This window comes from Podarcis tiliguerta, assembly GCF_965153285.1.
Source record: "Podarcis tiliguerta genome assembly, chromosome: 6".
NCBI classification, from domain to species: domain Eukaryota; kingdom Metazoa; phylum Chordata; class Lepidosauria; order Squamata; family Lacertidae; genus Podarcis; species Podarcis tiliguerta.
In genome coordinates, this window is record NC_139539.1 from 74781413 (window position 1) to 74884489 (window position 103077).

The window sequence follows — 103077 nt, forward strand, 5'->3', positions numbered from 1 at the left end:
ATAATTTTTTCCCCCTAACGGTGCACTCTTCCATTGTCTCTTGAGACAGAGGGATGCCAACAAAAGGGGACAGGAGGAGCTCCATCCATGGCAAGAATGACACTTGCCCAAAAAATGGAAAGAAGTCCTGACAAAAGAAGAATGGATACAAAAACTTACAGAATACGCAGAAATGGTGAAACTTACCAGAAAAATAAGAAGTCAAGATAACAAACTTTTTTTATATAAAAGAATGGAAATGGTCTATTGAATATTTGCAAACAAATTGTAAACAGAACATTGGCAGGATGATTGCCATAACCTGCAGTTTTATAAGTTTATATATTTAAAGTAGACGAATAAATGAGTAAGTTAAGTTAATTTGGAATATTCAGAAAATATTAAAAAAAAAATTAAGGGACCGCAGAAAGAGGGGGAAAGGAGTTTCAAAATGTAAAAATGATTGTAAAATTATTGAAATGTATAAAATTGAAAATCATAAATATTTTTTATTTTAAAAAGGAAGAGTCCCACCCTCCGCCAGTGCCCACCTTCTAGTGCCCCCTGCCAGTTCAAGGCAGTGCTATACTGACTGATGCTTTTACAGAGTAATCTTCTTTATGTCTTCTCGGAGGCCCCCCAGACTGGCGTTTATTTCGTGGGTGTGTTCTGTAACACGTCACTGATGCAATAATAGTGAATTAGAGGTGGATTTATACTGGACCTTCGGCATATCATCCTTACTGCATTACGGGATCATTTGTGGTATGAAAAGTTAAAGGATCTCAGTGTGAAGTTTAGGGACGTGCACTGATAGGAAACGAAGCAGTATGTCTGCCCCCAAGCTGCAGTGTTAGAAAAGGTTGTAGATCCACCTCAGATACCATCATGAGCACAAACAAATCACCACAAACTCACTGTAAAAATGACGTTCTGGGAAAGGGTTCACAGCAGCAAGTCTCACTGATACAGTGGTACCTCAGGTTAAGTACTTAATTTGTTCCGGAGGTCCGTTCTTAACCTAAAACTGTTCTTACCCTTAAGCACCACTTTAGCTAATGGGGCTTCCTGCTGCTGCCGCGCCGCCAGAGCACGATTTCTGTTCTTATCCTGAAGCAAAGTTCTTCACCTGAAGCACTATTTCTGGGTTAGCGGAGTCTGTAACCTGAAGCATATGTAACCTGAGGTACCACTGTAAATTGATGAGATTCAGGACTGCGGCCTGACTCTCCGTTATTTAAAAGGAAGCCAATTCAATGTGCTAGGTTTGTTTTCAGATTTAATTTAATGAAATTTAGTCTTCTGCTTTCGTACAGGTTCCTGTCCCCACTAACTGCAGCAGTCCGAGTCTCTCCTCTCTTCTGAACTGTCTCTCATCTTGTAATCTTCGGCAGCGTCCCATTATTCTTTTCAAGTTGGGTGGCACTCTTCATTCCAACCATCCTAAGGTGGGGAGAAAAAGATGTAATCATTGCCCTGTGCACACACAATGGACATAAAATGGGACCAATGGCCAAAATAATGCACTAACTGCAGGTGTTCTGCCTCCTCCCAACTTGCATGTCCTACTGTCAATAACCAGTGCCAGATTTATGTATAAGCTAAACAAGCTATAGCTTAGGGCCCCACTCTCTTGGGGGCCCCCAAAAAAATTAAAGGAAAAAAAACTGGATGTACATTTCCAAAATACAGTGGTACCTCAGATTAAGAACTTAATTCGTTCTGGTGGACTGTTCTTAACCTGAGGTACCACTTTAGCTAATGGGGCCTCCTGCTGCCACCCCGCAATTTCTGTTCTCATCCTGAAGCAAAGTTCTTAACCCAAGGTACTATTTCTGGGTTAGCAGAGTCTGTAACCCGAAGCATCTGTAACCTGAAGTTTCTGTAACCCGAGGTACCACTGTATAAGATCAAAAACAAATAAAATAAAACCTACATACAACAACAGTGTTTTGTGTTGTGTAGGCTCCTATGATGTACCATACATATTTTGTTATGTGCAAATGGCTTTAGATACCTATTAGGTCCATTAATTACCATATAGCATATATTCAACACAAAAAACAGTGACAACTTGTTGTTGACAAAGAACAGCTGGACATATAAAGGGCCCCTTTACCTTCAGTAGCTTAAAAGGTAAAGGTAAAGGACCCCTGATAGTTAAGTCCAGTCGCAGACGACTTGGGTTGTGGTGTCATCTCGCTTTACACACCGAGGGAGCCGGCGTTTGTCCGCAGAAAGTTTTTCTGGGTCATGTGGCCAGCGTGACTAAGCCGCTTCTGGCAAAACCAGAGCAGCGCACGGAAACGCTGTTTACCTTCCCGCCGGAGCAGTACCTATTTATCTACTTGCACTTTGACATGCTTTCAAACTGCTAGGTTGGCAGGAGCAGGGACTGAGCAACAGGAGCTCAGCCCGTCGCGGGGATTCAAACTGCTGACCTTCTGATCAGCAAGCCCAAGAGGCTCAGTGGTTTAGACCACTTAGCTTAGGGCCTCATCAAACCTAAATCTGGCCCTGTCAATAACATGCCAAGTTTGGAAGATGGGGAATACAATACAAAGGCGGATTCTCTTTTGACATTAAAGGTAAAGGTACCCCTGCCCGTACGGGCCAGGCTTGACAGACTCTAGGGTTGTGCGCCCATCTCACTCAAAGAGGCCGGGGGCCAGTGCTGTCCGAGGACACTTCCGGGTCACATGGCCAGCGTGACATTGCTGCTCTGGCGAGCCAGAGCCGCACACGGAAACGCCGTTTACCTTCCCGCTAGTAAGCGGTCCCTATTTATCTACTTGCACCCGAGAGTGCTTTCGAACTGCTAGGTTGGCAGGCGCTGGGACCGAACAGCGGGAGCGCACCCCGCCACGGGGATTCAAACCGCCGACCTTACGATCGGCAAGCCCTAGGCGCTGAGGCTTTTACCCACAGCGCCACCCGCGTCCCTTTTGACATTATATAAAAGCTATTTACGGGGAGGATGGGGGCAAATCTCTGAAATATGATATGAACCCAACCAGTGGCAGATTTGCCATAAAGTACTTGCATTATTCCTGTGCATGTATATTAGACCAGAATAATACTTAGGTTGCAATTCTATACCCACTTACCTGGGAGCAAGTCCTATTGATGTCAATGTGACTTACTTCTGAGTAGATTTGCACAGGATTGTGCCGTTACAGTGTTGCTGTTTTTCAATGATTCTCTCTCACACAAGCTCAGTAAATCTTTGCAAACCCTATTTTAAAAACCCTGTGTTACATATTTTTAATCCTGAATTGCATGTGGGAGGCTCATGTTGGGAGCTAGCCGCTGAAGTGAAATCTAAAATGGAGATTTTACCCCTCACAGCTTATTCTCCTGGCGATAATGTTTCTGTCTTCCTTAACAACACCCAGGATTTGGAGCTGTCATTTGTTTATTTTTTCTTTTATACTAAGAAATTATCAGTTTAAAATTTCCCAAAAGGAAGCTGTCGCAAGTGACTGTCATTTCTTGGCTGGGCTGCAACATTTACTGATACTCTCCTGGGCAGCTTTTCATCTTACAGGATGCATGGTTCTTTTTTTAAAGCATGTATTTCCAATACCCAGAGCCTGGCAACATTACAAAAAACAAATCTGTGTCACCTTTAATATTCTTGTGCTGACCTCTCAGATCTTGAACAATAGAGGACAGACTGCATTCACTTCTGATCATGACTGGCGGCTGCCTAATATGGGGTGGGGTTCATCTTTTCCTAAATGTTTGTGGTTCAATTATCAGAAGTACTGAAAGCCTCCTTATTGATTGGAAGGGGCAAATTAGTTAAGATCTTCTCGTTAAACTGCTGATTTACCATTTATTAGCACCTGGGTTTTCTAGAACAGAAGACACCTATCACAGCAGGCAGGGACACAGCACTCTGGATAACCTGTTTTATTCAGCATTCGACTGGATCTGCCTGCACAAAATTTACACTGTCATTAGACCTACACTCCAGCTGTTATTGAGCAATTTATTCTGATTTGTTTAAAGGTAAAGGTAAAGGTACCCCTGCCCATACGGGCCAGTCGTGTCCGACTCTAGGGTTGTGCGCCCATCTCACTTAAGAGGCCGGGGTCCAGCGCTGTCCGGAGACACTTCCGGGTCACGTGGCCAGCGTGACGAAGCTGCTCTGGCGAGCCAGCACCAGCGCAGCACATGGAAACACCGTTTACCTTCCCGCCAGTAAGCGGTCCCTATTTATCTACTTGCACCCGGGGGTGCTTTCGAACTGCTAGGTGGGCAGGAGCTGGGACCGAACGACGGGAGCTCACCCCGCCGCGGGGATTCGAACCGCCGACCATGTGATCGGCAAGTCCTAGGCACTGAGGTTTTACCCACAGCGCCACCCGCGTCCCCTGATTTGTTTAGGGGGCAGTTATTTGGCAACAAGCCTTCGTCCTGATCTGCTTGCAGGGTGCTTACACCTCTTCCTAGTAACAATTTATTTATTATTGATTTCTAAAAATATTTATATACCAGTGCATCATAAAACATATATCACAGCGGTTTACAAGAATATAAAAAAACATAAAAGCAAACAATAAAATCACGAAAAGCTAAAAGCAAGTAAAAAGAAATCAAAAGCTCCATAGTATAATTATGCAAATCTATGAAGGACTTCCCTTTCTGTCTCGCCTGGATCTTCTAACATTCAGCTTTATTGACTGGCCCTGGGTTCTAATTTCATGAGAATAATAGAGAATCACAGAATAGGAACGGACCCTGAGGATCAGCCAGGGTTTCCCAAACTTTGGCCTCCAGCTGTTTTTGTACTATAGTTCCCATCATCCCTAATTATTGATCCTGCTAGCTGGGGATAATGGGAGTTGTAGCCCAAAAACAGCTGGAGACCTAAGTTTGGGAAGCTCCCTGCAATGCAGGAATATGCAGCTGTCACTTATGGAGATCAAACCTACAACCTTGGTGTGATCAATACCATGTTCTAACCGAGCTATTCATGAGAGAGGGAGAATAACTGAATCTGGAATTTCTCTTTGTTAAATTTTGTTTAAAGGTAAAGGTACCCCTGCCCATACAGGCCAGTCGTGTCCGACTCTAGGGTTGTGTGCTCATCTCACTCTATAGGCCGGGAGCCAGCGCTGTCCGCAGACACTTCCGGGTCACGTGGCCAGCATGACAAGCTGCATCTGGCGAGCCAGCACAGCACACGGAACGCCGTTTACCTTCCCGCTGGTAAGCGGTCCCTATTTATCTACTTGCACTTAAGGGTGCTTTCGAACTGCTAGGTGGGCAGGAACTGGGACCGAACGACGGAAGCTCACCCCACCACGGGGATTCGAACTGCCAACCATGCGATCGGCAAGTCCTAGGCGCTGAGGTTTTACCCACAGCGCCACCCGTGTCCCTAAATTTTGTTTAACGCTTATTTAAATTTCATTCCATAACTGCACGAAACGATATTTACACAAAATGCAAACATTAAATTACATACCGTATTTTTTGCTCTATAAGACTCACTTTTTCCCTCCTAAAAAGTAAGGGGAAATGTGTGTGCATCTTATGGAGCGAATGAAGGTTGTGCAGCTATCCCAGAAGCCAGAACAGCAAGAGGGATCGCTGCTTTCACTGCGCAGCGATCCCTCTTGCTGTTCTGGCTTCTGAGATTCAGAATATTTTTTTTCTTGTTTTCCTCCTCCAAAAACTAGGTGCGTCTTGTGGTCTGGTGCGTCTTATAGAGCGAAAAATACGGTAATTCACTAATGACACATCCAGTATGTTCCTACCAACACTTTTCACATTATCTCAAGAGATGAAAATGATTCCTTTCTCTTTCACGTAATCCTTTCTCTTTCATTTATGGTTTGCAATCGGGCCAACTCCAGCTTCCTCCACTGAATGGGAAATCATTCAAGGAGTCAGGCATAAGTTTAGAAGTTGACTCATTTCAATGTACATGAGCCTCCGATCAGCAACATGAAGAGATAGCCTTTGAAGAATGCGGCTGAGTCATGTGTGATATTAGTCACAAAGGCTAAGATGGGGGTGGGGAATCTATGTGAGCTGAAAACAAGGATTTGGGTGGAATTTTTTTTAAAAAAGCACCTTTGAGAGAGGAGACGTTGATACCATATCACATTACCACAGTTTGAATTTGAAAGAAAAAGAAGGCTTAGTAATTTTGACTGTTATTATATACTCCAGGCTTACTCAACCTCGGCCCTCCAGATATTTTTGGCCTACAACTCCCATGAAGGGCTCAGGAGCGCGACTCCGGCTGCAACGCTGGCTGCTGGCGGCAGCGGCTCTCTGAGAGGAGCGCACGAGGGCGGTGGGCAGCGGCGCGAGGCAGCCGGAAGGTCGGCCATCAGCCGGAAAGTCGGAGGGAGCCGGAGGAGCCGTCAGCCGGAAGGTGGGAGGGAGCCGGAGGAGCGGGGAAGCGAGCGTGCGACCGTCGCCATGACAGGAGAGGCAGGGCTGTTTCGTCTAGCGAAGCAAGCCCTTAGGAAAATTCGTCTTGCGAAGCACCTCAGAAAACGAAAAACCCTTTCGTCTAGCGAGTTTTTCGTCTTCCGAGGCATTCGTCTTGCGGGGTACCACTGTATGCGTAAATAAACCATATATCCTAAAGACACCACAGTCTCCGCTTTGCCTCATCCCCAAAGGGCAGGATCTCGTACTACTGTGGAGACTGAGGTGGTGTGCAATAATATTTAAGGATTCCTAGCCATGCTAGCTTATAGACCAGGCTTCTTCAAACTCTGCCCTCCAGAGGTTTTTGGCCTACAACTCCCATGATCCCTAGCTAGCAGGACCAGTGGTCAGTGATGATGGAAATTGTAGTTTCAAAACATCTGGAGGGCCGAGTTTGAGGAAGCTTGATATACTCCATTCTCTCTCTCTCTCTCAAATGACTTAGATTTGAGTATGGCTTTATTATTATTTATTAAATTTGCACACTGCCCTTCAACCAAAGATCTCAGGGTGGTTCACAACATAAAAATACAATAAAAGAAACACAAAGCACATAATAAATATAAGAACAAAAGCAAACTAATAATCCCGCTCCCCAACACATTTAAAAGGATTTCAGATGTTAATCGGCCAAAGATCTGGTTGAAGAGGAACGTTTTTGCATTGCGCCTAAAGACGTACAATGAAGGCACCAGTTGAACATTCCTGGGAAGAGCATTCCATAAACAGGGAGCCACCACAGAAAAGACCCTTTCTTGTGTTGCCACCCTCCGGATCTCGCATGGAGGAGGCACACAAAGGAGGACTTCAAATGATGAGGGAAGAATCTGGGTCGGTTCATGTGGAGAGAGGCAGTCCTTGAGGTACTGCGGTCCTAAGCCATTTATCTGATTTGTTTCCTTTTGCCTGTCGGCCACACTGAGAGCATGTATTTATTTATTTATCAGTCAATCATCTTGTGTACCAACCTTCATTGCAAAGCAACGACTTTTGCTTTTGGGCAGCATAGACAGCTTGTAAATAAATGATGGAAATTAATGTGTTTTCTAAAATTTCTTTTGCTTTGATTTTACCATGTCAAATGATGCTGTTAGCCGCCTAGGGTGTTATGCGTGGAAATGGAGCATCTAAATTTAATAAATACACGAAAGAAAGAGAGACAATCTCTCTGATAACTAATTATGAAACACAAATATTAATCTGGCGGTAATCCTAAACACGCTAATATATATATATCTAGCCTATTGAGTTTGAGGAAACTTCTGAGGAAACATGCTTAGAACTGCACTTATTATATAGTACATAGAACAGATTCCAAACTGGCTCTGTAAATTTAGACCTGACAGTGAGGAATAATGGTCAAGAAAACATATGAGCCTTGGTCTAAGAAGAAAGGCAGGATATGAATTTAAAAATAAAATATAGTGGATCTGACTCAGAACAAATCAGCTTCCTGTGTCCTTTTGCTGGACCAGGGCTACAGTCGGTTTCTATGTTTTTGGCAATTCACTGACTCTCTCATAACCCACCTCTTGTAAAGATAAAATTGGGGAATGGTCTATATGTGTACTTTCCTCTCATCCTTTAGTGGAAGGGCTTAATAAAAATGGGATAATTCACTTTTAAAAATGTGTTTGTATGCATAGTGTTAGTGGGGAAAACATTGTCCTTAACAGTAGAATAATTTATTTTCTGGTACAGCTGCCTTCAAGGAAGGAAATCCTAGGACCATTAGGCTTTCCTTGTACATAGTGCATACTTTCCAGAACATATGGCATAAACTGAAAAGAGCTGAAAATAAACTGCTGCAACTTGCAAAAGCCCTATGGCTCAGTGCGCTGACATTCTTTATTTCACCGTTAGTAGAAAACATTTGCCAAACTGTTCAGAAAACAACATGCCGTGTTTGTATTATGATGGAACGCTTCGTTTTCAGTATGGACACGATCCAAGCTAAGCACCTTTAACGTTCCAATGATTTCAATGGGAAATATATTAAAACATGCACTTAATTCTTCCATTGAGGGCAACGGTACTTAACAGTGATATATGTGAGGATGGAGGAACCTTGCAGGAAGAATGGGATATAAATGTGATTTTAATGTGAGGTGTGCCTATGAAAATATTCAGGCACTCCTAGTAAACATACTTTCAGTCCCATATAGTAGCTTATTTCTTTTACATTGTCTAAACGGCATTGTTTTTTTGGGTGTCATGCTATCCAGGGCTGGGCAGTGCTCCCAAAATCAACAAGACACAGGAACAGTGGAATTTCCCAGCCTTTTGTGCTGGTAGCCATCTTAATACAAAATATTTTTAAGCTCCTGTTACTTACAGATATTTTTTGAATGGTCTATGAAGCCGTGGAAATACCCTAGCCTAGTAAAAAAGAGGAAATGCGAAGGCGTAAACCTGATCTTTAAAAGTGGGAAAGAAAATTTCAACTCCTTTGCAGAACCGTTTATTTGAATCCACTGAATGTTTATTGAGGCCTTTCTGTGACCAGCTTTTATTTTGATCCGATCTGTCTGCTGCTAGCAACGCTCCCTTTCTCCAAAGGCCCCCCACTGTGGAGCTAAGGCTTGGACTTTTGCCTCAGTTAGGTTTTCAGATACACAATAGGAAAGGGAAAAGAAAGGGGATTTTCCCTCCTTTTCTTTTCAGCCTGCTGAGTAAACATTCATCAGCAGGAATTATGCAGGAAACACTGGAGCTCTGGGGTTTTGCGGGGTCACCTGGCTCTGAACATCTAGTGCCTCTGAACATAGATCATCATAAATCATAGAATTGTGGGGTTGGAAGGGACGACAAGAGCCATCTAGTCCAACCCCCCTGTGATGCAGAAATATTTTGCCCAGTGTGGGGCTCAAACCCACGACCCTGAGGTTAAGTCGTGCTCACGCTCTACCGACTGAGCTATCTGGGTGGGCAATCTCATGCTGGTGTGCTGCTGCTGCTTATATCAGCTCAGCCGTTTGGTGTGTTGGCAATGCTGATAAACCAACCCAGGAGCTGAATGAGTTGCCAGATTGCTCACTCATAGAAAGAAGAAGGAAAAACCCCAGAGGAGCCATAAAATGGGAGGTTTACAGAGAGGTCCTCAAGGGTGTCTCTCTGAAGACATGCGCCCCAGAATCAGGCAGCAGAGGGTGTTTCTAGATGCTGAGCGCATGATCCAGGAGAAGCCAAGCGCTTTGGTTTCGATAGAAGAGTTAAGCCAAGCATCACCTCTCTCCCACAATCCTATGTGCATGTTATGTACTGAGTTCAATAGGATCCAAAATGCAGCAGTCTGATTGGTCCTAGAACAATAGGATTCAGAATGCAGACATCTGATTGGTCCTAGAACAATGCAGCAGTATGATTGGTCCGCAGGAGCCACCCAATCCAGCTCCAGGTGGAAGTGAATCCACAACCCGATTGGCCTACAGGAGAATCCCGGAATTAGCCAATCACGTGCAGCCCATTGTATAAATAATGTATATAAAGCAGATATTTTGGGGGAACTTCCATTCCTCCTCACCAATATGAGCTGAATAAAGAGCATGAAATCCACTCTCGACTCCGAGTATATTTCAGTGCCCTTTCCGAGAAGTAAGGCTCACCAAACTCAGTTCAGTTCCATTTGGACAGCTGCTCCAGAAGGTTAGGTTGAGATGGTGACTGGCCCAAGGTTACCCGGTGAGCTTCATTTCATGGCTGAGTGGGGATTCGAACCCAGCTCTCCCAGGTCCCAGTCCAACACTCGAACCATTATGCCACACGGGCTCATGCTACGCAGCAGTGACTCAGCCAACTAAGCAACACAGCCCAACCATGGCCTCAGCTACTGACTCCAACTCCCATCATCCCTGACAACGGACCATGCTGACTGGGGCAGATGGTAGTTGTAGTCCAACAACACTGGGGGGGCACAGGGTTGGCTAACCCTGACATGCTGTTGCCACGCTGGTTCTGCTGTATGTCATGATCAGCTTGCAATCATTCCACTCTCCCTCCATAAACCCACACAGGTTAGGGGAAACTGCTGCAGTTGCTAATTTTAAAGGCTGGGAAGCAGGGAAGGATAGGAGAAGGGGCTCAGGTCTGAAGATAGAGGCTGGGGAAAAAAAGCTTTTTTTAAAAAAAAGTTTTAAAATATATATGGAATTTGCCATTAGTTCACCAGCGCCATCTAGTGCCACATTTGTATAATGCACTTAAAACATTATATTTGCAGCTGCATAGCTGAGTCCACAATTTGGGAATCCAAAGTCAGCACTACTGCATGTGGCACAAGCACTTCCTAAAAAACAAACAAACCCAAAGTTAACGCACCTGGGAAAATAGCCAGTAAGCCATATTTTATTATAGGTCGGAGCAGTTAAGGAACTTGTTTTATGAGTGGCAACAACTGTGGAAGAAGTGAGGAGGACAGAGTGTGCACCGATGTTATTTCCTGGAAATAGGTATCAGATTTAACAAGGAAATCTTTGCATCCCTCATCACTAAATGCTGGCAGCGTCTCTTGTTTGTCCAAGGCTCAGGGAATTGTGTGCCTCCAGCCTCCATGCTAGATTCAACTTGAGCCATATAGCATAAGAATGCATAGTTTATAAATATCATTTCTTTTTTGTTTTGTTTTTAATATTAACTCTTCCTCAAACTTCTGCACAGCAGTATCTTGGAGAGGATCCAAGGTGCTTGAGAACAGCGGGCGAGCCTAGCCTGATATGAGTTCTGCATTATTTTTTCAAGTGCTTAGTTGACAACAATTTAAATAGAAGCTTGCTCTTTGGGTCAAATAAGAACTTGGCATACAGCAAGACGAGATATTCTGCACTGAGAAGGAACTAAATAAAGGAATCACACAACACCAGGAAGATTGGATTTTGCCACAGTCTGGGCTGACACCAGACATCAGGGGACTAATAATAATAGTAATAGTAACAACAACAACAACAACAACAACAACAACAACAACAACAACAACAACAACAACAGAAGATGATGATGAAGAAGAAGAAGAAGAAGAAGAAGAAGAAGAAGAAGAAGAAGAAGAAGTTGTATTCTGTCCATCTGACTGGTTTGCCCCAGTCACTCTGGACGGCTTCTAACAGAATATAAAAGAGCACATGATACATCAGACATCAAAAACTTCCCACTACAGGGCTACCTTCAGATGTCTACAGAGGTTGCATAACTGGTTATTTGTTTGACATTTGATGGGAGGTCATTCCACAGGGCGGGTGCCACTGCTGAGCAGGCCCTCTGCCTGGTTCCCTGCAACTTCACTTCTTGCAGTGAGGGAACCGTCAGAAGGTCCACCCTCAGAGATGCTCCTTCAGGTATACAGGGCCACAGCCATTTAGGGTTACAAAGGTCAGAGCAGTGCTCCCAATGAGACGCCAGCCCAACCCACCCCCCTCCACCGGTGGTGGCCCATCTTGTTTTGCCACCTGAGGCAAAATGAGAATGGCTCCCCTGGCCCACCACTGCTCCCCTCCCCACTTCCACTGTTCGCTCCACCACTTCCACCACAACTGGAATGTGTCCCTCTCTTGTAAACTTGAGAAGGGGACATCAAGAGAAGGGGCTTTCCGCAAGGCCTTCCACTCGACTTCCCCTCCCCTGGAATGGGGGAGAAGAGTGGCAACGCCACATGCCAGAACACCCTCCTCTCACAGAAACTCAGTAAGAATTTCGGACGTCGTTCCGGTAATCCGACGTTTCATCGCTTAAAGAGCTTAGTCATCAGCCTCCTTCAGATTTAACAAACTGAAAGACATCATCCTCTTTCTATGCTTCCCCCGATGGAAACATGCAGATGGAGACAGATATACCCCTGCTTAAAGTCCTTTACATACTGTCTCTCTTGTATATTATTTACTACAAAGCTCGATGACTAAGATCTTTAGCGACAAAACGTTGGATTACCGGAACGACGTCCAAGCACTGAACCACTGGTATATCACATGTGGATTCTTTATTACTGCGTTTGCAATTGTTCAAGATAAAATCTATTTTTGAAAGGGAAGAAATGAGCACTGAACCACCGGTGTATTACAAGCAAACTCTTTATTTACTGTGTTTGCTATTGTTTAAGATAAAACCGATTTGGTTTTATGGACGGTTATCGTTTGTTTACAGATAGTTGCTTTGGTGATATTATCTTGTGCCGATTGCAGTCGTCATCGCATCCCCACCCTGTTCATTGTTTTATTGTTAGGAGCCAGCAAGGGTCAGAACTGATGGTGGGCTCCCAGCATGCAGTTTGCTGAACTGCACACCTGCCATATATAACGCAAACTGGGAGGAAGCTGCAATTTCCCTGTATAGGAAAGTTTTAAATGTTTGATGTTTTATTGTGTTTTTAATATTTTGTTGGGGGCCCAACAAAATCATCATCATCAACAGCAATAAATTGTATTAAAATAGTAATTTTTCTATAAAAATATATAATATATAATTATGAAACTAATTATAATATAATTATAATAGTGCATCTGTTTCTGCCCTAAATTCAGCTGGGTGCAAAATAAGTCCTGAACGTATTGTTGTAGGTGCTGCCTACTCAAATGCCAAGAGATCCAGGGGCGGATGGGGCAGACTAGGAAGAACTTGATGATGCCGAGAGCTGTTTGACAGTGGAACGGTCTCCCTTGGGAGGTGGTGGACTCTCCTTCATTGGAGGTTTTTAAGCAGAGGTTGGATGGACATCTGTCATGGATGCTTTAGTTGAGACTCTTGCATTGCAGGGGGGTTGGACTATGGTTCCCATACGTCCAGAATTTCCCAGACATAGCCAGGATTCTGCCATCGTTAGCATTTCCAGGTGGGAATCTGGACGTATAGCAGCCCATGTCAGCGATTTCCCATTAAAAATGCTGTATTTTTTGCTCTATATGACGCACCCGACCATAGGACGCACCTTGTTTTAGAGGGGGAGAACAAGAAAAATAATACTTCTCCCCCTCTCTGTGCAGCGCCCCTTCAGCGAAGCGGCAGGAGAAACAGAGCCCCTTCCATTTCTCCTCCCGCTTAGCTGAAGGGCCACCTACCCTTCAGCGAAAGTAACCCGAAGCCTCCGGAGCGCAGCAGGAGCTCCCGTCGCACTCTGGAGGCTTCAGGCGGCTATCCTTGAAGCCTGGAGAATGAGAGGGGTCGGTGCGCTCTCCAGGCTTCAGCGAAAGCAACGCGAAGCCTCCAGAGTGCGGTGGGAGCGCTCCCTCTGCGCTTCGGAGGCTTCGCATTGCTATCGCTGAAGCCAAGGAGCCTGTATTTGCTGCATAAGACGCACACACATTTCCCCTTAATTTTTGGAGGGGAAAATGTGCATCTTATACAGCGAAAAATACGGTAGCTCAAAAATGTTTTGTTTAGATTTGGGAGGGAAAGCTCAACAACTTTGGGCAAAACGAAGAGAAGCTCAACAACTTTTCTCCCCCCAGCAAAAACAAAAAAGAGCTCAGCAACTTTGCCCAATAAAGCTCAACAACTTTTGTGTCCGGACTTTCACTTTTTGAAATATGGCAACCCTAGGTTGGACCAATTGACCCAACTCTATGATAGGGTGCCTGGATTCAAAGCTGGAGGATGCAGCTATCCCTTTACATCTTTTGACACTTCTTTGCCTTTGGGGGCCAAAGGAGATAAAGCAGTTGCAGTATATAGGCCCTTCTCTCTCTCTGACCCATTGCACAAGGGCTAGGCTCCAGGCATGTCGCACAACAAGTGGGGGAGTTGGCAAGGACTGAGCAAGACAAGGTGTGGCTACTTTATTTCCTCCCACATCAGGAGATTCAGTTACTTAGGGACAGCTTTCAGACTATGCTGAAAGCAAAGGGGGAAATAAGCAGGATGTTCAGGAGTCAGGAAATTAGGGCTTCAGTGTTCTGCGTGTTGCTTAACATCCCTCACTATGATTAGCAGAAATACACACACACACACACACACACACGGAAATATCCTTAGTTCACAAGGTCAATCTGCCTTGCCAAATTAGGGCTTCTTTGGCACAGGGTTTTGTAAAGAGATTTCATTCTCTTTAAGTTCAGAGCATACATGGTTGGTGGCCATTTCCTGGAACCGTTAGCTTTCAATGAAGGCAGGGGTCTGTGACCTCTGCAGATCCAGGGACATATTTATCGAAGGAAAAAAACCCTAAGAAACTCTTGTGCGCACCACAAAATACCCATTTCACCAACAGGGAGACAATGGCAATGTTCAGAACGTTTCCCCCTCAACCCAAACCCAGGCAGAACGCCGATAAAAATAAAATGCACAGGGTTGGTGGGTGGAATCAGACAACATCCTGCCAAAAACAAGCAACAAACAACTCCACATCCAAAGCCATTTTTAAAAAGGGGGGGGGGTGCAAGACAGAAGGAGGGCCATCTGACATGAATGCTTTGGCCTAGATTCCAGCATTCCAGAGGGTTGAATAGATAATCCTTGGGACCCCTTCTATAGGGCTTCAACAGATGCCATGGTCTGAGAACGCCATGGTGCCCAGGGGCATATTTGGGATCCCAGATGTAGGAGTTGATGATCTCAGTTTGAAAAATCCCCCACAGGATAACATTGCTGGCGTTATTTACAATTTCTGGGACCATGGGAGCTCATTAAACTTCAATCCCAGGGACCTGTAAACTAATCTCTCCCACTCTGAGTGGGAAAATCCCTACTGATTTCCATCTCTTCTACTTTAAATCCTGTTCTTTTAAGTCCAGCCATTGTTCTGGTTACTTTAATCTTTGCAGGGATTTCCAGTGCAATGTTATATTCCCAAATAAGGTAGGAATCTGCTTGTTTTGGCTACTCAAAACTACAGGAGATGTTGGAGATGACTGACTGAATCTCCAGTCTCAATCTTTGTAAAGAGCAGGGGCAGGAAGGCCTGATGAGGACTGAGACTACAATGCTGGGAGAATTTTGTGGGGACCATTTTCCTGAAGAAAACCACCCCCCTGGAGCTGCTATTTGCCCTGGTAAGGGGCAGCGTACAATACAAACATGAAAGTTTTCCTCCATTGCCATAGACGTGACCCTAATCTTCCCATAGATACTTTCCCCAGACTTTTAAGGACTTTTAGTTTGGCTCTCATGGTCGGCCAATTGGTGCCAAAGAAGGACAGAACTTTTTTTATGTATGCCACAACAGCAGCAAGAATACTCATTGCAAAGTATTGGAAGACACAAGATTTACCCACCCGGGAAGAATGGCAGATGAAGCTGATGGACTACATGGAATTGGCGGAAATGACTGGCAGAATCCGAGACCAGGGAGAAGAGTCGGTGGAAGAAGATTGGAAAAAATTTAAAGTATATTTACAGAAATACTGCAAAATTAATGAATTTTAGAAGAATGCTGGAATGAAGTTATATGGTTTTAGCAGAAATGTTATAAAGAATTAAGTAAAAACTGATTGTTAATGGGACAAAGTAGAAAATTTAAAGTTAGATTGTGTTAAGATAAAGAACAAAAAATGGAAAAAGATGGAAAGGATTTGCTGAAATAGCTAATTGAACTAGAATACAAAAAAGGGAGGTGTGAGGAGGTCAATGAAACAAGTAAATGAAAGGTAAAGATAAGGAAATATTGGATGTGTTTTTAAATGTTTTTGTTTTTCTTGTTGTTTTGATGTATTGTTTTTTCTGTTTTTCTTTTTATTTTTGATGTATTGTTTGTTAAAAAATTTTATTGTTTCTTTTCTTTTTTTCTTTTTCTGTAACTATAAAACTTCTAATAAATACTATTTAAAAAAAATAGTTTGGCTCTCAGCTCAGCTCTCTGCCGGTTAATGAAGGTAAAGTCTGAGCTTAGATTTAGGGCCTCACAGGTAGTATTTGCTAGCAATGGCTATGTCAAAAAACTACAGAAGAAAATAAAATAGATTGGCCTGCACCTTCTAGGTGCATGACAGCACCCCTGGTTTTTTGCTTGTTTGTTTTTCAATTCCCAACAGGCAGCAAAGCAAGGTGACTTCTAGATACCTTGGTGTGGGCCACCATCCATGGTTGGTCAGGTGTGCTTGGTTTGGTGAGGAGGAGTCTTATAACTTGTGCAGACCTATCAGAAATCATTGAAGAAAACTAGATGGACAGGCTCATACCTTGCAAGTGTCCCAGAAAAACTGGGACATCCCGTTCCCATCCCCACAAGAGCGTGGTGGCCACTTGGGGCACCATGATCTCACCCCAAGATTTCTCCCCGAAAGAGCGCTACTTTCAGGGCCGCGATCTCACACCACGCCTCAAAATGTCTGTTTTGGGGTGCTGTGTGAGCATGCTCCCTCAAAGCATGTCTTTTGGGCTCTGTGATCTCCTGCGGGTCATGTGACTCTCATGGGAGCACCAACGGGAAGACACGCAACCTGGTTTGGGGACTCAAAATGTTGGCAGGTATGCAGTCTGCTTGTCCTCTTCCTTGTCTGTCTTTCTTTGGCCAAAGTTGTTGAGCCAAAAATTCAACGCTTTTGATATGGGCTGCTGTAGGCCTGGATTTTCATGGACACTTTAGCCGCTATTTGATACTTTGCCCGGACGCCATTTTCGACGGACGAATCCTGACTATGTATGGCAGCCCTATCAGAATTCTCAAAGCCAGAAAGATTATCAACCATGCCTTCTATTTCACTTTGTATTTATTTTGCCCCACTGCTGGAGCAGCAGCCAATGTTTCATCCATAAGCACATGTCTGCTCAAAGTTCACAGAAGTTTCCTGTTCCCTCCTCTCCTGTGCAGCCAAGTTGTACCTCCTATCCTAAGGGTCAAGGGCCCCTCCTGGGCAATATAGGATGGGCTGCAAGAGGCTTCTGTAGGAGCAGAGAATAACCTAGTATTGGATTGGGTGAAGACTGATTTGGGGGCAATTCCCTCTTCACCCAGCAGCCCGCTGTACCTTGTTCCACACTGTCCAGTAGACCACACTGAGAAGGTTTCAATGGGCTGCAAGAGGCAGGAGGGGAACAAAACGTTTCTTCCTTGAACTTCCTTAAAGTAACTCATTTAAGGCTTCAAGCATGTGTCTCTTACAGCTCAAGCTCACTCATGCCTAAGCATAAAAGGTAAAGGAACCCCTGACCATTAGGTCCAGTCGTGGCCGACTCTGGGGTTGCGACGCTCATCTCGCTTTATTGGCTGAGGGAGCCGGTGTACAGCTTCCGGGTCATGTGGCCAGCATGACTAAGCCATTTCTGGTAAACCAGAGCAGCACATGGAAATGCTGTTTACCTTCCCACCGGAGTGGTACCTATTTATCTACTTGCACTTTGACATGCTTTTGAACTGCTAGGTTGGCAGGAGCAGGGACCAAGCAATGGGAGCTCACCCCGTCATGGGGATTCAAACCGCGACGTTTTGATTGGCAAGTCCTAGGCTCTGTGGTTTAACCCACAGCGCCACCCGCGTCCCTATGCCTAAGCATAATTCATAGTAAATAAGATCTTGTGGTGCTTTAAAGACTAAGGGTTGAATCAAGACCAAGTTAACTGAATCCACAGTGCAAATATCAATAGGGCAAGTTAGTCGTGGCTTAATTTAAATCCCACTGATTTAAATTAACTCAGTTGCAGAAATTTACTGCAGCCTAAACTTTCAAAGAGTAAAACCGGTGCAGCAAATCTGTGGTCTTCCACCAGCAACCATTGGTCCCAGCAACCATGGCCAATGGTCATGGATGTATTGCGTGTGTGGTTTGTGCGTTAAGATGTGCCTGTTGGTTTGTCTGTTCTAAAAAAAGAACAGAGATGCCAGAGACAAACGACTTCTCAATTTCAATGCAGCCAACCTGCTAGGCGGAATCTGCCTGAAGAACAGCACCATCTAGCTTCACTACGAGAAAAAGCCTCCATTGGCTCAAAGATATTCCGATCACTTAGAACTGGTTCCTTTGTAAAGGGAAGGGGTTATTTACTTTTTCCACGACTCAAGATCAGCTAGAGAGCACAAGGAGCTGATGGAAGGGACAAGGGCACAATCACGAGAGAACTCAGAAAAATGGGCAGGGAGTGGCAAGATGTGTTTACCGCATTATGAAGGAAGCAAATAACACACACATTAGCGTAACTGGTTTTTTAGCAGAGGAGTGTTCAAGCGAAGGTGGGAATTCGTTGCCTTTCTATGTCACGCCTTGTTTCGTGCAAAAATTAAAAAATCAATTTGCAGACTATTTTTGCTTTCAGGCAGGGGTAAAATGAAAAATCCCATGTTGGGTGAAAGCCAAGCAGCTTGTGCCTCTCTAGCCCAACTCTATGGTGTAGAGCAGACACTCTGGCCTTATCGCATTGCCCCATAATGGAAAGGATTGGATTCTGCTATCCATTGCTGCCACTACGTGAATACAATTAATTTCTCTCTAGGCCTGTCAATAAATGGCAGGAGTATCGGCCACAAGCCGGGTTTAGACAGCCTAGAATCGTAGGTTATATATTACTGGATTATCTTCCATAAAATGAAGTATAAGCCTTCTGTGTATTAACAAAAGCATCTATGATTCACATGCTACCTGAGGCCTCTACTGTACAATGAATGTGTCACCAAAGGTTCCTTCTTTGCCTCTGTTCCATCTGCTTAACCTTACTTTTCTTTCTCATCATGTTCCTGCTGGTACTAAGCGAGCCCCGAAACCTAGTAAACTCTTATTTCTGTTCACTGTCAGTCTTCTGATGTCACGGCGGGTCTTTGTTACCCTTTTGAATGAGTCAGAAGCCCACACGCCATGCTTCCTTCCTTTCATGTCATAAAAGTTCCTAGCAAGCCTCAGGCTACAAAATTTAGCTACGTGGAGAAAATGGGAAAACCAGATTCAATGCTCCATTTCCGAGGTCAGTGGGCAACTTTGGGCAAGAGGACTGTAACAATCTTTGACATACGCACTTTTCATCGTGCAGGATGCTTGAACAGTTCGCTGTACTGAAGCAAAAATGAGGGGAGGCGATGATAAACGACCCCATGCTTAATCTGCCACCTCAGAAATGATGTTGTGCTGCAGAAATGGTGCCTATTCTAAGATTGGGTGAATCTGTTCATTTCAATTTCTCCCCGTTTCTAATTTTTCCAGCCTGAAATTCAGTTCACCACATTTTCACACCAGTCTGATTTTTTAAAATGCAATTTAACAGCATTTGAGTTCAAAAACTCACAAAGCAATTTCCCCCAATATAATGCATGTGATGGTACACGTTACCCAGTATATGCATTTTTGTAAATGGCTGGCGGGTGGACCTGAGGGAAGCCTGCTTCCCTCAGGTCCACTCCCCAAAACCATGTCCCCCAGGCCGCCACTGATTGGCTAGTTTGAATATCAGGTTTGGCGAAGGGCGTTAAGCGGCCATTTTGTACACATTACTTGTTCGGAGAACTGCAAAATCTGGAGAAGTGCAAATTTCAAAGAATGGCTGTGTTGGTTCACATATTCTGTGAGGCGCCCTGAGATCTACGATGAAGGGCAGTATATAAATCTGATAAAATAGATTAATAAATAAAATATTGTTCTGAAAGTGCAAATTAAGTAGAGCTTCAAAGGCAAACTGAATAGAATTTCTCCCCATCTGTCATGTGTTCATATCACCATATACAACACGTGGCATAGCAACACTGCATAACTGGGTAAATGGAAAAGCATTGAGGTTGAGTGGACATTATGGTCTTGGTTGCATGTCATGATAAGCAGCAAATTGTGTTGAACCATGGTTATGAATGTGCCTCTCCCTGCTATGTGGGTCCCTGCATAACTCAGACAAGCTATACCATGGCTTGCCATGTCATCTGAACCCAAACCATAGTTCGTTTGTTTCAAACAAGTGATTGCCTACGATACAGACGTAAACTTTTCTGGCTTGCCACTTGTGGCTTGTTCGAAACAAACAAACATGTCTCCGTCTAGGTTCAGATGAGCTGAGAAGCCATAATTTGGCTTATTTGAGTCATATGCCCATCACACATCTGAGACAGGGAGAAAAGCTGTTCGCTTTCAGGCCAAAGGAGCTGGTGTTTATCCGCAGACAGCTTTCCAGGTCATGTGTCCAGCATGACTAAACCAAATCAAATCAAATATCTTTAATACGGTCAGTGACCAGAAAGCAGCATGACTAAACCATTTCTGGCGCAATGAAACACCGTGACAGAAACCAGAGTGCATGGAAACACCGTTTACCTTTCCGCCGCAGCAGTACCTATTTATCTACTTGCATTGGCGTGCTTTCGAACAGATAGGCTGGCAGGAGCTGGGACAGAAGTGGGAGCTCACCCCATCGTGGGTATTCGAACCACCGACCTTTTGATCGGCAAGTCCACGAAGCTCAGTGGTTTAGACTACAGTGCCGCCTGCGTCGGCAGGGGAGCAGTATGTTCACAATTAAACCATGGTTTAAGACAAACTGGAGCTTATAGTGACCTGGGAACCAGGCCATTGGGTTCATGCAGACAAGTTATCACTTAAAGCTACCATGAACACGGGACAACTGAGCCTCAGTATCAGAAAAAATGGCTTCCCACTCTGGTTCCCACCACGGCTAGGGCTACCCCAAAATTCAACACACATCAGTTTCAATAGTTCCTGGAATGTCTGTGGGTATTAGACAAAACTGGAAATGCATGATGTATAACTACTTAACAGAGGACGAGAGCTGTCACGACTCCACTAAATATCGAGTTCTGAGCAGATGCTTGGTTGTTTACTGCCAACTGTGAAGTACGGCTACAGCTTGACATTGAAAACGGGTGAGATTTTGTTCAGGTTTCCATTTGTTTGTTTCTTTTAAAGTGCACATTCTTTAAAAGCAGCCTCCAAGAAAAAGGATGGCATTTTATAGAAAAAAAATTTAAAGTCTCTCTCTCTCTCTCTCTCTCTCTCTCTCTCTCTCTCTCTCTTTACTTTGATTCCCAAATCCTTTTAGATGCTGTGCTGTGAAGAACAGGGACAGGAAAGGAAAACCTTTAGATGTACTGTACATTTCCCAAGGCACGGTGAAGGATGCAGTGCTCCCCACTATTTCTGCATCTGGAGTTGCCTCCAGACTGTCAATGTTTTGCAGGAGGGATTCAGTTGCACACTGGAAATTTAGGTTTGCGCACTTGAAATGCTCTGGCGCAACAAATCAACTTCAAAAGAAGCAACACATTTCTTTTGCAGTTAGGAAAGTGACAGGGAAATATAGACTAAAAAAATGTGGGCTAACCAACCAATTACAGTCATACCTCGGAAGTCGAACAGAATCTGTTCCGGAAGCCCGTTTGACTTCCAAAACCGAGGCGCGGCTTCTGATTGGCTGCAGGAAACTCCTGCAGCCAATCGGAAGCCGCGGAACCAACATCAGGCGTTCGGGTTCCAAAGAACATTCGCAAACCAGAACACTCACTTCTGGGTTTGTGGCCTTCAGGAGTCAAAATGTTCGACTTGCAAGGCATTCGGGATCCAAGGTACGACTGTAATGGGAAAGGGCAAGCAAATCAAGATGAGTAGCCATGGTCATGTAAATACCACCCCGAAACAAATCAGAATGATTGCTCTATATAGACTGCACGCTATCTAACCTCTGTGCAAGCTTTATGCAAGAAAATCTGGATGGATGCTCAAGAAAGTCATCTGGAGAAGCTTGGAAGCACCTCTTTCCGGTTTATGTCAAGGTAACAGGCTATTAAAAGGCAATCATGGATATCAACACCTTTGAATATAGGTGTTGCCTCACTTACATGGGGTTATATTGCCCACCCCATAAATGAAATTGCGTAAAGTGGGGAGCACCCTCTGAAAAGCCTCTGAACACCCCTTTCCCCCTGCTCACTCTTTGTGCCTCTCTACAGTTCCTCTTGCGCCGCTACTTACCTCGGGGGAAAACTGCTCTTAAGTGCTCAATCGGAGCAAACGGCAATTCAGGTTTCCTATGGATTGCCATTTGTTCCAATTTATCACTAAAGAGTGGGTTTTCCCTGGGAATGGAGCAGGACAACGGGAGAACCACTTACCCCTGTGCCTAGAAAGTGTGAATCAAGCAGAATATATCTGAATATTTGCCTGTCCTACCCTCCATGCACCCTTAAAAAGCACCCAGAGATCCCGAGTCTCCAAATACTTTATTTGAGTGCCATGGTTTTTGAAATTGCTCTGAGATTAAGTTGGCAATTAGGCTGGAACGGCAATGCAGTAGAATGAAACGTATTAATTGCAAAATTTAGTATTATCACTGCAATATTGCAACACAAGACAGGGTTCTCCCAAGCCTTGAAGAATCTCTGCCTCTGTGCGAAAAAAGGCAAACATTTTTAAAGGATAATATTCTTTTGAGCTATAGGGAATCTGACAACGGGGCAACATATCTCTGTGCCCTCACTATGGCCAAAAGACTGATACTGCTGTGCTGGGACAATAAATGTACAGCTCCATTTATTCAATGGACTCAAGGCCTGACTGCAGTTTCCACATAGAAGCGGATTGCTTATAGATGGAGACTTTTCATGACCAAGTATAATGAAGTTTGGAACTCATTTCTATAAAATACAATAGGTTGAGGGGGGAGGGGGGAAATGAGAGTTATATAAGTGCATTAGAAATAATAAAACATCGATTTTGATAGTATCAATATTAAAGGTAAAGGGGTAAAGGGACCCCTGACTATTAGGTCCAGTCGTGGCCGACTCTGGGGTTGCGGCGCTCATCTTGCTTTATTGGCCGAGGGAGCCGGCGTACAGCTTCCTGGTCATGTGGCCAGCATGACTGGGTCATGTGGCCAGCATGACTGGCGAACCAGAGCAGCGCATGGAAACGCCGTTTACCTTCCCGCTGGTGTGGTACCTATTTATCTACTTGCACTTTGATGTGCTTTCGAACTGCTAGGTTGGCAGGAGCTGGGACCGAGCAACGGGAGCTCACCCCGTCGTGGGGATTCGAACCACTGACCTTCTGATCAGCAAGTCCTAGGCTCTGTGGTTTAACCCACAGCGCCACGTGCTTCCCTAATATCAATATTAGGTAAATATATATGGAATTCTAACTGTTATGGTGATATATTGTGCCCTAAAAACAAATAAAAAATAAATACGAAAACAATATATTAAAAAGCATTTTGACGACTGAAGTATATCCTATAATGGCTTTGCCTAATCACAAAGCTGGACCCTCCCAAATCCTTCCGACGGAAAGCATGGGAGTACAGCCTTGTACCCAGCGCATTAATTCTACCTTTTAGATCTGCTGCAGCAGCACAAACAATGACATGTGTTCAGTACTAGCTCACATCGTGCCCCCTTGGAGGCTTAACTTAGCAGCCTACCCACTGTCAGCTGTCATCAGCCTCTGCATTCTGGGGAGAGAGAGAGCAACGTTCAAGCGGGCTGGAAAATTCCATATTAGGAAAGATGAAACCTGCTTTTGTTCATAGGTAGAGCTGGTAAATCTGTACCTGTATAAATAGTTCTCCCGCGTTATTCAAGGAGATTGTTCACTGAGTCATAGGATGGAAGGGGTCAGACGGCCATCCCATCTTGGCTCAGCGCCGGGGAAAATGTTCTGTAGAAACCTGCATCAACGTATTCCATTAGCAGTAGGTAAAGGGATGCGGGTGGTGCTGTGGTCTAAACCACTGAGCCTCTTGAGCTTGCTGATCAGAAGGTCGGCGGTTCAAATCCCTGCGACGGGGTGAGCTCTCGTTGCTCTGTCCCAGCTCCTGCCAACCTAGCAGTTCGAAAGCATACCAGTGCAAGTAGATAAATAGGTACTGCTGTGGTGGGAAGGTAAACTGTGTTTCCATGCACTCTGGTTTCTGTCACGGTGTTCTGTTGCGCCAGAAGCGATTCAGTCATGCTGGCCACATGACCTAGAAAGCTGTCTGTGGACAAACACTGGCTCCCTTGGCCTGAAAGCGAGATGAGCGCCACAACCCCAGAGTCGCCTTTGACTGGACTTAACCGTCCAGGGGTCCTTTACCTCTTTACCTTTATTAAGAGTAGGCAATGCTGTGCTCTCCAGATGTTGTTGGACTACAACTCTCATTATCTTTGGCCTCTGGCCATGCTGGCTTGGGGCTGGCAGGAGCTGGAGTCCAAGAACATCTGGAGAACATGGTAGCTACCACAACCAATGTAATGTAGACCAAGTTTGGTCAGCGTTCATAGACTCAGTCAGAAGCCACTCTGTTCTCCCTCTCCTGTGATCCAGGCACCAAGAGTGTATTGGCCACACAGCTCCATTCCTTCCAAGATCTCCACAAGAAAGCCAGCTAGCAGTAGGGGTCTCATCATTACTACGGCATATATTTGTGCAAGCCTGGGACAGTGCATGCAAACATGACTGTAACATTACAGCGGCCTTCCCCAACATGGTGGTTTCTCAATGGTTCGGACGCCCAACTCCCATCAGCCTTTGCCAGCATGGTCAGGAATAGTGAGTGCTGAAGTCTGGCAATGTTTAGGGTCAACAGCTTCAGGATATGGCAGTGCTTTAGTTTTCCTGCCCATTAAAAAACGGCTGCCGTTCCATAAAATGGCTGGAAGTAAATGACTGAATTCAGGGACATCAGGGATGAGGAAAGAGTCCATTTTGATTTTTCTGTTTCTCATTTTTTCAATCTTGATCTCAGTTCTCCACATTTCTTTTCTTTTTAGTCTTTTAAAAATATTATTTTCATTGGATTTTGTATGATTTTTACAAAGCTAAATATGAAAACATATTAGATAAAGGTAAAGGTACCCCTGCCCGTACGGGCCAGTCTTGACAGACTCTAGGGTTGTGCGCCCATCTCACTCAAAGAGGCCGGGGGCCAGCGCTGTCCGAAGACACTTCCGGGTCACGTGGCCAGCGTAACATCGCTGCTCTGGCGAGCCAGAGCTGCACACGGAAACGCCGTTTACCTTCCCGCTAGTAAGCGGTCCCTATTTATCTACTTGCACCCGGGAGTGCTTTCGAACTGCTAGGTTGGTTTGTGATTTTTTTTTTAAAAAGTCATCATGAAAATTCGCCCACGTTCTTAGAGGAATTTCTCCTAACACAAGTTTGTATGCAATTTTATTTACTATATATACCTTTTCCGGTAAGCCGTTTCCCTCTAATGTAATGATTTAGGAAGGAGATATGCCATTGTCATCAATATATGCATCTTTACGTACATTTCTCCATAATATATGCATTTTAGTACACATTATTTGCCTGGAAAACACCACTGGAGAATTCAGAGGAGTGCTTTGGTCCACTTATTGTACTGGGAAGTGCGAACGAGGGAAGCTTCAACTTTAAATGCAAATTAGACTGAACCCCCCACCCACCCAATTCCTAGGGTTGAGCCACTGCCCATGAGACTGGGAACCTTTACTTCCACTGATGGGGTCATAGGAGAGATTCTCCTAACCTAACCTATGAACAGAACCTCTATGTTCACGGTTGCCTTTTCCTCATGCCCTAAGGGCACCTGTCACACACACACAACCCCTTTCATGAGGTAGGTTAAGCTTGTAGGGGTTCATTCAACACTAGCCACCCACAGTCGACCCATTGAAATTAATGGGCATGACTCACTTCAGTTCGTTCATTCCAGTTGGGTCTATCCTAAGTAGAGTCAGATACAACCCAAAATGGCTACTTGCCCACGGGTTGCCCAGGGAGCTGTTTGGTTGGAGAATTGAGGACCTCACAGCAGCTGCCTTAACTCCCCCCTCTATGCTCTCTGCCGTCGTTTCTCATCATGGGGAGTTCTCAACCCTAAAAAAGGGAGATATTTGCCCTAGCTCACTTGCTTTGGATAATTACGAACTGAGGGGTAGATTACTTCTGCCTTGGGTGTGCCAAAAAAAAAAAAAAGTCCACTGTTCGTAAACCAAGCAGAAAGACAGCACCAGCGTACATTTAAAAAACATCCCCAAATAATCATGGGAACTGTAGTTTGCCTCTCACAGAACTACATAGCCCAGCATCCTTAAGAAACCACAGTTTCCAGGAGTCTTAATGCCCAAGATTCTCTAAAGAGTGAAGCCTTGTGTGCCTCTGGTGATAGGTTTCCAATGGCTCAGACGGAAAGTCTTTCCCCCTGTTTTCCGAAATACATCCTTTCCATCTTATCCGTGGCCACCGTGTGCTCTTTATCCATCGGCTAAGGCAATCTCTCCTTTACAAGCCAGTCTCCTCCGTTGGCAGTTTGTAAAAGCCAAGAAGGAATGCAAAACGTTCAGGCGAGACAGTGAAGACATGGAGAGGCCAAAAATTGAGGTATATAATCAGACCTTTTCATCCGCTTGACTGCACTGAGTTTTTTCTGAAAAACTCCACAAAGTGCGAAAGAGATTTGATACAAATATATACATTTTAAAGCTGACAAGTGTCTGTGCATTATTTTATTTTTTAAATGCCTCTCCGTAGGGAGTGGAGTTACTGTGCAGTTCAGTGAGTCATTTGGTGGGTGCTTCCAGATGGCTGCTTATTATGGGATTGCCGCTCTTCGTGCATGCAGCCTCAGTTGTATCCTCCTCCCCGCCCCCGGCCATACCCTGTTTAATCCAGACTTCCCATTTCTGGGGGGGAAATCTAATAAGGGCGCTTCCAACTGTTGCTATTTTCAGATGGGATTTCGTCCCGTCCAGGCAAATTCAGGTTGTACCATTAAAAATGGATATTGAGCAACTAAACCACTTGCTCTCCCAAAGGGAACTTTTTTTGCCATGAGGAAAGTGGCACCAGAAAGTTTGCCGTGACACTTGCCCAGCATGAGGTCACCTGACCTCACTGCAAACCAATCAGAACAGACAATAAATAGCTAGCATCGTCTAACCTCCCTGTGGACTTTGCGCAAATGAATCAACGTAAATGATGGCTAAGCAGGTTATCTGGAAGCAACCTCCGTAAAGGACAACATGTCCACCTGCTGACAATGGCCCACATGCGATACCTGAGTCCAGGGGTCAGCAACCTAAGGCCCATGGGTCACAAGCGGCCCATGGGGGTCGTTTAATCGGCCCATGGACCCCCGGAGCCCCCTCGGGGACCCGCGCTGCCCGCTTTGTCAGCTCCCGTGTGCCACACTAAACCGACGCAGAGCAGAGCGGGGACCGCCTTCCACAATGCTGGCTGGCTTCACATTGGCTGCAGGAAGCTCCTGCAGCCAATAGGAAGCTTTGCACGCCTCCTCCATGCAGGAAGTAGTGCTGGAAATAGCATTTGAGCGTGCATGCACACACATACACTCCAGCCGACTGCGGTGTCTGCGGGACCGAGAACCACAAAAACTTTGCTGACCCCTGCCTGAGTCCAAGGCTAATGTCTCCCAGCACCTTTTCACCTAAGAGCGTGCGAATTTAGGGGGGTGTCAGTGAAGCACTAAGCTGCCTAGACTTTCCACTTTGGTCCCCAGCTGTGATGGCTCCTGAGAGGGAAGAGACACCGTGGGCAGGGCAGTAGTGGCCGCTGCGGCAGCTACCGCCAGAGCCGGGTTTTCCCCTCCGGGTAGCACTAAGCGGGCACAGCGGCGGAACTCCTCGTTCTTCCACGTATAGAGCAGCGGGTTGAAGGCCGAGAGAGAGCAGAAGAGCAGCCAGCTGGCGATCTGCAGCCCCCGGGGCATGGGCCAGAAGAAAAAGCCCAGCAAGCTGACCCACACCAAAGGCTGCGTGGCCAGGAGGAACGCAAGGCAGAGGAGCAAGACAGAGATGCTGCTCAGGCGCCGGGCCCGGCGGGGAGCCGCCGGGGCTGCTGGGAAGGGGAGCTGCTGGAGCAGGTGGAAGTTGAGGACGCTGACGCGCTTGACGCTGCCCCTCACCCTCCTGACAATCCCCATGTAGCAGTGGAGCAGGAGGACTGTCTGGATGAGGACAGCCAGGGCTACCAGAAGGCCCACGTAGTTCGAGCTCTTGGTACTGGTGCCATTTTGAGACTCCTGCCGGCTGGGTTGCCACATCTGCAGTCCTGGGGGGACGGAGGCGAGGAGGAGGGCCAGCCCCCAGGACAAGCTGATCATCCAGGCCGTGTGCTTCCTCTGATAAACAGCCTGGTACGTGATGGGTGGCTTGGTGATGAGGACATAGCGGTTGAGGGCCACCAGCAGGTGGGAGAGCAGTGAGACCATGAGCCCAAGGCCCACCAGCCCAGCACGGAGCAAGCGGTACCCTTCCGACCGCACTGTCGGGGACCCAGAAGGGAGCAGTCCCTGCACCGCTTCTTGCGGCATCCAAAGGCCACAGACACTCAGGTCCGCAACGCAACCGTTGACAATGAAAGCGTTGCTGGTGGTGCGTAGCTTCCTGAAGGTGAAGACCAGGTAGATGACCATGATGTTGGATATGGTCCCGTAGATGGCTAGCAGCAAGTAGAAGAGAGACAAAGAGATCCTCGTCCCCAGGGAGTCTTCTTCGCAAAGCAGCTGTTGCAAGGATCTAGAGCTCCAGGAGGAGGAGGAGGAGGAAGAAGAGGAGAAGGAGATATTGGGCATTGTGTGGCACACAAATGAGGCTCTCCAGACCAACCTCAGCACTGCTCAGTTCTGGAGAAGGCTAAGCTGATCCAGGAAGAAATCCAGGAAAATCTCCTAGACCAGGCAGAACACAGCAGGAGCCAAAGCAGATCGTCAGAAAAGTACCAAACATACATGACGTCCCAGAATGTAGACGGCGATCTCCAAAACAGGCAAAGAGCAAGACTGGATCCCATGGAAAAACACCAACTTCTCAGATCGTGACAGGTCTCTAGAGTCAGTTGTTGGCAGAGGTGAAAGAAGGGATACGTGAGTCTTCTTCACCGTATTTCTACACAGAGGAGGCTGCAAGTATGCCAGATCACAAAAGAAGAAGCTTCCCGATGGATCCAAGGCTGGTGTTTGCAAGCCAGCCAGGCAGAAGGAAGGCGAAATCCAGAGCTTGCCTCCAAATCTCCATGACTGCAGCAAAGTTAGATTCTCCTGGTCGAGTGCAGGCAGCAACCAGTGCCCAAAGACAGGCAGGCGAGCGAGGAAGCAAGCAAGCAGAAAAAAAGAAGCCTCAGCTGTGGAAATACCAGGAGTCCCAGCAGCCTCTGGGCAATGGCCTCAAGAGCGGCAGCAGCTCATCCGAAGACCTGGAGCATCTTCTCTCGCTTTACAGCATGCACACTGTATTATCAGCCTGGGGAAATTCGGCGCTTCTCATCTTTATGAATTATTCAGCAGGTTTCAGGCTTGCGAGAGCAGGAGAGAGGGAGAGGGAGGGGAGGGGAGGGGGGAAAGAAAAAGAAAGAGCCCAGCTTGCACTGAAAAGCCTGCAATTACAGAGACAGATCTCTCTCCCCCTGCCTCCATCGCCACCCACTGGAGTTCTCAAATCACACCCCTCTGGTCTCTTCCTAGACCTCTCCCATAGCACCGATTTCCAGGAAGGAGAAGAAATTCCTTTGCTCACATTTACTTCCATTTCCTCCGACTCCCCTCCGTGAGGATGTGGTTGGTTTATTTCCTCCTTTTTCCTTTTTTTTTAAAAAAATAAAATTTAAAAAAATCTATTTTTAGATCAAATCTTTAGTTGCAACATGGGGAGGAAAAAACCACGCTCTTGCTTAAAACATTCTGCTCCTTGGCAACAGAGTCTTCATCATATTACTGTGCCGATTCTCTAGTGTATTTTTGCCATAGGGTTCCCCCACCTCCGGAAACCTGTCCTTGCGAACGCAAAGCGTCGTGGCAACGGAGTCGAGAAAGGTACAAAATAGGAGGGATGCAGTACATGGCTTTTCCTAAGAGAGGGAGGGGGCAGGTGCTGTCCTTATATTGAAAGCTGTCAATTAACAATCACGAAGTGATCTCCTTGCCTGAAAATGCCCAAGGTGAGTGCACCAAAATGCCCCAATCCAACAAGGTGGAAATTGCTCATGGGGTTGGTCAGGGGGGTGGGGGATGGGCAGCTGCTCCCCCTAAATCAAGTAAGTAAATAAATAAAACATTTAACCAAAAGTAGGAATGATCAGAATATTTGAAAGCGCTCATGGAGGTCACTTGGATGATGTCCTGGCGCGTTCGAGAGACGCAACCGACATAGCGATAGGCGTGGCTTCCGCAAACCGACCAATCACATCGCAGGTAGCTCAGCTTCTGGAAGCTTCTCATAGTTCCTGGCCTTCACTCCTGAGAGTGCGTCCCTGCAAGGCCTGTCTAGAAACAGGCTATTTATACTGCGGAAAGCCCTCAGGCCTCAGTCAACGATGTTATTATTTTTATTTTTATTTAATTTCCTAGTTTTGAAATCACAGAAGATTTTGACAGATTTTTTCCCCGAGAGCTTGAGGTCAACAGAAAGTCATTTAAAACAACTGTTGGGGAGACGTTTTGTTCCGAATCTGCTAGACGGAGCCAGACGGAGGATTATGGCAAGCGGGTGTCCAGCCCCCCCCCCCAAATAAATCCTGCTACTCCCAAGAAGTTGTCTACTAGGCGTGTAGCTGATGTGAATTCCAGACACCTTATACTTTCTGGGTGTGTGTTTCAATGCACCTGGGGAGGTACATACCTATTCAGAGACTGTACGGAGGACAAAAAGGCGACTCGGGTCACATTTCAAAGCCAAATCAACCCAATCCACAGTTTCTGAAATGCAGGCACCCCCCACTTACTCGCAGTCGACTCGTGCGCAACCCCGCATGCATGCGTCGACAGGAAATAATTAAATAGAACCGTACCAGGAAGTGGAAGGAGAGCTCTGGAGATCTCCTCAGAGCCTGGAGATGTCAGTGTGGGTGGAGGAAGCCCCAAAGAGACCTGAGGAACAGTGGAGCTTTGTTTAGGCTGCTCAGCTCCCCCTCTAGCAGCCGGCACTCGGGATAGCGCAGCAGTAGCTGCACAGATGCTTTTCTGCACATCGCCCAGCCTCCAGCTGGCCCCAGAGGTTCGACTCTAGTTGGAGAGGGAGTTGTGTGGAGAGAGAGCTGGACAGCAGGAAGAAATGGGTGTTTTGAGGCTTTTAAGGAGTTTTTTAGAGGGTGCTTCCCACTTTCTGCAAGTTCACTTATGTGTACAGGCTCTCAGAATGTAAATGGGGGGGGGGAGGAGGGAACGCCTGTAATACAAAAACTGAAGCACAGCCATCTGCATTCATCCAAAAATAGTAATAAATGATGCAGTTCTCCAACCAAGTACGGTTTACAAAAATGCATATGTGTAAGGTAAAAAAATACCCACAAATATGAATATATCGGAGAAAATAACATTCAAAAATGCGTTCTTTTAGGAGGAATTGCTTGCAAAAATCTGGACCCTGTAAGTCAAAGCTGCATGCAAAAATGTGCTTATTGGGATGAATCGACAATAACATGCGGAAGAATTTTCATGAAGATTGCAAATTGCTGCAGAAATGTGGAGAACTGGATTTATGATTTGAGAAGAATCGGGAACAGAGAGGGCTGAAATTGCTCTGTCCCTAATTCAGAGTTACCAACACTGATTTACAACTGAATTAAAACCAAATCCTCTCTTCCCGTTCTTTCTTTCTTTCTTTCTTTCTTTCTTTCTTTCCTTCCTTCTTTCTTTCTTTTGGGTGGGGGGAGGCACAAATCATAATGCTGGTTCTTCATTGTGATGCTCCCATTGTGGAAGGCCCTTCCAAGGGAGGCGCATCTATAGCCACCTGCTGCTCTTTTGCTCCCAGGCAAAGAATACCGTATTTTTTGCTCTATAAGACTCACTTTTTCCCTTCTAAAGAGTAAGGGGAGATGTGTGTGCGTCTTATGGAGCGAATGCAGGCTGTGCAGCTCTCACAGAAGCCAGAGCAGCAAGAGGGATTGCTGCTTTCACTGCGCAGCGATCCCTCTTGCTGTTCTGGCTTCTGAGATTCAGAATATTTTTTTTCTTGTTTTCCTCCTCCAAAAACTAGGTGTGTCTTGTGGTCTGGTGCGTCTTATAGAGCGAAAAATACGGTATGTATCCATTTGACCAGACAGAACGTGAACCCACTGGTAAAGTTTGGTCAACTCTGATTTTTTTAAAATGCTGCTGTTCTGTTTTGTGCATATTTTACTGAGATTTGCTATTGCTCTTTTTTTCCTTTTGCTATTCCCTTGTATGCCACTGTCATAAATAAACAAAATTATTTATTAAACTTAAAAAGACTGAACAGCTAATACAAACTTGCATCAATGGAAGGACAGCATTCTGAAAGTAAATTATTCAATAAATTAACAATAAATTAACTGTTCTTAACCTGAAGCACCACTTTAGCTAATGGGGCCTCCTGCTGCCACTGCGCTGCCGGAGCACGATTTCTGTTCTCATCCTGAAGCAAAGTTCTTAACCTGAAGCACTATTTCTGGGTTAGCGGAGTCTGTAACCTGAAGCGTATGTAACCTGAAGTGTATGTAACCTGAGGTACCACTGTACAGCGTAAAAACACTGTCATGTCACTCCAGCACATACTGCAGTTGTATGTACAGCCTCACATAGCTTAGCAGATTCAAGCGGAAATCACACCAAACAAGGGAGCAACCCAGCGCCAGAGACCACAAGCTGTAGTTTCTCCTGCTTCTTGCTGGATATGCCACAAGGAATTTGTGGTCCCTCTGTGTGCCATTTATGGCACCTATGCTGTCAGCTGGCCACATAGGGGAGAACTGCTAAACCCAGAGATTGAAACGCCTAAATCTAGACGGTCCAACATGCAGCTCCACCCCCCGAGGCCTTTTGGGGCAGCTCTCTGCAGCATTTGAGACTGCCCCCAAACCCTCATGCTACCTTCCTCCTGGGAAGGCTTGGACAGGGTCTGAGAGTCTTCTGGCCTCCTTCCTCAAGACTGGATGAATTTGTTCCGAAAAGGTAAACCGAGAAGGATTGGCTGTTCATGAAACGACTTGCAGTAAAACATCTATGGAAGGCTCGACATTACAGAGACCTCTTTTCAGAAAAAATCCATCCTTTTATTAGATGCATGAATAGCGCTAAACTGCAAGAAAATATCAGGCGAGAAATCATTTCAGTGGTATAAAATGTTTTACAGGGAAAGAAAAAATGGGATTTAATTTTCACTAGAAAATGTAAAGCAGATGCTTTTAGGGGAATATCTACACCCACACCCACACAGCTCAGTGTGTTGAGAAAGCAAAAAGGACCGAGTAGAAGCAGTAAAGAGGCTTCAAGCTGCTCTCTGGGTACCCACATCATCAGGGTAAGGTAAGCCATAATATGGCTTGCCATATACTGTCATGCGAACCGGGATGCTATGAGCAGACTGAAATGGCAAGGCATTGTTTGGGAATTCCATATAAACGTGCATATACACTACAAAATTTTGCTTTTGTTCTGATTGATGTCTGTTCCGCTTCAGCGGTAAAAAGTGGAAGTGGAAATGTGTGGGAACTTCTAAAATATCTTTATTAATTTCAGGCCAGATAGCTACTCCCCAGGCCTTGCTTATACAGTGGTACCTCGGGTTAAGTACTTAATTCGTTCCGAAGGTCTGTTCTTAACCTGAAACTGTTCTTAACCTGAGGTACCACTTTAGCTAATAGGGCCTCCCGCTGCCGCTGCACCGCTGGAGCACGATTTCTGTTCTCATCCTGAAGCAAAGTTCTTAACCTGAGGTACTATTTCTGGGTTAGCGGAGTCTGTAACCTGAAGCGTCTGTAACCCGAGGTACCACTGTACAGTGGCACCTCAGGTTAAGTACTTAATTCGTTCCTGAGGTCTGCACTTAACCTGAAGCACCACTTTAGCTAATGGAGCCTCCTGCTGCCACTGCACCGCTGGAGCACGATTTCTGTTCTCATCCTGAAGCAGAGTTCTTAACCTGAAGCACTATTTCTGGGTTAGCGGAGTCGGCAACCTGACGCGTATGTAACCTGAGGTACCACTGTACAGGTTTTTCTTATTCTCTATGAAGAAACACTCTCCACTTGCTCATGGCTAGCCTCCTGGAAGGTCTGCTGAATACCTTCCAGCTAACAGAGCAAGGGGACACCTTTGTACGTGATGCTGACATGTTTTTTTAGCACAGCAAGATTGAGAGGATGGTTTAAAACAAAGGCAAATGCCTTAGGAGAGATGTTGACCACGGTTGGGAAGAAATAAAAGGTAAAGGTACCCCTGCCCGTACAGGCCAGTCTTGACAGACTCTAGGGTTGTGCGCCCATCTCACTCAAAGAGGCCGGGGGCCAGCGCTGTCCGAAGACACTTCCGGGTCACGTGGCCAGCGTGACATCGCTGCTCTGGCGAGCCAGAGCCGCACACGGAAACGCCGTTTACCTTCCCGCTAGTAAGCGGTCCCTATTTATCTACTTGCACCTGGGAGTGCTTTCGAACTGCTAGGTTGGCAGGCGCTGGGACCGAACAACGGGAGCGCACCCCGCCGTGGGGATTCGAACCACCGACCTTTCGATCGGCAAGCCCTAGGCGCTGAGGCTTTTACCCACAGCGCCACCCGCGTCCCTTGGGAAGAAATAAGCTGGCCTCAATTGCAAGACCAGGAACAGGAAGACTGCGAGGGGTCCCTAAGACAAGTTTGCCACCAGAAGAAGAAAGACCAGCATTCAGGAAATGAGCAGCGAGAGGAGTGGGTAGCTGCAAGAGAGAAAGAATCCACATTGACAGCTATTGTGAAGGAAGGCTTGAATTTGAGGGAAGGAGGTTTTAGATTCTAGGGGATCCTCAAAATACATTTCACAAAACTGAAGTATTGGGTGCACCAGCACCTGATTAAAACAAAGAAATTAAGTTGTGCATAATTTTTACTTTTATTATCTATTAGCGTTTATTATTTCTACATTGCAAAAATAGTACATCTTTCTAGTAACATAAGCTAGTAACAAAATACATGTCAAACTTTATAGAGGTAGAATTACCTTAGAATCTGCCTATCGCTTACTCATATACAGTACATTTTATGTACATATGATAAAAAAATATTGAATTCAGTGATTAAACCAGCTTCAGTCAAGAAGAATTTATCCATCATAATTAGGACTATTTCCCTTCAAAATAATGATTTATTTTTTTAAAAAAACTCATCAGTAATTATCTCTCCTTGATAGGACCAAAAAATACATTCCTGGGGCGGTGGCCTGGTTTAGACAACCGTATCTTGGTTTAAATAAGAGAACTGGAAAACTATAGTTACCAGGTTTGCAACAAGCCGGGAAATTAAATCAACTTCAAACCTTGATTTAATATCCCAATTTCTTCTGAAACTATTGCTCATAAATTTTCTGGTTTGGCTGAAATAGGAAATTATGGTTAGAGGTTTCTGGGTTTGATTGTTTGCCCTGTGAAGAGATGAGCGATGGGGCTGCATATGAATGCAAAAGTTTTGTTCTTATCTTGGCCAATTAGGCTGAGATGTGATTGTTTCAACATGACCAAGGAGTGCAGAGGTTTCTTCTTCACATAATATGAATTGTAAGTGAAATGAACGTTACCATTTCACTTTCACAATTACTGCACTCTGAGCGACACTGACAATACTGCAGTTATTTCAGAACTCATTTTGAAGGGTTATGGTGAAGACCTACAAGAGCATTGTTTGAAAAAGTTTCGTGGTTAAATTGAACTGGGAAAGAGACATGAGCGAAAAGCAACAGCAGTAGGACAGCATGACTGAACATGGAAGGAGTAAAACACAAAGAGGGGGCATAGTTTTAACAGTGAATCTGCAATCCATAGTGAAAACGTGCAACTCCTGCCTCCATGTCTAAATATGCAGCGACAAAATCTTTGCAACTATTACAAATTCAGACAGTACGTGTCTTCTGTGCTATGCACAACCACTTTGCTCACTATACATAGATGGGTATTTCATCCTGACTTTGCATTCTGATACGGCACAGTTTCTAGAACTGAATTATACAGAAAAGGAAAATGCAGAAAGGCAAGGCTCTAAAGAACAGAACGTCTTTGCAGAACAAATTACTGGGCTGAAAATGTTAACAAGGTAACATACTAATTATTTATTTAAAAATTACTTTCCCTTTCCATGGAAAAGACACTTAATTAAGGATGCTAGAACAGGCCTGCTTCATAGGCATTCTATATCCCTTTGAAAAAATGTCCATTTCAAACATTAGCATTTTCAAAGCCAAAGCAATGAGGCTGATATTAACTTTCTTCCCACTATTAAAAATTATTTGTAATACTGTAGCCACAGTGCATGAAAATAAAATCAGCAAGCAGCTCTGTTCTCAACGGCCAGGTTCAAGAGATATGAACAGGAGGCTTCCAAATAGGCACATAGATTTTTTTGTTCCCCTCTTCTGACACCTTGTTGCATGCTGCAGAAGTTGAAGGGCCCTCTGAGATGCAGCAACCCCCAAGGCTGAGGTGGGAGGGGGGGCAGGCTGCCCCTTAGCAGCAAACCCATTCCCCTCCAGGTGTACACAGCAGTGGTTTTCACCCATTGCTTCCTCTGGGTGCTGGCTAATGTTTGAAATGTAAAACAAGACATTTAAAAATACACACAGTTTTGGAGGGATTAAAAAAGTGAAGCTTAAATCAAAATATAGCCTATGTTTACACAATTTATAGATATTTATATACACACAAAATATTTTACTCAATATATATTTATATATATTTATATATATATATACTTATATACACACATTATAATAACACTGTTATCGAGAACCATAATTACAAATATATTGCTAAAATCCATTAGAAATATTCTCCATTTTAAAATCTTGCATCTATACACAAAATTGTACTAGTCGTAAGTTTTAACTTCAGTGCGTTCGTAGTAGTCACTAACTGAAGTCTCTAGGTAATTCAGAGATTTTGGTGTCTTTAGCTCTAATCGTGTGTGAAGAGGTCTCGTTCCCCTTGGGCTGGTTGTTTTCCCCTCAACATTGCTCTTCTTGAAGAGAACCGAATTTTAAGAATTGTCCAGCTTTCACCGAAGCAACAAGGCTTTAGTACTGAACATATTCAGACTGAAGGGACTGTGCAGGCGAGAAACAAAAACTAGTGTTAAGATTCAGTTAAGAGACACAGTGAGGTTCAATTAACAATCAACTTTTCCATATCAAACAAGCTTGTCATTATGATTATTTTTGTTCTAAAAACAAAACAAAAACACTGACTAGAGAGATCTGGGGCATGGCCAGGAAGCAAAGTTCTCACACTATGAGAAATCCAGTACAAATAGACATCTGGAGGAGTAAAAGGGAAATGGTAAAATCAGGTTTCCCAAATGTCTGCTAGCTGCGGCACGCCCCTATTTAAAATGGGAGGCACGCTCAGGCCTTTACAACCAGGCAAGTTTACATTTAGAGCCGTGCTTCCCAAACTTAGGTCTCCACCTGTTTTTGGACTACAAATCAGATCATCCTAGTTAGCTGGACCAGTGGTCAGGGATGATGGGAATTGTAGTTCAGTATCCAAGTTTGGGAAACACCAATTTGGAGTGTGAAAGAGGAAGAATTACCCGCCCTCAGAGGAATCTACTTCCTGGTGTTTCTCTGCAAGAGTCTCTGATCTGGCCTTTCCTCCTTTATATCAGGAAGGAGGCGACCCCAGTAGAGAGACTCATGCAGACACACAAGGGACATTCTTCCTTGAGGACGCTAATTTTGATGTGGTTTTGTATCAGCTGCAGCCATGCAGAGACAGCAAAAATTAACAGTAAGATTGGGCTGGAAAAGCACTTCAGCTAATAGGATCTTTATAAATAAGGACTCTTTTTCCTGTAATGTATAGCGTGTCCCACAAAAGCCAACGGAACTACTATAGCAAACTTCTTTTGTGTTAGGGTAATTAAAGATGAATGTTAAATTATGAGGAATAGAAATGTGTTGTTTTTCTTTCTTTTTGGCAGCTGACGAATCTTCAGAGACCCACTTAGTTCCACAGTTCTCCACGTTTTCATTGTTGCTACCAATTAAGAATTCTCGCTGCCTTTTGCATTAAGTGCTTTAAAACAAAAGGCGCAGTCATAATCACCTCTAAAATTCATCTCCGTAAAGAAAGTGGCAAGAGGAAATTGCAGTAATTTGTAGTTTAATCGCATTCACTTTAGCTTCAACAATGAAAGAACGCCCTTCAGGTTTTAACTTTGTTCAGGAAGTGAGTGTAGCACGGCTAACTTGCGTTGAAATAGCAGCACACTTTAAAGCACAATGAAACATTTTAGCTATACATTTTTGAGAAGGGGAAGGGACAGTAAGAAGTACAAATGAGAACCAATAGTACTGCAAGCAGCAAAGATGGATGGGAGAGAAAGTTAGCAGAGTTAAGAGCAAGCCATAAAATTGCATTCCGTAGTTAGTGTATATCGCATGCCGGTATTTGTATTAACAAAGCCCTGTGAACTCTGAGAAGAGAAAGCGGATTTCAAAGGGCGGCTTTTGAAACCCTGCTCATCCCTGCAACTGGCACAGGTATTATCCACGACACTGCTCATCGTTCGTCCCAAACCTAAGCTCACTTACCTGGCAGTAAGCTCCAGTGAAGTCAATGGGACTTACCTCCAGGTAAATAGGTTAGAAGAAACCCTTCCGGCCACATGCCAGCTAAGACAGATAACACCGAAAAGACCTCATTCAATGGCAGGAGTAACTTTACTAAGGCATCTAAGCAGGGAGAAAGCTGTACGCAAGCCTCCGCAGGTTTATAATGGTCCAAAGGTCAGTGTAATAAAGTGTCAACTATTAGAACCGTCAACTATCAATGCTCACAATCCTGCGGCTCTACTGCTTCCCCCATCATTGTGTTTACTCGTTCGAATAAAATTTCTGGATTAAGTTAAAAACAAAAACCCTTACACAGTAGCATATGCTCCATGTTATCAGAACAAGCCCAGATTCTTCTCTCCATTTGGTATGTACCTATATAAAGAGACATGCTCCCCATCGTTCAGTAGTAATCAAAGCCGCTGATGGAAAGCCGTATCTGTGTTCATGGAAATGGCTGCTGGCAGGCTGCGTGCTGTACCCATGTAAATAACCACGTGAAGAAAATGTGCAGAAACTGAATGTTTGAACCAGCCTTGACTTGTGCTGCGTATTCACAACGCTGGAGCCAGTCTCTACCCATTTGACAGAAGAAAAAGCAAACAGAGCAATACACCCAACGTGTAAATTTCTGAATACGGCACAAGCAACGAAGAATTAAAATGTCAAAGTTTTGCTTTGTGGTTTCCGTATTGGGGAAGATTTTTCTATTTTGGAACTCAAAATGCCCATCTTGCCTTCCTTATCTTCTTTGTAGCAATAATAATAATAATAAACTTTCTACAGTGGAGCCTCAGGTTACATTGCCTCCGGCTTATGTCACCCTTGGCTTGAGACCGGCGCAAACCCGGAAGTACCGGAACGGGTTACTTCCAGGTTCGCGCCGTTTGCACATGTGCAGAAGCGCTAAATCACGCACATGCGCAGACATGACGCTTTGGGTTGCCTTGTTTTCGGGCTGTGGTGGGGCCTCCGGAACGGATCCCTGCCATAACCCAAGGTTCCACTGTATATGCTTTTGAGATTTTTCAGAGACTTTCATAAGGATGAGCTAAGCCAGCTTTTACTCAGATGAAGGGAGCAAAAAAGGTTACAGACCCCAGGAGGACTCAATTTTTGGCAGTGTATTTGTTGCATCTACACTTTCCCTCCAAATAACTTTGCTATTTCCAAGTTTAAGTGACGTTGATTAGAAGTATAGCAAGGCACTTATGATTAAGATCAATGTTTTGACACAGTACATTTGTTTTTTACTTTCTTGCCAACATGTGCAGGCCCTAAACTGCTTCTCTAATGTTGTATTTTCCTAAAGTGTGTGCCATTCTGCTATCATGCTATCAAGCAGGCTGCTATGTACAGACAGAACTAACTTAATCTTATGTATGCAGATCCCCCAATATGAAATGTAATCTACCTATTATAGCCCGCTGTGCAACCAGAGGTAAGGGCTATTAAGATACATTGCTGGCTATATAATCAATTTGCATTAAACAAGAGATGTTTCTGAGCAAGATAAATAAAAGCCAAGAGCTGTCATTAAATATTTCAAATGCAGTATGTATGGCCTACAGCCCAATTCAGTATCAAATGCAGTATGTATGGCCTACAGCCCAATTCAATATTAAATGCATTCAGTATGGCCTGCAGCCCAATTCAAACCTATCTCTTTCCCCTCCCCATCCAATTCTTAACTTTCTTTTGTCTCAATCTGCACTTAGTGGCAGACAGTGAGTGAAGGATGAATGTACCTAACAGGGCTACCATGATTTTGAGTAGCCACAACTGTATTGTTTTTCAGTAACATGGCAGCTATAGAGACCCTCCCAGATCTCCTTGCGCACCATTATTCATGGGAATCATACTGTAAGTAAACTGTGACAAATTAGTTGTCTGATCCATTCTTGTTTGTTAAGAATCACTGACAATGCATATATCAGCTTCATCCTTTGCACAAAAGGATGCAATATATATATATATATATATATATATGCAGGTTTTGGTGTCCTCGGGTGTCTTCCCGTGTAAAAGTTGGGGTGTCTAGGCGACGTTTCGACGAGGTCTCACTCGTCATCTTCAGGCTGGTGCTTTCGGCTTCTTGTTACTGGAACAGAGCAGGATCTCAGTGTTTGAGTTCCTATAAATACTGTTGAGGAGGTGTGGTGTATAGCCTCCAATGTTCTGGGCAGAGAGGAGGTTCCCAGGCTAGTGTGCCTTTTCTTCTTTTGTTCCTTAATTACTTGAGGGATATCTTGAGTGATTTCTTGAGTGATTTCCTGAATCCCACTTAGGTGGGTCATTAGGTGTGGATTAGTTGCTAAAGCCTTCGTGTCTTGAACTCTTGAACTTTGTGAAGAGTTTTTCTGAGAAGATGGCTGTACTGCACTTGGTTGTGCTCTGGCTTGGCTTCGTGTATAGGGGCGGGCTGTGGTTTTGTGGCCTGTGCCAGCCAGATCTGTGTAGGGATTGCAGGGGGGTGCAGCATCCGGAGGTGCCACCCTGGTTTGGCTACTGGATGGTGTCTGTAATTTATCTGTGGAGAGGGTCTGGGTTTGGGTCTGGTGTGGTTGATTGGTGATGGCGTTCTGTGTGCCTCTGGATCTGGTGTCAGATTTTGTGGGGAGGGCTAATTTCCAGATGTCTGGCAAGCGGGATGTGTCGTCACGCTTGTTCATGTTGTGAGGGTGTTTCTCTATCTCGATGGCTTCCATGATTATTCTCTTGTGGTGATGTTCCATGTTAAAGAGCAATTTGGAATCTGCAAAATTAATTTCGTGTCCTGTTTCTTTCATGTGTTGGAAAAGAGAGGAAGTTTTTTCTTCTTTTTTGACGGCATTCTTGTGTTCTGCGATACGTGCATTTATTCGTCTGTTTGTTTGTCCAATGTACGTGGCTGGGCAGACTTTGCAGGGTATTTCATAGACCCCTTGGTTTTCCAACTGAATTTTATCCTTGGGGTTTCTGAGGATATTGGCTATTTTTTGGTTGGTGCAAAAGGCTGTTTTGATATTGTGTTTATGGAGGATTTTGCTAATTTTATCTGTAGTGCCCTTGATATAAGGAAGGAGGGCTATGCCATTGTTTTCTTCTGTGTCTTGGTTTTTGGGGGGTGTTTCTTTTTGGATTAGCTTCGTAACCCTGTTTTGCTGGTATCCATTGGCAATTAACACATTTGAGAGATTCTGTAACTCAGTTGTCAAGTGGTCTTCGTCAGCCAGGCGTTTGGTTCTGGAGATGAGAGTCTTGGCTACGGAGTTTATTTGTGCAGGGTGGTGGTGTGATTGTGCATGTAAGTAGCGGTTGGTGTGTGTTTTTTTCCGGTAGATAGTGTGTCCTAGGGAGCCATCAGGTTTTTTGTAGATTAGGACGTCAAGGAAGGGAAGTTGGTTGTTGGCTTCTATTTCCATAGTGAATTGTATTTTGGGGTGTAGGCTGTTGAGATGTGTGAGGAAGCTATCCAGTTTTTCCTTCCCGTGTGGCCAAATTACAAAGGTGTCGTCAACATATCTGAGCCAAAGTTTGGGTTTGTGTTCTGACTTGTCTAAAGCATTGGTTTCAAAGTGTTCCATGTACAGGTTAGCGATGACCGGTGAGAGGGGTGATCCCATAGGTGCTCCTTCTATCTGTTTGTATCTTTGTCCATTGTGGATGAAGTACGTGTTGGTTAGGCAGTGGTTGGTCAGGTCCAAGATGTATTCGGGGGGATTGTATTTGTTTTGAATGGCTGTCAAGGCTTCATTAATGGGCTTTAGCAACTAATCCACACCTAATGACCCACCTAAGTGGGATTCAGGAAATCACTCAAGAAATCACTCAAGATATCCCTCAAGTAATTAAGGAACAAAAGAAGAAAAGGCACACTAGCCTGGGAACCTCCTCTCTGCCCAGAACATTGGAGGCTATACACCACACCTCCTCAACAGTATTTATAGGAACTCAAACACTGAGATCCTGCTCTGTTCCAGTAACAAGAAGCCGAAAGCACCAGCCTGAAGATGACGAGTGAGACCTCGTCGAAACGTCGCCTAGACACCCCAACTTTTACACGGGAAGACACCCGAGGACACCAAAACCTGCATTCCTGTACCCGTGAAAATCTACGAAAACATATATATATATATATATATATATATATATTCCCTTCCACCTTTCTACCAAACTCAAACATTCAGGAGATTTAGCACAAGCCTCTGCTACAGAATAATATTCCAAAATGTAATTTAGAACACCTGCAACTTAAGGTAGTATATGCCAAGAAAAAGGCACTGAGAAATGGTCTGCTTCAGCCATGGTGCCTTCCTTTTATAACACCTCAAAACTGCTGACATTTTAGGGTGTTTTATACAATGTTCTGACACAAGAAACTAAATTAAAAACAAATGCACTTTTTTATATTAAAAAAAAAAAAGGCAACTGCCACAGACACTTCTTGCAAATAAACTTCTGGGATTACAATATTATTTCCAAAGAGAAAAAAATTACAGGTTTTTTATCCCTAAGTGAAGCAAGACGCTGGATGCTCTCAAGAGCACCATCACAAATTTTCAGGAACAAATTAATATGAAGAAACCCAATTCTCAGTTCTGGGAAGCAGGTTTCCACACTAACCTCAAATGACCTTTATGACAGATAATTCATGCCAAAGCAGCTGAAGGTGCTGGTTTTGGCTTCAGATACTGCGGTATTCACTAATAGTCACAATAATTCTGCAGCCTGATCCTAGGCACTGCTGGGCTGGAGCATTAAACAGTATTCAAAGAAGTCAAGGGGGGAGTTAAAAGAAAGGGTTTTAAAAATAAAAATAAAAATTGCAGCACGTACAATTTGAGGTAGGTTATGGAATGTAAAAAAAACACATATTGGCTTTTCTTTCTGAAACTTTCAAAAATATAATGAAAGTATGTCAAATACTATACATTAATAGTATGTACCTAAGTTATCTGCACATTTCATTCACACATAGGAAAAAGGCACCATAAAGATGAAAAGTTTTAGAAGATATAAAAACAGGGAAGCTTGTTTTTAGGGCAAGTAAAAGACTTCCATTGTTTTAGTCCATTACATCGTTTTACAAATTGGGCTGATTCCTTTATAATGGTGAGAATGCTACGCCCTATTTAACTTTGTTTATGCTCTTTTAAATACATCTAATGACTCAGGAAGACCTCACACTGTCAGGTGAGGTTTCAGAGTTTTACTATGAATGATTTGAAATGGATAGATTAATGCAAGAATGATACACTCATGGAAGATGTTAGAGAGTTAAAAGAATCTGCTTTTTAGAGCAAATGTTGAAGAAGCAGAAGTAAAAAGCAGCTTATCGGTTTGGCTTAGAGGAAATGGCAAAGGTGAAAAGATCTGCATGTCCTAGGTAAGAAAAAAAGACCAGAAACAGAGATCTAGAATGGTTAGAAACCCTTTTGAGAGAGAGAGCTCAGGCTTAAGGGAGATTCTGTCGGGTTCCTGGGAGGGCTGCTTTGGCTGTGAACTTACAGGAATTGAGCGACTCAGGTATCTTGCTGGAGAAGCAGCGAGCCCCGTAAAGGATCTGTAGGTGCTGTACTCGTCTGTCAGGACGCTGGGAGAATTGGCATAGCTGTTGAGGTTGGTAGCGCTACTGCCGCTCCTGTTGTACATGTTGTTGTTCTGCTCATGGTAATTTCTGGCAGGCAGGTGCGCGCTGCCATTCAAGTGACTGCAGATTTGGTTTACAGAATAACCTGTCCTAGAGGACGATGATGTCAGTTTGCCCTCGGCATCATCTGAAGCGGCATACAGGTTCCCTAGAGAACTGGCTAGCCTGGAGTTTATGGAAATGCTGAACGGAAAACACATGCGGGGTAAAAAACACACACACACACACAAAATGTACATAACGTGATGGTTAATGCAAGGCACATTTATAAAAGGTACTAAGGGGGAGGAAACAACAAAAGAACCTTTGTCACAAAATTAAGTGATGGTGATACACAGCTTCATTCTCTCCCGTAAGGCAAGCGATGAAGCAACCATCCAAAAGGCCTGGAATTGTAAGTGAAGACCATCCCCAAAGCCATGCGTAAGAGATGACCATGGATATTTGGAATTTCCAGGCTTCTAGCTGACTCATTTGCCATTTATCTATTTCTTGGTTCTATAAACAGCTGAAAAGTGCTTCTGGGCGGGGGGGGGGGGGCGATGACGACTCTGCAGAAACCCCTGTATGTGGATATTTTAATACAGGGCCCTCTCAGTATCACAGCCACAGTTGCATTAGTACTCAAGGCCACTTGTTCAGACTATCAAACTAATTTACTACAATCAGGAGTCCAATCACAAAGACCAAGATGCAAATCTATGAAACTGAGATCCACCCCTCTCCAAAATAAACTTGATATTGCCCTTTCTTTATATCTCCCCACCCACAAAGGAATAGAGTAAGGCATACCTTTTAAAATTTGGGCTTGAGGAGGAATGAGAACTTCTGCTTATTCTCTTCGCTGCGGGTGATGTAGCAGCGGCCACTTTGGAGGACTTCAAAGGAGATACAGATCCCTGAGAGATAGTTGCCGTATTCAGTCTGAAAGAAGAAAAAGAAGAACAACAAAAGTATGTTTTAATCATTTAGACAGAAGCATCTTGCTTAAACTAACATTTTGAGAAACGCAAGCTTAATACTTAGGCTACCTATTGGTAGGACTGAAACGACTGGGGACGTCATCTGGGGATTTGGGATATAGTGACCCCAGTATATTGATAAGATGCAGACTATCTTCTCCCAGAGTTCCATCAAATCCCAGGAAGGCAGTGGAAACACCACTCTAGCCGTCTGAGGTTAGCGATGGTCAGCAAACAAACAAACTAGCCTGGTGAGATGGAAACACTGAAGACTGTTATATGGACCAATTCATGCAAAGTGCTGTGCCCTGAATACTCAGGTCTCCAGTCTGGATGTACTCTTAGATACTGTGCATTTTTGGATGTCTGGGTGGCAACAGTGACCAGAAATGAATTTCACCAGCTTTGTGTGACCGGCAAGCCATGACATCAAAAAGGTAAGAGTGGTAATGAGCTCTCCATGAGGCTGCCTTTAAGATGGCTTGGAAACTAAGATGAGTTTCACAGAATGAAGCTGCCAGGATGTTAATGTAGGCAGATTGTTGCTTCTTACCTACTATCTTCCTAGAGAAGTCTGGCTTGCTCTTGCTCTTTTCAGAGCCAGAAAAAGGAGTTACTTTTCTGGTGGGCATTTGATGCTACCCAGCCACCAGGTTTCAATTGTGTGGCGCTTGCTGTTATTCACCTGAGTTTCCGCTGTGCTTTCACATTTTTTTTAACGCTGTTTATTTTATTGTTTCAATTTTTTATGCAAAATTGTAATTTCCCCCGGTGCTTTTGTTGAATTGAAAAAAAAGGGGGGTATAAAATATTTCTATAAAGAAATAAAACAAAAATAAACTTTTTGGGATGAAGGGGCACACACAGAATTCATGTAGCATGCATCCATGGAAATTCAACCCCATCCCTAATTTTCAGGATGTTGGGTTTTTTCATTATCCAACTGTAAAGGAAACTGCTCACAGAGATAACCTGAATCATGAAGAGCCACCCAAGTGAATATATTACAATGTATGGAGCAGGCTTCAGAGCTGGGGTGGGAAACCTCTGGCATTCCAGATGTTGCTGCATTCCCAACTGCCAGCCCCAGCCAGCATGGCCAGGGATCAGGGATACTGTGGTACCTCGGGTTAAGAACTTAATTTGTTCTGGAGGTCTGTTCTTAACCTGAAACTGTTCTCTCCCCCCTCCCCCTTTATTGATTTCCCCAAAAAGTTTTTTTGACAAACAAACAAACATAAATCTCAACCGTATTTAAGCCAAACTTAATAACATTGTTAAGTGGCTTCCTTGTATCCCCCTGATTGGATTTCATTATATATCATTTTAACGGTTTTCCAAAACCAATATTCTTATAAAATTAACTTCATCACTTAACATCTTTCTTTCTTTACAATTCAACATTAACCATATTAATTCATCACATTAACCTGAAACTGTTCTTAACCAGAAGCACCACTTTAGCTAATGGGGGCCTCCTGCTGCCACTGTGCTGCCGCTGCACGAATTCTGTTCTCATCCTGAAGCAAAGTTCTTAACCCGAGGTAATATTTCTGGGTTAGCAGAGTCCGTAACCTGAAGTGTATGTAACCCGAGGTACCACTGTAATGGGAATTGTATTCCAGTAATAGGTGGAGGGCCACAGATTAGCGAACCCTGCTTTAGAGATTTGGTTTCAATTACCACATCACTGCAAAGACTCACATTCAGAAGTCCACACTTATCTGTGTGGAGGAATGCATTTAAAGCCATTAAGCAGATGAGTCAGGGCAGCTTTCTGAATACACATTTTGCTCGCTGGAATGATGCTCAGACACTTTCAGTGCGGGATAATTTTAAGAGAACGAAAGGTTTATATACATATTTACTTGTGAATCAGACACAAGAATGGCTAAGCGACATTCCCGACATTTAACATACCCAACAGCAGGCTCACAAGGAGAAGTAAGTATAAAATATGTTCCACTACAAAAGACTGTTAACGGGAGAGAATTCCAACAACAGTTCTCTGAACAAGAATTGTGTTATGAGAAGCGGCTCTAACACACACAACTTACAGGGACAATCACTTTTAAGTGAGAGGGCGAGGGGGAAACAGGACGTTTCAAGATCTGCCAAAAAGTCAGTGAAAATATAATCCAAATTGCTTCTCTGTGAACTATGGAAATGAGTACCTGAAAGGCTGGGACCTGGATCTGGAGTGCAGTTTCATATCCTCAAGCCTAGAAAATCAATGGCATTTTAAATCAAACGTATTCCCACTATACAGCCAAACCTAAAATCCTTAAAATATATACAGTATAACTAATTAAAGAACCGGGGATGCGGGTGGCGCTGTGGGTTAAAGCCTCAGCGCCTAGGGCTTGCTGATCGAAAGGTCGGCGGTTCGAATCCCCGCGGCGGCGTGCGCTCCCGCTGTTCGGTCCCAGCGCCTGCCAACCTAGCAGTTCGAAAGCACCCCTGGGTGCAAGTAGATAAATAGGGACCGCTTACTAGCGGGAAGGTAAACGGCCTTTCCGTGTGCATCTCTGGCTCGCCAGAGCAGCGATGTCACGCTGGCCACATGACCCGGAAGTGTCTTCGGACAGCGCTGGCCCTTGGCCTCTTTGAGTGAGATGGGCGCACAACCCTAGAGTCTGTAAAGACTGGCCCGTACGGGCAGGGGTACCTTTACTTTACCTTTAATTAAAGAACCAACAAGAATACTACATATTGATGAAATAGGAGTTTACTAATATACAAAGTACCAGGCTGTTCACCACATTTCTCTCTCAATCCGGAAACTGATTCCCAAAAAGGAAAGGAAATGAAAAACATTTTACCCATGCTCAGGAAGATTGGGATCTTGCCCAATGTCCCTGAGGAGGGAGCTCCACAGGGCATGTGTCTGTGCTAAGAAGGCCCTCAATCTCATGCTGTACCCCTCAGATAGTGACCACCCAAAGCAGGGCCTCCTTCAACAGTCTTAAGGCATAGAGAGCCACATTCGGAAGGAAGACACAGCCTTTCATGGACAAGGTCCAAGGTTCAGTCCCTGGCATCTCAAGTAAAAACAAAAGGATCAGGTAGCAGGTGACTAGACACCTCTTCCTGAATCCTAGATAGATGTTGCAGAGTAAGAATGTGGGTGGGCCACATTCATACACGAGGTTACATTTCTTCAGGTAACTCAGAATCTGACTTCTATGAAAGAGCTGTTCAACAGTGGAATTTGCTGCCAAGGAGTGTGGTGGAGTCTCCTTCTTTGGAGGTCTTTAAGCAGAGGCTTGACAACCATATGTCAGGAGTGCTCTGATGGTGTTTCCTGCTTGGCAGGGGGTTGGACTCGATGGCCCTTGTGGTCTCTTCCAACTCTATGATTCTATGATTCTAAATGTTTTAAGCCTCTTTTCCCATTAAAACTAACATCTTTAGACAAAGAGCTGTCCCCTGCCTCTTGCCCCACGTCCTGGGAATGCTGTTGTCAAAGTCTAGATAGGCGTCGTTGTCCAAAGTAACAAATCTTTTAGTGCCAGACCTGTGAAATTAGGTGTTTTAAAGTATTGGTGGAATACCACCTGCCAATCTAGATAGCTCCCCGAATATGAGAACTGTGAATTGGTCACCTAAGAGTTCCCGTTGTAGCTGAACGTGGCTGCCTCCGAAGTTTTAAGGCACGAAGTTTGTCCCCTTGTGTCATGCCATTCTTGATTTCCTGCTCTGAAGTGTCTTCCAATTCATTCTGGAAAATAGGTACAGTTCAACAAAATGAAGGAGATTCAAAACAGGGTTGTGTTTTTTTTTGTTTTACTTTACCTGGGGCCCAGCCCTTTGAAGGCAATTTACCTTTCCTTCTTGTGCCATATTGTTTTGGGCCCATTATCAACTACACAGATAACCCACGGGCTCAAGTTGCCATTTCCCACAAAGCCCTCCCAGGGTGTGCTTTCCACAACAGAGATATTTCCCACATAAGCAGCTGAGTGCATCTTATCTAACAGGTTGGAATTTAAAAGTTGATGACCAGTGGTTTGAGAGAACCACTGGTCAGGCACAGGCAAACTCGGCTCTACAGATGTTTTTTGGGACTACAATTCCCATCATCCCTGACCACTGGTCCTGTTAGCTAGGGATCATGGGAGTTGTAGTCCCAAAAATATCTGGAGGGTCGAGTTTGCCTATGCCTGCTCTAGCTCAAATTATAAAAGTAAAGCTACACCTGCCCCCAGGCAACTTTGGTTTTATCCTGTTCCAGGTTCTAAGATGGACAAAGGCCAAAAGCACAATGTAGTGCCGTCGCATCAGTTAGCACAACCAAGGTTGGACATAGGGTTGCCACATCCGCGTTTTGTTTTCTCTCCATTCCAACATACATTGCGTTGTTGGGGGGGGGGACCCATTAGCTTGCAATTAACCTGCATGCCAATCAATGTGCTAACACTGAAACACATTTGGACAAATGTTCCTGGCTTCATAAGTTGTAGTTCCTAAGCTGGGGCCAAGTGCTCTTCCACGCTGGCTTCACAATGAACATCTTAGCTTGTATTCCAGTTATGACTGAGCCTGGGAACCTGAACTTACTGTCAGTGAGCTAACCAGGAAAACAGACCAGGATATAATGTGAGGGCACTGAAGGTGGTATCTAATGTTTGTCATACTCAGAGGAGACCTGTTGAAATAGCTTGAGTCCGTTAATCCCAATGAGCCTCCTCCGAGTAGAACTTTGTTGCCTGCAATCCTAAGAATATACACTGGGGTAGCATAATAGCTAAAAGGCCTACTCTAGGAAATAGTTTGGGGGGAAGACTGCTTGGACCCATGACACTTGTGCTGATGGGGTCCCCAGGAAACTGTGTTGTCTCCCAAACTATTTAATTTCAATATGAGGGCACCGGAGAGGTCAATTGGGAATTTACGGTTAATTGTCAGTGTACATTGATGATGTTCATCCATTCTAAGAACTTACTAGGTAATCTTAGACATGCTCTCTCTCTGTCTTCTTGCACACACCTTCCCCCGGTGTACTATAGCAATAATAATACTGAACACTTTTTACAAGAGTAAAATATATGAAGTTATTTGAGAACCTGCGAAGTGCTCTGAACACACAATAGTGAGATAGATGGATAAAAGACGTATAACAAGCATTATTATATTTCAAAAACTACTCCATTGCAGCTTTTCTACTTGGGATATTATGGAGATAATTCCAGTGAAATTTTACCTCTACATATTTATCCAAATTACTTTCTATTTTATTCAAAGTCCCACTGATGGAAATGTCATCCAAGCCAGACAGAATTCTGCTCATGCTGTCTTCATCTACTAATCTTGGTTTCTGTTTGGATCGGAAGAGGTCACCTTGGAGCCATAACATCGACTGCTTTCTATTTAACAGTGAAAAAAGGGCAAAATTAGTTCCAGCAAAATGCATGTCAGAGTCACAGTATAAACAACTATTAATTTCTAAAAATATTTAAGACTTCTTTGCAGAGTAGCCCCCGGTAGGGTAGAGTACAGTAAAATAGGACTTTCAACTTGGTTACATGTACTGTAGCATTGGAAATCATTCATTTTAGTATACATAACTTTATTTTAAATAATTTTATCTGGAAGTTTCTTTTGGGTGTTCTTGCTTCCTTCAGACATTTGATTGGGAAAGTTTATCATAACCAGAAAAAAAATCAATTCTAATATACTGCATTACAAAATTGTGAATTTTTTTATTTAACTGCGTTGTTAAATAACCTTTTAAATGTTTTCATGAAATGAACTGATGAAAATATAAATATTGATGCACATATAAACAAAATGTATCTTAAAAAAGTAGTTACTTTGTGTGACCATTGCCTTTTGCTTCATTTATGAAAAATAATGTAGCTGGGTGTTGCTGTTATTTTTTTTAAACTTTGTTATGCTAAATTTTACTGATTTCCTCCACAAGCAATCCCCCCCCCCCCTGCAGTTTTGCTTAGTAGAACGAAGTGTGACAACTCTGGAAGTGAGCCAAAAGAAATAGCATTATCCACATACTTTGACTCAGAGAAAAGCTCCCACAGGGAGGTTACATAACTGGTGAGTAGGTCAGGATTAGAAAGATGGGGTGGGGGGGAGTTATTTCTGCTTAGAGTGAGGAAGTTGATATCCAGTATAATTAAGTGTGATCTGAGATTTTACTGCTGATGATGAAAGCCATTAACTCTTGAAATAACATGCTGGGAATCTGTGTCACATCTGAACAAAGATTAAGAGGTGAAATATATGTTATCCTTTCTTCTAGTTATCGAGGAAGCTTTTGTTTCTCCTTTAGATTATCTTATTCATACATGGTAAAGCGCATGTGAACAACTGTTTACAATTATTTCCCAGCATTTATTTGTTAGGAGGCTAACTGTCCAGAAGTAACGCTTGGAGTATCTTGGGCAACTGAATAACACAATCTAAAAGAACAGAGACCCTGCACAGTTCAAGTTCCTCTGCACCCTGCTTCTGCAAAGACACCCTTTTTACTTTAAACAGCACAGTTCTTACAGGGAAGGTTAGGACTCCAGTCTAGCAATTTGCATGTTCATTGATGAGCTTTGATATCAACACAGAGCTTCACACGAGCAAAGGATTTGGTGTTCTTCTCAGGCGTACAGGACACAATTGGAAAAAAGAATGCAAGGAAGTTTTCTTGACACTAATGAGAAAACATGCGTTCTTCACCTGTACCTTATTGTTCAGGCTTTCCTACTGAAAACTAAAATATGTTCTTGCCCGTTTCAAACGCTTTTGAACGCTATTCTTCTGTCTCACATAGGGAACCAGGGACCGCAAAGGTGAAAAAGTTATCACTACAAAAAGAACTGGGACTCAATGTGTTTAACCTTTTAAATCCCAAACTTAGGGGATATGTGCCTTTTGGAACAGCCAGGAATACAGAACTCTCTGTGCCAAAAGCATTATTTTCTATAAACTATAAAAAAAAATGGCAGTATGAATTAGGAGCATCGTTCACTGTTGTTTTATGATGTTTGTTCTAGATAGTTATTTGTGTCAAAGCATTAAAAACTGAACTTTTTTTTTTTAAAAAAAAACTCCCTGAAAAGAGCCAAAATTCCAACTGTGAATCATCGCTTTGTGAGAAAACAGCTTTTGTTCATCTCTGGCATTTAAACTTCCGACCTTTAGCAAAGAGGATAAACTCTGAAACCTCCTTCTCAGCCGATTTGGCAATGTGCTCATGTGGTCGTTCTCGGATGTTAAAACGCCTACATTTTGTCTTGCTAATATTAATATGCCCTCAGCTTTCCTAGCTCTGCACCTTTCAGTAACCAGTACGTTTCCGAGAACAATTCAAAGTGTTGGTGCTGACCTTTAAAGCCCTAAACAGCACTCGGTCTAGTATACCTGAAGGAGAGTCTCCACCGGACACTGAAGTCCAGCTCCAAGGGCCTTCTGGCGGTTCCCTCCCTGCGAGAAGCGAAGTTACAGGGAACCAGGCAGAGGGCTTTCTCGGTAGTGGCGCCCGCCCTGTGGAACGCCCTCCCATCAAGGAGATAAAGAACAGTCTGACTTTTAGAAGACATCTGAAGGCAGCCCTGTTTAAGGAGGTTTTTAATGTTTGATCTTTTATCGTGTTTTTAATCTTCTGTTGGAAGCCGCCCAGAGTGGCTGGGGAAACCCAGCGAGATGGGCAGGGTATTAATAATCGGAGGTGGGATTAATCCTGTCAGATAACTGGATACCATAAAAACAATATCTAGTGCCTTCTGCTTAATTACTGTTGGGCTTTAAATAGTGACTTATTCCCATGGGAAATGGCCATAAAAATGCTGGTGGTGAACTTTTCTCAGCCAAAGGGCTGCTTCATCCCCTCATGGGCAAACTTCTGGGGCCACATACCAGTGATATGCAGGACCCAGATGTAAAGGTGGGCAGAGCAATGGAAGTGACTCTTTCCTTTTGTACAACAGGTTACATTCCAGCCACGTGAAAGTTGGAGGTTGACACATACCTAGACTACCAAAGTCTCCTTCCTCCTTTCTGGGCAAGCAAGGGAAATGATCACAGTTCAAGGACACATTCCGTACCAAGGGCAAGAGAAGAGTCCAGAGGGCCAAACTGAGAGGGTCAAGGAATGGCCACATTTGGCCTGGGGTTGCCCACCATCACAGTAAGCTGCATCTTGCAAATGAGTGCCTAGCTAATGTAGGGGGCCTATATATGCATGAGTCAAGTGAAGCAGATTCAAGACAAGGCTAAGATAATTGTCAGCGGTCTCATGAATGGGGGCTGGGCTGAAAAGTGCTCTCGTGGCTAATCAGTCGTTTTAACAAGGTTACACAGACTAGGAATGGGAGGCAATGCCATTACATCTTCCAATTGCGCTGTCTGTGCAAGCCAGATGGAATGATACCCCCTTCTCCTCCCTCCATGTGCTGTTATGGCGGTTCTCCCAACCCCACAGATCCAATTTCAGGGGGCATATGGGGAGGGGAGCGAGGGAGCCCCATGGAGCAAGCAGAAGTCGTTGTGCAGGGTTCAGCTGATGGAGCTAGTTAGGCGAGTCCACCCCTTATGTACGGGGCAACAGGGCAAGAGGCTCGTCATAGAGGACAAGTTCAGATTGTTTCTCAACTTTAAGCTAGAGCGAGTGAGAGAGGGGCTTCCGGTGACTGCGACACCCCGAGAAATGCAACCTCATTGCCACTGATACCACAGAGAAGGGTAAGGGGACATTCCATATACATACAAACTAGAGTTAGAGACTGTGTAGCACCTATTTATTTAAAAGATGTGTAGATTACCCTTCGGAAAACAAAATGCAGCATGCAGCATTAAAACACGAATGCAATTTTTTAAAAAATATACCGTCTTTTTCCCTCTATAAGACGCACCAGACCACAAGACGCACCTAGTTTTCGCAGGAGGAAAACAAGGAAAAAAATATTCTGAATCTCAGAAGCCAGAATAGCAAGAGGGATTGCTGCACAGTGAAAGCAGCAATCCCTCTTGCTGTTCTGGCTTCTGGGATGGCTGCGCAGCTTGCATTCGCTCCATAAGACGCACACACATTTCCCCTTACTTTTTAGGAGGGAAAAAGTGAGTCTTATAGAGCAAAAAATACGGTAGCTCTGTGTTAACCTTTACCCTTGGGCGATACATTGTGTGTGTGTGTTTTAGCATGTGTGGGTTTCATGAGTAATGTGACATGTATGTGTGAGGGATAAATACAACGATGGAGAATGTGTGGCATGGAATCAGAACCTTGCATTTTGCTGACACATTTCCCTGACCAATTTCCCTGACCAGCTACAATATTTAGCGCCACAACGACACCATTACCAAATGCGTCACTATCACAACTACAAATCCCGTAAGGCAAATCAGATGGCCAATCTACCATCTGAAGTGGATAGCCCTACTACTTCTTGTGGGTTTTTTTCCTATGGGTACTATGGCTTGAGTGCATCCAGAAAATATATTTTAGATATTTCCTCACCTCTTCAAGAACAGGTAGGAGAAAAGGGCCAGTATTCCGCTTTGAAAGAAGTTACCTACATTCATGACAGAATTGTAAGTACATCCTGATACCTTAATTCATACAATTCGTATGAATTGTAGAGTTGGAAGGGACCGTGTGAGTCATGTAGTCCAACCCCCTGCAATGCATGAATCTTTTGCCCAATGTGGGATTCGAACCCAAGACCCAAAGATTAAGAGTCTCATGTTCTACCGGCTGAGCTGTCTGCAGTTATCAACAAAGATATCACATTACAAATGCACACAAAATACTGACTCACTATGCTCAGCCAAAAAGTCACGCAGGAGGATTAAACTACTTTACAACTTCTTAACCCGTGCCCTGAAGCTACAATAGCCATCATACTCTGCGTAACACAATAAATCGGAGCTGTAATAAATTAGAGTACAGAGCAGGAAACGTCCTCGCAATTTCAGCCGAGAGAATTCTGAGAAAGTCACTGAATAATCTGGCATTCATGCAGCAGACTTGCTAAGCTCTACAGAGAGGGGAAGGTGTCTGGTGTGGAACAGCAAATTATATGATTAACAGAGGTGTCATACTTACTCTTCAAGGAAGTGCTGCTGGGGTCCAATAATAGAACCTGGCCTGCACATTCGTATCCAGGCAATGGCTTCAGAATGTGTGAATCTATAGTGCTTCATTATATAACAGGCTATCAGTGTTCCTGTTCTTCCTAGCCCAGCTACAGTGAGAACATGGGGGGGGGGGGAGAAACATAAAATTGACATTAGGTACAGAACTACACGCGTTTAAGAATATTGACAAATTCCTCTAAATGTGTGATATTTCATAAAACCTGTTTCCTTGTACCATGTGCTAATGTTTTACAAAAGAACATTACTGATGTCTATTTTAAACACCAGGAAGCCATCGTAGTACAAACATCCTGCTAGATCCCACAGAGCCCTGCTAATTCCTGTCTTAACCTCCACTGGCCTTTCTATTCCTGCTCTGGGTAAATCTACTGAACAAAGGTATACTGCCTTGCTGCGCAAGTCAAACTGAAGGCGTATGCGAAAAGTGAAACTATATGTGATGTTTGTCACATGAAAAGGTGAAATTACCTCGTCAAGGTCCCCCTTCCCTTTTAATGTGAAAGATCATTTATTTACATGGTGCGAAGATTTCGGGATATGGGAGTATTTCTGTCACACACCGTTAGCTGCCACTGCTGTGGCTGCTCATAGCTAGAGGATGCCACAATACAGGGTGACACTGAATCTGCATTTATTCTGCTACATTTCTGATTCATTCTCAGTGTAACTCCATCCTAAGTATTCTTTTAAAAATAAATAAATAAATGGTTTATTAGAGTTGCTCTTTTCCCCACCCCACCCCAAACATGTTTAGTGCAAGATTTACTAGGATTTCAGCACCTAATGAAAAAGCCACCAACATTCCTGGGGATGCATTTTTATCCAGAATGTGTTTTTTAGGGTTGTGAGTTCAGGATCATGAGAGTCGCATAGGCACAAGCTGCAATGAAGAAGCCAAGGTAATCTTCAGCTAACAGAGCACTGCAACAATTGGTGTCCAATGCTGTTTACCTTTCTGGGTTCTTTCATTAGCTTAGTACATGGCTCCTGTGAAATGTCTTTTATTAGTTTTAACCTGAGACGGAATGTGTGAATGGGTTTAACCCACCTGAGACGGAAATAGTTTTGTTCTGGAAAAGTTTGTTCCAGTTCAAAAGAAACACTGATATTTTCCCTTCAGAAGACAGTAGGGAGAATGAATCTCTAGGATGGTTGTGGGCCCAAGAACAGAAGCTGATTGGCTTTTTAAAAGAAAATGAACAAAAGCCAAAAAGGCACCTTGCCCTCTGCTTTCAGCTAATTAATAAGAAATAAGGAGCACAGAGAGAGGAAAGGGCAACACTATACTTTTACACACCTGCTTTCCAAATAAAAATCGTTTCAGTTGAGCAGAGCACAGCACACCGTAGACAAATGGCGAAATTTATCACTGCTATCCCAACAGCATAAGAACAGTAATTTCTATGTCTACAAGATAATTTTAAAAAATATTGAAGACACGCTTCACTAAAAAGAGAGGCAATAGCATCACTCAGTGGAATAAAATAGGGTCTGCATTAAAAACAGCGGAAACCATTATAAAATTTCTGCTCAAAATCACAATCGAAGCTTTTCATAATTTAGACTATTTTACCCAACGCAGCATTTTTAAAATTAAGATCTGAGGGTGCTATTTTCAAACCTGATTATTTATTCCTCTTCGTGCCAGAATACAATACCACTGAATTGCTTTTCCTTTCGGAAGAGCTCACCTTTACAATGCACAGCTATGGCACCTTCTGCTTCCTCAGAGATGGTCAAGAACTGTTGCAATATACTGTCACTCGGCGTGCTTCCGTCTATGAAGAACAGGTCGTAGTGGTCAAACCCACCATCTGTGAAACGCTTTGCCTCATAAATCTTCTTGTTGAGTCTTATGACAGTTGTTATGTTGTGCTTCCTGAAATATGGGAAATAGGCTTCCGGTGCATGGAGAGGGTAGCCTGTAACAGGAAGAGCGAAAATGCCTGGCTGTTTGTATACGACCTCCAAAAACTTCCTAGTGGTACAGACAACAACTACAACACCAGACTTTAAACACTTTTTGTTTAAAAACGAACATTACTAATGTAATCAACATAGTGTAAAAAGAAAGCAAATGTTACTAAGAAAATCTCTGCAAGTATACAAAGTTGAGCGGCCTAAAATTGTAGTCAATAAACTTTCAGTCACTGAACCTTTGTTTGCACAACGCATTAAGCCAAATATAGCTTAGTGAGACTGTGCAAATGTTCACTGCTTTGGTCTTTCCTTGGAGATAGATATTTGTTGTCTAGTCGTTTAGTTGTGTCCGACTCTTTGTGACCCCATGGACCAGAGCACGCCAGGCACTTCTGTCTTCCACTGCCTCCCACAGTTTGGTCAGACTCATGCTGGTAGCTTTGAGAACACTATCCAACCATCTCGTCCTCTGTCGTCCCCTTCTCCTTGTGCCCTCCATCTTTCCCAACATCAGGGTCTTTTCCAGGGAGTCTTCTCGTCTCATGAGGTGGACAAAGTACTGGAGCCTCAGCTTCAATACTTTTGGAGATAGATATAATCTGCTGTGTTGCCATAGTCAAGGTTGCCCTAGCATGTTGGTGTTATGCACTCTCACCTAACTATGAGGTACAGCCATGAACAAATCTTGGTTTATAGCTCATGGTTGGTATGTAGACAGCCATGAGTCTTTGCTCATTTGTCATGCTAAGCCAAACCTTGGCTTATCTTCATGAAGCAGAAAATACCGAGGAGGAGCAAAGAATCTGCAAGCTCATTCCTGGGAGCCTGCACAGTATTGCTAAGCCTGTAACAGTGACATGTGAACAAGGAACAAACTAATGATATTAGCTAACGTTGCAAGAAGCTGAACAACTAACAGGGTAGAAGTATGAGTGGAAAAACCCCTTCTTCAATTAGATGTAGACCAGAATGCAGCATTCTTGCATCTTCCTCATCACCATGAAAATGACTTGATTAAAGCAAGCATTAACACAAAACTCTCCAGGTATCTGTATATTAGAGTAGAACATTTACAGCTGTGTGGGATACAACAACTAATGTATTTTCTATTTCTTCCCTCAGCTAACTCAGCAAGACATTGAAATATGCATGCTCTTCATTTCTATGCTGCCCCCCACAGTTTCCTTTTTATATAGCTTTTGAAGATATGTTTTATAGTTCAGTAGCTACCAAACTGATAAGAGCTATGGCTCGTTTAAAGAAAACAGAACAAATTTAAGGCTAGATACAAGAGTCTGAGATACAAGAATATCCTAGGGCAGTTCTTAATAGCAAGATGTTCCCTGTGCTTAAATCGGGCATCAAAAGGAAAACAATTTACAAAAAAAAAAGAGTTCCCAACCACTTGAGTTTGGATTTTTGCTTTTAGGAATAAAACATTCGTTCTGAATAGAAGAATAGAAAACTAGCATATTGGTCTAAAAGAAGTGAGTATTATTTTAGCCAGTACAGTATCTAAAACAGTGAATCACAGTATTTTAATACTTTTTTGGAAGCCGCCCAGAGTGGCTGGGGAAGCCCAGCCAGATGGGCAGGGCATAAATAATAAATTATTATTATTATTATTATAATACCACATTATAGGTTTCACTCTAGATTAGAATCATAGGGTATGTATTCATGAAGTCCTCAGTCTGCAATACTGTATGCCTGGACTCCACTGGCAGAGACCTCACAGGAAGGCCCCAGAATCTGCCTCATTGGCAATAAAGAATTCATATTTTATGTAGCATGTTCAGACATAACCTTAGGAATCCTTACAACTATCTAAGACCATTATCTAGGTATTACAGATGCTGGGCTAGTCCCTCCAACTGCCCTGCCTTCATTTTCAACTCTTATGTTTAATAGTCCTCATAGGCAGTGCCTGTCTTCTCCCCAGATGTTAGCTTTGTAGGTCGTTTTTAATTAAACTTGTAGTTCATGCAAATTGCCAGTTTTAAGAATGAAAGAAGGAAGGTTCATCGTCTTCCCCACTTATAAGCTATTTTCATCTAAAGATAATTATATTTTTTTTAAAAAATGCAGACATGAAACAATGTTCATTTGGCCTCTAAGGGTAATTCCAGACAACAGCTCAATAGCACAAATGGGTCTCTGGCAACAGGTTGGGTTTTTAAAAAACGTATTTGATCTTCCACAGGAAAGGTTAAATAAGGAGGGTCAATACTGATACTGACGGCAGCATGTAGTTGCTGTAAAAAGCTTGTGCGCATGAGCTTACATTAAACACCCATTTGGACGCACCCTTGTAGCTTTTTAACACATCCACACAACTATTGTTTCCACAAATAGCATGGTGTTCTCCAAAGGGGTGCATACAATGTTCCTGTGCATACAGCAAGGTCTCAATATCTACTTTTCACACATGTGAATCAATGGATCACAGTCAATTTACTAGTCATGCAAAATACACACAATTCTTAAAAAAAAAAAAAAAAAAGACAGGGAAAAACAGATACCATTTTCTATTTTGGTCTTTGGATGTGGTCCACTAAATGCCAAAAATTTTCCCGGGACGATCCAGTTGAAGTCACCATTTTCAACTCGCTAGTGAAAACAAAAGCAGAGACTTAGAAAAATATTTATCTTCACAATAGTTTTTGAACAACATCCTCTTCTGCAAAGCTTTTGAAAATTCATTTGTTGTCTGCTCATAAGATTGACATTGTACAGTTTACCTGCCTGCAATATCTATTTGGAAAGATTTGTCAGTTTGCTCAAATTTTACCCAAAGCACTTCTTCCAGGATCAAAGAAGTGTCTCAATCTCTTTTCCTCCAGTTAAGAGTGGCAATTGAAGTCTGCGACATGATTAAGACTTTCAAAACTAATCTTTAAGGGAAGACAAATTAAGGCCAATTAGCTTTGTTTTGTTTTTTTAATGTGGTAAATACAAGCTTCTTGCCAATTATCACTTTCATGCTTCAGCCTCTTATTATGCCAAGTGTGAAGCAGAGATGAAGCAGAGGTGTGTGTCAGCTGAAGTCATCAGGTAGGATACAAATGGAACAAGCATGTTGGATACCGTTCATCCCCAATAGCTTCCATTTTAAACCTAGATGTTGAGAGTCCCACAATAATGTATGAAAGCCACTTCATGTTCCTTTTTAAAGTGCACACTTAATAATATCTTAATTTTACAGGTATACTTGCAACAGAGACAGGGTTGGCTGTGGTAGTTCACTGCTGTGTATTTTGTAAAACACTCCTCTATTTTACATACACACAAACAGAATTCCAAGGTCATCAATAGGCCTAGGCATATTTAATTGGGTGCAGACGGCAGATTTAAGGGAAGTGAATAACAGGCTCCAGGATCCAAGGAACTGCATGTGGAACTAGGTTCATGAGCCCACTGTGTTTAAGACTTGCTTTTCTAGCAACTGCAAGCACCTATGCAGAATAGCAAGTTATTTTTGAAAGAGAGGATGTCATAGGGCATGCGAAATTAAAAAGAATTCCAGAACTCAGCTAGGTGTGTCCAAGCCCCCTCTTGTAAGGCCTTAAGCAGCTCTTTTGTTTTTGTTTTATTATGCATTTTTGTATTCTCATTTTTTATTTTTCTGTTGCTAACCGCCCTGAGATCTTCGGCTGAAGAGCGGCACACACATTTTATAATTATTATTATTGATTCTTTAGATCCTGGCCAGTGTGTTTGCTTAGATACAGCGTGAAGCTAAATCTCTGTAAGCATTAAAAATAAGTGACACTGTCATTCTTAGCAATTTGTATTGAGATGAAATGAAGGCAGCAAATTTTAAATGAAAAAGTTGATATAGAAAAGATTCAAAATTATTTTTTTTTGAAGGACAAGAGGTGGTGCTTCTGGAAGCATCAGGTTTTTAAAAAAAAAAACTTAACCCCAAAGTTAATATTTAACAAGTAGTGCAAGCATTTCACAATGCGACCATTGGTTAATCCACCTACCTACTCTTCCTGTTGGAAAAACGTGACCAGACATGTTCTAAATACACATTCTCAAGTACGCTCTTCAAACAACAATGTTTCAGACTTAGAACACATAAAATACTGTGCAAGGCAAATAGAAGTGACATTACCTGCCCAGTAAAATGACGCAGCAGTAAACTTGAGGCATGCAATAGCCATTACTCACGACTCCACAAGCTAAAAACCAGGTAGACTTAAGTAGCATTTAACACTGGTCGACTACCCTAAGAATACATTTCCCTCTTTGGATTAAGTGAAGAGAATACGAGAAGAGAAGGAGTACCCCCCCCCCTTATATTGAGAACTCATTTTTTTAAAGGATGGCATTTGCACAGTACCGTGCAATAGAGATCCTCTAATTCAGGAGTGGGCAACCTAAGGCCCGGGGGCCAATCGCCTTCTAAATCTGGCCCACGGAGGGTCCGGGAATCAGCGTGTTTTTACATGAGTAGAATGTGTCCTTTTATTTAAAATGCACCTCTGGGTTATTTGTGGGGCCTGCCTGGTGTTTTTACATGAGTAGAATGTGTGCTTTTATTTAAAATGCATCTCTGGGTTATTTGTGGGGCATAGGAATTTGTCCCCCCCCCCCAAAAAAAATAGTCTGGCCCACCACATGGTCTGAGGGACGGTGGACCAGCCCAAGGCTGAAAAAGGTTGCTGACCCCTGCTCTAATCAAATTATAGGTGGATCATGGCATGGCGCTCAGCAGCCTTTCACTTCTTTGTATTTGCTCTTTTACTGAAAAAGAAATGCATCAATAACTGGAAGGTAATTGGGAAAGAAACAGCAATGCACCAATTATGCGGCACCTACAATTTAGGAAAAACCCAAGCTTTGCCACAAAGCAGAACTACGTGCTGAAACTCAGGCAAACTATTCAGTTGAGAAGACGCACAAACCTCATAATGCTCATACTCATCTGCATCAAATGTCTTGAAGTCAATAAATCCATGCTGTAAGGCCTAGAAAGCAAAAAAAGTCAAGTTCACAGGCAACCACCCAAAGGACATTTTGAAACATTTAAATCTGAATGAGCACCAAGCTGGTCAAATATATGGGACAAAAGGAAGGCAGTTTTCATAGGATTTTTTTCTTGGTTTTTTTTTTTTAGGAGTCTCCCTTGTCTCCTCTATTACTTGCCTTAGCTACTGAACCTTTAAACTATAGCAATTAGGTTAAACAGATTTATCTTTGGGGTCAGTTAGTAAAGCAAGAAATGAAAATATGTGTCTACGCATTTGATGCATCTCTAAGGACACTAATCAGAATAATCAATTGTCCCCATATTCCCAATTTTGTTGAACTGTAATATACTTTCTGGTTGTAAGACATACCATCCTATCCAAACGATCTGGAATTAATCTACATGAACTGTAGATAGTATTGTTAAAAACATTCTGTTCTTGATACTAATACAGTGGTACCTCGGTTTAAGAACAGTCCTGTTAATAAACTATTCAGTTTACGAACTCTGCAAAACTGGAAGTAGTGTCCTGGTTTGCAAACTTTACCTCGGTCTAAGAACGGTGGAAGGGCACAGGTCACGGGAAGCCTCATTAGGGAAAGCGTGCCTCAGTTTAAGAACAGTTTCGGTTTAACAACGGACTTCCGGAACAGATTAAGTTCGTAAACTGCGGTACCACTGTATACAAATTAAATATCTAGCAAATTATTTTCAAAAGAACAGACACAAATCAAATAGTTCTGTAGGATCATCAGATATTATTAAAAAGAATCAATGAAAGATTTAAATTGCTAGATTATTATTCCTTTATGCTGGCTAGGTAAGAGATTTGAAAAAAATGGATCTATTACCATATCTATCTATCTATCTATCTGTCTATCTATCTATCTATCTCTATATTTACAATTAACCATTAGGGCATGATTGAGCTATTTTACAAAATTCATCTCTAATAATAATAATAATAATAATAATAATAATAATTTATTATTTCTACCCCACCCATTGGGCTAGGTTTCACAGCAACTCTGGGCAGCTTGCAACAAAAGATTAAAAATACATTAAAACATCAGTCATTAAAAACTTTCCTAAACAGGGTTGCCTTCAGATGTATTCTAAAAGTCAGATAGTTGTTTATCTCTTTTACATCTGATGGGAGGGCGTTCCACAGGGCAGGCGCCACTACCGAGTAGGCCCTCTGCCTGGTTCCCTGTAACTTTGCTTCTCGCAGTAAAGGAACCTCCAGAAGGCCCTCAGAGCTGGACCTCAGTGTCCGGGCAGAACAATGGGGGGTGGAGATGCTCCTTTGGGTATACTGGGCTGAGGCCGTTTATAGAGCTTTAAAGGTCAACACCAACACTTTGAATTGTGCTTGGAAACGTACTGGGTACCTATGGTATGGTAAATATACAAGAGCTGCTTACAAAACATTATTTAGATCTAAATGATGTGGAGAAGCAGCATTACCAGATATTATTTTTTATCATTATACTTTTAAAAAGGCAATGATAAGGCTGTTGGTTTCTGTTGGATAACATTAGAAGCACAGAGCAGGATGAGCTGAAAATGCATTTTAGTTAATTTATTCTGGTTTCCGAAAACCAGAAACATTGGGCCCTATACTTGGAGAGACAGCTGAAATTACACTGAATGTACGGTATATATTAAAAGCTTAAATGCAGGGAGCAATCCTAACTCCCAGTCAAGAGAGCACCGGGGGTGAATGGAGTTGTGGAGCCACCACTGTATATAAAGCCTTGTCACTCATGCCATCCCGAGCAGTGGGGGTTGTGATGCGGCAGTTATTTTACCTAAAAAGGATAAAAGTTCTGATATAACCCGCCCGAAACTGACTTCCTGGGGAGTTGCTGGGAGGGAAGGGAGGAAGGAAGCAAAAACCTGAGACACTGTCACGTGTATGGATGCCACATCTAATGTCAGAGTGGGTTAATATAGCTGATATAGCAGTTTTGTCGCTTTGTCCAATGAGGGCATCCACTATAGGTCACTACAAAAAAATCTGCTAAAACTGAATAGTGCACCTGTCAGCAGTTCAGAGCTCTAGCAATTTGAAAGCACACCAGTGCAAGTAGATAAATAGATACCACTGCGGTGGAAGGTAAACGGTGTTTCCGTGCACTCTGGTTTCTGTCACGGTGTTCCATTGAGCCAGAAGCTGCTTAGTCATGCTGGCCACATGACTCGGAAAGCTGTCTGTGGACAAATGCCAGTTCCCTCGGCCTGAAGAAAAATGAGCGCCACACCCCATAGTTGCCTTTGACTGGATTTTAACCATCCAGGGGTCCTTTACCCTTTTACCTGCATGTGCCTTAGGATATGATTTCTCTTTCAAATGCATTTTGTGACGTTACCTTTTTTATTCCTTGTAGACAATCCAGAATAGTTAGATTATATGTACTGTTCCCAAATGAGGCATCCCTATGAAAAGAGAAATATCAGCATATTCCAGATAAATACAAAAACATCTACCTATCATACCCCATTTTAGTAAATGGCAATATTTTAAATTTCTGAAATTTGAACCTCAGCATGAAGGTTACACATGAAAACACTTCTACACACAATCCTCCTCAATTTATTGATGGTAAGTTCATCTAAAATGTTAATAGGATGAACTCAAATAGAAAGTAATTGATTTTTATTATTGATTATTAGCTACATAGGGACGCGGGTGGCGCTGTGGGTTAAAGCCTCAGCACCTAGGACTTGCTGATTGAAAGGTCGGCGGTTCGAATCCCCGCGGCGGGGTGCGCTCCCGTCGTTCGGTCCCAGCGCCTGCCAACCTAGCAGTTCGAAAGCACCCTCGGGTGCAAGTAGATAAATAGGGACTGCTTACCAGCGGGAAGGTAAACAGCATTCCGTGTGCTGCGCTGGCTTGCCAGATGCAGCTTGTCACGCTGGCCACGTGACCCGGAAGTGTCTCCGGACAGCGCTGGCTCCCGGCCTTTAGAGTGAGATGAGCGCACAACCCTAGAGTCTGGCAAGACTGGCCCGTACGGGCAAGGGTACCTTTATCTTATTAGCTACATGTATACTTCGTATACCATGTATACAAGGAAGCATACATGTTTCTCCTGCATTGCACTCAACTTTACCGTAACATCAACCCTATGAGGTAGACCAGCCTGAGAGAGAGAGACTGGCCGAAGGTCATCCAGTGAGCTTCATGGCAGAGTGGGGATATGAACCTTCTTCTTTGGAGGTCTTTAAGCAGAGGCTTGACAACCATATGTCAGGAGTGCTCTGATGGTGTTTCCTGCTTAGCAGGGGGTTGGACTCGATGGCCCTTGTGGTCTCTTCCAACTCTATGATTCTATGATTCTATGATTCTAACCTTGGTCCCCTGGCCTCAGTCCAGCACCTTAGTCATTGCACCTCTGGCTACTTAAATATAATTCACGCTTCTGGAATTAGTCCTACAGACACCTTTCACGTGTATTTTACTGCTACTATTTCAAATCACAGTTCCCTCCAGAGACTGAATGGAACATGATGCAAAAGAAAGCTGAAGGCAGAAAGAAGAGAAGGTAAATGATGCTCCCCCAAACCATCTTTTCAGACTATTATATTCACTATATGTTCCCGGATTAAGAAATAGGTTTTGTTTGTTTGTTTGTTTCATAAGATTCTATGAAGCCTTACACATATATGAGACTACTCAAAATCGGGACTATACATAGCACACAGGACTAGTATTTCAAATTACAATTAAGATGATAGTTCTCCGCTTCTCTATGTATACTTCACCACTCCTCAGCATTTAAAATACTTATGCCAAAAAAAAAAAAAAGGGGAGTATAACACTGAAGACAAAAATGGAGCATAAAAATAATATCTTCCTAAATGTTTGGCAATTCTACTTAAAATGGATACTCCACAGACTTTGCTTGGACTATTTCCCCCTCGTTTAAATAGATATTAATAAACCTAGGGTGGCCATCGCAACTGGGAAATTAGAACTACAATGTAGATATCAGTTTTGGCTGTGCTTCACCGGATCAGCACAAATAGCTGGGAGAATAATTCACTTTCAACTCTAATTTCAATACTCTGCAGTTTTCCATTATAAGTATTCTTAGATATGTCTGAATGTGCACCCACACCCCTGACCTCCAAGAGGGCTCTTTGCATCTTCTCCCTGACACACATATATTACTAACTGCTACAAAAGAAGAAGCGATAGGAACCAAGTTAAAGAGAAACCTTGCCCGTGCACTGCAGAATAATCTTTCATCCATTGACAATACTATTTGATGAGTTTTTGTAATACTGTATTTAGAATATGTATGGCATTTATCTGGAAAGTCTATTCACAGAAGCAGCAGAAGCCAGACTTTTGCTAATGCACCATATGTTGGCTACTGAAACTTAGTCCGTACATAATGCTTGCCTGAAACGTTTGCGTGGGAAAAGTCAAACTGACGACATGACCTCCTGAGCTTTGAGAATCCAAATCTAAATATAGATTCCTGTTTAATCATTCATCATTCAGCGGCGCTTTACTGTGTTTTGGACAGTCTAGCCAGGGCTAGTTAAAGAAGAAAAAAAGGCTAGATGCTTGCTAAGAAACCAGTATTAGTCTGAAAGACTATTATTATAATTATTATTACCGTACAAAGAACCTAACATTTTCTAAGACAGGGATTGTCTGTAAAAGATAATCTAACAGATAAAATAACAAATGGGAAAAAGGATGGTGAGGGGAAAGTATTGGAGCAACTGCTTATTCACTCCAATGAAATTAACAGGCCTTAAGTTAGATATGGACATTGATTTCAATAGGCCTACTCTCAGGGCCGGATTTAGGTTTGATGAGGCCCTGAGCTACTGAAGGTAATGGGGCCCTTTATATGTCCAGCTGTCCTTTCCCCTTTAGTTGCCATAATACGGCTAAGGCAAGCAATGTTAAAAGAATTAAGAATTATTTTAACCACACTAGCTAATGGAGGATGTTGTAAAGGTAGCTTCAAGGGAACCTGAATTTGCAATAGGCAATGATTGGATGTTTAATGCAAAATCTGAATGCCAGATGTGCAAGGAATCCCAGATGTGTGAAAGCAAGCTGCAATTACTCTCAAGAAGGAAAAGCATAACATGCACATTCTCTAATGAACTCTGCAAGGCCGACGTAAAAAGTGTTACTTGATTAATCACGAGTTTTAATCAGATCTGCTTATGAATAATACAACTCTCTCGGGGGGGGGAAATGGCTGTGTTCAGACAATTGTGTACTAGCTTCTTAAGCTGCTATATAAAGGACTCTAACAACCATCAAGTCAACTGTCTTGGCAGGAAATGCCCTGTCCTGGGACATGGTCAGCTGATCTGCTCCTGGAGCTGATGGGATTTGGAGGCAAAGGGTGCTTCCAGGAATGGTCTGCTCTTTATCAAGGGCAAGACTACCAGAACCACCAGTAACATCAGCGAGAAGTCGCTGCTATTATAGACAACCAGATTAATTTATAATTATTATTATTCACACTCAGGCCTTTATACAATAAAGCCACAAAGCAATTTGATAATCATTTGCCAATTGTACCGAAACCATTTATTGAAAGTATGCCGTCCTATTAATCAATTGATTTTTTTAAAAGATACAATTGATTCCCCCCCCCCTTTTTTTTCTTTTTTATTAAACATGGCAGCTCTAGGGCCAAAGCTGAGCTTTCTCGAGTACCAGGTTCCAGATCTGCAACAACGTTGACCTTGAAATAAAACTCTGGATAGGTAATTTGTGTTTTAATCTGTTTTTGTAGTTTATTGCTGGTTTTAATATTTTGATTTCTTTTATATTCTTGCTGTTAATCGCTAGTAAATTTATCTTTATATATACCGCTTTGAGGATTTTTTACATTTCAGAGGTGTATAAAGTTTATGAAACAAAATAAACAATAGTTATTCAATGTGAACCGTTAACTTGAATACTCCTCACATCACATTTTCACACAAGTGTGTGCAAAAGAGAATACCTTCTATATTTTTTATATGATAATTTCTACTGGAATGTAATAAACCCAAGTGTTTAAAGGCTTCAGCTGCTGCTGTTTGATCACTATCATGTTTTGCTCTTCCGCTTAATTGCGTGGTCCACTCAGTTCAGCATCCTGAGGACCTGTCAGCTTTCACTGAAAAAAGCAAATTTCTGGGGCTTATAACTGCAAAGACAGGCAATGGCTGGAGAAACATCACACCCCAATGGATAGGGTAAGAACAAACAGTCTCCTGTTTTCTATGAGTAAGGGTGGGAAACAGACCTGTGTGTATTTTCAAGGTTTAAAACCCAGCAGAATCCAGCTTCTATTGGCATATGATGTACCATCCTTGGTGCTGAATTTCAGCTTTAGAGAACAGTATATACAAAGGCCCTAGCCCCAGGCCGACTGGTATATTATGGCAACAGTGCTCCCACAAGCACAAGCCCTGACTCTGTGCAAGGTGCTACTAAGATTGCTGCAGATTCTGTGCCTAGGTAGCGGAAAGTGAAGTGGAAAAGGGGAATATTCTTCCTGAAAGCTGTTTTTCCTAGAAACCTCGTACCACCTTTACACTTTCTTTCAGCCGTTCCATTCCCACTTGCATGTAAATACTGGCTTTATCCCTCTGTGTACAATAAGCCCTTTATTCACGATGTCTGATTACAAGGCACCTAATACTGCTGCCCAGATACCAAGTCCATGTTTTATATTGTAGTGAGAGATCTTATCCTTTGTGGGTAAATCCTTATTCCTACTGACAACTTATTCTCCTGAAGAAAGACTGAACATATATTCAAGATTTCAGACACTACAAACCTATAAGCCGGGGGTAGAGAACTTCAGGCCTGACTGAAGCCAGTGTGGTGTAGTGGTTAAGAGCGGTAGTCTCGTAATCTGGGGAACCGGGTTCGCGTTTCCGCTCCTCCACATGCAGCTGTGGGCTAGTCACACTTCTTTGAAGTCTCTCAGCCCCACTCACCTCACAGAGTGTTTGTTGTGGGGGAGGAAGGGAAAGGAGAATGTTAGCTGCTTTGAGACTCCTTAAAGGGAGTGAAAGGCAGGATATCAAATCCAAACTCTTCTTCTTCTTCACATCTTATTCCTTCCTTCTTTTTACCTGGCTAGAATGTGTCATTGAACCCCGAAAACAACTTCTGCTTGCCTCAAAGAATAGAGTGAGGGTAGTCTACCATAACAAAGGTAATATTTACATTTACTGCTCCACCCATTTTTGTCTCTTCTCCATCCACCACCGGCATGCAGCCTTGGAAGGGAACATGGCCCGCTGCTTGAAAAAGGGTTCCCCAGCATGGCTATAAGCTATCATTCACTTGGTATGTACAGTATTTATTTTTCCAGCAACTGGTATTCGGAAGCATCCTGTCTCCAAGCGCGGAGGCAAAGCGTAGCCATTGTGGTTAGCAGCTACTGATAGCCTTCTCCTCCGTCAATTTGTCTCGCCCTCTTTTAAACCCATCCCAGTTGGTAGCCAAAACTGCCTCTTGTAGGAGCAAATCCCATAGTTGATGGGCTGCGTGAAAAAAGTGCTTGTCCCAAATCTTCCAACGTTCAGCTTCATTGGATGTCCCCAAGTTCTAGCGCATGGGTAGGCAAACTAAGGCCGGGGGGCCCGATCCGGCCCAACTGCCTTCTCAATCCGACCCGCGGACGGTCTGGGAATCAGCGTTTTTTACATGAGTAGAATGTGCCCTTTTATTTAAAATGCATCTCTGGGTTATTTGTGGGGGCTGCCTGGTGTTTTTGTTGGTTAAAGCAGAGTTCCGTGCCCAGCGGAAGGATGAGGAGTACGTGCTGCATACTCTTGGTTGCTTTATTTACAGTTCAAAGCAGTTATATTACAGAAAGACATCTTGCCTCTGCCGGAGCAGAAAAGCATCCTCTCTCATCGACAGCTTGGAGAGAAACAACACAGTGAAAAACAGGAAACCAGTGTACGTCACATCCAGTCTCCCTTTCCCGTGAGAAACTCCAACAGTACAGTACAGACTGTGGAATGTAAACACCTGTCTCGTGACAAGCCCTTTCGCTGCACAGTGAAGGAAAACAGAAACCAACATCCTCCCCCTTTCTGTGAACATCACTGGGCAGCGTGTTCGTACAATATCAGTACAAACCCAACTTCTGCACATAGGTACAGTGTTGATCCCTTGATACAATCTTGGATAATACATCAGCAGGAATTTTATTACCTGGCAAATAGGACACCGTTACGAGTCCCTTCTGAATACATTCCCTAGCATGCTGCAATTTTAATTGCAAGTGCTTCGTGCTTTGCTTACAACCTTCAGACTTCAGCAAAGCCAAACATGCTTTGTTGTCCTGGTAAACCTGGATTGGACATTTGACAGGAATTTTCATATCTTTGCACAATTGTATCAACCATTCACAATCCTTAAGTGAATAAGACAGTGCATTCAGTTCAGCTTCACAAGTACTTAAGCTAACTGTTGTTTGCTTCTTGCATGACCAATCAAACAGACCCTGATTGTACATGTAGCAAACTCCAGACGTACTTTTCCTGTCTTCAGTGTCACTTCCAAAACTTGCATCTGCAAATATCTCAAGACCACCAGACTTCTGATTGTTAAATCTCAGTCTGTAATGCATAGTGCCTTTCAAATACCGCGCTATGCGTTTCAGAGCTTTCCAATCCTTGACACTAGGATTGTTGACTTGTCTGCTTAGCAAATTACAGCTAACAGCAATGTCTGGTCTTGAACATCTGGCAATGAAGTTTAGCTTGCCTAGCACACTTCTGTACAGTGTAGAGTCAGAAAATGCTTCTCCAGTGTCATCTACCTGATAACCTGTTGTCATCGGTGTGTCTACAGGGTTAGCATCCATCAGGTTTAGTTTGCTTAACACATCAGCAATTTTCCGTGACTGGTGTACTAGAATGTTACCATCTTGATCTCTTTCTATTTCCAGAGATAGGTAGTTGTTTACCTCACCAAGATCTTTCATGTCAAAGTGCTCTTTCAGTTGAGCTAGGGCGTTATTGTACATTGCGACATCTTTCCAAAAGAATAATAAATCATCAACATAAAACAAACAGTACAGTTTCTTTTGCCCCTCCTCTTTGACAAATACACATGGATCAGCTTTCCCTTGCTGAAAACCTAGAGAAAACAATACTTCAGTGAGTTTTGTGTGCCAACACCGTGCACTTTGTTTGAGACCATAAAGGGATTTCTTCAGAGCACAAACAAATCCCTGTTTTACCTGTACGCCATCAGGTGGAAGCATATAAAGTGATTCATCCAGAGATCCGTACAGAAAAGCTGTATTAATATCATGGTGACTAATGTGTAGATTTTCCTCTGCAGCTAGCTTGAGCATAAGCCTAATGCTTTCATACCTCACTGTGGGTGAGTAGGTCTCGTGATAGTCTTCACCTGGTACTTGTGCATAACCTCTGGCTACCAATCTGGCTTTGTGTCTGACTATCTTGCCATTTTGATCAGTCTTCGCTTTGAAGACCCATTTGCTTCCAAGCAGTTTCATTCCTGGAACTACTGGAACTAGCTCCCATGTTTTGTTCCTTTCCAAGGAATCAAGCTCAGCCTTCATGGCATTTAACCATGGTTCAGCTTCCTTTGAATCCAAACCCTGGATTTCTTGGAAACTTGAAGGTTCAAATACCTTCTTGGAGCTTTTAACAGCTGTTACTGCTATCGTAGCAAATTCATCAGCAAATCTCTTTGGAGGTTTGCCTTTTGTGGCTCTCTGTGACCTACGAATTAGCCTTAAGTCTTCAACACTCTCCTCTTCCTTCTTAGGAGAAAAGCGACCTATTGTGAACAATGGTTCTTCCAATTCTTGATCAGAGCTTTCAGAGGGTCGCATAGAGGCTTTCGCACTCTTGAAATCCTCTGAATCACCCGATTCAGTTTCAGATTCAGACTCAGAACCTTCATCAGTGGGTGTGGGTTGTTGTGGTTGCTTCTGACTATCCTCAGTCTCATGACTGTCATCAGGATAACATTGGAAAATTCCCACATTCTCCCCCCACTTTGCATTGTATTCAACACTTCTCGTGAGCTTAATTGTCTTAGAGTCAGTCATCATTATTCTGTAAGACCCTTTCTGATAACCTAGAAAGATACCATGCAATCCACGCTTGTCTAACTTTGAATTTTGTGGTGAATGAACCCACATGTCAGAACCAAAAATTTTCATGTGTTTGATGTATGGCTTCTTGCCAAACATCTTCTCATAGGGGGTACAACCAATCGCTGAAGATAACCTGCGATTGTAACTGTAAACAAAACACGAGAGAGATTCGGCCCAATAACTCTCTGGAAGATTGGCATCATGCAGCAAGGTTTTTAACCCTTGAAGCAATGTCTGATTTGCCCGTTCCGCAAGTCCATTCTGCCATGGCGAGCGAGGACTAGACAAATCGTGTTGAATTCCTTTCTCAGTCAGAAAAGCTTCAAACTGCTGAGAAGTGAATTCTCCCCCGCGATCACTGAAAAGAGTCTTTATCTTCTTACCATGCACATTTTCCAACCAAGCACAGAATTCCTTGAACCTAGGAAAAGCCTCTGATTTCTGCTTGAGATTGTACACAAAAATATATCTAGAAAATGCGTCAATGAGAACCATGAAGTACCTATTTCCACCCAAAGAGGGCGCTAGTGGTCCAACCAAATCAGCATGAATAATCTGGTATGGTTCCGTAGCTTGCCTACTAGACACCTTACCTTTCGCAGCCATTTTCACCTTGTTTGCTGCGCATGCTTTGCACTTCATGTGGTACCTGCAGGGTCTAATAGTCATACCTTCAACCAAGGCAGGCATTTTAGATACTGCCTCAAAATGCAAATGACCAAATTTTCGATGAAAATCATGAATACATCCTGCATGCAAACTTTTGTTAGAACCTGCAATGCAACAAGTGTCATCCTGCACAACATCATCATAATACAAAACAAACAAACGATCAACATATTCAGCATGCAATTCATAGTCATTTTTCTTTGTGATGATGCACTTCTTGTTCTTGAAGGAAACGTCAATGTTCCGCTCATTCAGTTGTCCAACGCTGAGCAGATTATGTTTGGCGTCTGGCACGTAAAGGACATTCTGTATCGATAAGTCCAAACTGTGAAGAACAACAGTTCCGTAGCCTTTACTGGGAATAGTGTGGTCATCCGCCTGGTGAATCGCACCTTCCTGCGGTGTAAAAGACACAAAAAGTCTCTTATCGTTGCACATGTGGTGGGTCGCCGCCGAATCAACAACGAAGAAAGATCTAGACGTCTTCTGGACCTCTGCAACCTTTGGAGTGAAGCGTGAAACCATAGCCTTGTGCTGCGTTGTCCTAGACACCGGACCTTTGCCTTTGCCTCGGCCTTTTCCACGCGATGAGCTTTCGCTGCGCTGCTCTGTCTTGGCCCTGGGATATCTGCATTCCCTCTTCATATGGCCTAGACGTCCACACGAGTAGCATTTCACAGCCTTCAAAGCTTTGGCGCCATCTGGTGGTTCCACTGCACTATGGGATGACGTCTGTGAAGACTCCCCCTTGCCCATGCAGCTAGCACCCCGGCGATCTGCTTCATTTAACACCACGGCAGTAACAAAGTCCACTGTTAGCTGAGCTGTTGGCTGCACAGCAATCTGGGTTGCAACAGACTCCCAACCTCATCAATCATGTTTATGCGCAGAGCAGATTCCAACCCGATCTGTCCCCCTGCATTCCGATCCTTTGCCGGCACTCCGATTCGACTTCTGGAGCCCATAACCACGTGTTGGTTAAAGCAGAGTTCCGTGCCCAGCGGAAGGATGAGGAGTACGTGCTGCATACTCTTGGTTGCTTTATTTACAGTTCAAAGCAGTTATATTACAGAAAGACATCTTGCCTCTGCCGGAGCAGAAAAGCATCCTCTCTCATCGACAGCTTGGAGAGAAACAACACAGTGAAAAACAGGAAACCAGTGTACGTCACATCCAGTCTCCCTTTCCCGTGAGAAACTCCAACAGTACAGTACAGACTGTGGAATGTAAACACCTGTCTCGTGACAAGCCCTTTCGCTGCACAGTGAAGGAAAACAGAAACCAACAGTTTTTACATGAGTAGAATGTGTGCTTTTATTTAAAATGTATCTCTGGGCTGCTTGTGGGGCATAGGAACTCGTTCCCCCCCCCAAAAAAAAGAAATATAGTCCAGCCCCCCACAAGGTCTGAGGGACAGTGGACTGCCCCCCCTGCTGCAAAAGTTTGCTGACCCCTGTTCTAGCATTAAGAGAAGAGGGGGAATACTGTTCTCTATCTGCTTTCTCTATCTCGTGTGTAATTTTATACCCTTCTGTTGTGTCACTATTTCTTGCCTTTTCTCAAGAGTAAGTAATGAACATCTGGGGGGGGGGGATAAATAAAAGTTATGCAGGGAAGGTCCTGTTTAGGTGGAATTATCTTTTTAGCAGTCAGTGCCCCCCCCCCCCGCATATTGGTGTGTGTGACATTATGGGAGGAGTTTTAGCAATTCTACCAAGAAGCTGGATGGCCCTGATTTTAAACACTGAAAGAGCCACATAACACCATAAAAAAAAAAAGGTAGTCTTGTTGCTGCGGGACGCGGGTGGCGCTGTGGGTTAAAGCCTCAGTGCCTAGGGCTTGCCGATCGAAAGGTCGGCGGTTCGAATCCCCGCGGCGGGGTGCGCTCCCGTCGTTCGGTCCCTGGCCACGTGACCCGGAAGTGTCTTCGGACAGCGCTGGCTCCTGGCCTCTAGAGTGAGATGAGCGCACAACCCTAGAGTCTGTCAAGACTGGCCCGTACGGGCAGGGGTACCTTTACCTTTACCTTTTAGTCTTGTTGCTTCTAGAAGCTTTCCTATCAAAAATTTACCTACCAATACTAATGCAATGGTTTTTCGAAAGGAAGCTTTCAGAAAGACTTGCCTTTATTTTCCTTTGCATAGGAATCCAGCAAGTTCAGGCAAGCCCAGAAAGTCTTTGCCATATACTATTAACAAAGCAGTGGCAACACCATATATCCCTTCCACAGCAGCAACTGTCACTATAGACTACCCTTGCAAACAAATGCTTTCACGTGCCAAACATTCTCTAATGCTGTACACCATTTGTGTATAGTGATCTTTTAAAGTATGTGCTTTACTAAACTCTTGCAATGGAGTCAGCCTTAAATATTCTCCGTCCTACTTTTGAAAGAAATGCACCTACCAATGCCAAGTTTCAAGTGAACCATCATTCCTCTCTTTTATAAAAATTAGTGTCTATAAAGAGAGATGCAAAACTTACCAGCACATATATTTTTTATCCAGGAATCACAGGGTAAAGTGTCAGTCCCAATAAAACCAATGACCATACCCTAGATCTGTGGTTCACAAACTGTGGGCCACCAGTGGTTTGTGAGCTTTATTCAGGTAGCCAATAGTATGTGGATTTGTGAATGAAGATGGAAGGCTGCACATCCGCTGCACTGAATACTCATATTGATTGTTAATTATATTCTTAAAGTAAAGGTAAAGGTACCCCTGCCCGTACGGGCCAGTCTTGCCAGACTCTAGGGTTGTGCGCCCATCTCACTCAAAGAGGCCGGGGGCCAGCGCTGTCCGAAGACACTTCCAGGACACGTGGCCAGCGTGACATCGCTGCTCTGGCGAGCCAGAGCCGCACACGGAAACGCCGTTTACCTTCCCGCTAGTAAGCGGTCCCTATTTATCTACTTGCACCCGAGAGTGCTTTCGAACTGCTAGGTTGGCAGGCGCTGGGACCGAACAACGGGAGCGCACCCCGCCGCGGGGATTCGAACCGCCGACCTTTCGATCGGCAAGCCCTAGGCGCTGAGGCTTTAACCCACAGCGCCACCTGCGTCCCAATTATATTCTTACTGCGTCTTTTATTTCTTAGGTTGTATTGTATTTACAATTCAAATTCTATGGAATTACAAATGCCACAGCAAGCGGAGAAACCATTAAGTGGTTCGCTAAGACCCCAAATGGTGGTGGTGGTGGGTTTGGAATAAAATAAAAATAAAGTTATGGCATTTCGCCAAACATTTAAGAAAATAATTGAGTGTATTCGACTGTAAGTTTTACTCAGAGAAATTAATGAATGTTACAAAATTAGATCCATTAATTTCAATGGGTCTACTCTGAGTAAAGTTTAGTTCAATACTACCCATAATTTCACTCAAGTTTTAAACACCAGACCCCACCCCCCAACTCATTGATTTGCATGTGCATAGCTGCTTTAGGTTGGTGCTAAGACAAGCTCTACCAGAAACCGCCAGTCCAGCCAGCTTCTCTATGTGGAATTGGAAGTGGGGGGCCATCTTGCCCTTTGCTTTAGGCAGCAAACTGCACTGGGTTAGCCATGGATAGCGTAGACATAACATTCTAGATATACTTTAACACGATGAAGCAATGCTCTCTTGCCTGCTGTTAAAGTTGACCAGACTGGTGGGTACCAGGGACTTCCCAGTGGTGGTCCCACACCTGTGCAATTGCTGTGAACTCTGTGGGTCCCCTCTTGTGGCCTTTAAGGAGATTCAAAGATTTCTATATGCCACCAAGCCTTTTATTGACAATTATATCTGTCACTCTTTCTATTCAAATGCCCCTCGCTGTATTGTTACAATATTCCATTGTTGTATTGTTTTTGACATTTCAATTGTCAACTACCTTGTGAGAGTTTGCCTTAAAGAGGCAGAGTGGAAATAACGAAAATCAAGAGTTTTCTGAATGAGTGGAAATGACTGCCTTTGGAAGACACCCATGGTTTCCAATTGGAACAGGAAGGACAGCTGCGTGTACACCTATTTCCCGATACAGCTTGGTCCTTTTCTGCTGTCAATGTTTACTCAGCTGTTGTAGCCTGGGCCGGCCACAGGTGATTGTATCTGGCACCACTGGAATGCAAAGAGGCAGAGACAAGGGAGCACTGGGGAGATTCGGCTGAACCTCCCTTATTGCAGTCTACTGGCAGTCTCAGTCACTTGCATAGAAAGCAATTCGCTTGTGGCAGACTCTCCTCAGTGGCTTGTGTTGCCTAATGAAGGGGCAAAGGCTAAGCAGAAAAACTGGAGGTATGCACTTCCATATACGAAAACTCTATAAAACAAAATATTGAGCATTACAAAATGGGTACTGCTGCCTATTGTGAAAGAATGCAGTCGTATTTCACTGCAACAGATCCTTTGGGAAGCTAGAAGGTCTGGCATTGATAAAGCGATTTGACTAAAAACCTAACGTTAAGTGCCCTCAATGCAATATTAATCCCTTCAGCCAGCATTAACTTCTCCCCTGTCTTTCCACCATGCACAGAGGTTGGAACCTGGCTGCGTAGTATATATGATCTAGCTGAATACTGATATTTCAGCAGTCTTTTGCCCCTACAGTCCTAAAATGAAATGATGTCTGAATTTCTAAGCAGATTAAGATTTTCCAGGTCATTGAGCTAAATGAAACCAGATCTATTTGAATGAAAACTAATACTACATATTTCTAGAGACTCAATCGTGCAATGATTGTGTCCTGGTGCCTAGGAGGTGCAGAAAACAGACCTGAGAGTAGGTCTTCTCAGTAGCAGCATCTGGATTGTAGAATTCGTTATCTCAAGATACCCAGCAATCTGATTCACTTTAGATAATCAGGTATTAGGTCTAGATAGCCTCCTAGAATTGGTTCTCATTTTTGATTATTGATTCTAGGCCCAGGAGAACTTTATGATTGTTTGGTTATTTCAGTATTGGCTTTGTTTTTAATTATATGATTTATAATCTTCTCTTAATGCTCCTTGAAGCACAAGAGGCAGGCATGTTGCCTTATAAACAAAATCACAAGAACCCTCCACATTAAATAGATATCACAATGCAAAAATCTCCTAAAAGTGTCTTATAATCTTGGATTATAGGAACTTCTTGGATTACTAGACTGAGAAACCCTGGAATCCAGTCATTTAAACTGAGAATCTTTACAAATGAAGAAAAGCATTTTTGTTGTTCCGAAACAAACAACAAGCTGATTTGGATTATGGGAATATGTATCTTTTTTCTGTTCTTCCATTCATACCTTTCAACTAGATTCAGACATGCATTTCTCTTGAAATCATACCTAGGTAGGGAAAACTGGGTATTCCTGCAGGGGAACACAATGAAGAGACTGTGCATGTTTGAGCCGCGCTTCCAGTCCCTTCTCAGGTACATTTCAGAGGGGGAAACAAGCAGTTTGTGTCAAACGCTTTACAATTGGCACTGGGAGGCCTATAATGAATAAGCAGGCTCCAGGAGAAAAGTAACCAAGCAGCACAAGTCAATTCTGGTCTCAACTAAAAAAACAAGTAAATAACTAAACAGTGTATGTGTTAGAACTACCATGTTCTATGCACTGACCCCACCAAGTGAGCATACACAGTAGCTATGTAGGCTTCAAAATAGCATTGCTATCATTGATAAGTTGCCCTTGCTTTAAATATTTGATGCCTACAGCTCAGAATACATTCCTGGCAGCTATCTAAACTCCAGGTATGACAAATAGCTCTGTGCTGAGAAAGCTTTGATGCTTGGCACCCAGCCAGCTTCTTTAAGCAGCTAAATCAGCAGCAATTTTGCCCTAATGAAAATGACTGTCAGGAAATGCCAGCCTTATGTACCTATCCTTGAACTCTTTCCTACATTTTCAGGCAGAAGGTAGAAAGTCATTCTGATAATGACAAAGGAACGGCTTCTGTCACTATCTACCTAATGGTCAAACTTAATTCATTGGTACCTGTGACTCACATCTGTCTCAATAAGGCTCCAAGGCTGTGGCAGAGACATCAAGCCCATGCTGGACCTACATTTTCTATTTAACTAGATCTGCCAAACACTAACTCTCTAGGTTTTGTGGTGAAGTGCAAATCAGTTCCTCAGAAGTTACAAGCCCATAATACAAGCCTGGAGACACGGCCTCTTAAATCTGGTTGAGAAGAAGACATGCATATTTAATATGCAGAAATGTACCAAATGACACAGTAAAGAAGACAAAAGCGAAAGTTTAGCTAATTTTTATCAATGAAGCCAAAACCATTCAAGTAATATTAATCATTGAATTTATTTGTCATTTTCTACCAGAAAAGTCTCAAAGTGAGTTACAACAATAGCATTCATGCAACCACAAATATGTATGCTGTGTAAAATCAACAACACACTAAAACCGATGATCCACAATACCAAAACCAAGCAAAAATGCCCTTCCCTCACACAACACAAGGATTCCAACTAAGATAGCCACAAGAACCCCAACAATATTAGGATCCAAATGCCTGGGAGGATTAAAAAAACAACAACACATTTTAACCTGGTGCCCAAAATCTGTCAACATTGGTGCTAGAAGAGCTTCCACAAATATAGGGCTGCCACCCCAAAGGTCTGTGCTGGCAATCTTCCAGAGACTTGTTATTGGGAGGTGGTAAGGTGATATGTGGGAGAAGGAATGCAGGAGGGAGCCAGAAAAAAAAAAAAATTAGTGCATGTACAACACTTTGGACCTTTGGTGGGTAGCAAGCAAAAGGAACAAAAAGCAGTCAGAAAAACAGGTCCAAAAATGAAGCAAGAGAAATGTAGACTAAGGGGAGTATCATTGTGCCCGAAAGAAGCTACACAACATCATCCATGTAATTTAAATGCTAGGCAGCGACTGCAACACAATATGCCAGCCTCAAACACCTATTTAGAAGCTTTGAAGCTAATCTGTTTAATTTGTAACTACAGCTGGCATAATGTAATGGCTAAGAGGCTGAGCAATGAATCAGGAAGTGCCTGGACTCCCACCTCTGCCACAAACTCACTAGGAGGCTGCAGGCAAACCACTGTCTCTTAGGCTCCCCCTGCAATGTGGGGGATATCAAATACAGACATCTTATAGGGTTGTTGTTAAGGATTGCAACTAGATAATGCATTACACATGGAAGTGCTAGGCAAATCTTAGGTATTATTACTGCGGCAGCCATACCTAAATGGAAGATATGGTGGATTAGATCTGGATAAAAGTATTCGGTAAGCTTCTTCTGGTGTTTTCTTTAAGGAGATTACCTGCAAAAGAAAACCAACGTGAGCAACACACTGTCTTAGAAAAGCTAAAATGGTATTTGCAGTGGTACGATATATTTTTCTCAAAACAAGACCTTAATGTGAATTGGATGAAACCTGCCATTCTTTAGCATCTGCTACACAGACTTAAAAAGAGTATTTTCATGCTTCAATCGGTCAGAGAAATGCCAATAGGCTGTATACAATGCTGTTGCTCAGCAGACAGTGAGGAACAGGGAGGGAAGTAGTTTTCAGAGATTTCCCCTTCCCCCTACAGCCCCCCACACCTGATCTGCTGCAGAAGATTTGGAAAGGGCTGCAGGGAGGAGGAGAATTGCCCAAAATATATTCCCTCACCTTTCTACCGACATAATTCTTACCATTAGCTAAGCAACATGGTTGGATACCATCCATTATTCTTAATGTAGATATGCCCATCTGATGTTTGATAGAAGCACCACAGCTTGCAATTCGCTTTCCAATAAATCATATTTTAGGGCATGTTTTTGTATGAGTTGGATTGCATTATGAGACCCTTTCAGGAAACTCCACCCAGTTTGCTGCAACATCCTGAGTTCAGTTCTATCCACTGTTATACTGATGAGAACACATCCACTGACTTCTGTGGTCATGTTCGAGTCAGTATTCTTCTCCTGACTCTCTTATAATAAAGCACTCCTATTCTCATTCAGTACGCTTCTTGGAAATCAAATTACTTCCTTCTCTTTTGTAGTAGTGAAGATGTAGGTCATGACGGCTTACAGAAGTAAGCAGTAGAAAAAAAGGGGGGGAGTGCTAATAAACTTATGAATGAAATCTGTCCTTATAAAAGATCGCCTTACCCACTCAACTGCATCAATTGTCAGAACTGGCACTACTACAGGTGCTATTCTGCATTTGTAAGAACGCTTTCATTCAGCGTGGCAGTGCCTACACTTTGTAATTCCCTGCCTACTGAGAGCAAGCAGGCGCCTTCACTGTATTCCTTTTGGCACTTGTTAAAAACCAATCTGCTTAGAAATTTGAGGTCATTTTAATCTGTTTTAGTATCTTAACTTCTGTATGTATGGCTGTGCTTTTTTCTTGATTTTACTGTTTTATCTTTTGTAAACTGCTTTGAGGTTGTGGTTTTTTCTACCATCAAGCAGCATATAAATTTTTATGAAAGAATAAATTACTAACAAATATAGATAACTGTGTCCTTTATCAAAACTTACGTTATGTTTTCATTGCTAACAGTAGTAGATAATAACGTGATTCAAGGAAACCTTTCTAGGACTGTTTTGCAAACCGTATTTTTATTCTCTCAGTTTCCTGAAAAGTTGTTTCTAAAGAATGAACTATTCTATGATTAGGATGCTGCATAAGGACATTTCAAGGGAATTTTAAACTACATTCTGCAAATTCTGAGCCGGTAGAGTAAATGCTCAGTAGCACATGCAAAATCATTTCAGGCTTTCCGTTACTTCACACACTAGTGGCTGCTAAACAGCTCCTTGCGAAAGCTGATGACGTTATACCAGGAGTTCTACTGAAACTAACAAAAGTATCCTGGGAGAATTATAGAGCTGCATTTAAGGCAGCCTGGGGGAAAAACAACACTCTACACAGTACGATTACTTTCCACTGTAAACACTAGGAGTCCCAGATTCAACCAGATGTGCTCTATGCCACCAGGACATGATACTGGTTTCATGAGTGATTTGTTTCACACAATGGTAGAGTCAAATGTTAACTAGACCTCGCTAGGTAGAACTAGGAGCACAGTTTGCTAACAGTGTGGAGGAAATGGGGGGAAAGAATGGGGCTCCCACCTTGCATTTTGAACAACACTCAAGGCAGCATTATAAATAAAGCAAGCTGAGAGGGAAATATGTGTTCCTGGGAACTGGGTTCAACGGAAAATACGTAAGTCACATTGTGTGGCTGTTTATAGTACACAGCTACCAGTGGAAGTTCTATTCTAGAATTTAATCTAGTGTTTGCCTATTCTCATTTTACACATTAATATTTTAGCATTACGGCAGTAAAAAAGCAAACATCTAAACTAACAATGTTCAGAATGTCATGTATTAGCCTACACAAACATCAGGAAACATTGTTTTTCGAAACAGCAGCATTATGCATAATAAACCTAGCACATGAAGGGAGAGATAAATGAGTGGAAAATGTTGGCTGCATGCAAGTTTAGCACTAGTAATTCAACTGAAGGTTATTTTGGCAAGAGAGGAGAGACTCTCGTTCTATTTTCCTTCCAAGAGCAGCCTACTCTCCTAAGAAGCATACTGTGCAAAGCAGGACTGACCCACTTCTGGCACTACCTGTCTGACCTTTAAGCTTGATTTGCACCCACACCTGGGAAACAGCAACTAGATGAGGCTATGATATGCCTAGTATCAACCCCTGCAGAATCCTTACCCCCACAACTGGAGATACAGATTGCGTCTCCATCCCCAATCCTTGTTAAAACATCATGAACAACACACACCTGACTTTTCTACAGGAAAGTATACCAGACCATTAGAGTCTGTCCATGCTAAAAAGGGATGCAACAGTGGCACTCTTAACTCAACCATTAATGTTATTAATTTAGCCAGTCATACACAAGCCAGGCAGACGTGTCTGTCCTAGCTGAATAATTGCTCTTCTGCTCCACTTTGTGTGTGTGCAGTTCTACATTAACCTGGCTGTTTGTTTCTGCTATCTATGGCACAAGGAGTGCTGTGGGAGGGTAGAGCCAAAGGGAAGCATGCTCTGAGCTCTGCCAAGGCTTCTCAGGATGAACATAATTGCAAGGGACAGGCAAGCCTAGCCCCATCTATCAATCAGAGAAGCAGAAGCTACAGGAAACTTGTTTCCGTCCTCCTTGCCATAAAGAACTGTGCGCCAATGCTTGTTTTCCTCTTCATTCCTTATTCCTTCTGCACTGTGTCTCTTAGATAATTCCTATCTGCAGTCCAACAATCTAAGTGCTGTACAGGGCTTGGACATTTCTACATGCTTTATAAGTTACTATTAAAAGGAATATTTCTACCACAATTCACTGTTTGCAGTACTTTTGCTGCACTATCTTCTCAACCCTAATGATTCTGCATGATCACGCCTGTTGCAATAGCAACCAGGTTTATTTATTTAAACACAGAAGGCTTCCATTGTCAGATCCAGGATGAGGTTGTCAGCAAGAAGTATAATCTCAACCGTGCAGAATATAATGCCATTACAGCCTTAGAAACAATTCCAACATTATAGCCAGAAAGGATGACAAATGGGGCACCACGCTCATCATGGCATCGTTGAATTACAGAACAGGAAACACAAATCCCCCAGGCCACATTCTACAGACCATCATCCTTGGACCCCCTTGAGCCATACCATACGGAACTATTTGGGCCTAATGAAGAATTTCCATATAGAAGGACAGAACAAATGTATAGACACATCCAAAAAGATTGGGTTCAAGTCCTACTGCCCAAGGAGGGCTGATAGGCACAAGAATGTAATTTAAAGCTAACTCCCTTTCAATGGCTACGAGTCGAAACACAGTAGCTGTGGCAATTGCTCCTTTCCTTCTTGTGAAGCACTGGTCCTTTGTTGATTTCATTTCCAGGTCAATACCATCCCCATATCACTACTGTTTGGTGTTTCTCAGCACACATATGAAGTTAAAGCAAATGTTATGCTCCTCTAGAAAAAGCTCAACTAGTTCATTTGTTTGTCTCTTGCTCAGTTGCTCCACAAAGGGCCCATTTGCTTCCATTACTCCATACAGGAAGATTATGACATATGACGTACTTATACGAATTCATATTCCCAAAGTAATGTTGATGATCTCAGTAGAGATAATATTTCTTTTTTCTTTTTGGCACAGGTATTTATTTACACACCGTTTCGCTATACAGGAGACCCATTTCTAAACAGCATAAATCCAAAACATAACTTACTGTCATTTAGCCAAAAGGGCATTATTTTAAGACGTACTGCTACAAAACTTGCTTACCTATACAGATAAATAACCTACAACATTTTATATGCATGCTTCAAATCATCATCATCATCATATCAAGCTTCCTAAATAAAACCAACACAAACTTTGCCATCTTGCTTCACCAGCACAGCTGTAGATCTTTTAAAAAACATAATTTACAAAGCGCCCTTTAACAAAGGAGAGGTCAAAACTGTGCGCACAGCTCAACATGAAAGCAGCAGGGCAGTCTCTCCTGCTGGTTCCCTTGAATCCAAGAAGAATGAATAAGGGAAAAAATCCCTGCAGTAGACTGAACCCCCTGGGACCAATCGTAGAGTCTGGATTCCCAGTCCAAGGAAGATATTGAAAGGAAATTGGGCACAAGAACGAACAATGCTGTATTATGTGAACACAGTGTAGCACTAAATGTAACTATCTTTTTTACCTCCTTTCCCTGCTTAAGACCAGAAGCAGGAAAGGGAGCAACAGAAGAGACAAAGGTTCAGCAGAATGGGGAAATCTCTCCTACTGTTTAAATACTGGACTAGATTGTAGAAGAATTATAACAAAAGGACAGTTATACTAGCATTTATAGCATCTGTACTTAGACAGAAACATATAGGTCAGCAAGTCCCTGCAAGAGAGCGAGCAAGACAGACAGACTTATTGAGTGATACTTACTGCATATGCACCTATCAAAAATGCGGCATTTGCTCGTTTCCGCTGGTCAAAGCTGGTATAATATACTATTTTCTTTCTTGAAAGACTGAATGACTGTTTAAAAAGGGGGAAAAAGTACGAAGGGATGGTTAGCACAGAACCACAAATTTAAGCGAATGAAATACTGGCAGCTAAGTAATACCAGTTTAGCTTTGTGTGTCTTGGCAGTTCTTTCAAATCACCTCACTCCCTGGTCAAGTGCTCCTCAACTAGGGATGGGAGAATACATTTATTTGGTTCGCATTAAAACTTAATTTTGCATTTTCCGAGCTAAAATGTGAACTAAAACACATTTAATCTTTTGAAATCTGTACTTCTCTGAATTTTCTTATGTAGATCCCCAAAAGGTACACACAAAATGCAAATATTAGGAGAAATGTGCACAAAAATCCTCACAAGATTTTATGCAGACTGAAAATAAATAAAAATCACAAACTGCTGCATGAATGGGACAAGCTTAGGATCGGAAAAGGAAAAAACAGGGGGAAACAAAACTGACAGATTCATCTATCCCTAGACAATCACAATATGCCTGCAAATTGGCCACTTGTCTTTCTTACTTTTCTTCTGCAGCCTCTTTCTGAGATGGTCTGGATATTACATCAGCCACAGGTGATGGCATTCCTGTGGCTAACTTCCCATCTCCTGTGCTCATCTTCTAATAAAACCTGCTGAATGACTGCCCTGCCTAAATTCTAGTAGACAATATGCCTGAGGAACTGGGACACCAAAATAACCTCTTTAAGACATCTGGAACAAACAGTCTCCTCATGTATTCACTCAGCAACAACAATAAAGACAGAGGGAATGCTTACAAGACAGTCACACCTTTGAATGAAAAGTCCAGAACATGTAAATCAATCACCAGGCTCCATTCTTAGCTTGCTGCTTACTGTGCAGAAACACCAGTAATATCAAATGTTAAATCTCTCGCATGAATAGGAGTTAGAGAACAATGAACCAGTGACTTGTTTTCTACCCTTGGGCTCAGCATTGGGATGAAGCATCTTAAAGAAGAGTGATCTATTACGACATAGGCTATGTGGATCACGGTTCAAGACAGCTTATGCCTTAAGAAAATGTTTAACTTATCGCATTGAGATAACGGCCTATTTCACACCCAACAGAGAAACAAAACAGAATCCTAGCGCACACTGCTCAAAACCCACCCATCCCTTTCTTGTTTGGCAACCCTTGTGTTACCTTCAAACTAGCAACTCATGGTTTGCTCCTCTTCAAACACACAGCTAGAACAAAGCCAGGAACAAACCATGGTATATTATTTGCTTGCTCTTGTGGTTTGGAGGGGGAAAACAGACCACAAGCACTGATCTGCATGTAATTGTGAGTCAACACTCTGGCTGGTTTCTTCTTAATGCAGCAAAGGAAGAGAGATGGCTGCAATTTGAACAGCATGTACCAGCATACATGCTTGTTCCCTACAAGCTATGGTTTATTTCACCCTGGCTCACCTTTATATGTGAATCAAGCCACTGCATGAATTTCTATGAAATATAATCATTTTCAAACTATTTTTCCTCCAACAAAGTTTCAAATCATCTTGTGAGTTAACTGGAAGAATATCGTTAATATATGTGGTATATATTTTAGATGCCATGGAACTGCATAAACAAATCCATAGTCTAATTTTCATATGGAGCATAAATTGTCATTTTTTTAATTCAGAGAGAGAAAAACACAATCTTATTGTAAATTCAGCAATTCTGTTAATTATCATAAATGGCTGTTAATAATAACAGTTTGTTAAATTTTAGCAAAAACAAACAAACAATATTTAGAAGAAAATACAATGTTCTCACCTTTAATTTCTTGTTTAGTTTACAGCAGAATCGATGTACCAGAGCCACATTTAAAGGTCCAAAATCTGCATAAAAACTAGAAGAAATATATACCAATGGTCAAAAAACTTGTACTTTAGTCCTTTTGCTGTTGTCAAATATTTCACTATTTGAAGACTCTCCCTTCCTAGCAACATCTCCACTGAAACCTAGAGGCACAGTATGTAGCAGCAGAGCACAATTAACACTTGGTTCTACTGTGTAAGGGCAGGTGAGACAATGAGATTACAGTAAAAGGTGATGTCTGCTCCACACTGATAAGTTGAAGGACCACCTTTGAGTATATTCAATGGCCATGTCTGATCAGCATACAGACAGTTAACAATCTTCCAGGGGTGCCATATAGTTTTTCTGGCTGATTTAAGTGCAGCTGTTCAGAAATCAGAAACATCACCATCTTGATTTGTCAGGAGATAAGGAAAAATATGTATACTCTGCTCCTTCAGAAAAAAAATTAACTGCAAATGTAATCCTGCATTTGCTAATTTTGTAGCCGTACTTACACTAATAAATTGATAGAATCTCACACTTGTCTCATTATTATTATTATTATTATTATTATTATTATTATTAAAAACTCAGTAAATGTTAATTACCCAAATGTAGGGGCAGAACAACACTTTTAGGTCAAAAAAAAAAAAAAAAAAGAACTCCAAATGGAGTGAAATAATTAAAATATAAGAGACAATAAGCTGCTGCTGCTAATGTATTGTAAAGAGTCCAGGAGGCTGTGATCACCTTCCAGGAATAAAGATGAGGCATTACTGTTGTAAAAGAGGGATAGGACCTGAGCTGATTCACAAACCAAGTGTCATGCTTCCAAGAGCCCTTAGTAACTGTTGCCAGCCCATAAAAACACACATATAGGATAGGCCCATTCAGGTTAAAGAGTGCAAAAGCAGCACTTTATAGACTGGGGGAAAGTATGCACTCAAGCAGTTTGAGTAAGTATTCCATTAATTAACATTTTATTAGTAGTCCTGTTTTCAGAATCCAATTGCTTTGTGTCACAAGATTTGTATACCTATGACGCCATCAGGTATTTGACAAAACAAAGCTAATGTCAGATATAGTCCCACAGCTCTGTGATGTTGGAAGGTGCAGCTAAGTTTTCATTTTCTGGAGACAGACACATTAAGCTAAAACATGCCACTTTGGTGTTGATGGGACTTGCTAGCTTAAAAGAGGTACTTGGCTCTATATGGCATTTTGATAAATGAATTCAGAGTCTTTCACAGCTGTATGATGTAGCTCACTGTTAGGTACAGTAACTTTTGCAACTGTTGCAGAGGTCAGCAAACTTTTTCAGCAGGGGGCCGGTCCACTGTCCCTCAGACCTTGTGGGGGACTGGACTATATTTTTTTGTGGGGGAAATGGATGAATTCCTATGCCCCACAAATAACCCAGTGATGCATTTTAAATAAAAGGACAAATTCTACTCCTGTAAAAACACGCTGATTCCCGGACCGTCCGTGGGCCAGATTTAGAAGGCGATCCGGCCCCTGGGCCTTAGTTTGCCTACCCATGGTTTATAGTCTCTCTGCTGATTGAACACCTAAAAGATCCAGCATCTTCAAAGCGCGTTTGAGATGGATGTTAAGATTTCAGAAGGAGCAAAGGAGTTTAGTTGCGAGGCACAAGGAGTTAAGGTTCTTATGAGCTTCCTCCATTTGAAACAGATACAGACCAGCTAGAGAATGTGCTGCCCATGTAAGCCTATTGTGCATTAACCAGTCAAGTGTGATATGCCAAGCCTAGATCTGCTTGCAAAGAACAGAACAAGAGCTAGCATTCTTCTTGAAGAATAAGCCAATGACAAGTTCCCAACTCATTAATTAGTTACCAGTCTGACTAAATCAGCCCTGTGGCTGCAGATCATTCCCCTCTACTTTACTGTTCCCCATATTTATTACAAGATAAGCAGTAAAAATAGGGCAAAGACATTTATTTAAGACATGTATGTCAACTTAACATGAATAATCACTTTCAATACACTGGGCTTAAGGGAAAAGAATAGCTGGCCTATTCAGCTTTTTATTTTCATTAGACAGTATAAAAGCACATTCATTTTCCTGGGCATGACATGTTTTGATGTTTAATCATAAAATATTTAATTGGACTTGGCAGAGCTGGAGTGTTAATAGTTGGCATTTGAGGCATGGCAGTTATGGTACAAACTTGAACTCAAAAGTTATCAAAGCAATGTGGCTACAAAGAAAAGCAGCAGCTGCTGCTGATTGCTACATTTATAGGAAGCAGGAAGTTGCCTAAATCTCTGTAGATCTCGTAAGGCTTAGTTGTTAAAGTTAGATCTTTCTTTCATGTGAAAAAACCTGAAGAGGATTCAGGGGAGCCAATTCAATTCCTGAAAATAGGTGGCAGGATGGGGAGGAAGCTATGCCTATTTTAAAAATATAAGTGTTCATATATATTTCACAATGGTATTCAGTAATTTTAAGACAGTGGTATTAGATGCAATGAAACATCAGTAAACAGTTTAAAAAAAAAAAAGCAGACTTGCACAGAAAACAGTAACCCGGTGATTTCTGGAAAAGAAGGTTTTAGGTCCTAATCCTATGCATGTGAATTCAAAAGTGCTACTCGGATTATAGGACAACTGCCTTCAGAAAGAGGAGAAGGGAACAACATGCTGTACTCAGATGTTTCAGGTACTGAATTGACAGCCAGTGTAGTCAACACGAAATATGTGATACTGAGAATGCAGATATCTCACAATAGGGGATTAACAATGTAAATCCACGCTTGCCAACAAATGGGAAACTGCATTTTGCAAACATCTTCAAGACCTGCCCCAATTGGAACACTTTCTGCAAGTCAAAATACGGTTGATTGGTCCGTTGATCCAACAGACAGGAATAGCCAAGATGACGATGACAAATGTACTACATTAATAGCACTACAGAAGAACCTTTATGATGGGCAAGGCCACCTTCTGATACCATCACACATTAAAAATTGCTTATGTTGCATGACTGAATGGGCCTTAATGGTGGTTCAAATACTCATAATAATGTTGCATAGGCATGGCATTAGGGAACTTTGAACCAAAAATAGTGACATATACTTTTCCATCATCCTTCTGCACCTAGAACAGAAGCTCAGCATGATTCTGAGATTTAAAAAAACGCACAAATCAGGAAGACAACCAAAAAAAAGGTGGCTTAAATTTTCTTCACACTGATTAGTTCTTTCCTTACTGTATTGCTTCCTGCATAATTCTCTCAGGAATAGCTTTCTCAAATGAATTCTCCAGAGAGCTTCCTTTTGGAATAATAGGGAGAAAATCTGGTATTTGTTGATGGTATGGGGAGAAATGCACCACATAGGAAGTTTCTATTTGTGTTAGCAGATAGCGGACACGGAGCAATGGATCCAAACTACAAGAAAGAAGATTCCACCTAAACATTAGGAAGAACTTCCTGACAGTAAGAGCTGTTCGACAGTGGAATTTGCTGCCAAGGAGTGTGGTGGAGTCTCCTTCTTTGGAGGTCTTTAAGCAGAGGCTTGACAACCATATGTCAGGAGTGCTCTGATGGTGTTTCCTGCTTGGCAGGGGGTTGGACTCAATGGCCCTTGTGGTCTCTTCCAACTCTATGATTCTATGATTCTCTTCCATTGTAGAACATGTCATACCATGTGTCAGGGACCACTTATGTTAAAATGTATTTCTAAACTGGTTGTATCTTTGTATTTTTGTGATGAAAATGGTTTCTAACAAATAAACGCAACTGACCAACTGGCTACTTGATTAGTTGACTTAAATTTGATTAAAAGAATTTCTAGATTTCTAGGTCCCCACTGGGGTGGGGATCCCCGCGGAAACTGGCACCTGCATGGGGGTGCCTGGTTGCGTTCCCTCAGAATTTTGTGCCCAGGGCGACACACACACCCCTACTACACCACTGCCTGTACATATATACTCTGATGTCAGAGAAGCCTTCCAGGCAGAGACTGAAGTATGCTAAGACCACTCTCCACTCTAATCCTGCTGTGAACCAAACTGCAGATGTACTCTAAATTATGTTTTGATCAGCATTGCTAAGGAAAGACAAGTGACCCCCAATAAATGGTCAAGTGGGAAACAGTCACAGCGCTATCATTAGCAAAACACTGCCATGGCTGTCAAGCAAAGTAATTCAGTTTTAAAATAGTAACATCCATTAAAGTGAAAGAAAGAATTAATTAAAACATGATAAGTGTCATTAAAGACAGTCAAATTCTTTAAGGAACTGGAGCAATTTATAAAACAACTATAAAGTTCAATTGAAAGTTATACCACTATTTTTAATTTTTTTAAAAAAGGCTAGACCGGCCAAGAGATGTTGCTTGATAGCAATGACAGAATCAAGAAGACTAAAGGGCAAGGCAGTTCCATTAAAACAGTGGAAAAGTTGCTCAAATGAAAAAAAAAGGTCATATATACTAGCAAGCCGAATATAAATTGTTACGGCAAGACAAGTACCAGTTCTTTCAGAGAGAGTGTGACCCCATCAATAACAGGCCAATCTCCCACAATGCCTTCATCTTCTCAGGGTTCATACTCAGTTTACTGGCCTTCACCCAGTCCACCAAGACAATGGTACAGATCATGTACAGCCCCTCCCAACATAAATGTTACGAGACTTTGCCCCAAAGGTCCTAAGGACCACTCCCAACAGCTTCATATAGATGTCGGAGGCAAACACCAAAGTGCAAGGATCTTGGGACAAAAAGCAAAGTCTTCCAAAGCTCTGGACATGTCCTGGTAGGTAGGAGTGCAAACACTTTAAAACAGTGCCAGCTTGGAATAGTGTGTGTGGTTTGGGAACACAGACAAAAAGAAAAGAAAAGAATAACCCTCACATAGCTGAACAATGGAATTCACTCCATATGAAATAGTGATAGCCACCATCTTGGATGGCTTTAAAAGAGAATTAGACAAATTTATGGAGGACAAGGTTATTTGCGGTTACTAGCTATGATGGCTGTGTTCACTGTTGGAGGCAGTATGGCTCTGAAAACCCGGTTGTAGGGCATCATGCGATGGTGGTGGGAAGAATGGTACTACACCCAGGATCTACTTGTGGGCTTCGCAGAAGCATATGATTGGTTTCAATGAGAACAGGATGTTGGACTAGATGGGCCTTTGGCCTAATTCATCAGGACTGCTCTTAAATCTAGAAACAGGGGTTGTTTTTTTTACATATGCTGAAACACTGAAGAGTCGGATTTTTTTTTTTTTTAGGTTTTTGGTGTTGGTATTTTTTAAGATGGCTAAAGGGCATTTGTGGAGGAATTAGACAAGATTTTACTCATAGTACCAGAACTTGGAGGTCATCCATTGTGGTTGCATTGGCAGTCAACTGAGGACACAAGAAGAGAAAATAGTTCTTTAAACAAAGCATAATTAATGTAGGGAAAGTCTTTAGCACAAGTTGGGGCAATGGCCCCTAACTTAAATAGTTCTAATAAAGCACTGGACAAATTCACTGAGAAGTAGGTCTATTAGCTTTGACAGCTGAGCAGAAGCTTTATGAATGCCAACAGCATACCCCTTATTACAAGGTTCTGGAGGCATCAATATGAGATGACTGCTGCTCTCATTTACTTGGAAACTTCCCAGAAGCCTCCGGTTGGCCGCTGGTCAACATTCTTACCTAGACTTTTAGTATGATCCAGCAGTAAAGCTCTTGTAGCATGCAATCATTCTGATTAGGCAGCTGACAGTAGTGACCATGCAGTGGAACATTTTTCAGAAGAAAGCAACAAAGGGGTGATTTTTTGTTTTTTTGGATGGAGATGCTTCAGTTACGCATGTTTTAGTATGCAAAGTATTTTGAACAGCAGTTGCCACCTATCAATTATACCAAGACTGGTAGGCCACCCAGTATAAAACAAAACCAGCTGACCTCTCAATAATTGGAGAGTGAATCTGAATCCCTGTGACTAGGGAAGATTCCAAACCCTTGAATTGTGGAGAGCTAGCAGGTAAAGCAAGTAGGACTGCAGAGCAAGATTAACCCTAGACACAAATTTCTGGTTGCCAAACATAAAATGAGATTTATTAAAGAAACCAGTGTTTATAGGCTTTAAAGCATTTTTAAATTTGGAAAAAATACACTGTTATCTTAAGCGCTATCTAGTCTCCTGATGCTCTTGAATCAGGCGGCATCTGCCAGTTAAAAATCCTAGTTCAGCTTTAGGGAGGAAATTACAAGCAAAATAAGACAAAGAGCAAGGCCTTTCCTCTCTCATAGTACCTGAAACTTTCCTAGAACCACTGACTAACTGAACTAACTATAATCAATTGTAATGGAGCTAGAATTTGGCGGTGGGCGGGGTACTAATCTGCAGAGAAATCAAGATAAACCTAAAAAGCAGATTCTGAAAGAGAAGATAGTCTTCTTGAGCAAGAAAGCTATGTCACTATGGCTTTAGGTCCCAAATGAAGTCCAGGGTTCTTCATTTCTTGCAATAAGCAGTTCATACGAGTGCACAATCTACAGAATCCCTCCTGATGCTAGGTTTAAAATGAGCTACTTCAAATAAGAGCTTCTTTTGTTGTACCAGAGGCAGGTAATTTGTTGTACAAAACAGAGTATTTTGAAATATCCCTTAAAAGTTTTGATCCTCAACTGAATTATTATTATTACAATACAATTATTCTTAAGAGCTGTAGGCTTTAAGTGACGTTATGTGGCCAAACAACAAAAGCCCCTATTTTTCGCATGACTAAGAAATGAATTTTTTTAGTCTTCCTGGTGGTTTAAGTATAATTAAAGCTATATAAAAGTGAACAGGGAATGTAGGTCATCTGGAATAGGAATATGCATTAGTGAAATTCTTTAAATGTTGGAAACTTCAGCTAATGGATCAGTATAGCAATACAGGCATACTGTACAGAGGAATTTTATAAACCAAAAATGCTGCTGAAAGACTTCTGGATTTGCAGGCAAGGTATTATGGGGCAATTTCTAATTTGATTGTTTCATTGAGCCAACCAAAGCAATCCCTCCCCACTACTGAACTTTGTGTGCCTTTGGCAAGAAGATTATCAGATGTTATATTTCATCTAGAACCATGTAAATTTAAGGTTCTCAGCCCCTGATGGGCCTAGGTTTCAAGCTCTTGGGGCACCTTCCTCCACATAACCAAAATTTTGTTGCATTATTTTGAAGGTCTGGAAAGCATACTTTGCCTCACTGGAAATGTCTTTTAAATGGCCCTAATTGTTCATCAGTTGCAACATTATTATGCTGCAAACAGCATTGTGGAAGATTGTGGGTAAACATATTCCACAGGTCACACCGAGGAGGAAGCTCCTCTCTGACACTGGTAGTCCAGGGCTGAAGCCAGACATCAATTCCAAAGACTTTATTTATCCTTTTGGGGGAAAGCCAGTGACATCATACCCTTGATGGTAATTTGATTTGTAATGTGAATTTGATTTGAGAACCCCCATTTTGTAAAGACATTTCTGTGAAAAAAGTGACCAGTTAAAAGTCCTTGACTGAGAATGGGCATTAAGTCTTGCTGCATACTGGATTAAGGGTGATGGCTGCTTGCAACCTTAGCAACTGCAATTGGAATACCCAAAGTTGTATTGCTAAGTTTTGGGCAATATGATAACTACAGTGGTACCTCTGGTTACAGACGCGTCAGGTTACAGACGCTTCAGGTTACAGACTCCGCTAACCCAGAAATAGTACCTCAGGTTAAGAACTTTGCTTCAGGATGAGAATAGAAATCATGCGGCGGCAGCAGGAGGCCCCATTAGCGAAAGTGGTACCTCAGGTTAAGAACAGTTTCAGGTTAAGAACAGACCTCCAGAACGAATTAAGTTCTTAACCCGAGGCACCACTGTATGGGTTATATCCAATGGTGGTTTTGCGCAGGGAGCACTTCCATTTTCATCAATCCCTCCTAACACTTGCAGCTTTTATGCACATTCTATGATTCTGTGATCCCATACTGTCCCATAGAATCCCAAGTAGAAGTTAAGGGTATGGATGGCATTGGGGTGATAGATAATCGGGAAGAGCCCTGCCTTTCACAGTAAGTGCATATGCTAATGCAAAGCCACCATAGGATATAATCTTTTAAAAAATATTTTGCTGGTTCATAAGGTAGGTGAAGAGGAAATGTTGCAAAAATCAAGTTCAGAAAGGAGTTTTGTAAATCTGTCGGGTACTACTGATCCCCAACACAGTTTGTGGCAATGTCTGGGCAAATGAGTGTGTTGTCGATTATGAAAATAGATAAAAAAAAGTATTTTCACCTTCTATGGTCACCTTTCCCACATGAAATAAACAGAGCAGGTCCTATGCTAAGCACCTGTAGTCATGGCAAATAGCTAATCTATTAACAGCATTTGACAGGAACACTTTGACTCTATCACGTGTGATAGGGGTGGAGGTGTTTTAATTCATTCATGGAGTTGAATTGACTCCAAAAGCCTTAAGGGTAAATATCAATTTTTCACCTAATGATGGGCTTGGAGTGTATCAGATGGAAGCATTAAGACTGCAGTCCTATCTGCACTAACCTGTAAGTAAACTTCACAATGAGAATTACTTCTGAATAAACATGTACAGTGGTACCTTGGGGTACAGACGCTTCAGGTTACAGACTCCGCTAACCCAGAAGTAGTACCTCGGGTTAAGAACTTTGCTTCAGGATGAGAACAGAAATCGTGCGGCAGCGGCAGGCCCCATTAGCTAAAGTGGTACCTCAGGTTAAGAACAGTTTCAGGTTAAGAACGGACCTCCGGAATGAATTAAGTTCTTAACCCAAGGTACCACTGTATAGGATTGTGCTGTAAACAGGGTGGTCTGTTTCAGTGGGTTGACTCCAATTATGACAGTCAGATACCACCCTATGGGTTGTATTCAACATAGCGCAAAGGAGATAGTCCTGTTGGGCAACCAAAAATGCTTGCGCTGATAGAACTATTGCCCCTCTCTTCTCACTGTGTGTTGTTCTGGGGGTTCTACAGAGCAGATGTGGGGGGTGGGTGCAAGTCGCATGGGAAGAAGGATTTAGAAGTCCTGTAGCACAAAGGGGAATTCCTTGTGCTGACTTCTACTACCACAATTATTTAGTTGAAAAGAGCCTATGTTACTTATAGTATACCAAATTATTCAGGGTAGTTAAAATAAAAAATGATGTGCTCCTCAAAGTACTTACTTATTTTATGAAGCAACACTTTTTTTTTTAGAAAATGAAACTTTATGCAATGTTTCCTATCCCACATCACTGAATATTTACGTGCATTTTGTTTCAAGTTTGCAAAGCATTAGTCCTGTCAGTCACTCCACATTAGCCCTGTCCGTTATTCAAAGGATTAATCCTACTTATTTGGACACCTTGGACAGCAGCCCAGGTTACGGCCTACTCCAGAAATCTGTACAGTACTACCTTCCTCCTCCTAAACATGTGTTTCCATCTTCCCCTGCATACTCTGCTTCAGGAGCTATGCTGCCATCCATGTTTTTCATCAGGTTTTTTTTAACACTCTTCTTATCCTAAGTCTGTCCAGCAAATGATGTCAATCTGGTTACCCACAGTGGGTTTTTTAAGTCTCAGAGAGCAGTGTGCAATTCCTCAAATATTTCTAGAACAGAAGTGTCAGGGCTTATCTGTGACTGGCCAACAAGGATTTGAGGCTCCTAAGAAAATGAGAGTGACACAAGTTGTATCAGCATCCCAACAATGAACTTAAAACAAACTTGCCAGCCAATTTAAGCAGGTTCATGAGCCACTTTAGAAAATGAAGAGCGATAAGAATGACAACCAAAGCATTCAGGGATTGTTAACACAACTGCTATGTATATCTACAGCTTGACTGCACTGCTAAATATAGGTCCTTCCGATGTTAAGTCTAATCTGTCTTTCACTAATAAACATTTGTGTAAGGATGCCTAGGACACAATCTATCAGAAGTTAGTCATAACAGTGCAATCCTGTGTCTTCTCAGAGGCAAGTCCTACTGAATTCAAGGGGGTTAACTTCCAGGCATGTTGTGTCAGGATTGCAGCCTAAATCTCACTGAAAGCAAAGCAGTATTACTTCTTACAGACTGTACTCTGAAGAGTGCAAAAGTACTTAGGCAATGAATATCACTTAAAGAAATCACGAAGGTTTTGAGCCTTCCTTTATTTATTTTATTTCCATTTTATTATGCTGCTACTGACTACTGAAGTAGGTTCAAGCTACTATTATAGTAGAATTATTTAGCAACAACTTTAATGCAAATCCCTCCCTTTCATCTGTAAATTTTCAGTGCCCAAACTCCATGGCTAAATTACATCAGAGACAGAAATTGCTGGGAGGAGGAAGGCAGTGATGCAACCAAAGTTGGCAGTGTAAAAAGAAAGATACTATCTTAAAAGCTCTTCTTGTTATTCTCTGAACTCCTGAAGTGCTTGTTTCATCCCAGAAAGTATCAATCAGCAGGCAGAATTAATCACAGTGTACAAAAACACAGTCACAAGAGCAGCTTGATGAAATAATGATTTTAACAATCATGCTCCAAGGTTCAGTGAACTGAGGTTCACTTACCATAAAACTGAATGACCCATCTTACAGCACATTTAATGCTGCAAACTCAATACATATTCATTGCTAACCACTATCATGCACTTAACAGATCTGTAGATCAGTAGTGCATCTCCAATGTTTTGCTTTTTCATCGAATCGTAGAGAAAATACCACTAACCCAACATTTGCAGACAGGTACAACCCGCTTCTTCTTTAAGATGTGAATTCGATTTGAGAATAATACTTTACACAAGAGACCTATGGCCAGAGTAGAATCCATTTTATAAAAAAAAGCAGGAAACCGGAGGTGGGGGAAGGGGGCGTCCATTTTCTGATTAAAATTCAACTAAAATGCAATTAAGTCTCAAGGACTGGTTTGATAAAAACAACCAATTAGCCACATATACCGCTAACTTATACGGAAGTATTTCGCTTAAGTTTGTTCTCCCTCTTCCCTAAACCTTTTTCCAATCACTTGGCGACAAGCGGGGGTGGACCAACAACGCTGAAAACGAAAGTGAGCAGAAAGGCGAAGGAGGGTTTTTTAAAAAAAAAAACAGCGGAAGAGATACGAACTTACTTTTCATAAACAAGCTCCTCATCCGTACAGAAATAGTGCGTGTTTACTGTGCTTCTGGGTCGGTTTCGTAAAGTAGCAAAATATAGTCTGTCTGCAAGAAAAAAGAAAAAGGGAGTCCATGAAGTAAGATCTTCCAAGTTATACGTCCCGCTGCTTAGCTGGAACTTGGGTGTTAGTTCAAAGCGGGAAGGGAGAGTCGCTTGTCCCCCCGTAAAAAAAGAAGAAAAAAGAAAGAATCAACCCTTACGCATTTGATCGAGTTTCACTCCGGAGCAAGCATTACCTGCCACCAAGATTTCGCAGCTGGACGGCGACGTCTCCGCCTCCTCCATAACTCTCCTTCCCCTCCCGCCGACGGGGGGACCCTTGCCGCCCGCCTCGCGATTTGGGGGATTGCAAGGGCTCCCCTCGAAACAGCTTCTCCCGCAGGGACTATGGGGAGTTTCGCGTTCGCTGCGGGGCGCGCGCCGAACTTCGCCCCGGGGAAAGAGGCGGTTCTCACCCCCGCCCCGGGCCAGGCGCTCCCGGGACAACCGGGGGGGGCAGTTGTTGCGTCGCGCCCCCTTCCTTTATATGACGGGAGGGCGACCCCTACTCGCGGAGGGGAGACCCCTCCTCCGCCGCCGCCTCACCTTTGAGGAACTCCGAGGCTCCCAGCAGCTGCTCGGACGAGGCGGGCGGAGCCGGCTCCATGCGAAAGAGGGCGCGGAGCTGCGTGGCTGCGCGGGAAGGCGCCTCCGAGCTCATGAGTGCCTCCCGGAACGGCGGCGGCTTCTCCGTCGTCGTCTTGGGCGGCAGCGGCGGCGGCCGGACAGCCGCTCGGCCGGACTCAGAGGCGCCAGCAGCAGCAGCGCGGCATGCTGAGGGAACGGGCAGCCGCCGCCGCCGCCGCCGCCTGGCTGGCTCTGGACTTGTGCAGCCGCCGCCGCCGCCCGCATGGGATGGGAGGTGCGCGCGCGCGCCTCAAGGAGGCAACCGGCCGGCGAGGCGCTGCTCCGGCGACGGCGGCCACCCCCACCCCCAGCAGCAGCAGCAAGCCGCGAGTGGCGGTGGAAAGGAGCACGGAGCCGGCCTGAGGGGAAGGGAGGAGGGCGCGGGGTGGCGTGGAAGGGGTTCCTTCGCCGCCGTCCCGCCCTCCGGCGGCTTAAAGGGGCAGCGCGCCGTTACCAAGCAGCCGGCGCCGGCGGTAGCAACCGCGTTACCAGGGCTTTGTTACACGCGCGCGCTTTTACCTCAGGGCTCTTCCCGCCCGGCCGCTTCCGAGTCTCAGGCCTTGCCAGGGGAGCGGGGCGGTCTGGGAGGCCGCTCCTTCTTTCCACTTTAGACCGAAAACCCCTCCAAAAGCCGGCGGGCCGAGGCACCGGGCCTACGCGAGTTTAGTCAGAGGTTCAGTGTGGTGGTGGTGTTGTGGGGATCCGCCGCAACCTTCACTCCGGAGTCGGTCCCCGCCGTTCAGTGCAACTGATGCCGTCCCCCCCTCAATTTAATGATTACTTAGTTAAACATGTTAAGTTAAATTAACTGAAAACAGCTTGCAGATACTTAATTGGCTTAGGATTTTATTTAAGTGGTGAATTCATATGTTTAATTTCATAATGTGAAGATCTAAGGATGTTAATGTTTAAGTTATTTTTTTTTTAAGAACTGTGCTTTGGAAAACCGTTAAAAGGATATGCAATGAAATTCAACCAAGGGGAAGCAAGGAAGTCACTTAATGTTAATAAGTGTAATTTTTAATAAGGCTATGATTTTTGTTTGTTTGTTTTATGTGTTTGTTTGTTTATAATGTTGTGAAAACCAATTAAAAAATTGGGGGGGGGGGGCGAAATGCTGTCCCCCCATAACCATCCCAATCGAGCCTGAAGCTCAGTTGTATTACCTTCCAGGAAGCAAAGATCCATCCCCCGGGCGAAGCAATGCTTCTTCAATATTGATATAGAAAAATAGGGGTGGTTGGCTTTTGCTGCCCATCTCCCCAAGGGGCTGAGTCCCCCAAGCCCAGGATCGGTCAGAGATGAATGGATGGAGGTCAGAGGGCAGCGAAAGCAAGGCAGATCTTCATTTTTCTGTTGCAACGAAGTTCCCTCCCCCTCCTAGCAAGCAGGCAAGAGAGTCACAGAGCAGAGCCCAGAAGAAACATCTCTTTTAAGGGTTTGCATTTTGGCGTGGGAAAGGAGGACATTCCTTCTACAAATGGTCAGAAATTGCATCATGCATAAGGTTGGGTTACTGTGGCTCAGGCAGGCCAAGGGGTGATATTCCTGAGGATTTAGCAAGTTTTACATGGTTCCGGACACAGGTTATACAAAAAAAACAATGTTTCATAAGAACCAGGATGCCCGTCAAACATCCCTCAATGCAGAGCATCTGGGTAAACCATGACAGTACAAAGGAGGTTCATAGATATGGCAGAGGAATCCCTTCAGGAACTTCCCCTGATTGCTACCTGCCTAGTGTTCTCAGGCAAAGCAGAGGAAATATTTAGAGTCTTTAGAAGAGCCAAGATGGCTTTTGGATTGCTCTCCTGTACTATTACAGACATGTGGTTTATATACTTATGCATGCATGTTTACATTGTGCAATTATCAACATTTATTCTACATTTGAGACATTAGAATTCCTATAACAACTTTGACTTTGTTGGACGGGTCATGTTGTGCGGATGCCTGATTACTGTCTTCCAAAGCAACTACTCTATTCCGAACTTAAAAATGGAAAGCATAATGCCGATGGGTGACAAAAGAGGTTTAAATACTTTCTCAAGGCAAACGTAAAAAAATGTAGTATAATCACTGACAGTTGGGAAGCACTGGCCTGCAAGCGCTCCAATTGGAGAACAGCCTTTATCAAAGGCATCGTGGACTTTGAAGGTGCTTGAAACCAGGATGAAAGGGAGAAACGTGCAAAGAGGAAGGCATGTTTGGCAGACCTTCACCGTGATCAACTCCCATTTGGAAACCAATGTCCCCACTGTGGAAGGATGTATGGAAGGAATAATTGGCCTCCACAGTCACTTACAGACTACTGTTAAGACCATGTTCATGAAAGACAATCTTACTCAGCTACAAAGGATTGCCGAAGAAGAAGAAGAAGAAGAAGAAGAAGAAGCAGCAGCAGCAGCTTCCAGGAAAACGCGCACAGGCTTGTGGCTGCAAAGGGTAAAGGAAAGGGGGTCATGAGCTTGCGAATGTTCACTTAGAAGCAAGTCTCATTTAAAACACAAAATAAATACATAAAACAATTGCCCTAGATTAATGGTGGGAAGATGAAAGACTGGGTTTCTCAACCCCTGTCAAGGCATGTTTGGCATTTATATAGCACATTTCAGGCAATCCAGAGCTCCTACTGTAATACCTTATGAAGTAGGCCATTGAGACTGACAAATAGGGGCTGGTTTAAGGGGACTGGGTGAGTCTGTGGCCAAGGTGACGTTTTTACCAGGGACTTTCCATCTCAGTTACAGCAAAACCATATTCTAGGCATGATTTATGTAGACACAAGTTTCACTTTGATCAATGGGCTTTTTGCCAATGTAAGCAAATAGCCATGACCATTTCTTTAATGTGTAAATTTGAGACTGTACAAGGCAATTCTGCATGTTTCTTCCGAAGTCGATTCCTGGATTCTGTGGGCCTTACTCCCACATAATTCTGTTTAGGATTACAAACTTGGCCTCATAAGAATCTCGTTAATCAAATTTAACCCATACTGAAGTAACAGTAGCTTCTTCACATGAGCTTCATTACCAACACATACACACCCTCAGGATCACAAAAAATAAACCACCTATTTCTGTGTTCACATTCAGAATTAAAGTTCAAGGAAAGCTACTCAGCCAACATAACTTACAACAAAAAGGCAATTCCCTGTTGGATCTACCTGTAGGCCGTAACGGACGATGATACCCCTCTGTTCTGTGCCATTACAATTTCATGTGACACCTTTTACAATCCCATTAAAGCTGCAGAACATTACCCAATATATGTAAAGCAGAGCAGGAAGTGCTAAGATGCAAGAAGCTACTGTCAAAAACAAGTGTAGTGTGAAAGGATCAGCTCCTATAAAATGTGTTTACGTGAAGAGAAGCTCAAACCATTTCAGATGGTCTGGACTTTGCACATAACGTAGAATTTGCTGAAGGCATATCTTCAGTAACCCATGATAATAACCTGAGCGGATGGCACTCTTACAGCTAGTGTGTCCTTAAATGGTGGGAACAAAACTGGGACCTTGAGACTATAGAACGCGTTGCTTCACATCACAATGGTGGTTATAAAGAGACTGATGAGCAAATATGAAAGGGCTTACTCCCCTCCCCTTTCCCCACCACTGTCTAGGAAATAATGAAAAGGGGGAGCCCAGGGCAGGCATTCGGAGTGGACTCTCCACAGCTGCCCAAGAATGCCAGCCAAGAATGCCAGCCATGCATCTGTTTTCTCATTAGAAGATGGGTTGTAGCTTTGATAGAAGCATGAAAGACATAGCAAGTGCAAAGAGAATGTCTGATAGAGTCCTATAACTCTTATGAATATGAAAACAAGTGCTGCAGAGCAGCTAACACATGATGATGATGATGATAATAATAATAATAATAATAATAATGGTATTGGTGTTCTTTAGTCTCAGGTATGTGAAAATGTGCTTTGGGTTCTGGCCATTGGGTAGTGTAAGGAGTTTTTTCACATAAAGAATTAGACCATCTTGCAGAGACGTGTTCACAAACACTGGAGTTTGTACTGTATATGCAAATCCTCCATGTAAACCTCTCTCTCTCTCTCTCTCTCTCTCTCTCTCTCTCTATATATATATATATGGCACTTCCAGTTTTCAATTGTTAGTTGCAAACTACAGTCATAACCTTGGCCTCATCTGCTGCATATGTTTATATATGGGTGGTTCCATAGTTAATTCACTTTTTGGTATATAGTTGCAGTGGTTAAAGTGTTAAAAATAGAGGATTTCTAGCCGACCCAAAAAGCCC

General features: G+C 43.0%; 2 protein-coding genes across 9 annotated transcripts; both read right to left on the reverse strand.

The window, feature by feature from the left end:
• Positions 1-1245: 1245 nt before the first annotated feature.
• On the reverse strand, positions 1246-99795 carry CDC14A (cell division cycle 14A). 8 transcript variants are annotated; one of them, XM_083445186.1, is made up of 16 exons: positions 98729-99786; positions 98097-98187; positions 86938-87013; positions 85079-85171; positions 80357-80436; positions 64752-64818; positions 62315-62377; positions 59924-60011; positions 57173-57403; positions 55429-55567; positions 50578-50740; positions 48980-49095; positions 47549-47596; positions 45205-45336; positions 44271-44595; positions 1246-1422 (listed from the first exon to the last, which is right to left on the reverse strand). In XM_083445186.1, the coding sequence occupies exons 1-16, from the start codon at positions 98841-98843 to the stop codon at positions 1390-1392; spliced, it is 1860 nt and encodes a 619-aa protein (XP_083301312.1). In that variant the 5' UTR covers positions 98844-99786; the 3' UTR covers positions 1246-1389. The 8 variants fall into 8 exon arrangements, with proteins under 8 accessions (XP_083301312.1, XP_083301315.1, XP_083301314.1 ...); XM_083445189.1 differs by lacking the exon at positions 98729-99786 and adding an exon at positions 98380-98665; XM_083445187.1 differs by lacking the exon at positions 1246-1422 and adding an exon at positions 35054-37271 and having other exon boundaries at positions 98729-99780.
• On the reverse strand, positions 25366-30506 carry GPR88 (G protein-coupled receptor 88). The gene has a single exon (XM_083446163.1). It carries the CDS (start codon positions 28822-28824, stop codon positions 27706-27708), a length of 1119 nt encoding a protein of 372 aa, XP_083302289.1. The 5' UTR covers positions 28825-30506; the 3' UTR covers positions 25366-27705.
• Positions 99796-103077: the final 3282 nt, after the last annotated feature.

Bases quoted from the DNA above. Each gene is read 5' to 3' on its own strand.
- GPR88 (XM_083446163.1), bottom strand. From the start codon at position 28,824: ATGCCCAATATCTCCTTCTCCTCTTCTTCCTCCTCCTCCTCCTCCTGG.
- CDC14A (XM_083445186.1), bottom strand. From the start codon at position 98,843: ATGAGCTCGGAGGCGCCTTCCCGCGCAGCCACGCAGCTCCGCGCCCTC. The intron at 55,568-57,172 runs GTGAGCTCTTCC...TTCTCACTGTAG, and splicing joins CATAGCTGTGCATTGTAAAG to CTGGGCTAGGAAGAACAGGA. The intron at 1,423-44,270 runs GTAAGTTCACAG...TCCCCACCTTAG, and splicing joins ACCTGAGTCGCTCAATTCCT to GATGGTTGGAATGAAGAGTG.